General features: G+C 48.1%; 3 protein-coding genes, 1 long non-coding RNA gene and 1 other non-coding gene across 8 annotated transcripts; 1 reads left to right on the top strand and 4 right to left on the bottom strand.

Annotated features, from left to right (window-relative positions):
* Nucleotides 1-388: 388 nt before the first annotated feature.
* LOC142876379 (uncharacterized) lies at nucleotides 389-11,162 on the bottom strand. Its single transcript, XR_012923283.1, has 3 exons — nucleotides 10,993-11,162; nucleotides 7,654-7,682; nucleotides 389-772 (listed from the first exon to the last, which is right to left on the bottom strand). It is a non-coding gene; the product is annotated as an uncharacterized LOC142876379 (long non-coding RNA).
* A 74-nt stretch (nucleotides 11,163-11,236) lies between these two features.
* PPIE (peptidylprolyl isomerase E) lies at nucleotides 11,237-28,146 on the top strand. Of its 3 annotated transcripts, none has more exons than XM_075996928.1 (10): nucleotides 11,237-11,312; nucleotides 12,311-12,409; nucleotides 14,199-14,242; nucleotides 14,660-14,686; nucleotides 15,838-15,919; nucleotides 16,448-16,548; nucleotides 18,730-18,853; nucleotides 22,487-22,672; nucleotides 26,969-27,111; nucleotides 27,323-28,146. In XM_075996928.1, exons 1-10 carry the CDS (start codon nucleotides 11,243-11,245, stop codon nucleotides 27,389-27,391), a joined length of 945 nt encoding a protein of 314 aa, XP_075853043.1. In that variant the 5' UTR covers nucleotides 11,237-11,242; the 3' UTR covers nucleotides 27,392-28,146. The 3 variants fall into 3 exon arrangements, with proteins under 3 accessions (XP_075853043.1, XP_012635313.1, XP_012635314.1); XM_012779859.3 differs by having other exon boundaries at nucleotides 11,242-11,320; XM_012779860.3 differs by lacking the exon at nucleotides 11,237-11,312 and adding an exon at nucleotides 11,335-11,515.
* Nucleotides 28,147-34,560: 6,414 nt separating this feature from the next.
* Nucleotides 34,561-59,863, bottom strand: LOC109731042 (bone morphogenetic protein 8A). 2 transcript variants are annotated; one of them, XM_075996942.1, is made up of 7 exons: nucleotides 59,530-59,863; nucleotides 49,643-49,832; nucleotides 49,065-49,213; nucleotides 39,074-39,268; nucleotides 38,188-38,267; nucleotides 36,925-37,035; nucleotides 34,561-34,906 (listed from the first exon to the last, which is right to left on the bottom strand). In XM_075996942.1, the coding sequence occupies exons 1-7, from the start codon at nucleotides 59,861-59,863 to the stop codon at nucleotides 34,757-34,759; spliced, it is 1,209 nt and encodes a 402-aa protein (XP_075853057.1). In that variant the 3' UTR covers nucleotides 34,561-34,756. The 2 variants fall into 2 exon arrangements, with proteins under 2 accessions (XP_075853057.1, XP_075853053.1); XM_075996938.1 differs by lacking the exon at nucleotides 34,561-34,906 and having other exon boundaries at nucleotides 36,455-37,035.
* OXCT2 (3-oxoacid CoA-transferase 2) lies at nucleotides 43,224-44,973 on the bottom strand. The gene has a single exon (XM_075996937.1). It carries the CDS (start codon nucleotides 44,905-44,907, stop codon nucleotides 43,351-43,353), a length of 1,557 nt encoding a protein of 518 aa, XP_075853052.1. The 5' UTR covers nucleotides 44,908-44,973; the 3' UTR covers nucleotides 43,224-43,350.
* Nucleotides 59,864-99,668: 39,805 nt separating the features above from the next.
* On the bottom strand, nucleotides 99,669-99,834 carry LOC142869866 (small Cajal body-specific RNA 1). Its single transcript, XR_012918416.1, has one exon.
* Between the last annotated feature and the right edge of the window lie 4,693 nt (nucleotides 99,835-104,527).

Below are 104,527 nucleotides of genomic sequence, written 5' to 3' on the forward strand. Positions count from 1 at the left end.
TCTCAAAAAAAAAAAAAAAAAAACTCAGGACAATTAGCTAAAACATTGAGGGTTTACTCTTAGGTAGGTAATACACAAGGGAGAACAGTCCCAACAAAGACTGATGCCCAGTCCAAAGACAAGGGTGGACTAATAAGGGCAAAAGCAACACAGGTTCATAGGGAGAGGCAATTGACTGGTTCAGACAAGTCTTTAGTTTGTCCTCTCAGTGTTGCTTGGCTGTAATGGAGATGAGCTCTAATTCCATTTGTGGTTTTTTTTAGAACTTTATTGACCCAATAAGTCCATTAAGTTGAGTCCAGATAGAAAGTTGGAGCATAGATCACAAACGTAGCAAGTTCCTCATCAGGCTGCATTTTTTTGTTTTATTTTGTTTTGGTTAGTTTTTGCTGATTCTGGTCAGTTCTCCAAGAGGCAGTTGCTTTGGTTCCTGGGCCCCTGACTGTGTGTTTTCTTGCATTTTATCACCCAGCCAGGCTCAGAGCCACACAGTGGGTAAGTCCATCTGCACATGCCCAAGGCTTAGCAAAAATTTCCTTCATCATTTCATTTTTCCAGATGGACCTGAGCCACAGAGCAATTAAATAAACTTCCCTTGATCACACAGTTGGGAAGTAATAGAGCCAAACTTCAGTAGATATGGTTGGTAATTTATTCTTCATGTGAATCAATTTCCTGATGCCATTCTGCCCTGCAGGTTCCCATATGGGCCAAGTCTTCCTGGTCAAGCAGGCTGACTTCTGAGTTAGTGCATTTAATTGATCACTTTGCTCTACCATTTTTACGGGAAAGAGAAAGAGAAAGAGAGTTTATTACTTACAACTTACATGAACTAAGCAAGTTATTTAGCTTCCTTTTCTCATCTGTAAAATGCAATAACAATAATAATACATACATACATACCTAAAAGGCCACTCAATTTAAATTATTCTACATAATTTTTTAAATAGCCTACCAATTTATGATCCATGACTACCCCCTAGAGGTCAAATTAAAACACTGACTCCATAAGTATACTAAATATTATAAAAAATATAATCCCTGAAAGCTTTTTTTCTCCCCAAACAGTCCACTCAAAAAGCCAGTAGAGTTGTCAAAAAGAACAAGGAAGGGTTGGGCCAGTTGGGTACTGCAGGGCAAAAAAGTGCCAGAAAATCAAGTCCCACGAAAATAAGATACCACCAACAGCAATGAACAACACACACACACACACACACACACACACACACACACACACACACACACACACACATGCACTACATGATGCTCACACAATTTATAAGTCATGAAGAATATCCATTGTAAATGTGTAATTCAACGATTTTTAGTAACTCTCTAAAATCACAATTCAGCTTTAGAACATTTTTATCATCCCCAAAAGTTTACTTGTGCCCATTTGTAGTCAATTCCTGCTCGCCCTACCCCCAGGCAACTATTAATCTGCTTTCACTCTCTGTAGGTTTGCCTTTTATGGAAATTGCACAAAAAGTAAATCATATAGTATGTAATCATTTTTGATTAGTGTCTTTCATTTACCTTTGTGTTTTTGAAGTTCGCCCATGCTGTAGCATTTATCAATTTGGCCCTTTAAAATTGTTGAATAGCATTCCGTTATGTGAATATACTTTGTTTTGTTTATCCGTTCACCACTTGATGCACATTGGATTGTTTTCACTTTTTAGCTGTTTATGAAATGGTGCTATGAACATTTCATGTACAAGTCTTTGAGTGGGCATACATTTTTATTTCTCTTGGATAGATATCTAGGAGGGGAACTGCTGGGTCATAGTTAAAGTTTAAATTTTAGTAGTTGCCAAACTCTTTTTAAAGTAGTTGCAACACTATACATTCCCCTCAGCAAGGTTTGAGGGTTCTAATTTCTCCACACCCTCTCCAACACTTGTTACTGTCTGTCTTTCTGTTTATAACCATTCTAGTGAATGTGTAGTGGTATCTCATTTGGGTTTTGATTTGCATATACCTAATAACAGAAGATCTTTGCTCATTAGCTCTTTGTCTCCTCATATCTTCTTTGGTGAAATATCTATTCAAATTATTTGCCCATTTTTTTTTGTTTTTGTTTTTGTTTTATTTCGGCATATTATGGGGGGTACAGATTTTAAGGTTTCAATAAATGCCCTTTCCTCCCCTCCCCCCACAAGTCTGAGTTTCCAACATGACCATCCCCCAGATGGTGCACATCTCACTCATTATGTATATATATACCCGCCCCCCTCCCCCCTCCCCCCTGCCCAATACCCTATTACTGTAGTACCTATGTGCCCATTTAAGTGCTCCTCAGTTAATACCAGTTTGCTGGTGAATATATGTGGTGCTTGTTTTTCCATTCTTGGGATACTTCACTTAGTAGTATGGGTTCCAGCTCTAACCAAGAAAATATAAGATGTGCTATATCACCATTGTTTCTTAGAGCTGAATAGTACTCCATGGTATACATATACCACATTTTATTAATCCATTCTTGGATTGATGGGCACTTGGGCTGTTTCCACAGCCTTGCAATTATGAATTGTGCTGCTATAAACATTCGAGTGCAGGTGTCTTTTTTGTAGAGTGTCATTGGATCTTTTGGGTAGATGCCCAGCAATGGGATTGCTGGATCAGATGGTAGATTCACTTGTATCGCTTTAAGGTATCTCCATATTGCTTTCCACAGAGGTTGAACTAGTTTGCAGTCCCACCAGCAGTGTAGGAGTGTTCTATTTGCCCGTTTTAAAATTGGATCATCATTCATTATTGTTTTGGGACCTTGTTGTTAGGTAATTATAGTTGTTACATCTTCCTAATATACTTGACCTTTTATTATTATGAAATGTTCCGTTTGTCTCTAGTAATATTTCTTAACCTTAAATCCTATTGTGTCTGATTAATACAGCCACTTCAGCTCTCTTAGGGTTACTGTTTACATGATATATCTTTTCCCATCCTTTTACTTTCAACCTCCTTGTGTCTTTGAATCTGATATGTGTGTCTGATAGCATATAATTGAATCTTGCTTTTAAAAACATCTAGTCTGACAGTGTCTGTTTTTTATTATGTTTGTGTTTAGTCAATTCGCATTTAATGTAATTATTGATGGAGCTGGATTTATGTCTGCCATTTTGCTATTTGTTTTCTATATTTCTCCTGTCTTGTTTTTCTGTCCCTCCTTGACTGCCTTCTGTGTTAAAAAAATATTTTTAGCATATAATTTAAATGTATCTATTGATTTTAAACTATATTTTATTGAATTTTTTCAGTCATCAATTTTTAAAAAAAAATGTTTAGAGACAGAATGTCACTCTGTCGCTCAGGCTGGAGTGCAGTGATGTGAACATAGCTCACTGTAACCTTGAACTCCTGGCCTCAAGTGATCCTCCTATCTTGACCTCCTAAAGTGCTGGGATTACAGGTGTGAGCCACCATGCCCAGCCACCTTGAGTATCTTGAATCTGTAGATGAATGTTTTTCCTCAAATTTGGGAAGTTTTTGGCCATTATTTCTTCAAATATGTTTTCTTTCCCTTTCTCTTTTATCTTTCTGGGACTCCCACAGGTGTTCCACTTATCATATGTTGGTATGTTTGATGATATACCACAGATCTCAGAGGCTCTGGTCATTTTCTTCCAACTTTTTTCTCTCTGTTCTTCAGATTAGATCATTCCTATTCAGCTGTCTTCAGATTCAGTGATCTGCCATCTCAAATCTGCTGTTGAATCCATCTAGTGAATTTTTATTTGTTTTTATAATTTTTGACACTAGAATTTCCATTTGATTCTTGTTTATAGTTTCTTATTCCTTATTGAGATTTACTATTTTGTTGAGTCATTATCATTAAATTTTTTTCTCTAAACATGGTTACTTATAATTCTTTGAACATATTTCTTATACCTGCTTTGATGTCTTTGTTTGATAAATACAACATGGAGGTCCAGTCAGTGACAATTCTCTACTGATGGCTGTTTTTTTTCTGAGTATGAATCACATCTTCTTGTTTCTTTGCATGTATCACATATTTTTGTTGAAAACTGGGATTTAAAATAATATGCTGTTTCTGATGCTGAATAAAGAGTGAAAAGTAAAAAAAAAAAGTATAAAAATAAATTTTTAAAATAATACACTGTAGCAATGCTGAATTTTAATTTTGTTGTTGTTGTTGTTCAAGGATTGTTTCTGTTGCTGGCTGTTTTTTTGTTTGTTATTTGTTTTGTCTTTTAGTAACTTGCCTGGATTAAATCTGTACAATTTGTCTTTCTAGCAGTGTTCTAGAGTTGTATGTCTCAGGTTTTTTTTAAATCCTTACTTTATTTTTCTAGCTTGGCTTCCTAGGGTATGTTAGTGGTAAACCAATGATTAGTCAGAGGTTTTACCCAAATACCTTGTGCTAGAAAGGCTTCCACTCTCTGCCTATGAATCTGTGTGTGGGTTTCAAAGTGCATTCAAAGTCTGGGCATTTTTCAAGTCTTCCTCAGATTTGCTTTTTCAATGGTACTTCCTTGTGTTTGGGGACAGTCTCCAAGTCTGCCGGGAATGTGTGCAGAGCTTGAGCTCCCCAGATCTTGCCTGTATATGAATGGTGCAGCCTTCCAGCCAGCCAAGGATGTGGAGAGAGTGCATACAGTGCCTCTGCAGCGTTCCCATTTTCAGGATCTCCCTGCTAAACGTCTGGCTTCACTGACAAGTGGGACTGCAACCTCAGGCCAGCAGAGCAACGGGCCTTCCCAGTTCAGTTCTCACTGAGCTTGGTATTCTTGTTGACAGCACTCCTTGGCATATGTTTTCTGCCTCTGCTCTAAATCAAGTCAGCCCTTTCCAACAACAGCAAAGCTGCTGGTTTTCATAACTGGCTCTGCCCTGCAGCATGGATGGAGGGGAAGAGAGAGATACGAGCACCCCAGGCAACAGCACCACAGAGTCCCACCATTCTTAGCTGAAGTTCAGCAGTTTTTCATGAATAAACACTTCTCAGTGTGCCATGTGCATTTAGTCAATTTCTAGAGCTCTGAAATGGTTGTTTTTGACAATTCTGTCCAAGTTTTATAGTTGTTTTTCAAGAGAGATTTTGTGAACTCTTCATTCCACCACCACCAGAACTCCTGCCCAGTTGACTATTCTTTTTGTTCTGGTAAATACACACAATATAAAACTTGCCATTCTAACCATTTTAAAGTGTACAATTCAGTGGCACTTTGTACATTCACAATGTTGTGCATCCATCATCACTACCTAGTTCCAGAACATTTTCATCACCCCAAAAGGAAACCCTGTACTCTTTAATAGTCACTCCTCATTCTTCCCTAACCCTAGCTGTGCCAACCACTAAACTGCTTTCTGTCTATGGATTTGCCCATTCTGGACATTTCTTATAAATGGAATCATACATCATGTGGCCTTTTGTGTCTGGTTTCTTTCATTTAGTGTAATGTTCTCAAGACTCATCATGTTTTAACACGTTTTGGTTATTATTTTACTTTATTCCTTCGTATGGCAGAATCATATTCCATTATATGAATATATCACATTTTTTATCCATTCATTTGTTGAAGGACACTTGAGTTGTTTCTACCTTTTGGCTATGGTAAATGGTGCTACTATGAATGTTTGTGTACAAGTTGTTTGAACACCAGTTTTCAATTCTTGTGGGTACCTACCTGGGATTAGAAGCACTTGATCATATGGTAATTTCTATGTTTTAAACTTCTTGAGGAGAAGCCAAATTATTTTCCACAAGGGCTGCACCATTTTACATTCCCACTAGCAATGTACAAGGGTTCCAATTTCTCCACATCTTTGCTACTTATAATTTTTTGAGATAGCCATTCTAATGGGTATGAAGTGGTATCTCATTGTGGTTTTGATTTATGTTTCCCTAATGACTAATGTTGATTTTGTCATGCACTTGTTGGCCACTTGTCTATATAAGTTTGGAGAAATGTTTATTCAAATCTTTTACCCATTTATTAATAGGACTGTTTGTCTTTTTGTTGTTGAGCTGTAAAAGTTCTTTATATATTCTGAATACTAACCTCTTATCAGATATATTTGCAAGTGTTTTCACCTGTGGGTGATCTTTTCGCTTTCTTGGTAAGTGTCCTTTGACATATAACAGCTTTTAATTTTGATGAAGTCTAATTTATCTTTTTATTTTATTTTCTTGCTTGTGCTTTTGGTGTCTTGTCTAGGAAACCATTACCAAATCCTTGGAACAATTTTAAAGCTTATTATTTTACTGTACATTGTTCAAGGCTGAACTGTTTGCAAATATTTTGTCTTAGAAACCTCATCTAAAACTTCACTCCAGAAAAAAATATAACTTGAAAAAGAAAAATCACACACAAATATATTCTTTTTCATTTTAGATCTATTGTTTAAATGTAGGAATCTGTAGTGACACAGTGTTCGGAGACACAAACTGTGTTCAAAGGAAGCTTGAAGGAGCTCAAACAATTCTGAACCAGTAAGAGCTTATATTTCACATAAACACATGTAGCTCATCCAAGTGTCTTGGGGACCTATTGTATAATAAGTTTCCCAAATTAACTTTTATATGGAATACAAATGTTTATTAAGTATAAATAATAAAAATGTGCCAATTTGAATCATATTCAAGAGCATTCACAACAACTATTTCAACTTAGAAACAATGGAAAGATTTTTTTCAGGAGGAGTATTTTGTGAATGATATTGTTCAGAGTTGCCTGAGCACAAATGGAATAAAAAGTGACTGACTTCTTAGTTGTTTTATTATTGTTTTAAAATTCTCTCCAGACAATATACCCCCTTATTGTTTGCACCCAGAATAGATTGATTCTAACTGTCCTGTTCTTACTACGTTATAACTTTTCTTGGAAAAAGTAGTTTTCAGAGTGTGGTCCCCTGGCCAGCAGCCTCCGCATCACCAGGGGAGTTGTTAGAAATGAACATTCTCGGCTTCACTCAAGACCCACTGAATCAGCGACTCTTGGAGTCGAGCTCAGCAATCTGTGTTTTAACGAGCCTTTGGGATGGTTCTGATGTGAGCTCAGGTTTTAGGACCACTGTTGCGGAATATGGAACCTGCCAGACCTAGGAAACTGGGGTCTAGGGCACTGGGGAATCCGGTCCTATGAGATGGTACTGTAAGGCAGCAGAAGTGAACGTGGCCACCAGCTCTAAATTCTGGCAGACTTGGACATCTGTCCCTCCTGCTGTCAGTGAAGAAAAGCGTCCCTGGCTGGCAGATAGAATGTTTTAGCTTCTGGTCTCTCAAACAGTCTTCACAATACAAACACTGACTCAGTTAAGAATCAAAGAAAGAGTCTTGGAGACTGTGGTTGCTAAGAGTGGTGAGGTTTAATTCGGTTTGTTCATTTCATTGGGGATCTTGCTGCTTTGCAGCACTATATAGCACCTGTGCCACCACACTTGTGCTTACTGCTCCTCCCCGGGCTGTTTCTCTGTACAAACACACCACCTCCAGTGTTGGCAGCCCACAGTCTGTGATTCAGCCTCTGCAGGGAGCCCAGCACCCAGTGTGCTAAGAATAGAATTTTCCATCTCAACTTTATTTGAAAGGAGATTTTCCTTCTCTGCTTCATTCATCAGATACTAAAACTCTACTAAATGCCAAGGAATTGTGCGGTGGGCTGGGGTTACAGTGGTAAACAAACTGACCTGGTCGCTGCTTTCAAAGTGCTCTTTCTCTAGAAGGAAAGAAGGGGATTTAAAAAATAAATACAGATACAAATTGAGCTAAGTGTGATTATGATCTCTAACTTCTCCCTTCAGAAATACAGGGAGAAAATGATCCTTCCCACTTTCCCACTCATGTCACCTACCTAAAGCTCCCTAAAGATGAGCTTTCTAAAACTTAATGCCATGTGGAAAGATGTGCTTCCTTTCTATTGCCTTCAGGCACCTGCATCTAGGCTTGAGCTCATCACTGACATCATATGCTAATGTTCTAGAGCATTTAATGAGAGAAGTAGTATGGTATATAATAATTATAACTGTTGTGATATTTATACCCTTTGGCCCTGTCATTTCTGGAAATCCCTCCAAAGGGGATAATGTAGTCTTTTGAAAAAAAGCTATATTGCTAAAGATAGTTACTGCAGCTTTATACATTCAGTAAACAAATTGACTACTCAGTTATTTTGCTAGTGTGAGTACATTGCTTGATCTCACTGGGTGTCACGGAGTAAAATGGGGCAATAAATTCTATCTCAAAAAGTTTGTGTGGACTAAATATCTGTGAAAATATCTCCCTAGCACTGAGCCTGACATAGATCAGATATATTCTATATGGGTTCATATCACCTTCTCTTTCTAATTGTGTTGTGTTTTATTATGTATTAATATATGAATATAAGAAAGGATCTGTACAGTTTTTTCTACATATGTTAGTTGGCCAATTAATTTCTTTCTATTTATAGTAGAGACGGGGTCTCGCTCTTGCTCAGGCTGGTTTAGAACTCCTGACCTTGAGCAATCCGCCTGCCTTGGCCTCCCACTCCCAGAGTGTGTACACTTTTTATATCACCACCACTCCCCTCACAATGGACAGAATTCGGTCAGGGACTGTTGCCTCTTGTCCCCTTCCCTGGCATTCTGAATGGTAGCATGCAGGTGTTAAATGGTTGGACTGTCCTAACCTTGACCACCATCAAGTGTCGTCCTTTCCTCGGGGCTAACCCTCTGCCTCGCCTGGTTCCCAGGCCCCCCCCCCCCCACCGGCCTGTGGTCCATGTGCAGGGACAGGAGCTTCTGAGTGCCTCTATGCTGGCCACAGCATCCCCACGGGAACAGCAGCAGTTGCTGGATGAATGAATGACCCCCTATGCTTGCAGAAGAAGAGGGGGCCAGAACCTGGTGCCAATCCAAATACCAGTGGCTATTCTTTACTGGGATTCAGTTTGGTTTTTTATTAACTGTCCTCCCCACAGGAGAACATTTGTTCCTGCTCATCTGAACAAGGCATTCAAACCTGGCAGGAAAGATTAGAGGAAGAGATGCACAGGGCAAGGTGAGGGTTGTGGGGGATGAAGAGCTTCCACACCCTCTCTAGGCATGCCATCCTCCAAGCACATCGATGTGTCCACCAACCTGGCAACTCCCCAAACTCTGTTTAGAGTTTCTACATGGGGTTTTCATTACCTGGGGATGATGATTAAATCATTGGTCATTGGTGATGGAACCCAATTTCCAGTCCTCCTCCCCTTCCCAGAAGTCAGGGGTGGAGCTGAAATTTCCAACCCTCTAATCGTGTGGTTGGTTTCTCTAGTGACCAGCCCCCATTCTAAAGCTGTCCAGGGGTCCCATCATGAGTCCCCTGTTTAGCATAAACTCAGGTATAGCCAAAATGGGCTCATTATGAATAACAAAAGACACCCATAGCACTCAGAAAATTCTAAGTGTTTTAGGAGCTCTGTACCAGGAACTGGGACAAAGACCAAGTCTATATTTTTTATTATATCACACCCAAATAAAGGATACCTATTTAGATTTTTCTCAAGGGTGACCTTGTTGGTTTGGAATAGTGATGGGTGCACTGTACACAGAGTTCTCCTAATCAGATCCCAGAGCCTCATTTCTATGGGCATCATCTCCCCAGTTTGGCCTGAGGTTAGTGAGGTTAGCTGCATGCGTATACAGCCACTGCTTAGTTCTGGGAACACAATGGGTACCGGTCTTGGTGTCAGAGATCTTGAGCTAGTAAAAAGAGAGAGACATGCCTGACTACAGTTATAGGTATGTTCCAATTGACTTCTAGACTTGGGGGCCATGGACTGTGTTGGTAGGGGATTTAGATGAGTGAAGCTTAACTAGGCCCTTTGACAAGGACTGGTGGGTGCCTCTCAGTGGAGAAAGGAGAAAGAACCCAATGAGCAAAGGCAGAGGCAAGGAAAAAGAGCCATGGTAAGTAGATGAGGAGCTGGCATGGAAGTCAGGTCTACTCTGGGTAAGCATGGCCCCCTTGTCAAGGGCCTTGTTATCAGCAGCAGTGATTTAAGCAGGCAGCTCTAGAAAGTTTAGGCTTATTTTAAAGAAAGATCACTCTGGAGGGTGGATTGGCAGGAGAGAGGCACTATCAACTCTTCCCTAGTCTACTGCTTAACCTCCTGGTCTCCAGGGTTCCACCCAATCCGTTCTGGGCCTAGTGATCAGAGCACTATTTCATTATTGTTATTATATTTTTATTTTTTGTTTTAGAGATGGGGTCTCTCTATGTTGCCCAGGCTGGATTCTAACTCCTGGGCTCAATCGGTCCTCCCGCCTCTGCCTCCCCAGTAGCTGGGACTACAGGGATGAGCCACTGAGCCTGGCTCAGAGCACTATTTGAAAACATAAATGTGACCATGTAACTTTCCTGTTACAACTTCTTCAATAGCTCCTCAATGCCCCCAAATCTTCACATGGCTTACAGTGCCCTGTATGACCTTCATGGTGTGACCCCTGCCTACATCTCCTGCCTGAATTCATGCCCTCCACCCCCACCCCCTATGCTCTGGCCTCTCCTTTCCTTGAGTGTGCAGAAGCTGTCTCCCCTCCCTGAAATCTTTTCCCACTTCTCTGGCTGGCTCCTTTTCCTTCAGGTTTCACCTTCAACGTCACCTCGGGGAGGTCTTAAGCCCCCACTCTAACTAAAACAGATGGCTCCATTATTTTCTACCACTTATGTCAATCTGTGATTTCTGTGATTTATGTATTAGTCTAAGAGTTGGCAAACTTTTTCCCTAAAGGACCAAGGGCCAGACGGCACATATTGCTGGCTTTGCAGGCCAGAGCTCCTGCCCTGGAAGCAGGAAAGCAGCCGCTGATAACCGTCTTAAAGGAATGAGCGTGGCTGTGTTCCAACACAATTTTTTCTATGGACACTGAAAACTCAATTTCATACGATTTTCACGTGTCACAAAATAATCTTTTGATTTTTTTCTCAATTATTTCAAAATGGAAAAACCATTTTTAGATCCCAGGTGGTCCAAAAACAGGCGAGCAGGGCGGCCCGCAGACCTTTGATTATTTGCAGTTTACCATGTGCCAATAACACCCCGGTTGATTCGGTTTGCCACGGTTTGTTTCCCACGACTTGGCGAGCACTGGGCGCGCTGGGGAGAACGCTCCCCGGTCCAGCCCCGTGTCCCTAGCCCGGCGCAGGAGGCTCCCTGCTGCGGGACGCAGGTCTACACAGCAGGGCGGGGCGGGGCCTGAGAGCACGGCGCTGAGGAGGCGGGGCGAGGCCAGCGGGGGCGGGGATACGGGGATGGGCGGGCCGAGCGCCGGCTTCCGGCGGAAGAGCGCGCGAGCAAGATGGCCACTACCAAGCGTGTGCTGTACGTGGGTGAGCAGGCGCGGGCGCTAGGCGGAGTCTGGGCGAGCCAAGTGCCCGGGTGGGTCGCGGCGGGGACCGGGAAGGCGGCGAGCAGCTGTCAAGGCCGGGTCTTGGGGCTGTATCGCTTTGCCTCAAGCCCGGGACGTAACGATCATTCCGGCTTCCTTCCTAGCCCGCTAAGCTTCAGTAGGGTCTGAATGAGTGGTAGGCGAACATTACGGTCCTCCAGATCCTCGCGCCCATTCATTTTATGGGCATTCACTGCGGCGATGGCTCAGCCACAGTCCCTGCCCTAAAGGGAGGAGTTCCCAGACTAGCCAGAAAAAAAAGTGGGAATAACCTCATTAGCACACTTTGATAAGCGCTGTGGTGGGGATGGACGATGATAACATGGGCCTGGGTGTGGGGAGAAGTGACCCCATCCATCTGGAGAGGTGAGGGCAAACTTTCCGGATACTGTGGCGCTGGAGCTGATGAGCAGGAGTTAACCAGAGCAGAAGCCCACAGGTGTGAAATGGCCTGACACTTGGGGGCAAGTGGCTCATTTTTTGGAAACCCAGGGAATTGGGGAAGCAAAGTGAAAAAAGCTGGAGAGGTGTTAGCCCCAGTTGTAGAAACTGTTAATAAGTTTACACTTTATCCTGAAGGTAGTGGGGAACCTTTTAAGGAATTTAAGGGGAGAAGTGATGAGTTCAAAAATCAGCACTTTCCCAAGGTCATTCTAGTTGGCTTTGTGGAATTGATAGAGGGAAAGAAGACAGAGAGGCCAGTTATGAACCTATTGTCCTAATCCTGGGGCTAGATGAGGGTCTGAAAGAAGGGTGAAGAGAGGCGTGTGGTTCATGCATGGGCAATAGATGAGAGAGGGGAGGTTGTGTACCCAAAGAACTGGATGGAAGGACCCCTTCCCTTCCCTTGGCTAGCATGCAAACCAGGCTGCAGGGACTTCTACAAGAGTATGGAGGATGGTGGCTCAGAAGGCCCTTGTCGTATTTGCAGGTGGGCTGGCAGAGGAGGTGGATGACAAAGTTCTTCATGCTGCTTTTATTCCTTTTGGAGACATCACAGATATTCAGATTCCTTTGGATTATGAAACAGGTGAGTTCTTGGTATCTCTCATGTTTAGAATCCTCCTTCTAAGAAAAGAACTTTTAAAAAAATGAAAGTCACATCACAATTCTAAATGTGCATTCTAAATATGGTTAGTATGCAGTATAAGAAAGTTCAGGTGGTGCCTGGTCGACATCACAGTGATCTTGATGCAGAAGAAATGTTCTGAGGCGATGTGGTTGTTAGCTGTAAATATTTTGCAGAGTCTCTCTATCTCTTGGGTTTGAGATAAGAAATTTTTCAATAGACCAGTAGGAAGATGGATTTTAAACTACATTAACACCTGTTTTTTCAAACTACCTGCTGGGGACTTTATCCCACCTGCTCCCCTCTTAACAACTGTGCTTTTAAATGAGGCAACAGGAAAGCCTGGCCCCACAATGGGGCCTTGGCCTCTTCACAACGGGATGGGTTTTCCTTTAATTCTTATTGCAGTTATAGTTCAGTTTTCTATTTTAGCTTTGTTGTCATTTTTAAGATTGTCATTTTAGGCCCAGCTCTATGATCAGCCTTGCATATGATTGTTAGCAAAGTCTTTAAACTCACTGGGCCTAAGGAATTTTTATTTGCAGAAGCAATGAGGTTATATTGGCTTTCTAAGGGCCCTTCGAGTCTCTGAATTCTATAATTAACACTGTTGTGCTTGGCTTTTCCAGTTAGATCAGCATTTTCCTGAGGTTAAAAACTGAGTATCCTGCCGGGCGTGGTGGCTCACGCCTGTAATCCTAGCACTCTGGGAGGCCGAGGCGGGCAGATTGCTCGAGGTCAGGAGTTCAAAACCAGCCTGAGCAAGACCCCGTCTCTACTAAAAATAGAAAGAAATTAATTGACCAACTAAAAAATATATATACAAAAAATTAGCCGGGCATGGTGGTACATGCCTGTAGTCCCAGCTACTTGGGAGGCTGAGGCAGGAGGATCACTTGAGCCAGGAGATCGAGGTTGCTGTGAGCTAGGCTGACGCCACGGCACTCACTCTAGCCTGGGCAACAAAGTGAGACTCTGTCTCAAAAAACAAACAAACAAACAAAAAAAACCCTGAGTATCCTTCAGGCTTTAGGATTCATGCTTTATGAATGTTGATGCATAAATGTATATTTGGGTGAATAATTGATACGTTAAACGACTTCATTTTTTTAGTTGCCTTGCCAGGTTAAGGTTTAAAGTTTAAGTTTAGTTTTGGTAGAAGAAGGTAATGCTTATTTTAAAGATTAAAAACATAGTTCATGGTCAGGTGCGGTGGCTCACACCTGTAATCCTAGCACTCTGGGAGGCCGAGGTGGGTGGATCGTTTGAGCTCAGGAGTTCGAGACCAGCCTGAGCAAGAGTGAGACCCCGTCTCTCCTAAAAATAGAAAAAAAAAATTATCTGGCCAACTAAAAATATATAGAAAAAATTAGCTGGGCATGGTGGCTCATGCCTGTAGTCCCAGCTACTCGGGAGGCTGAGGCAGAAGAATTGCTTGAGTCCAGGAATTTGAGGTTGCTGTGAGCTAGGCTGACACCATGGCCCTATAGCCTGGGCAACAGAGAGAGACTCTGTCTCAAAAAAAAAAAACAAAAACATAGTTTATTATTTAGCTGTGTCCACTAAAAAATAGTTTATTGCTTAAAATGTTGTTTAAGAAGAATCAAAGAATGAGATTCCTTCTTCCTAAATAGTGATTGGGTAGAATTTCTGGTGTCTGAGTATGGCATGTAACTGATTTTACTTTCTTTGTTCCCGTCCTATTTCTTCCCATTGCCCCACGTGGTAATTCTTTTTTTCCTTTTTGCAGAAAAGCACCGGGGATTTGCTTTTGTTGAATTTGAGTTGGCAGAGGTGAGAAAAGTCTGTGCTGCTTGTGTTTAATCTTTGGTTTGTGTTATTGTTACTGATTACAAAAAAAGTTGTTCTCCATTTGGTTAGGGCCTTGGTCTAATGGGTCCAGACCAGAAGTGGTGTTTGAAAGAAAGTTTCTCTCAGTTAATCGGACAGTAGAATGTGAATAATGTCTCAGACCTCCTGTCAGGCCCTGTTCATTGACAATTCTTGCCTGGCAGCACTGATGATTATTTCTTATGCCTTCAACTAGATGGCAAATTGCTGCACTACCAGCTCTAAAGTCAAGCAAGAAGTGTGAAGTGACATTTTCCTGGATGTTTTTGGTTTTTGTTTTTTACTACTGAATATGTGTTTAGATGCTACAAGAAGCATTCGGCTGCAAGCCTAACCTTATACCTTGTCTTTCCTTGGCAGGATGCTGCAGCAGCTATCGACAACATGGTATGGTGGGAAATCCTCATTCTAACTGAAGTTGCTTTTTGGTGATACACAGGGTCCTTATTCATGTTATTTTTCTAAATCTTCACAATTATTAATACAAGGTTGCATGGGGAAGTAAAAATTGTCAACATGTGAAAATATTCACTGTGAATTAATCACTTGTAAATCCTTTCCCATTTAACAATAATGCAAGTCTTAATCATCCTTGTTGGCCAGTCTCTCACTGGCTGCCCTGTCTCTAGGATAGTAAATTGCAAACACAATGTAAATTGATTGCACAGCGAAACTGCATATTTTGCAAAAGAGGCAGGATTTCGTGAAATGTTAGACTAGTTAACACTTGAGAAATTTAATAAGGAAAGTGGTAGCTGCAAATCACTGATGAGAATGATTTGCATATGCTGGAAATGTCCTTGGGAAAAATAATGACACTCTTCAGTATCTGTACCCTTCTTGAGATCCTTATAATTTTCATGTCTGATATGAAGTGCAAAGATAGCATATCATACTGTTGATAGAATTTTGTTGGAAAAAATACCTCAAACTAATCAGCATCTGTTACATCTCTGTACTACAAATTAGTGCATAGTTAAATGTGATTATTTGTAATAAACTTATTTTCATTATTTTCAGTTTCCTCACACTAAAGTCCAATGCCTTTTTAAATTTTCACTTTTTACCCTGAAATTTTCGTCACTGCCTTAAGTGGATACACATGAAGTGACCTTTTCTGGTACCAGTTATCTCTGGATAATGAGGTTCTCCTTTGTTCTCTGTTACACATTCACCAAATATATTCCTTAGCTGTCAGAAAGAAATCATTTTTCACCATTTCAAAGCTGATCCTTAGTTTCGAAGATGAATTAGGTATTGGGAAACTGCATTATCCTTGTAATTTCAGAGCAGTCTGAACCCAGAGTTACTTTTGGTGGTATAGGTCTTTGTCTGCTGGCATTGCAAGAAAGGAGGTGTGTGATTGGCTCAAGGGAGGAAGTCCCCTGTAAGCCACAGGCTGCTTTGTGGCAGGTACATAGCTTGCTGTCAGGGGCTCAGGGATTAAGGGAGGACAAATGTCCTAGAAGTAAATAAAACGCTGAGTGTCTCTCTTTTAACCTAACAGTTTGAGCAGCTGGATTTTCAATTTTTTTCAGAATGAATCAGAGCTCTTTGGACGGACAATTCGTGTCAATTTGGCCAAACCAATGAGAATTAAAGAAGGCTCTTCCAGACCAGGTGAGTAGGAGCAACTCACAGATTCCCTGTCCTATCCTGCAGTTTGGCCTTAGTTGCTTTTTTATCCCTATTTACTTAGACATAGATGTTAAGTGCTGCTTCCTGGTGGGCAGGGATAAAGAGTGATTCACAATGGCAAGGGCATATGCCACCTTTGTGAGCAAACAAAAAGAATTTGAGTTTCTCAGCAAAGCAAGAGGAACATTCTGTTATGAGAGAAACCCTTTTCACTCCCTTATCTTTATCAGTTTTATCAGCACTCCATTCTTGGGGCTGCCTCTAGTGCTGGAACTGGCAAGGGCTATTCCTTTGCCTCTGGCATAGCTTTTTCCCTTAGCCCTGCTGAGAGGGGACTTCAGGGCTGACATTCCCCGTGGGGACTTCCTTACCCTAGGGAGTTCTCAAAGGGAATCCTCTGGCTGAGAGGACACGACATAGTATCTTCTACTTTGCTGACCAAAGCAGCTACTTTTCAATTTGTGCTGATAGCTTAAATTTATTAACATTTGTTTGGTCCTTTCCTTTCAGTTTGGTCAGATGATGACTGGTTGAAGAAGTTTTCTGGGAAGACTCTTGAAGAGAATAAAGAAGAAGAAGGGTCAGAGCCTCCCAAGGCGGAAACCCAGGAGGTGAGAGTGAAGACTCGAGCTTCCAGAGGACAGGCTGCCCCTTTCCACAGGAGATTGTTTTTTATAAAAGTTGTCGTGGAAATTTGCAAACATATGTATACAAAAGCAGAGAGAGTGAATAATGAACTCTTAGTATTTTGGTGAAGACAGTATTAACAGAATTAAAGAGAAGAGCTTTGGTTCTCTCACCCATTTTGTGTTCTACATGGTGAATGTCTCCACTCTGCCCAGGTACAGATTTGTGATGAGAAGTGAAGGTGCTCCTCTTCACCCCTCTTGATCAGTCGCCTTCCTTCACCAAAGAGTCCAGCACCAGGCTCATGGTCTTCCTATTCCTGTCCTAATACAGGAGAGACAGGACAGGGTAGTGATGCCTTCCCTTCAACCTGTACACCTTAGGAAAGCTCAAGGTTCTACCTAAGAGAACCTGCATTGGCACTTCCTCCTGACTCTTGGCATAGCTCTCTGACCACTGCTTCTCAGTCTTCCCCTCCTCTGGCCACCTGGTTAATGCTGTCATTTTTCTGTATTTCTTTCTTGGCTCACAGCTTCTCTCTTCTCTCTGCCGAAACAGTAGCAGTCATTTTCTGGTTTTCTGCAGCCTCTCATCCACTGTCATTGACTTTCATAGTCTCTGTTTCTAGTCCTGAGCTTCTGAGATTTCTGCCTGCAAGACTCATAGGCAGCTTAAAGTTGTCTAAAATGGATTCCCTCTCCTCTCTGATCCTGTCTTCTTGTGTTCTCAATCTTGGTTAATTTGCTACCATCCATCCACACATTGACCAAAGTGAGAAATTTGGATGCAAAGCAAAATGCATAAAGAGGCTGTCACAGTCAGCAGACTCCCTCTAGATCACCCTAGACCCCTCTTTTAAGGTAGACCCAATACATTTTTCTCTTAATTCTACCTTGAAGCCTGTTCATGCCATTGTCCCAATTTGGTCTCTTGCCTCTCATTCAGATAATTGCAGTAGCTTTCTGGCTAGCCTTCTGACTGTAGTCTTGCTCTCTTCTAGTCTTTCTAAAGCACATGTCCAATCATTAGCTCTCCTGCTCAGAACTTTTCACCAGCTCCCTGTCACCTGATGTCTCCCGACAGGAAGTCCAGGAGGGGCTCTCCCTACACCTGACCCTGCCTGCCTCATCAGTCTCACTTCCCATCTCTCCATGGTGCCATCTTCACTTGGCACTCTGATGAAACCATGCTTTGTATTTCCGTGTGCATCTTGGCTTTTGCACAGGCTACTTAAGTGCTTATTGCCCTTCCTTTTCTAGGCAGTAAATTCTGTGAGGCTAGGGGCCTTGTATTATGCATCATTATTAGTAAAAATGTGAAATGGAGTAATATGATTAAGAGCATGGACTTGGGGGCGATTGGTGATTGAGGTGTAAATTCCAGCTCACCATTTACCACCTTCGTGACCTTAGGCAGGTTACATGTAAGTGCTATGTGAGTTATTTGCTGCTATTACTGTGCTACTGCTATTAGCAGCAAATAGTAGTATTAGTATCCACGGTGTCCAGCATGACACCTCAACACGTTTGTTAAACTCAACCACAAACAATAACATTTGACTTTTCTTGTTGGAGTAAATGTGGCAGTTGTATCAAATGTCTTTATCCTCTGCTTAGTCTTATCTACTTGGAGCACAGGGCAAGGCCCAACCTCCTCCATTGTCTTCTGAACACTTAGGCCCAAGCAAGAGGACTTCCCCCGTGGCTTCCATGTAGCTAGCCTGGAAATATGCAGGGCTGAGCATAGTGGCAGGAGGTGGCGGTATTTGAATGAGTCTGCTTAACTGGGGGTCAGTGGGCTTCAACTGGGGTTTGAAGGTGTTGAGAGTTGTGTATGGTGGACCAGAAAAATACTGTTCTGGGACTGCAGGGGAAGGGGAGGCGAGCTGACATGTCTGAGGGTGAGCTTGCTGAGATAACATACAGTGGGGGCAGGGCCTCAAGTCAGATAGTGCTGGGGTCTCTGGTCACTGGTGTCCAGCTGGGTGCTGTGGCGGTGGCTCCTGCCTCCTGCAGCCCTGTCAGGACCCCAGGCCTTCCCTGTGGACACCTTCCTGCACCTGCTCACTGGAGTTGGGTTATGGGTGTGTGTACAGAGGAATACTTGTGCTCCTGCTTGGGGACTCAGAGAGCTCTTTCTAACCTAGCAGCTTCTTCTGCACCTAGGGAGAGCCTGCTGCAAAAAAGACCAGGTCAAATCCTCAGGTGTACATGGACATCAAGATCGGGAACAAGCCAGCTGGCCGCATCCAAATGCTCCTGCGTTCAGACGTCGTGCCCATGACAGCAGGTGAGCAGGGCTCCGTGGTCAGGACGGCGGGAAACTGGTGGCAAAGCAGTGAACCTTCCCAAGGTTCTTATTGCTTCAGTCCTTATGCCCTTGACATTATTTCTGACCTAAGTTGATTTGAGGCATCTCAGATCCTGGGATCTAGTAACAGATGAGTCAGAGCAGGCATTTTTAAAGCTTTATAAGTGCTGGTTTAATCTTTTTAATAATACTTAAAAAAAATACAAGTAAATGTGGGGAGAAGGAGAAGGGCAAAAACCTACTTGATGGGCACAATGAACACTACTGTGTTTCCCCGAAAATAAGACCTATCCATAAAATAAGCCCTAGCAGGATTTCTAAGCATTTGCATAACGTAAGCCCTACCCTGAAAATAAGACCTAGTGATGGGCGTGGCTACACAGCATATCTGCACAACCCATGCATTTTGTTGTGGAGTGGTCAAGAAGACGAGCAGCCCTTCTCATCTGCCCCATCATGACGGCTACTATCCTAGAGGTGACCAGAAAGGTGCAGGCAGCCCCACCAACAAGGTCGGCTCCCGCTGTCAGGTTCTGGCCATCCTGTGCCTGCTGCAAGCTGAGGCTTTGAGGGGAAAATAATGCATCCCCTGAAAATAAGCCTTGGGTGTCTTCTTGAGGAAGAGTAAGTATAAGACCCTGTCTTATTGTCAGGGAAACACAGTATTCTAGTGACAGGTACACTTATAGCCCTGACTCAAGCCATGCAACAAAAACATTTTTACCTCCTTAATATTTTGAAATAAAAATGAATGAATAAATAAAATAAGTAAATCCTAATAATACTGAAAGCAATACATTGAAAACTTAAGTCTCTTTCCCTTCTCTACATCCAGTCCTGAGCTCTGGAAGTAACTAGGGCTATTTCTTGAGTATTCTTTCTAGTTTTGTTAAATGTTGACTTTTATTTATTCTTTCAATTTAAATTTAAATTCAATTTAAATTTTATTATTATCTAGACATACAATTTAAAGAGTGAATTCACTTTCCCAAATCTTGTTTGGAAAAAACAGCCCCCTAGTGCTATCCCTGTGCCCCACCACCAACACCATTTGCTGCGCCTCAGAGACTGCTGATTTCAACTCTTAGCTCTTTTGGTTTTTTTCTTCCTTGTTTGTAGGTAACAGGTTTATATTTCTGCTTCCTGGTTTTTCCATTTTAGACATTATCTTTTGACTTCTTACTTCCGAAGATATGGAGTTAGTTTTTTATAGTTACCATACTTTTGGTTAGGTCATAGATCATTTTAACAATGTAAAAATTGTGTAACTTCCTTTCATGCATATAATTTAGTTTTGCCTAGAGTTGCTAATTGCCTTGTTTTTACATTTGTGTACTTTTCTACGTAATCTTGATTTTCCCAGATTCTCCTGCTGGTGGCTCTACATCCAGCTGTTGGCCATCTAGGTCAGGGGAGATAGAGGTGAGGCTTAATGTCTCAACATTTAGAATATAAACCAGGCATCCTCAAACTACAGCCCACGGGCCACATGCCGCCTACTGGGGACATAAATATCTGGCCCACCAGGTCTTTTTGTCGCCACTACCTGTCCTGCTTAGCAGCTGACTCGTCCCATGTCCACAGTGCGCACTCTCCAATGGTCTGAGGGATAGTGAACTGGCCCCCTGTTTAAAAAGTTTGAGGACCCCTGATATAAACTTTCACTTAATCTCTATTTGTCATTATGGTACCTCAATCCTCAGGCATGTGTAGGGTAGCCTACTCCAGAGGCCTTCTGCTTTAACCTACCAAAGAGTAGACCTCCAGCTGGCTGCCAGGGTGGTTCAAAAGGGGCAGCCCCCAGCTGCAGAATAAGGGAAAGGATCTGAGGGGTTAACTACTTTCTCAAAGGGGATTTCAACCAGACTTAATGTTTTTAGGATCAACTCCACCCTTGTATGTGAGCTTTTGTAGTGCAAATTGAGTTGCTTCTTGGCTTTTACCAGCTTAGGATTCAGCTTTCTGACATCTGCTATCAGTTATGACTCATCTATTTGTTTTCTAACTTTCAAAAATTGTTTTTGACATTGTCTCTTCTCACCCCCCCCCCACCTGCCCTTTTAAATTTATTTTTTGGCTGTTGCAACCATTTTTAACTGTACATTTGGTGGCATTAATTACATTCCCACTGTCTATTTTCAATTTTTTTAAATCATCCTAAACAAAAACTCTGTACCCATTTTTTTAAATTGCCCTAAACAATAATACCCCATTTTCCTGTAACCCCTCAGCTTCTGGTTACCATGCATCTTTCTGTCTATAAATTGGCCTATTCTAGATTTTTCATGTAAGTGGAATCATACAATAGTCTTTTTTTTATGTCTGGCTTATTTCACTTAGCATAATGTTTTCAAGGTTCATCCATATTGTAGCATGTATCAGTGCTTCATTCCTTTTTATGTGTAAATAACATTTCATTGTATGTATATGTAATATTTTATACTTAAACATTATTTCTACCTTTTGGCTATTGTGAATAATGCTGCCGTGGACATTCGAGTATAAGTGTGTGTTTAAATCCTTGTTTTTGATCCACTGGGGTATATACCTAGGAGTGGAGATGCTTGGTCATACAATAATTCTACACTTAACTTTTTGAGGAACCACCAACATGTTTTCCATAGTAGCTGGACATGGTCTTGCTCTGTCACCTGGGCTAGAGTGTAGTGGCATCATTATAACTCACTGCAACTTCAAATTCCTGGGCTCAAGCAATCCTCCTGCCTCAGCTTCCTGAGTAGCTGGGACTACAGGCATGTGTCACCACACCCAGCTAATTTTTCTATTTTTAGTAGAGACAGGGTCTCACTCTTGCTCAGGCTGGTCTGGAACTTCTGGCCTCAAACAATCCTTCTGCCTTAGCATTCCAAAGTGCTGGGATTATAGGTATGAGCCACCACACATGGCCCAGGGTTTTCTACCACCAATTTAGTGTGGTTTTGGGAGGGAGCAGAGCTAGAATGTGTGTTTTCAATCTTCCTTCTTTAATGCCCCCTTTTTCTAACTGGTAGCTTGTAGTACCCCTCTTTTTTTTTTTTTTGAGACAGAGTCTCACTTTGTTGCCCAGGCTAGAGTGAGTGCCGTGGCGTCAGCCTAGCTCACAGTGACCTCAAACTCCTGGGCTCAAGCAATCCTCCTGCCTCAGCCTCCCAAGTAGCTGGGACTACAGGCATGTGCCACCATGCCCAGCTAATTTTTTCTATATATATATATATATATATACACATATATACACATATATATATATATATATATATATATATATATTAGTTGACCAATTAATTTCTTTCTATTTATAGTAGAGATGGGGTCTCACTCTTGGTCAGGCTGGTTTCAAACTCCTGAGCTCAAACGATCCTCCCATCTCGGCCTCCCAGAGAGCTGGGATTACAGGCGTGAGCCACCGTGCCCGGCCAGTACCCTTCTTTACTGTGCTGAACTGAATCCCCTATAGTCTTTTAAGAGGTCAGCATCACAAAGGTTTATAATGAGCATCTCTTACTTTAAAATGAAAATATAAACATTAAACAAAACACAGTATTTCAGAGGCTTTGTTCATTTGTTTTTTGTTCTGTATTTTGACCTCAGCACTTTTTCCTTTCCCCACCCCAGAGAACTTCCGCTGCCTGTGCACCCATGAAAAGGGCTTCGGCTTCAAGGGGAGCAGCTTCCACCGCATCATACCCCAGTTCATGTGCCAGGGCGGCGATTTCACAAACCACAACGGCACTGGGGGCAAGTCCATCTACGGGAAGAAGTTTGATGATGAAAATTTCATCCTCAAGCACACAGGCCCAGGTAGGAGCCGATAAGTGTGAGGAGTGAGACTAGGCTGGGGTGGAATGGCCGTGCAGGATGGAGGGACGGGCTGTGGTTTTCACTGGAGGGATGGAGTCTACAGGAGACCCAGCTACTGGGCAGAGGAATAGCCTGGGTAGGGTGGACTAGCAGGTTCTGTGGTCTGCCATTGTAAGCTCCCTCTCCTACCCTCAATCCCACTGCTCCCTGCCTCCCTCCTGTCAGACTTACCTGGTAAAATCTCATGGTTGGTTCCCCAGCAGCTAGAGAAAAGCACAAATTTGTACTGAATGGTTCCACCTGAAGTTTATGACTGTAGTTCTTAAGGGGGCCCTGGGCAGCCTGAGCAGAGTTTAGATTTCCCTGGTTGATGCTCAGTCCCGATCAGAGATGAGAGCTGTGTGCCTAAAGCCTCCATATCATCCTCCCCCTCATCTGATGCTTCCACACCTGCATGCTCTGACTTCCCTCCAATTACAGGGATGAGCTGTTTCCCTGAAACCAGCCTCTCCTCATCTTCCCTAGATCCCATCCCTTTCCTCTACTCAGGAACTCGGCTTCTGCGGTTGTCCCCGTCTACCTTGTGTAATCTATTTCCCCTGCTGTGCTACATCAATCCATCAACATAGAAGTATGAGGTATCAATCTTAAGAAAAGTCATCCTTGGCCTCTTGTTCCCCTCCAGCTATTACCCATGCCTCTGGTCCCCTTTTTAGTAAAACTGCTTGAAAAGGGGGCATAGACTTGCCTTTGTTCTCGCTGAGCCCTTCTAGCCCCACTTTGCCCTTAAAACTGCTCTCACCAGAGATGCCCACAGCCTCCATCTATGCTAGTAGCCAGTTTGGGGCCTTCATCTTATCCCACCTCCCAGCAGCATTTCAGACACAAGTAGAATATCCCTTATACGAAATGCCTGGGACCAGATGTGTTTTGGATTTCAGATTTTTTTGGATTTTAGAACATTTACATCATACTTTTGGGGTGGTTAACCACCCCAAATCCAAAACTCTCCAGTGAGCATTTCCTTTGAGCATGTTGTTGACACTCAAAATGTTTCAGATTTTGGAGCATTTTGGATTTTAGATTTCAGATTTTCAGGTTTGGGATGCTCAGTCTGTACTGATCCTGTGCTTCGTGAATCCTCCTCCACCTGGCTGTCAGGACTCCTGCCTGTTCTGGTCTCCTTTTACCTAATTGGCTACTTGGTCAGCCTTTCCTGATTCCTCCCTTTTTTGACCCTTAAGCATCGAAATAGCTCTGAGCTCAGTCTTTTGTTCTCCATAGAAACTTGTTACCCAGTACCCCCTTTTTCTAACTGATAGTTTGTATTAATAGTACCCCTCTTTACTATGCCAAACTGTGAAATGCATAGATGATAAATCCCACCTACCTACGTAATTATTTTAAAAATCATAATAATTCCATAACTAATAGGGAAGACTATCAAAGGAAAGTAAGTTGTAATAAAAGAATACTTGTTTCTGGATGTAAATGTTCCAGCACAGCTATGCCAGAAGACAAAGAGAGTTATACAGATGTGTTCAGATGCAGCAATTAGAAATGCAGGCAGGTATACCCAACTGCAACTTGGGTAATGTGAGCAGTGTTGCTGTTGGTGACATGATTTTGTGAAATGGTAGATAAAGTTGGTTAGATTCCAGATTGAAGAATAACATTCTACTGATGTAGAGTAGTTGCGTTCCTAGAAGATTTCATAAAAAATAAAACAAACCTCCAAAACTTTGAGGTGATATGCAGAATGGAATTCAGTTTTAGGTACAGGTAATTATAAACACATTTTTCACCTATACTAATGTCTGGCAGGACATTTGAAACACCAAGAGGATATGGGACAATTCTTCATTGTGCAAGACACTGCAGATCATCTAGCATTCCAGGTTCCCACCCACTAAATGCCAGTAGCACCCCACAATATATCTGGTAATAAGAATATCTGATAATAAGAAACACATTCAGTGCTTGGGTGCAGTGGCACACACTTGTAGGCCCAGCTACTTGGCAGGCTGAGGGAGAATGATTAATTGAGCCAGGAAATTTGAGGCTATGGTGAGTGTACTATGATCATGCCTTCGAATATCCACCGCATCCCAGCCTGGGCAACATAGCCAGACCCCATCTATAACAAATAACAACAAAAAAAAACCCACATTCAGATTTCCAGAGGTTCCAGACTCCTGCCCAACTGCCTGCCTGTTGTCTTTGCTGGATACCCCATGAGCATCTCAAACTTCACATGTCCAAAACAATTCTTGCCTTCTCCTCCAAACTCTTCCTCTCCCTCTTATCTGTTTTAGTAAATGACACCACCATCCACTTAGCTGCTTGGTTGGAAACTTAGGAGTCAGCCTTGACTCCTCTCCTGTGTCACCATATGTCCAGTCATCTCCGGTGCACACACATACACACACATACATTCCCTTACATGACTGCCTCTTGCTTCCATTCCGCACACAAAAGTCTGTGTCACTGGGCTTCACTATGTCATAGCTGTCATAGCACAATTACCTTTTGAATGACTCTTTTTCCACCTACTTTTAGGACTATGTCTTGCTTATTAGTGTTCTCAAGGCTTAACAGGGGCCTGGTTTCAAAGTAGACTATTTGTTTTTTTTCTTTTTTCTTTCTTTTTTTTAAAATTTTTTTTATTTTTTTATTTTATTTATTTATTTATTTTTTTTCCCCACCCTCCCTGTTGTCCCAGGGAGGGGCCCCTCCTCCTCCCGCTCCCTGCCTGCCTCCCGGCCCCCATCGTAGGCCTCTGCCCAGGGTTTTTTTTTTTTTTTTTTTTTTTTCTTTTCCCGGTTTCTGTTTTATCTTTGTTTTTTTTTGTTTATTTGTGTGTTTTTTTTAGGTTTATGGAATATCGTTTAAAAATTTTAATCACAGAATTAATTCTACAACAACTTGTGACTTTTTATCCTAGGCTGAGAACAATGTATTTTCTCTTGATGTGAATTTTATTTTATTGATTCCAAAGTATACATTTCTAAATGAATAGGGTGAGCAACACACTTCCGTGGGGCCTCTGTCAGTGGATAGGTGTCCGGGAGGGTCCTCCTGCAGCTTGTTGTGGTAGCTCAACATTTAGGAGAGGCAAATCATTCATTTCCCTAATGATCATAGATGAGTCTGCTGAATTTTTTATGATGTCCTAGAAACATATAAAACACCCTTCCTACTTAACATAGCCGACCACAAAATTTCTCCCAGGAAAAACTGTTTAACATCATGAATTTCACAGTGTAATAGGGGGAATGGTCTAGAGAGAGGGGAAAAAAAATAAAGGACAGAAACATTTTGTGTCCTTTTAAAACTCCACCCCCCCCCCACCCCCTGATGTTGGAAATTTGTAGTCTGGCCTCTATCCCCAAGAGGAGTTCAATCTTTTCTTAAAACTCCAGAGCGGTCCCCAGCCCCACAGGCCTTGTTTTTGGCCCAGCTGAGACCCTATTTATTTATTTTTGAGACAGAGTCTTGCTTTGTTGCCCAGGCTAGAGTGAGTGCCGTGGCATCAGCCTAGCTCACAGCAACCTCAAACTCCTGGGCTCAAGCGATCCTGCTGCCTCAGCCTCCTGAGTAGCTGGGACTATAGGCATGTGCCACCATGCCCAGCTAATTTTTTCTATATGTATTAGTTGGCCAATTAATTTCTTTCTATTTATAGTAGAGATGGGGTCTCGCTCTTGTCAGGCTAGTTTCGAACTCCTGACCTCAAGCAATCTGCCCGCTTTGGCCTCCCAGAGTGCTAGGATTACAGGCGTGAGCCACCGCGCCCAGCCTCTTTCTTTTTTTTTTTTTAAGATAGTCTCACTCTGTCACCCAGGCTGGAGTACAGTGGCACAATCATAGCTCACAGCCTCCCAGCTCAAGCAATCTTCCTGCCTCAGCCTCCCAAGTAGCTGGGATTACAGGCATGAGCCACCACACCTGGCTAATTTTTTAACTTTTTTGTAGAGACAGGGTCTTACTGTGTTGCCCAGCCTAGTCTTGAACTCCTGGCCTCAAACAGTCTTCCTGCCTCAGCCTCCCAAAGTGCTGAAATTACAGGCATGAGCCAATGAAAGAACAAACCAGTATAAAATGATTGAAATAACCTCGCTCATCCCATTTCACTGACTATTAATTGAATGAAAGATAAATGGCTGTATCTGCATGATCTGTGAGCATCCCATAGTCTGAGCCTGCCTGGCTGAAGGGCTGCCAACACTGCACAGATGTCCTTTAAGGGTTGGTTGCTAGGGGTGGGGGAGCTGACATGGTCATACTCTCCCCCAGGCCTACTCTCCATGGCCAACTCTGGCCCAAACACCAATGGCTCTCAGTTCTTCCTGACATGTGACAAGACAGATTGGCTAGATGGCAAGCACGTGGTGTTTGGCGAGGTCACTGACGGCCTGGATGTCTTGCGGCAGATTGAGGTATGTGGTTGGGAACAGGCCGCCGCCTCACCTGGGTGCACAGCCTGTGGAGGGTGAGCCTGGACAGGGCGCTCTGCGACCTGGGAGATGGGACCAGGCTGTTTCCAGGAGGAGGGGCTGCTGCCACCCAGGTTCCAGGGTGGGCGTGGGTGTCCTAAGCCACTCTTTATTCTCCCCATTGACTCCCCTGACTTCTCTTCTGCCCACAAAGGCCCAGGGCAGCAAGGACGGGAAGCCAAAGCAGAAGGTGATCATCGCGGACTGCGGGGAGTTTGTGTGAGAGGCCTGCTCTTGCTCCTGTGCACCCAGGAGGGAGCTGCCAGCCTTAGCTGTCTGAAGCAGGCAGCGTTTGTGGCATGAGCCCTTCCTCAGGGTCAGCTTGGAGCAGCTCATCTGCCAGTACAGCCTGGACTTTTCCCAAGAGTGGCTGTGGGCCCCAGAGCCATGGGCAGGCTATACGTGGCTACCGGCTTTTCCCAGCATTTGCTGCTGGGTCTGTCCTGGGCTTTTGAACATTGTCTTTGCTAAAATAAATCCTAGTTCTTTTGTACTGCTGCCTCCAGCTATTAATAGTTCCCGGGAATTGCCAGAGATAGTCTCTCTGTGGCTAAGCTGTCCTCCTGAGGCAAGCTGGCAAGTGGGTAGGGCGTAGCCTCTTCCCCATAGCTTTCATTTCCTCCCTTGGGCCAGTCCCCTTAGATGCCAAATGATGTATCTTCATTCAGATACCCGTGTCAGACCACATCAGGATAATGGAAATCAAAGATAGTGGGAAAGCCTGGTCTGCTGCTGCCTCTGCTCCTAAACTCAGCTGCCAGTCTTATAGCCAGCAAGTATACTGATCAGTTTCAATGATTCATTTATTTATTTGTTCCCCTTCGTTCTATGGATTTTTTAAATGATATTTTATAACTCAAAGTGCCTTCTCTCTACAAGGTACTATGCTTGTCAGGAGACAGGAGGTCAGCAAACTACATGGGCCTAATCTAGCCCACTGCCTGTTTTTGTGAATAAAGTTTTATTGTAACACAGCCACATCCATTTGTTTATGTATTTTCTATGGCTGGTTTCTCACTACCTCAGCGGAGTTGAGTAGTTGGCAACAGAGGCCGTGTGGTCCTGTGTTAGAGTTCTCCAGAGAAACAGAACTGACAGGATGTGTATAGAGACAGATTTATTTTAAGGGATTAGCTCACATGGTCGTGGGGGCTGGCAAGCCTGACATCTACATGACAGACCAGCAGGCTAGAAAAAAATTGATGTTGCAGCTCAAGTCCAAAGGCAATTTGGAGACAGAATTTCTTCCTTTGGTGACCTCAGTCTTTTTTCTTTTTGGGCTTTCCACCGATTGGGTGAGGCCTGCCCACATTAGAGAGGGTAGAGGGTAATGTATTTACTCTATTGACTGACTTTTTTTTTTTTTTTTTTTTTGAGACAGAGTCTCACTCAGTCACCCTGGCTAGAGAGCCATGGCGTCAGCCTAGCTCACAGCAACCTCAAACTCCTGAGCTCAAGTGATCCTCCTGTCTCAGCCTCCTGAGTAGCTGGGACTATAGGTGAGCACCACCATGCCTGGCTAATTTTTTCTGTTTTTAGTAGAGATGGGGTCTTGCTTTTGTTCAGGCTTGTCTTGAACTCCTGAGTTTAAGTGATCCTCCCACCTCGGCTTCCCAGAGTGCTAGGATTACAGGGGTAAGCCACCATGCCCAGCCCTGACTTACGTATTAATCCATCTAAAAAATACCTTCATGGCAACATGTAGAGCATTTGACCAAAAGCTGCATACCATGGCCTAGCCAAGTTGACACATAAAATTAACCACCACAGTCTTAAAGCCCAAATATTTACATATTTACAATCTGAGCCTTTATGGAAAAAGTTTGCCAACTACTGAACAGAACAAATGGCCCCATCCCCTGCTGAGCTCACAGTCTGGCCCTCCTGTGTGCAGCCACTGCTTGGAGCTCGAGCCAGGCTGGCTTCTCCCTCTTCCCCTCCAGAGGCTGGTCGGCCAGGTGGCTTTAAAGAATCCCTCATCTGCTGAAGGCTCTAAGCAGGGACTGAGCTCTGGAGTCCTGGTGTCCCCACTGGACACCTCCCTGTGGGTTGGGTTACTCAGACCATTTCAAATCCACTAGGCTGGGCTTTCACATCTTGAGTTGAGTTCTAGACGTGTCAGGAGAGGCCTGTATGGCCCCATGACCCAGATAGGTCTTGTCGAGGGATGGTGGCATTTTAGCCTTACTTCTGGCTACCATGTGCCAACTGGACTTTCTGAGCTCCTGCTGCAGTTGGCTGTTTCTGACTCCACGGGGCTGGGGTGTACCACATAGTTCCGCCTAACCTCTGTGGAGCTCACAAAAGAGAACCTCAAAGCGCAGAGTCATAGTGCAAACTGGCCATCAGAGATCAGTCACAAGTGTTAAGGCATACATCTGTGAAGCTGGAGACAATAGCACTGACCTATGGCTTGTACAGGAACCAAGAGAGGCTGTGTCTGAGGAGCTTAGCACAACCAGCCTCCCACAAGAGGATGGACTCCTGTGACCACCTTGTCACTTTCTGCTCCTTCCTGATAGCCTGGGGAGGTGGAGGGCAGTGGGCAGTTCTGAAAGCTCAGCAGGTTTGGAGTCAGTGGGTGCCAGCTCCTCTCCCTGTGCTCTGCCTGGTGTTCATAGATGTTATCTCACTGAACCCACACTGGAATCCTGCACAGGTAAACCAGAGCTCAGGTGACGTGACTGCCAAAGGTCACCTAAGGTGGTGTGGCAGAGCTGGGACTGGAATCTTGGCTTGTCTCTCCCCAGTAGTAATAGGATCCTGGGAGGTTTTCTGGGCTCTGGCCTCAATCTATGGCAGGTGGGGCCCAAGGCCCTGGAGGAAGACACAGTGATGGTCCCCATCGCTGGCCTGAACCCTTATGGGAAGACACAGGGAACAGGGTCCTACCCTTCCCAGCTGGAGGAGAGAGGAGAGGGCCCCAGAGCTTGAGGAGCAGCGTGCCCAGCAGTCTGACTGTCTGCGTCAGCCACTCAATGCAATGGCAGCCCCCTGTCGCCTCAGAAGGGCTCTGGCCTATCTGGGAATTTGACCCAGAGGCACTGCAGGACCCCTTCGCTGTTCTTATTGCTCCATTGCTCCAGCGCCAGGACCGAGGGCACAGGGCCCATTTTGCTGATTCATTTCCTAACTCATTCAGAGTTGAGACCATCCGTGTGCTGGTCGTGTAACAGCTGCACAAAGGCAGAGACCAGGGATGGTAGCCCCAGGATCCATGCTGTGACTGCTGGAGTTTCCTCTTACAGCTGCCTCCAGATGCTACTGGCATACATGGTCATGGCAGCCACCCTCCGAGGAAGGAATTATGGGGCTGACTTTTTAGTGGTAAAAATTGAGACTTGGAGAGTTCAGGTGACAGGAAACTCAAGTAGAGGAAGCACACCACAGAGCAATTTATAGAGCACAGTGTGATGCCAACTTTGTAGACATATTTATAATATGTAAACATAGGTATTTATATGTGTATCTTAAGCAAAAAGCCTAGAAATAAAGTCACCAAAATATTGTGTGTTTGTCATAGTTGTAAGGCTATGGTGATTTGAATTGTATTTTATTCATTGTATATCCCACTTTCCTCCCAAACTGCACTATTGTGGGTTTTTTTGGTTTGGGGGTTTTTTTTTGAGACAGAGTCTCACTTTGTTGCCCAGGCTAGAGTGAGTGCCGTGGCGTTAGCCTAGCTCACAGCAACCTCAAATTCCTGGGCTCAAGCGATCCTCCTGCCTCAGCCTCCCGAGTAGCTGGGACTACAGGCATGCGCCACCATGCCCAGCTTATTTTTTCTATATATATTAGTTGGCCAATTAATTTCTTTCTATTTTTAGTAAGATGGGGTCTCGCTCTTGCTCAGGCTGGTTTTGAACTCCTGACCTTGAGCAATCCTCCCGCCTTGGTCTCCCAGAGTGCTAGGATTACAGGCGTGAGCCACTGTGCCCGGCCTGCACTATTGTTTTTAAGAAATGAAAAGCCTTTTTTAAGAAGGGGGTCAAGTGCTTGCATATGGCCTGCTTGTAAGTAGTACAAGAATTCTCCCATTTGCACTGGCAGTTTCTCCATTCAGATTGCTGTGCAAGGCACTGGTAGGCTCAGACCTCTCCACAGGATGTGATACCTGTGTCTCTGGAAACACAAGAGCCCCGGCCACTGCCACAAATGAGACACCTGCCAGGCCTTTAGAGGCAGTGAGAATGCAAGTCCTACTCTCCAAGTAATGCCATGTATAGATTTTTTAGGAAAAAGCACAGCTCTGAAATAAAGGCACCAACACCTGCAGAACACATTTTGTTTTAATGGGCACAGAAGTGACTCAAAAGCAAATTCATTTGTTATAATACCAAGTACCAATTGCGAAGTATTTATATGCTAGATGTCTCAAATGTTTGTGTACAGATCTAATTTTTATAATAGCTTTGGGAGGAAAGAACCAATATCCCGCTCTATAAAGGAAGAACCATTCCAATCCATTTGGCTCCCAAAATCTGTACTCTGGCTGTGCTACCTCTTGTCCTACTTCTTTGGAATTTTTCCAAAACATGTTACTCCCTACCTTTGTTAGAAAACAGTAAACACTAACCCTGTGCTGACTTGGCCTCAAGGCCAGTATTGCACTGCAAGTACCAAGACTGCTGGGCATTTCTCCTTAGCCTATTTTTATATATGTCCTCCCTTCTGTCAGCTGTCATTGATTTCTCATCGCTGTCAGTGATCTGAACTGACCACCCTTGTTTATTCTTCTAGTCTGGTGCAACAGATAAACAGGCCATGCCCTAGGCAAGGAAAAGGGAAATGTTGGTATCTATACTGCCAGCCTGGCCTCCCCACTGCAGCTGTCATTTTTGGCTCAGCAACCAGACAACTTATGGAGTATAATGCTTGGGCCTTGTGTCCATTCACAACAGTTTCACTACTCAAGGGATTCTTCTATTTGATTTCATTTGGTGATTATCTGGATGGCAAAAGTTGCTGGAAGACTGACAGCCAGGTAGATTGGCAAAGCCTTACAGTTTCTCAGTTCTGCGTGAACCAGGAGGTCACAGCTCCTATCAGTTCCTGCTTGGGCACAGCTTGATTGATGGGTTAGGTGTGCTCCACTTCTGCAAACCTCTGGGTAACTTGACAGACAATCCTGTTCACTCCTAACTACGCCAGATCATTGTCTGAGCACTAAAGAAACTGGGTAAAGTAAAAAATTAGTTGTCAAAATAATTGGCTGATTTAAAATTTACAATTGCCTAAAAGACAATCCTTGGTGTTGAGAAGAAATAATTGTTAGGTAAGTACTAGAAGGGCAAATAGGTTCCATGTTATGTGCCAGCTCTGCTTCGTGACAGCCCCCTGAGCTCCACGTTGAGGGTTATGAGGATGCTTCTGAGCTCAGTGTGAGATGTTGATAGATTCCCTGGCTGAAGGCCCTTTGGAGGTCAACAAGTCCAATTCCTGTTATAGAATTGATGGAAAACAGGCCCAGAGAAGGAAGCTACCTACAAGTCAGGTCTCATTACATCCAGGCCACAGCTGAGATCTCTACAGTGATGGGGAACCTAACACCTTCCAGACAGCCGGGCCTGCCCTCATGTACATGGCAGGGTGTCTTCCTCTGCGCTGGCACACGGAGGCCCTCCCTGGTCCAGGTGGAGGGGCTGCTGTCCCGCAGCGTGGCCCCAGCCTCCACCGCTGCCGCCAGACCTGCCCTCCGAGGCCCCTCCTCAGGGTGCAGCATGTGAAATCCTGAGAAGCACATCCTTGGGTACATGGGTGGTTCTACCTCACTGGGTTGTGCCTGTGGATGGGGACAGGCCCAGAATCTGCTTTCAATGGCACAGTTCGGGCAGCTGGACTCTCTCTGTTCCAGCAGGTAAATTACAGGCTTAGCAAGTCAGAAATCAAATAAACACCCCAGCTCTCCCCAGCAGCTGCTCCAAGGAGAACAGCAGTTTCTGGGAACAGTGGGGGCTGAGACAAACCTTCTCACCCAACCCAGTCTAATTACCACCTGTCACTCCCTGGGACAGGGGCCTTTTCTTTGACTCACAGACCCAAGACACAGGACAGGGCTGCTGGATACCCAGGGTGAGGCAGACTTTGATGACCAACCTGTTTTTGACAACTAGACACAAACATTCTGACAATCCCCTGGCCTCGCCCCAGGCCTGGCCACAGGCCGCCCAGTGTTGCAGATACATTGCTCGGCAGGGAATGGATAGCTCCTTAGCATGGCAGAAGATGGCCAATGGTTTTCACTTCACAGACCAACTTTAATCTATTGTAAGGGGCTGTCTGAAATCCTGTGCTGATAACTTGCCAATTCTGTCCAGATTTGGAAGAAAAAAATATCAAGATCTATTATTGATGTCTGCCATGCAGAAGAGAAAGGGAAATGATGGCATCTGCACTGTGTGTTGTCATCCTGGGCCACCCAATGCAATAGCCATGCTTGCTCAGGAGAAAGAAAACTGCCACAGGGCTGAGCTCCTGATGGGACGGTCAACAAGGGGCAGATAGATGGGTCAATCAGAAGCCTCCAAGATTTTTCTGGTTTTTTTTGTTTTGTTTTGTTTTTTGAGACAGTCTCGCTTTGTTGCCCAGGCTAGAGTGAGTGCTGTGGCATCAGCCTAGCTCACAGCAACCTCAAACTCCTGGGCTCAAGCAATCCTTCTGTCTCAGCCTCCCGAGTAGCTGGGACTCCAGGCATGCACCACCATGCCCGGCTAATTTTTTCTATATATATATTTGTTGGCCAATTAATTTCTTTCTATTTATAGTGGAGACAGGGTCTCGCTTTTGCTCAGGCTGGTTTCGAACTCCTGACCTCAAGCAATCCACCCGCCTTGGCCTCCCAGAGTGATTTTTCTGTTTCTTCAAAGCAAAATGTCCATGCACTGTATTTCTTTCCCAGACAGCACAGGCAGACACAGGTTGAAAGATAAATGCCATTGGCTTTAGCCCTAAACCGTGTAGTTCATTCTGCTTTTTCTTGAGTTGACCCCATATGCTTATCTATGATCAGTAGATCAATAACTCAGAGCCATGAATATACAACATGGTATATTGTATACCATGCAGGTCCAGAAATGCCCAGTCTTATACCTGGGAGTGACAGACAACTGGTGGGGGTGAAGGGGCCTACCCCCCCTCTACATATACCCAAACCCTGTGATGGATAATGAAGAGCCCAAGGTGGACAGTCATGGTCCAGGTGGCTCCCAGGTCATCCCACATCCTCTGACAGCTTAGGCCACTGATGGGCATGGACATGACCTCAGACAGGAATTTCGTGCCAACTCCAAAGAGCTGGTCCCTATGTGGCTTGGGGTGGGGATTGGGGTGACTGGATAGCATGCTATAGATGACTCAGACCACCAGGGCTGGAGGCAGGATGGGCCCACATCATTCAGAGAGAGGGGAGCACAGGGGCCTGGAGAGGACCAAGCCTGGCCTGAAGCAGGGAGGGACATGGACATGATTTTGAGGGCTCTGCCTGTGGTCTGGCCAGGTCTGAGGGTTTCCTGTCCCTGGAGCAGGGCCTGACCCAGATGGGAAGGGGCGGCTACAACAGGGCCAGGTAGGGGCCAGGTGGGCAAGGGCCTCAGTGGCAGCCGCAGGCCTTGACCACCATGTTGCGGTGCTTGCGCAGGATGACGTTGTTGCTGCTGTCATAGTAGAGCACAGAGGTGGCGCTCAGCTTGGTGGGCGCACAGCACGCCTTGGGGACTGCGTCCGGCTTCATCAGGTGCACCTGGGCAGTGAGGGGTGCATGCAGGGGCATGAGCCTGGCAGCCTCCAAGGCCTCCCCAGCCCAGCCCCCCACTCAGCCTGCTCCCCGCCCTGGCCTGTCTCCAGGGTGCCCCATCAAGTGACCACAGCAGCTGTCACTGGTCTGCCTGCCTCTCACACCACTGACCCCTACTGCCCACCCTCCCACCACAGCCAGGCCCTGCTAAACACCCCCACAGCTTCCCAGGGGACTTGGAATAAGACCCACCCTCTTTTCCAGAGACCCCCAGGCCCGAGGAGAGTGGCCTGCCCATCCCCAGCATCACCGCCCCCCCCCCTTCGCTCTCTGCCCAGCCCCGCCTCCCTGCTGGCCCTGAAGCCCCCAGGCTCACTCCTGCCTTAGGGCCTCGCACTTGCTCCTTCTGCCTGGAACATTCTTCCTCCAACTCCCAACATGGAACCTCCCTGTGCACAGAGGCCCAGCCTGGCACCCTCCCCTGAGGGCCCGACTTCTCTTGGTCACAGGACGCGTGGTCGTACTGGTGGTTTGCTGACCAGCTCACCCACAGCCTCCCCCAGACGGTAGCGCCCATCTTCCCTGCTGCCTGGTGGCTCGTGGAGCCGCTGGGGGCTTGGGCTAAGTGAGTGGCAGGGGTGTGTGGCAGAGGGACGGGAGTCCGGGGAGGTGTGATCACCTCCCCAAGCACCTCCCTCGCCTGATCCTGAGAGCCGCAGGGCGCAAAGGCTGGGCTTGGCCACCCCATGAGTCCTGTCATTCCCCTGAGCTTGTCCAGGTGTCCTGACAACGCCATGTGACCCTGAGAAAGGAAGTGTTACAGGTCACGGCCACTTTTGCCAATTCCTTTCCTCTCACACGGGCATCACCTTCGAACAACCTCTTACTAGAAGAACATAAGGCCGAGGGATCCTAGGAACTAGGATTCTGGGTAAAAAGTTCTGCAAGGAAGTCGGTGCCAGAATCGCCATACAAACACTTAGCAAGAAGCAGCAGCAATGATGTTTCCATAGAAACTTTTCTTCATCTTTTAAAGTTGCCCCAGACTGAGGCATGGAAAACCCCACAGTTGAGAGAAAACACAAACGGCTGAGGAAGAAACTAGGACAATGCCAAGGGGTTGACAGCCGGAGCCCGGACTCGCCCTGCCCCCACCCCCATGGCGGGGGTGGGGAAAAGCACCACACGTCCCTCACGTGGTGCGTGTGTGTCCCTCACGTGGTGCGTGTGTGTCGTGGTCAGACTGTAACCGGCCCCAGGAGCAAACACACAGTGACACCCCGTCTGTGCCTTCCCTGCGGCTTCCTTATGCTTGGGGTTCCCGGGCCGTCGGGCTCCTCAACCAGACGTCATAATCTTGCTCTTCCACTAACCCGCTCCCTTCTGCGGCCGTCTCCCAGAAACGGAGAGCGCCAGAGGACATTGGCGCACACGCCACCCACCCTCCCTCCCTCACACACCCTGCCCTCGGGCGGATCTGAGGCATCGCTCCTCTCCCAGGAGGTGTCACCTGTGATAAATTATCAGGCCTCCTTGGCCACCCTCGCCGCCTCAGTGATGGGCTTCTGTGCCGTGAGCAACAGGGCCAGAACCCCCTTGTGGGTTTGGTAACGAGACACGCCAGTGCACACAGGCACACATGTGGGTCAAGATTACGCAGGTCCCCGAGAGACAGGTACCCCATGTCTACTGGGTGCCATGCCTGTGACCGTGAGGAGCGGTGCCTGTCAGTCTGGGTGCCCACACGCAGGGACATAAGTGACCCACATGCGCGTGTGCAGCACACGGGATGTGTACGTGTACTGAACCATGTGTAAGTGCGGGTGTAGCCGTGTTCGGGGCTGTGTCTGCGTGTACAAGCGGGGCCGTGAGGGAGCGGATTCTGCAGAGCTGCGGGATTTCACCACCTCACCGAGCCCACACAGAGAACGCGCCCTGAGACCCGGAGCAGGTGCCCTCGCGGCCCTCCTGGCGCACCAGCCCCTCTCCTCAGGCCCGGGCCCGGCGTGACGGGAGACACTGACCAGGGACTGCAGGATGGCGTGGTTGGTGGCGTTCATGCAGGAGTCCAGAGGGAAGGAGCACTCCCCCTCACAGTAATAGGCCGAGTAGCCTTGGGGGGCGATGACCCAGTCCTGGGGACAGGGGGGAAGGTGAGTCCTAGCACGCGCCCCTCCTCCGCCCCCAGTCCTGTCAGAGGATGCGTCACAGGACGACCCAGGACTGCCCCTCGCCTCCCGGAGCCTCAGGGCCATCCGCCCACCCTCAGGGGCCGAGTCCACCAGGACCCTCTGCAGACAGAGCCCGAGCTCTGCCCCTCACTCCCGCCTCGCTCTGTCCTCCCAGCCTGCCCCCCGCCCGCGCCCCGGGCCGCGGTCACAGCCACGCCCGGGCACCGCCGCCCGTCTCGGGTCCCTGTGGCAGCGCCCACAGCCTAGCTGGCTGAGGATTCAGTCCTCATTTTCATGGTTTTTACAAAAACAAAAACCAAAACAACAGCAAAACCTCTTCTTCACTGTAAGTAACATATTCTCACTTTAGAAAACTTGGAAAACAGAAAAACAGAAAAAGAAAACTGGAGCCGGGCTCAGTGGCTCACACCTGTAATCCCGGAACCTTGGGAGGCCGAGGAGTTCAAGACCAGCCCGGGCAACATAATGAGACCTGTCTCTACGAAAAATAAAATAAAACAAAAATTAGCAGGCCGTGGTGGTGCCACCTGTAGCTCTGGCTACTTGGGAGGAATGAGGATCACTTGAGCCTGGGAGCTTGAGGCTGCAGTGAGCCATGATCGCGTCCTGGCACTCCAGCCTGCGCAAAAGAGTAAGACCTTGTCTCAAAAAAAAAAAAAAAAAAAAAAAAAAAGAAAGAAAGAAAGAAAAAAACTGGGCTGGGTGTGGTGACTCACGTCTGTGATCCCAGCATTTTGGGAGGCCGAGGCAGGAGGATCACTTGAGGCCAGGAGTTCAAGACCAGTCCAGGCAATATAGCGAGACTTGTCTTTATAAAAAAAAAAAGAAATTAGCTGGGCATAGTGGTGCATGCCTGTAGTCCCAATTACTCAAAAGTCTAAGGCAGGAGGATCATCTGAGCCCAAGAGTTTGAGGCTGCTGTGAGCTGTGATTGTGTCACTGAACTCCAGCCTGGGAGACAGAGCAAGACCCTGTCTAAAAAACAGAGAGAGAAAATGGAAGTCACCCATAACCCTATGTCCTCCCTGCAGATACACGTGTGAGCCACACGTGGGGATTTTCATTTAAGAAAGACGGAGAAGGGTCAGAAATTACCAGCCAGCCGAGGTCCTGGAAGCTGACGTAGAGCTCGTGCCGACGGCAAACCTGCCGGCCGCCGGAGCCGTGGACGTCATCTGCAGGGACAGACGGGACAAGGTCTTTCTGGCGTTCCTGCTCTGTGCTGTGCCCACGGGGTGCTAGAGTAGGGGTCGCCCTGATGGGCACATTTGTTGGATAAACAAATGTCAGGAAACCATTTGGTCTCATAAAGCCCCCCTGGAGCTCTGCTCGTGCCATGGCCCAGCTCAAGAGCACTCCGTGGCTCCCCGTGGCTAGGGGAGCCCTGAGGTCGGCTGGCCTCCCCTGTCTATCAGCCTGTGAGCCGCCTGATGCTCCCATAGACAGCCCAGCAGGACCCTCGGCCATCCTGGGCCTCCTCTTTCTTTCCCCTGGAGACCCCTCTTGACTCGTGCCCACCCCCTCTCCCCACACCCATTTCTCGCGTTCAAGTGGCTCCCATCGAGGCAGCCAAAGCACTGAGTCTCTGTGAAGGAGGACACATGGCCGGGTCAGACCTATCCCTGGTCCCGAGGGGCTTGGCCCTGTTGGGGGAGACCTTCCCATAAACAGCTGAGGGTCCTGCAGGGCGCCCGGGCTCCAGCTGAGGCAGGCTCCTGGGAAAGGCCTGGGAGAGCCAGGGGAGCAGCGACGGGACTTCCGGGCGGCAGGGACAGGCAGGGCAGAGGCTGCGAGGCCTGCAGAGTGGAGCGGCCGGTCGGCACGGTGCCTCAAGCAAAGACAGAGTCGGGGACGGTTGCTGGAGAGTGATCAGGGCTTAAACTGAACCGAGGGCCCCGAGGCTCTGTGCCACCACCTGGTTCTTGCCCCACCTCTCGGCCAAAGCCTGCAGGGCCCAACCCAGGCCAGGCCCGGCCCTCACCGAAGATCCCCGGGAGTCTGTTGGGGTGCGGCAGCTCGTTGGTTCTTTTCGGCTGCCTCCTCTTCAGTGGCCTCACTGCCCGAGGGGCGCGGACGGGGCTCGCGCTGGCCCTGAAGAAAGTGACCATGAAAGGCTGTCTGGCGCGTGGTGCCCGTCGCCCCAGCAGACCGGCCAGGCCAGGATCCACGCTGTGCCCTGAGACAGAGGAGAGGGTCACTCACAGGTGGGGGCCTTGCACGGGGACACAGAGGGACCTCTCCCCCAGCGGGGCCAGGGGCCTGGAGCCTGAGGGCCTGAGGGGCCGGCTGAGCCTCAGTTTCCTCACCTGAAGCCCAGAGGCCCCAGTCCAGCCCCAGTTCCCTGGCGGCAGATCTGGAGGAGGCGGGTGAGGGGCCTCATGAGCCGCAGGCGTGGGTATCAGTGATAATCACGACACAGACGTTCGTGTCGAGTTGCAAAGGATCTCCCCACTGGCACCTCGTTCGGCCTCTGAGTAATCCCGAAGTGCGCACGTCACAGAAGACACTTCAGGGCCTTCCGTGGCGACCCAGAGCCCTGCCCGTGACTGCCAGAACGGGGCTCCCACCTCGAGGCCTCAGAGGCCCGTGTCCTGCCTTCCCGCCTGCTCCGTGGAGTGCGAACCTGTCGCCCCTGGCGGGACAGCGGGGCAGCACGCGCGGTCAGCGAGTCCTGCTCAGCCGCGCAGCCCAGGGCCGGCGACCGGCTCCCTGAGGCCCGCAGAGGAGGCGCCAGCTCCGCGGGGCGGAGACCAGCCCTGCAGCCCAGTCCCGGAGCCCGGCTCAGCCCCGTCGGTCTCATTCCAGAGCCCAAGCCCAGGACGGCTGAGAAAAAGAAAGAGACAGACGGGAGGCTGCAGGCGGGACCTGGCTCGGGCTCAGCCCCAGGTCCGCGAAGCCTGTGGAAAGGGATTTTTCCCACAGCCGCCCGGAGACCGAGGAAGCCGTTAAAACCCTGATCCCTGTCCCTGGACACGCGAAGCCTGACCAAACCCACAGTTCCCCCTGCACCTGTTTGCGTTCCAAATGACCTCTCTTCCTTTCTTACTGTGAGAGCAACATAATAACCACAGTAAAGAAGCCTTTGAGAAAAAATATTCCTAACCCCCTCCTCAACTCCTACATGATCGTTTTAATTTTTCCAGGCTATTTTCATTATGTGGATTTAAGTTTTAAACAGTTGTGAGCCCAGGAAAGAAGTCTGTATTTTCTGCAATTGTTTTTTTCAGAGACTGGCCTGGCTATGCTGCCAAGGCTGGTCTCGAACTCCTGGCCTCAACGACCCTCCCGCCTCAGCCTCCTGAGTTGCCGGGATTACAGGCACGAGCCGCCACACCAGGCTTTTCTGCTTTTTAACATAAACAATTTTCTGGTTGTTAAAATGTCTGCACTAAACATTTCCAGCGTATGAAGTCCCGTGGGGCGCACACCGTGATCACTGAGAGGTCGCTTGTCCTGGGTCACGTTGGGGGTCTCCCGGCTCTCGCTGTGAAGACGAGGCTGCGGCGGAGCCTCTGCATTTTGCGCGTGTGAGATCTTCTTGCCCTGAGTCCCGGAAGCAGGGTCACTAGCTCACGAGTGCGTCTCTTTAAACACAGTGCCAAGTGGTCAGCTTGCACGAGAGCACGTTTCACTGCCATGTCACAGCACTGATAGGCGCACACGTGCACACACGCACATGCATGTACATGTGTACACACACACACACACCCCTACATTCATAGGCACATTATACAATGTGGGCCTCCATTGTACACTGCAGGTCAAGGACGCCGCCTGCCCCACCCTCGGGCCCTCGCAAAGGTCAGCCCTGAAGCAGCTGTGCCTCAGACCAGGTGTCCACTGGACACCTGAGTGAACCAATCGATGCAGAGACCAACCTTTGACCCGTGACCTCACCTGCCACAAACAACTGCTCTGGGCCCGGGACAGGCTCCCTCTCGGAACGAGGACCAGAGCCCCATAGACAGGGAGGGTGCAGGCGCAGGCCCCGCCACTGGAACCCGGACAAGCCAGTCGGCAGTCGGGTCCTGGCGAGTCAGGGGTGTGGGAAGCGGCCGAGCCACAGGAGGCAGAGCCTCAGGAGCAGAGGGACAGGCGGGAGAAGTCACATGGGGAGGGAACAGAGCACCAAGTGGGGTGGCCGGCAATCACCGATGCCAGGACCTGGAGGGGAACTCCGGACACTGGCTGCCACGTGGGGACGACCTGGGACCCAGGGCTGTGTGCTGCTGGGGAGCCCTGGCTGTGGGGGGAGGGGCCGTCAGTCCTCCAGGCTTTGTTCACTACTTGCCTTTCTTTTGTGCAACTACCTATGTTCCAGGCTCTGCAGTTGTGGGGGTCTCCTGGGCCCAGACATGATGACACATTAGGTCAATTCCCCAACAAGCCCTCCCAGACCTCCTCTGAGCCAGAGGAGTTGGGTGCCGGGGACCCCTCTGTAGGCCTCGCAGGCCACCAGAGCCTGACTGAGGACCCTTGCGAGCAGCTGGTCCCAGGCGCCCATTTTACAGGAGCAGCAACGAAGGCCCAAGGAGGGCAGCAACTGCTCAAGGTCCCAGAGCAAGCTGGGACAGAGCCAGGACAGTCACATCCTTCCCCAGCCAACTGCAGAGACCTGGCTGGGGGCTGCGGGGCAGAAGGGGACTGATGCCTGGTCTCTGTTCAGAGCTTGCATCTGGCAGGCCCGGGGGAGGCCCCAGTCCCTCCTTCCAGAGCCCAGAGCCCCCTTGCCCCAGCTCCGCTTTGTGCCCACCCATCCCTGGGCAGGGCCCCCAGCTCCAGCTGGCTGCAGGAAGGCGGGCAGTCCTGGCGGTGGCAGTCCCTAGGCTGCCCAGCCCTGGCAGACCGTCCTGGTGGATTCAGAGTTGGGCGGTCTCGCCGTGCGCTCCTGGGCCCTCTGCCTTTTCCGCGCTCCTGCTAGAAACTCTCACAGCCAGCACAAGTCAGCCGCCCCTCCCCAGAAGCCCCCAAATGTGCCCCACCGTCCACTCAACCACATTTCATCCCACCCTCCCCCCAGCCATGGTGCCTGGCCACTTCCCCACAACCCCAGGCTGTCCCCTCAGCGAGTGCCGTCTCCCCTGTCCAGGATCCGGCCCTTCCGTTGTCGGGTGAGGCTCTCATGGGGCCTCTCGGAAAGGCCGTCCTTGACCACCGAGAACTTACTGCTCTGCCCGGCACGCTCCCGTCGGCTCTGTGAACCCCTGGAGCTCACTTACAGGGTGCAGGCTGCGTGCCAGGCTTGGTCTTCAACAGTACACACACGCACACACACACATGCACACGCACACGCACACATGCACATGCACACGCACGGGCACACGCACGGGCACACACACACGCACACACAAGCACACACACGTACACACATGGACTCACACACATTCTTCTCACTTTAGTTTTGAGACTACAGACTCAGGATGAAACACCTCACAGCCCCTCCTGGCTTCTGAGGGCTGCTACACCAGAGGCCACTTGGGCCTCTAACAGGGGGAAGGATCTAGGCGTCTGGTCTGGAGGATGCAGGAGCCTGCAGCTCAAGTGGAGAAAACCCTTCCAGTCCGTCGCTTAGGTCTCTAGACCTCTTGCATCATGAGCGTCTTGGGCAACACAGACACGGCTTCTTTCTACAGGAACCTTCCCTGTGGGCTGTCAGCACCAGCCCCCTCCCGTCTCTCCCATTACCAGGTCCCATCCCCTGGACACGGTCCTGTTTTCCTTCTAGGGTCACCTATTTAGGCACCAGGAGGAGAGACGTGGGGGGCAGAGGGGAGGGTGCTGGGAAACAGACTTTACCAATGAAATGAAAGGCCCAGATGAAAGTCAGAGAAGCTACAGGGGCCACCTCCACGAAGACGGCGTTTCTCCGTCACAGGTTCACGTGCATGTCTCTCCACGTGTCTCAGCAGTAGTGAGACAGCCCCTTAGCTATGCCCTGGGGGTGCTTTCTCCCTCGTCTTTTGTCTGCGTTCTGTGACCGGATTATGAGGGAGGCGCGCGGGTGCCATCAGCTGGGACTCTCTCCAGCTGCTGGAATTTAAGGTGAACCACAGAGACGGGAGAGGCGCGTTCCTCGGCGGACGGTCACAGAGCGACCTGCGGTACTCAAGAACACACCAGACGCCCTCGGCTGGTTTCCTTCTGTGTTTATTAAAGTCACGTCCCTCCAGAGAGAACACCATCTGTGCAGTGAAGTCTGAGAGGGCAGCAGCCAGCCCTGGGAGGCCCAGGCTCCGCGCCCAAGGGCTGCCTCCCGGCTCAGGTCGCCACCTGCTGCATGGGCTTGAGGTTGGGGGACACGTTAAAGGCGCACCCCGTGCTCTTTTTGATGTCATCCACGGTCAAGTCCTTCCAGAGCTCCACCAGCGTCAGCCCCTTCTTCTTGTGCACGTCGAACACGGCCTTCTCGGTGATGATGCGGTCCACACAGCGCTTCCCGGTCAGCGGCATGGTGCATTTATCCATGATCTTGGGGCTGTTGTTCCTCGTGCAGTGCTCCATGGTGACCACCACTTTGGTCTTGAGACTGGACACCAGATCCATCGCACCGCCCATTCCTTTCACCTTCTTGCCGGGAATCATCCAGTTGGCCAGGTCGCCGTACTTGGACACCTGCATGGCTCCGAGCATGCTGAGGTGGAGGTGTCCCCCTCGGATCATAGCGAAGGATTCATCGCTGGCGAAAAAACAGCCCCCGGGAACCACCGACACCGTCTCCTTGCCCGCGTTGATGAGATCCGCGTCCATCTCAGCTTTGGGAGGAAACGGGCCCAAGCCCAGGACGCCGTTCTCGCTGTGCAGGTACACGGTCATGTCCCGGCTGATGTAGTTGCTGGCCAGCAGCGGGATCCCGATGCCCAGGTTGGCGTACATGCCGTCCTCGAACTCCAGAGCTGCCCGTTTGATGATGCGTACTTTGGGGTCGTCCTTGTCTAGGACTTCTCCAGTCTTCTGTCCCTGGAACCTCATCCGCTCGATTCTCTTCTCATATTTCGGCCCCTTTATCACGCGATCCACGTAAATGCTAGGGACATGGATGTCCTCTGGGGGGAAAGCCCCCACGTCGACGATTTCTTCCACCTCCACCACCGAGATATCCGCGGCTTTGCACATGGGCGCGTTGAAGTTCCTCGCGCTCTTCCTGAAGATGATGTTTCCGGAGCGGTCGGCCTTCCAGCCCTTGATCAGGGCGAAGTCGGCCCGGATGGCGTGCTCCAGCAGGTAGTGCTCGCCGTTGAACTCCCTCACCTCCCGGGGCTGGCTCATGATGGCCAGGTGGCCGTCCGGGAAGTACCTGATGGGGGAGCCCCCTTCCTGCACCATGGTGCCGTAGCCCGTGGGCGTGTAGAAGGCGGGCACGCCGGCGCCGCCCGCGCGGATGCGCTCGGCCAGGGTGCCCTGCGGCGTCAGCTCCAGCTCCAGCTCGCCCGACAGGTACTGGCTCTCGCACAGCGGGTTCTCGCCCACGTACGAGCACACGACGCGGCGGACCTGCTTGGTGGCCATCAAGAGGCCCAGGCCGAAGTCCTTCACCCCCACGTTGCTGCTGACCACCTTCAGGTCCTTCACGCCCGTCTTGAGCAGCGCCCCGATCAGGTTCTCCGGGATCCCGCAGAGCCCGAAGCCCCCCATCATGACGGTGGCCCCATCGGAGATGTCCTTCACCACCTCCACGGGGTCGGTGTAGAATTTGACGCGGGCCCGGGGGCTGGTGGCAAAGCCGCGCCAGAAGCAGCCCTGGGCCAGCGCGGGCCCCGCGCGGCCGGCGGGGACGCAGGTCCCGAGCGCCGCCGCCAGGAGCCGCCGCGCCGCCATCGTCCGCCCGCTCCGAGGTCGGGGCACAAGCTGGGGCGCCCCGCGCGCGCGCCCCGGCAGCGCCACCGCATCACAGAGCAGGGAGGGTGCCCGCGCCGTGACGCGCGCCCGGTCGTGCTCGGAGCCGGGTGTCCGCGGCCAGGCGCCAGGCTCCTGCCGGCCAGCCGCAGGGACACGGAGGGAGCTGCTCCCGCGCTGGGCCGGGCTGGGGGCCGTTGCCGCCCCTTCAGGCCCGGATGGTGCCGCCTTCGGTCCACCGTGTCCCACGCACAGGCCCCGGGCGCAGGGCAGAGCCGAGGCCAGGCTACGGGTCACCCCAATCCCTCCTGCCTCGTGGAGCCTCAGACAGAAACTGCAAACCCTCCAGAACCTCCCCAGAGACGCCAGCCAGTATCTAAGGAACAGGCACAGCAGGGTGACGCTGATGGTGGGGATGAGCCACCCCTCTCTGACACTCCCTCTGTGCCGGGTGCCCTGGTTTAGTCCTGTGACAGCCGGGAGAGTGGTGCCTGCCCCACAGCAAACACGGGGGCTCAGGCTCACCCCTCATTGCACAGTGGGGCACGTTGTCCCTCCCACGCAGCCATCAGAAGGGCCCCTGCACCTGAAGTGCCTGCCCCCCTGTCTTCTGCCTCTCACCCTTGAATGTGTGCTGAATTTTGCCATTTTCTTCCCTCTCCACTGAGTCAATGCCATCCCACAGAAGTGCAGGAGTGTTGCCTAACCTGTAAAGACACTGCCCTGTCCCCCATTTCTCTCCAGCCACCACCCCAATCCTCTGCTCCCCTTTCCCAGCAAAGGTTCTGGAAAGAGCTGTCTCCTGTCTCCACTGCCTCTCTCCCTCCACCTCCCCCATCAGACTTTGTCCCCACACTGAGCTCTTGGTCATCACATCCTTCTGTAACTAAATCCTTTGGTCACTTCTGTCCTTGTCTTCAGTGCTCACAGCAGGACACAGATGACAAGCCCCTGCTTCTGCAAACACTTTCCTCTCTTGGCGTCTGGGTCACCTTGCCCTTCAGGTTTCCTGGGCCCTCCTGTTGGAGGCCACAGGGCTCTGGGCCACCCCCTTCGTCTCCAGAGACACACTCCTTGCCCAGGTGAGCAGGGACGGTCCCATGGCTTTAAATCCACTTACATTCCAGCGCTTACCACACCTGGACCTCCACACCCACCTGTCCCTGGGCATTTCCATGAGGTCCAAGGATCTCAGTAGGACCCCAGGGGTCTCTATATTCCAGCCACAGAAGAACTCTTGACTTTCTACCCAAAACCTGCCCTTCCTCTATTTTCTGCCAACTGAGGCCAAAAAAATCTATTAAAAACTATCCAGATCTTGTTACCAAAACAAAAAAATTTCACAAGGGTTCCCACTGCTATATGGCTTTTTTTGTTTGTTTGAGACAGAGTCTTACTCTGTCACCTGGGCTAGAGTGCCATGGCGTCATCATAGCTCACTGCATGCAGCCTCACACTCCTGGGCCCAAGATATCCTCCTGCCTCAGCCTCCTGAGTAGAGTAGCTGGGACTACAGGCATGTGCCACCGCACCTGGCTAATTTTTCTGTTTTTAGTAGAGACGGGGTCTCGCTCTTGCTCAGGCTGGTCTGGAACTCCTGAGCTCAACCGATCCTCCCACTTCGGCCTCCCAGAGTGCTAGGATTACAGGCGTGAGCCATGGTGCCCGGCCTGCTATGTTGTTTTATTATTTCAAAAGTTTAAATAAGATGTCCTTTTACCATTGTTGTTCTAACTGTTGTTCTAAGTGTATTAGCACTTTCCCTGAGGTGCTTTGGAGATCGATCCATGAATTTCTTAGACTTTCTATTGGAATTGGTTTAAGGGTGTCTGATTAGGGAGCGAACAGTAGACTGAGACAACCTTCAAGTAATAATGTCTTGTTTTCTTGCTATGTCTTTAGCTTAATGATTAAGATTCAATTATTAGGCCGGGCGCTGTGGCTCACGCCTGTAATCCTAGCTCTTGGGAGGCCGAGGCGGGCGGATTGCTCGAGGTCAGGAGTTCAAAACCAGCCTGAGCAAGAGCGAGACCCCGTCTCTACTATAAATAGAAAGAAATTAATTGGCCAACTGATATATATATAAAAAATTAGCCGGGCATGGTGGCGCATGCCTGTAGTCCCAGCTACTCGGGGGGCTGAGGCAGAAGGATCACTCAAGCCCAGGAGTTTGAGGTTGCTGTGAGCTAGGCTGACGCCACGGCACTCACTCTAGCCTGGACAACAAAGTGAGACTCTGTCTCAAAAAAAAAAAAAAAAAAAAAAAGATTCAATTATTTTTAAAACCCAATGGCATTACTTATTATGTTTCCCAAATGAAATTTGTTGAAGTAAATATTTTAAAGAAATAATGAAGCCATAACAAAAACCATCATTATTTCTACTCCAGAGTGTTAATGAATGAAAAGAGGTAAGAGAGGTGTAATGTTTAATTAGTGATGTTTATTTTCAGCATGTTTAATATGAGTAATTTTTTACCTCCTTTAAAGATGAATAAAGTTTATTGACTAAAGGTGGGAAATGATAGATTCTAATTCTGTTTCAAGATCTCTGACTTATGTTATACATTGTACAATGGATTTCATTTTCGTGTAGCACCTTAGTTTTCCTATCTACAAAATAAAGCCAATGATAAATAAAAAAAAAAAAAAAAGCTATCCACTGGTTGGGTCCACATGTCATCCACGATCCCTCTTCCCTCACCTGTTCCCCAGCTAGACCTGCATCCTGACCTTGCTAATTCATCCACCTTTCTCCATCTCCACACCAAGGCGCCCTCGCAGCTCCCGCCTGGACCGCTGTGTGGCTCCAACTGGTCTCTCTGATGTCACTCTCGCCCTTCTCAGTCTGCCCTCCCCCGTGAAGTCAGCGGGTGGCTTATTTTATGTAGATGTTCAGTCAAGTTTTAATTTTACAACAATCGAGATTTATAGAAAAATATTCAAAGGTAGCACAGAGCGTTCCCATATATCTGGACCTAGTTTCCCTTGGGAAATATTAATATTTTACACTACTAGGGTAGCCTTGTCACAGCTAATGAACCAATATGGATATCTTATTACTAAGCACATGCCATCATTTATTCAGATTTCATAAATTTTCTCCTAATGTCCTTTCACTGTTCCAGGATCTCATCGCAGTTAGTTGTTACGACTGCTTAGGCTACACTTGCCTTGTTTTTGATGACCGTGACAGTTCCGAGAAGTACTTGTCAGGTATTCTGCAGAGAGTTTTCTCGTGGCTGGAAGGGGCTATGGGCTTGGGGGCGGCGGCCTCCGAGGGGAAGCGCCGTTCTCCACACGGTGTGGACGTGACCTTCCTCCCTGGGCGACGTGGAGCTTGTCAGGCTCCTCATCGTGCAGGTTCTGCCCCACCCGGTCCATATGGTGTCAGACAGCAAGTCCCTGAGCGTCACCCGCATGGACAGGTGGGAGTCACGTGCCACCCCTGGAGGGGAGCATCTCTGAGGGTTCTTTGCAAAAGCCTGAACCAGCTCCTGTCTTCCTCCCTGCTATTAAGTAAAATCAGCCACCCAAACTCCAAACACCTCGCCCTGGTTTACCCTAACTCAGCCACCCCTGTGCCCTCCCTCAGTCTCAGCCCCTCCCAACCGCTCCCTGGCCGGCTCTGCAGTGCCACGCACCCTCTTGCTGGGCCACAAACACGCCACCCTCATGCCCACCTTTGGCCTTGCCCACTGACCCGTATGAAGGAGGCTGTCCCCCTAAATCCCTGTGGAGTGAGAGGGAATCCTCGTTCTCTGGATGAGAAAACTGAGGCCAAGGCCACCGAGGGGAGCATTGCCGAGCTGGGCTTCAAACCTAGGCCTCTCGGACTCAAAGCCTGGGGGTGCAGCCACCTCCCCTCTTTCCCTTCCCAGTGCAGAAGCTACTCCGGGGGCAGAACTGCCTGTGTCCCGGGGCAGGAAGACACGGACTCACTCTCTTAGCGACTCAAATGTGGGTTCTGCGGGAGAGCAGGGCCACCTGTCCAGGACCTCCTGTCTGGACCTCATCGGCCCTCACAGTGGGCAAAGCCGAGAATGGCGGGACACCAGGGCCAGAGGAGGCCACCACCACTGTCTTGCCTCTGCAGGGACAGCCTGTGAGGGCCCCAGGGGAGCAGCCCCTCAGCCTCACCATCCTCGGTTTCCACATAGAGGCGGAGTCCCAGATCCTGGTTACGGTGCAGCAGCCAGCGGTCACTGGCTGCTGTGACATCCAGCACCAGCCAGCCCTCGTCCCCAGCTCGGAGCGTCTGAAGATCCAAAAAGAACAAGTCAGACTCCCTGTGGACATGAAAGAACAATTAACCGGTGGCCGGCACAGCTGCCTGTGAGTTTCTAGTGCCCGCTTGGGGACCGTCACTGGAGCATCCCACTCTGGGCTGGCTCCTCCCACGACGCATCTCACTGAGTGGGCCCACAAAGGTGTTACTGCGCCTGAGTACAGATGGAGAAATTGAGGCTCAGTGACCTGACCAAGGTCTCACAGCCAGGATGGCAGGATGGGACCTGAAGCCAGGACTGTCTCTGGGCTCTTTGCTCAGTGCCCAGAGGCCTCGGGACAAACATCTTTCCCGTCTCCCAGGCTCCCTTTTCCATCCTCTGGGAACAGATCCTCCCCCTCCCCCACTGCAGCCCCCAGTGGGGGAGACACACGGGGCCTTGCCCAGGAGAGGTGAGGCGGGGCGGGCGCCTGGGCCCAGGGGAAGGCACCTGTTGGATTGCTCCTGGACCACCTGGAACAAGCTGACGTGGAGGGTCCTGTTGAGTGGGCGGGTGCTGGGCACCTTGTAAATCCGGAACTCCGCGGCTGTGACCGCCTCCCCCGTCGGGATCTGGGTCAGGTCAAAGCGGAACTCCTTCCAGTGGGGCTCCTGGTGGCCCAGGGCTCGGTCTCGCTCCACTGGAAGGCAAAGCAGAGCCAGTCACTCGGGGTGACTCAGGCTCCTGAGTGGGCAGAGCCGGGTGATCTGGTGTCATCCACTGCCTTGGGGGGCTCTCGGAGGCCTGGGCAGAGCCAGCTTCCTCCTCCGCAAATGGTCTTGTTCTAGGTCTGCCCCAGGGTATAGACAGGATTCCGCAATGTAGACAAGGCTGTGAGAGGTCGTGGAGTCAGGTGCACCCTGAGCCCCAAACCCTGCTCTCACCACCCTGCCCCCAGCTGGCCCTGGGACCTGCAGGTGAGACAGAGTCTGGGCCCTCCCCTGGGAGCTCCCAGGCCAAAGGGGAGACAGACATCAGACCCAAGGCAGGAAAGGGCCAGGCCCTCCCGGAGAAACTTGGTGGGCAGGGACATAACCGAGGGCATCTCAGCAGGACACGGGCTATCCAGAGTGTGCCTGGGCCTGGATGGGGGCGCTGGGTGAGGTCGGGGGCTCAGAGCCAACAGCTGAGCTGGGCTGAGGCAGGAGAGTGAACCTGCCACAGTGTCAGGGCACTGCCGGGCACAGGCCTAGAGCGGAGGGACCCAAGGGCAGGGCAGGACAAGTGACCACCCAGAAATAGCAGAGGGCAAAGGACCCAGCTTCCCGCTTTGGAACAAGGAGAAGGAGGAATGAAGAAGGAGGGAAACGTGGAAAGGAGCAAGAAAAGCCAGGGTGGGAGTGACAAGCCGCTGGAGAGGCCCAGTCAGGTGCTGGGAAGTCCAAGGGTCCCACTGGGTGGTGGGAGCTGAGCAGGCTCCACAGAGGAGGTGACACCTGAACTGGCCTGGAAGGATGGGACGGAGTTTCAGCGGTTGGAGAAGGTGGCAGGGAGGGAGGGCAGTGTAGGCAGAGGGGACCCCACCTGCACAGGTGTGGAGGTGCCCTTAGGCCAGCAGGTGTGGGGCACAGCAGGGGAGCCGGGCCAGGACATGGGCTGTGCCTGTGGCCAGCGGGGAGCACCGGGGGCGGGGCAGCAGGGACTGGTGGGGCGAGTGGGGGTTGAAGACTCCGTGGAGGCTGAGCTGGCGCACAGGCTGGAGCTGGGACCCGAGACGGCCCTGGTCCGTCTGTCTGGGGGCTGGTTCAGCAGTCTGGCAGGGTCCGAGGTTGCGGAATAAATCCCACAGTTCCCTGCACGGAAATGCCCGGGATGGTATATTTAGGGCGGTCTCACTTTAGCCTCCTGTCACTTTCACACAGTAAAAATCTGTGTTTCCAGAAAGCAGGGGCGGGAGCCGCCCAGCGCCCTCAAAACCCAACACTGAGATTTTAATTACATGTTTGTGAGTCTTTTTAAAAATTCTCTCTCTGGCTACGGGGCTCCGTGACCGCAAGCCAGGTTTTTAAAAAGCACCGGGCTGTGCGGCCCAGGGCGGATGTGGGGAGCACTTCCTGTCCTCGCGGTGGGGACCTGGCCCAGTGGCAGACGGGCAAGCAGCTGTGCTGGGCAGGGGCCGGGGCCAGACGTGCTTGGGCAGGAGGAGGCCACGACGGAGAAGGACTGGGTCGTGCATTGTCCAACAGCACCCGTGGGTGTCTTTCGATGTCTTAATTTTTGGTTAGAAAAAAGACTTTGAATTATCTTTTCATAAATAAATGTATTCACTTACTCGTTTATGTATCCATGAATTCATCTTGTTCACTTTATAAACAACTTTACCCAGTTCTTACTCTCTATGTACAACACTATTCTGGGCATCAGTGAACAAGACAATTTCTCCACATTCATGGAGTTTATAGTCTAATGGTGGAGGGAAGATATAAACAAAAAACATGTAAAATAGGCAATGTCGTTTCTATCGTAAGTGCTAGGAAGGAAACAGAGACAGTTATGGGCCCTAGAGTCATGGGTGTTCTTCACAGTGTGCACTGCACCACCTTTGAGAGAGAAATGGGTTAAGATCTGACGTTCTCATGCGTTCCTGATAGGAAAGCTGTTCAGAGAAGGAATTTGGCTGACAAAATTACATGTGATTTACCCTTTGACACAACAATCCCAAAGACGCAGTGGGTACAATATGAAAAGACATACATAGAAAACAATTCATTGAGCATGGGAAACAGACAAAACTATACCTACTTTCACAGGCACCTCTAAATGTTTATTTTCCACAAAATTATAAAAGCTGCCCCAAATGGTCAAAAGCTGAACTGGCTTCTGTCTGGAGAAGCAGCAAATGGATTTACTTTCTGAACAACCTCACTGGGGCCCCAGGAGAATAAGCAATCGTGAGTCACCAACGTGCGCTGATGGAACCCTGGGCCTCCTCCTCCAGCCCCGGCTAAAACCACCTCTGGATCCCACGTTTCCAGGAAAGGCCTGCTGTGGGCAGGAGGAGCCTCCACCCGCCACGGCCACCAGCCACGTCCGGGGTGCTGCGCCTGCCACTCGCATGCCAGGCCTCCAGATGCCCAGCCCTGCGGCCATCGGCCCAACACCAACAAAGGCTCCAGCTATTTTTGAGCCCCGGACAGAATTTAGACTCACCCAGACAACCTAAATCTGTCTTGTTTCTGGCCAAAAAGTAAGACTTCCAGACACCCTCTCCCTCCAGCTCTGAGTGGCTGTTCAGAGAACAGACTCTTCTGACCTGTGGACCCGTCCCGCGTCCCTCAGACCCGTCCCAGCCCCGCAGGGCCCACGGAGGGGCCTAAGCTCAGCCCTGTGCTCCAGCCCTCCCTGACCTGGCCCTGCCCTCTGTCCCTCTCGGCCTCTTGCACCTTCTGGCTGCAAACGCCCTCCCCGGGACCCCTCCTGAGAACGCTGTCTGGGGTCGGCCCTCCCGGCACGACAGGCTGCTTCCCTCTCAGGCCGGCTGAGGAGCCTCCTTCTCCTGGGACCCCACACGGATCAGGCCGTTGGTCTCCCCCTTTCCCCGGTGCCAGGGCTCCTGCTCCAGGTTCAGCTGCCCCTCTGGACAGAAAGCCCTTCGAGGGCAGGGACGGAGCCGTGCGAGGTGGACACGAGAGGCGCTCAGCGGTCAGCGCGTCCAGCCCTCTGTGCTCCGGGGGGGGCAGCCACTCTTCCCAAGGGCTGCCTGTCCCCAGGACAGCGGCTCAGTGTCCGGCACCCACAGCCCCTGGGGCTGGGGCATCGTTGCTGGTCTGGGAGTGGCTTCCACGGCACAGTGTCTCCATCAGGTGCCACCGCCGTGTCACGTGGCTGTGGGACTCGCCTCCTCCCAGCCTGGCCCCTGAGGCGAGGGCAGGCTGCCCCAGTGCCCCGGGCGGACAGGCTGGGCCCGTCTGGCCAGTCCTGCTCGTGGCGAAGGCCAAGGGGCCATGTCAGACCTCACGCAAGACCCACCCGGGTCTCCACGGCCTCCGAGGCCAACGGAAGAGCCACAGGATGGTGACCCGTCAGCCTGCGTCCTGAAGGGGTTTCGCGCACCCGGAAATCTCAGCGCCGCCAGAACAGGCCCGGGGCTTCACCTCCAAGGTACTTTCGGCCAGGTCTCCTCACTGGCTTTTCTCAGGAGCTGTTTCCATAACTGGCTCTGCGTCGTAATTACCGGTCCGGGCCTCAGACGGCTCCGGGCCCCAAATTAAAAAGGAACACCCACACGCGCCACCACATCAAGCCCGCCAAGGCCAGAAATAGATCCCAGGAGATGTGATGAGCAAGAAAGATGCAGTTCCTCCAGTTGAACCGCGGGAAAGAACTGAACTCTGGGAATTTTCCAGAGAGACCTGGGCACGGTGACACTTGCCTCCTGCCTGTGGGGGAGAGGTTTCCATGGGGAGGAGCCCCCATGAGCGGGCGGGGAGTGGGCACATTCTCTGGTCAGAGCTGGAAAGGCCTTCGGGCAACCCTGCAAAGATGGGGAAACTGAGGCCCAGAAGGGGCAGAGGCTTCCCAGGGGTCACACATTAGGTTGGGGGCCCATGACGTGGATGTTCAGACTCGGGGCCACTGTGAAGCGAGTGGCCCTGGATTCAATGGGTGGCCATATAGGGATGAGGGGTCACTTGTCCACAGGTTCTTCTGTCAACAGGTGTCCAAGAATGCCTGCTGAAGCCACCTTCCTCCAGGCAGGGCCCAGTGGGGACTCAGGGTCCCAGGGGAAAACCCAGGGAGCTGTGGCACCCACTGTCGGCTTCCACGGGATGGGAGGGCTGGCCCCCTTCTGCCCATCGAGCAGGCCCAGCCCCTGCCTGGCTCTCGGGCCCCTGCCTGCTGCTGTGCTCCTCTTCCAACGCTGCGAGTCTGCCCGGAGCTCCCGCCACGCAGGGGCTGGTACACAGTGTGTGGGGGGGACGCTGTGAAGAGTCAGATTTGGTCTCTGTTTTGAGGTTGTTCAGGGTTTCCCAAGAAGTAGGAAGAAAAGGAGCTGGATGTGCCCCTGAGTCTCACAGGCAGAAGGTGACCAGACCCCTAGCAGAAGTACGATGAGGGACAGCACTTCCATTGCAGAAAAGGCCTGTCTCTAGGGGATGGAGTGGGGCTGGGAGCAGTCAGATCTATGGAAATCCTGGCCCACTTCCTTTTAAAAGAGGGGTGGATTTTGACAAGCAAAAACGGAGGCGAATATATTCTATGAAGAGGGTACAAAATGAGCAAAGGCACAGAAGTAGGGTGTGACAGACCAGCTCCCATTTATTAAGTTCCTGCCGAGCGTCCGGCGTCCAGCCGAGCACACTGCACAGCTCACTGCGTCCCACGCAGCCCTGGGAGGCACGCCCTCCCTACCTTGTCGCAAAGGTGTGCAAACTGAGGTTCAGAGACTTTCAGCAAGCTTCCAGTGTCTCAGAGTTCCCAAGCGGCACACCCAGGATTAAAATTCAGCTTTAATATATCCAAAGAAGGGTGTGTATAAGAACATTTAGAGCAGCTTTATTCATAATTACCCAAAACTAGAAACAGCCCAAATGTCTATTAATAATAATGGATGGATTGTGGTATATTCATGCAATGGAATACAAATTAATTATTTTAAAAATAACTATGGGCTGGGTGCAGGGGATCATGCCTGTAATCCCAGCAATTTGGGAGGCTGAGGTGGGGAGAATTGCCTGAGGCCAAGAGTTCGAGACCAGCCCGGGTAACATAGTGAGACCCTGTCTGTAAAAAATATAGGGGAAAAAAATGAGCTGGGCATCATGGTCTACCTGTAGCCTCTGCGACTTGAGAGGCTGAGGCAGAAGGATCACTGGAGCCTAGGAGCTCAAGGTCACAGTGAGCTATAATCATACCACTGCACTCCAGCCGGGCAACAGAGCGAGAGCCTGTCTCTAAACAAAGAACTACAGATGTTACAATAACATGCATGAATCTCAAATTATACTGAATTATATTGAAGGACTAGGCACAAGATCATACACTATATGATTCCATTTATATGAAGTTCAAAGAGGAGCTCGAATGAATCTACAGTGATTGAAATCAGAAAGTGGTTGCTGGAGGGACTGTCTAGTAGGAATGAGATTCCCAGGGGCATCCATGCTATGTTTCTGTATAATTTGGATTTTGTATAATGAACATGCATTATTTCCATAAATCCCAAAACAATGAAGATACTTTAAAAGCAGGATTCTCCGTTTACAACACATTCACATGCAGCACTCACTGTACCCTATGAAGGGCCAGGCCGCATCCTGGGGAGAATGGCAGATGCAGTGGAGGCTGTGGAGGCAGAGAGACAAATTGCTGTGTGTCCTGGGAAAATCACCTAACCTCTCTGAGCCTCACTCACGCTCCTCCTTTTAAAACAAAGATGTGACAGTCATTGTGAGATGGAAATGAAAGAATAGACGTGGAGGTTCTGCGCATGTGATCACCACTGGGTAGCATCTCACACAAGCCCAAAACAGCCCCATAAGCTGAGTATGTCCATGTTCCAGAGGAGGAAACTGAGGCTGGGAGAGGTGGGCTGGAAAGCCCAGATCACACTGAGAGCAGGTGTGGGAGTCAGGATGCCAATTCTGTGTGTGCGAGTCCCAGGTCAGACACCCTCACCCCAGTCCTGTCTGCCCTGCCGTGTTCGGCCCTTCCTGTTTCCAGAGGGGGTCCCTGTCCAGCGCCCCTGACAATCACCTTCATGGCTCATGTATTTACTATTTGTCTCTCCTGCTGGAAGGTCAGCTCCACGGCGGCAAGGCCTTGGTTTTGTTCACTGCTGTGTCCCAGCAGCTAGAACTGTGCCTGACAACCATTTGTTGAATGAATGAACGAACGAGTGGGAGAGTGAAAGAGTTCCCTAGTAAACAAGCGAAGGCTGTGACCCTGGGGCCCATGGAGCTAGAGCGTCGCCCTTCAAGGCCACAGGGCTGGCAAGGGCAGAGCAGGGCCCGGCAGGTTCCTGACCCCCAGGCAGTCCCAATTCTCCCAAACCAGCAGTTCCACACCCCTGTCCGCAGCCGCCAGACACCACGGGGATAAACTAGTCTGGTGCAGGAAAGGGTCAGGGCAGAGGGACCCTGGCTAGACTTCCGCCTGCCAGTGCTGTTTGTGCCTCGGTTTCTCCATCTGGAACAGGGGCATGTGCCTCTCCACGGATCCCTGGTGGAGAGGGTTCCGGGAGAAGGAGCAGAGTGGTCCTTCCTGCCGCCCTTCCTCCCTCAGGAGGGGCCAGGCTGGGAGCGGCACTGGGGCAGGGGACGGGATGCTGTGAGAAGACGCCTCTGACACAGCCACAGGCCAGGGCGGGAGCCCCTCGTTCTGACACCACCACTGCAGACTGGACGAGGGAGCAGAGGCCCAGAGAAGGGAAGGGGCACGGCTGGGGACACGCAGGAATTAGTGGCGGGCCCAGGCGGTACAGGAACCTGGGTGACAGATCGCTGGGAGCCCCACTTTACCAGGAGCGGCCCAGGCTCAGGGGACCAGGGACGGGATCCATCTGCTCCACGCGGTAACAGCCCCGTCACTGCTGGGACGAAGAGGAGCTGTGGGTCTCCGGGCTGCTGTGGACACGCAGGCCAGGCGGGCACCGATGCCCGCGGCCCTGGCCCCAGCGCAGGCGCGTGAATCACGACGAGCGTCCTGGAGCGCCCACTGCTCACCACGCCTGAGCCGTGGGTGGGAGGCCTGGACACGCCCTGGGCTCTGGGTCCCACGGCTGCCAGCGACGGGCAGGGGCCTGGGGGCACCAGGCCTGGCTTCTCAGGAGCCAGGTGAGGCCGGCGGGAGAGGTGGGGCTGAGGCAGCAGGCGTGGGAGCCGGGGCGTGGGTGTGACGCCACAGGGCCCTGCGATTCCACTCCTGGTGCTTCGGGGCCTGGGGCCCGGGGCTCCAAACACAGAGAGGATCCTGGTAAGGGTCCAGTGCCCCAGACAGCCTCCGTGATTGCCAGTCAACACCACTCTAACCCAGAGAGTTCCCCCAGCGCCATTAGCGCAGAGGATAAAGAAGGCCCTCTGACAGCCGCGCCCGCCCTCCCCGGAACAAAGATCTGCTTGTTAATCCCGCAGCGTCCCTCCAAGGCCCCGGGTCTTAATGAAACACGCAGAGCTGGCGTGGGAAGAAGCTGGGATTTGGAATCCACAGCTGTGGATGTTGCCCTGGACATGCTGTGTGGCCCTGGGGTGGCCACTTAACCTCTCTGAGCCCATGAAGTGGGGCTGGCAAAACAGGTTCACATGAATTGCATGACCAGTTGTAAGGCTGTGAAAGTTCACATGCTAATTTCTACCCTAAGAACAGCTACAGACACTCTTTGGTTGGCCATTTCTGGGTTTCACATGTGTACAAGACATGTGGGGACGTTCCTGTCACTTCCATGCCAAGGCTGGGCTAGCTGGGAGGGACTGGGGCCTCCAGTGGCCAGGCACAGGTGCACTCTCTGAGGGGAGTGGGGCTGAATTTCTGCTCCTCCCCCTCTATCAACCAATCACACAACCACCCTGAGGACAGATCACTAGCAGCCCCACTTTACAAGGAGGGGTCCAGGCTCAGAGGGGGCAAGTGATTGCTCTAAAGTCACACAGCAGGAGTAGGCCTTGCTGGACTCCGCAACAGCTTGCTCCAGGCTGTGCATGCCTTGACCCCCCACCCCCTGCATGCCGGGGGAACAGGACGTGGGCGAGTGTGATTCATTCTGATGGGTGCCTCCGCTGGACATATTCTTGGGGGACGCCATCCTCAACTCTTCTCGGTCCTGAGCCCCAGGTCAGCCTCTCCTGAGGATGGAGCCCTGGTACCAGCCCCACATATAGTCTCCTCTGTCCCAAGTCCCCACCCTGCCCTCTAACCAGGAGGGTGGCATCCAGATCCCACTCGCCGGAGCCCTGTGCCTGGCGCTGGTCTCTCAGCACTGGTTACCGGCTGCCTCCCGCCGCTCGGTCCCCACCTCGGCCCACCACCAGCTCTGGGGTAGTGGGAGCAGAGGCTTGGCTGTCCCTTCTCCCTGCCCTAGCATAGGAAGCAAGTGGCTGAGGACCCCACAAAACCTGCAGCTGCTCGGTCCCCCGTGTTCTTCAGCCGAAATCCCTCAGAAAGCTCTCTCTACCCTCAGACCCGAACGTGACAACAGAAATGTCACCTCCTTGAGCACTGGGTGTACAGTCAGAAGACTGTCCTGGCTCAGCAGGTAGAGGTTGTGCCATCCTAGGTGTGACATTGCCTCTCCAAGCCTCCCTGTCCTCATCTGGGAGATGGGATGAGGACCACGGCTGTGAACAGGGGTGCTGGAGGGTCGAGAGCGATGCTGTAGGTGACAGGAGGCCGGTGGCCGTGGCCAGGGTCCTCTCCCTGCTCTCAGCCCATGGCTCCCCCGACCCTCAGGCTGAGCTGTGGTCCCTGGGTCCCCAGGCCCAGCCTGCTGTCTGCCCAGCCCAGACCTCTGCCTGTCACTAGCCGTGGACAGGAGGCAAAGCAGACAGGGGTCTGGCCGACAGGAAGTACTCAGGACCATAGACTACGGAGAGTTTTCTAGTGGGAAAAAATAACATTGAGACCTTCAAGAGTAAATGGCTCCATGGTTGAGAGAAAACTGTGTGCAGAGAGGAAAAGCAGGCTTTGCCCGGGGAACAAAGAGGGTCCAGGCTGCCCACTGGGCCCTTCCACAGGCCTGGACACGCACTCCATGCCAGGCCACATCCCAGCCGCTGGGGCCCCAGGTGACAAGACACAGTCCCTGCCCCACCAAGCTGAGAGCCTGCCCCTCCCCCAGAGGCTCCCCTGACAGCCGCCCCGCCCAGGCCGCGAGGCTCCGCGGGGAAGAGCCTGCTGTGGACTCAGGGCAGGTGGGTCAGCTCTGGTCACTCTGATGGTGTGACCACGGGTTTCCACACTGAACTTTGTCCCTCTCCTCAGCACTGCCCTTATCACAGTGACAGCATCCCAGCCTCTGTTTACTCATCTGTCTCCCAGGACCAGACCGTCTTCCTGGTGCAGCCCAGGTGGGCGCGACATGGCAGATTCTTACCCCTGGGCGCGCTGGGAGGGGCGGATGCAGCCCCTGGGCGTCCGCACGCCCCGCCGCTCCTGCCCACTCTGCAGCCCGGGAGCCCCACGCGCCCGAGACCTTCCCTGACCCTGGCGGTCCCCGCTCCGCTGTGGGCTGCGTCCATCCCTCGAGACTCCCCGTTCCCGGCCAAGGTCTGGCACTGCCTAAGGATGCAGCTGGTGTTCACTCCCCAGGGGCCACCGTGGGGACACCGGGGCCCTGACACTCAGCCCGCCGTGCACACGGTCACCGCGGGTCCCCGACGCCATCCGCGGCGGCCCGCACTTACCCATGTTGACGAAGCTCATGACCAGGTCTGCGCGGCTCAGGCGCCCCTCCGGGGGCCCGCCGTCCTCGTCGTCGTCGCCGGCCATGGCGTGGTAGAGGTCCAGCATGAAGAGCGGCGCGGACGCGGGCAGGCGGGCGGCGGCGGGCGGCGCGCGGGGCCGGGGCCGCCCGGGCAGCCCGAACACCGCCAGGATCTCGCGCTGCATGTCGCGGCGCTCGCGCGCGCCCAGACGACGCTGGGGACAGCCGGGCGGGGGGCGCAGACCAGGGCCACAGCCGCCCAGCGCGCACAGCGCCAGGCCCAGGAGCCAGAGCGGGCCGGGGCGCGCGGCCATGGCGGCCGGCCGGGCTCAGCGGGCGCGCATCGGCTCCCGGGACGCCCCGACGGTGGGCGGCGGGCTGGGCTGGGCGGCCGGCGGGACGGGGCGGGCGTCGCCCGCGACCTCAAGGCGATGCCCGAGCGGTGCCGCGCGGCACCTGTCCCGGCCCCGGGCCGTGCGGACGCGCACGCCACAGCCTGTGGGCGGGCTACTCCCGGACTGGGGACCGTCGGCTAATCCGTCTGTCACCGCCGCGCCGCCGGGCCCGCTGAGGCCGAGGTCCGCGCAACGGCAGGGGCGACGGGCGAGCTCCGGCGGCGATCCCGGCGGCGCGAACCCGCGAGTCCCTCGGCCGGGCCCGCCGTCTGTGCTGCCCGCCGCGCCGCCCGCGCCCTTCGCCCCGCCCCGCCCGGGCGCGACCAACGGGGGCGCGAGGGCGGGGCCAAGGCCGGGAACCCACGCCCTGGCCGGGCAAGGGGTCCGCAGCCCCGGCGCCAGCACCGTCAGGGTCGTCCTGGGCTCCCACCCAGCCTCTAGCCTCCGCTCTGGGACCCCAGGGTGGCGGCGCCGTCCGGGGATAGCTGGAACCCGCGCTCCCGCGGGGCGTGTCCTTGATGCTCTGGCTCTGGCGGGGATCCCCAGTCCCCGTGCAGCCGCCCCGCCTTGGTGCGCGGGGTGTTGCCACCGGGCCAGACACAGGGCTTCAGTCCCGTCTGGAGGAGCCGGGCGGGTGCCAGCCAAGCCCCGAGGGTGGGGCACATTCTTTTGCCAGCAGCAGCCGGGCGCGGGTTTCCGGCCACCGCAGCACCTGGTTGCCTCCTGGCGCCTCCCCCGAGGTCCCTTTGCGCGCGCTGCTGCGGGTTCTCCTTCCCGACACCTGCTCAGGGGCTCCTCCTGGCGCGCCCACCCGCCCGGCTCCCGCGTGCTGTCCCGCAGCGCCCCCGGCGGCCGCCCCGGCAGCGCTCGCTGCGCGCCCCGCGGACCCGGGTGCAGACCCAGCCGCGGGGAGGAGATGCGCATCCGCCTCCAGCCTGGCCAAGGACCTCCGGGAGAGTCGCCTTTGCGCATCTTCGCAATTGCCGCGGCCCCGGTGCAAGGCTTGCAAGAGAAGGATCCTCATGGAAACGCCTCTATTGACTCAGGCCCTTTCTGCACACCTTGCTCTTCCCTAGCTGCTCTCTCACCTCATTTATTCATTTATGGTGTGGGAGGAAGTGGCACCATGACCGAGCTTGTAAAGCTGGATGGAATTGGTCTGGAAGGACAGGAAAGGTCAGTGGGAGGAAAGTGTTCCAGGCTGAGGGAATAGCTTGTGTCAAGGCCCTGAGATTTGAGGGAGCTTAACAATGGCAGGTAACAATTAGCACTTACCAGGTGCCAGGCAGGTTCTGAGTGTGTGTCCTGTGTCACTTCTATAATGCTCACACATTGTTACGGGATACATACCATTGGAATCCTATCTTTTTAACAGGTGAGGAAACTGAAGCACACAAATATTAAGGAACCTCCCCCAGGTCTCACAGCAGTGGAGCTGGGCTGGGGCAGGTGGGAACGTGCAGATTAGCTGTTCAGTGGATCCCAGAGAGCTCAGGGGACAAACCGCCAGGGCTGAAGGGGCTGGCAAGGGACAGACTGCGAAGGGCTGTACAGGGGGCTAGATGAGGGATGGGCTAGTAAGTGATTATGGGGTCCCTTATGTGGATTGAAGATTAAACCTCCAACAAATGTATAATGCCCCAAAAAATTACATTTTGAAGTGATCACTTCAAAAAAAAATTTTCAGTATCAATAAATTCTTAAGGTGAATAATCATTTGCTGGTGCCTTAAGCACATGCCTAGTTTGTACCTTACCCAACAGGTAAATTTTCACATGGCTTGTAAACCCCATAAGGACACTGAGCTTTATCCTCAGGAGAATGCAGATTAGCCATTGAGAGTGCCCAAGGCAAACGCAGAACCCTAATGCAGAGGGCAACATGGATAGGCAGGAAGGAGACAGGAGTCGGGCCCTGCAGCTGGTGGCAGGCACAGCTTTTGGGGGGGTGGTTTACAATGACAATGAGCCTCTAATGGTGAAGGAGTGGAGGGGCACAGGATGAAACTCTCTAGGAGGCTGAATCCACAGGGCTTGACTGAGGCAGATGGCGGAGTCAAGGGGTTGTTCCCAAGTCAGCTTGGTCAGGGTCTCTGAATCTTCTGCCCATCCCCTCACTGTCCTCTCTGCACCCTTGGTGCTCCCCTCTGAGTCCACACCACGTCATCTGGGGCCTCAGATCTAGCCTGCAATTCTCAGGATGCATTTTGTGCAATGCTGGGCTCCCAGGCAGACTGCAAGCTGCCCAGTGCTGGGCTGATTCTTACAACAGAAATCATTTCTATCTATTTAGGATGAGTGGAAATAGCCGTGTTCTCTAAACAATGGGCTTCACATTGCCATAAACCTAAACAGCAGGTGTTAGCCACTCCGAGGGGCCTCGGCCCACGGTTCAATTCAGCGAGAGCCACTGTGGGCTGCTGTGTGCTGTGCCTTGAGCCAGAGATCAAGTGGACAAGGCCCCTGCCCCTGAGCGCCCCTCACTCTAACAGGGTGACAGTTGGTGAACACAGTCATTTCCAGAGGCAGAATGTAAGGTGTGTTCTCACGGAGGAGCTGGTGAAGTGTCTGGCAGGGCAGAGGCAGAGGGGCTGGGAAGTGGGGGTTGGGTGATGCGTGAGTGGAATCCCAGACCCCCAGAACGGGAAGGGAACTGAGGTGGGGAAAGTTTCTTGGAGAAAGTGGTGTCAAAACCAGGGCTTTCCCAGCTGCCTGGCCACTCTGTGACCTTGGGCAAGTTACTTAACCTCTCTCAGACTCAGTTTCCCATCCAGGAAAGGGGGCTAATGATCATAGGATTGTGCTGGGCATTAAATGGGAATGTATATACAGCACATAGGACAATCACTGGCATATATAATAGTAAGAAGTCAATAAACGTTACATATTATTATTATTATAAAAATAGTATTGTTATACCATTCAAAGCACTACAAAAATACTTTTTCCTGATGACAAAGGTAACTTGTTTATTATAGTAACTTTTGAAAATATAGAAAAGTAAAAAGATCACCCCCCAAAAAAAGTTTAAAAATCACCCAAACTCATGTTCCAGAGATAATCATTGGTAATATTTGGTATATATTTTCTTACACATGTTTGTGTGTATGTGTATGTATTTTTTTAAGACAGAGCCTGCCTCTGTCACCCAGGGTAAAGCACAGTGGCATCATCATAGCTCACAGCAACCTCAAACTCCTGGGCTCAAGGGATCCTCCTGCCTCAGCCTCTTGAATAGCTGGGACTACAGGCACATGCCACCATGCCTAGCTAATTTTTCTCTTTTATAGAGACAGGGGTCTCACTCTTGCTCAGGCTGGTCTGGAACTCCTGACCTCAAGCAATCCTCTCCCTTCAGCCTCCCAAAGCTAGGATTACAGGCATGAGCCACCATGTCCAGCCTGCATATTCTTAATAGAGAAAACAGGATCATATAGTTTTATTCATTTCATGATATTTTGCAACATTTTATCATGTCATTAATTATTTCACACATATTTTTAATTGGATTTGTGGTATTTTTCATCATATTGTTATTGTAATTTATTTAATCAAGCCTATGTTATTAAATAATATGTTTATATTTTTATGTTATGTACAATACAGTTATGAACAATCTTGTAGAACTATCTATGCCCATCCATAATAATTTCTTTAGGATAAATTTCTAGAAAAGGAATATTGGGATCAAAGGGCATACATACTTTTGAAGATTTTTGATACACATCATCTGTTAATATGTATCCAAATAGCATGAGGATGCCCATTTTCTTTCACCCTTGCCAACATTAGGTATTATTATTAAATACATAAATAAATCTCTGCTGATTTGATAAGTAAAAATATCTCTCTACTGCTGTAATTTGCACATGGAGGGTTGCTATAACTGCTCTCTTCTTTTTGAAACACTCTCCTTCCTTGGCGTCAAGAACATCTGCTCTCTTGCTCCTCCTTCCTCCCTGCCTACTTCTTAGACATGAATATGCCCTGGCTCAGTCCACAGTTCCATTTTCCCTCTTAGGCTTTCGATCTGGCAGTGAGCTCCTCCACCTGGGACTTCAGTGCCATCACACGGTCATGCCCAACTCCAAATATTAATATAATCACAGTGCAGATCTTTCTCTTGGATGCTGGAGTTATATCCAATGACTTATTAAACACTACCCAAGCGAGAAACCTGGAAGCTGACACAGGTCCCTCCCTCCAGATGGCAGTTTACTGATCTACCCTCTAACGCCTCTTGAATTGCAAGTTTCTCCACACCCCGTTACACTGAAGTGTTTCATGTAGCATCTCCTTCCCACTGGTCTCCTTGCTTCTCATTTCATTACCCACCCAACCCTCACTCATTCTGTAGAATTAATTTCTACATAGAAACCTGATATCTCTAAACAGCTCAGAATCCTTGCATGGCCTTTCACTGCTTATAGCAAAATTTCCCAAACTGAGGTTTTTGATGGCTTTTCTACAAAAGAAGTTTGGTAAACACTGTACTCTGTGTTTTCCCTCTTGGGAGAGCCCTCATGCAATTTGTATTTTGTAGGCTCTAAGAAGTCCTGCAGTAAAAGAATCCAGTTTAGCTTTAGCCAGGCATCTTCCAAATGCATTTGACCTCTTGGGGTCCAGGAAGGCACCACGTGATCAAGTGCCCAGCACATGGAGCTCTGGCATCCATCACCTGCTCCCTGCTGCTGATCCCTCTCCACAGCCTGTCTGGCCTCATACACTTGGCTGCCGTCACACGAGACTACTTCCAAATCTCCCTATTTGCAAATCTCCCTATTTGTCCTGCTGTTGACACTTCTGTTCATTTGAACATGTGCTTTCCATGTCCAGATCCCCTCTGCCTGTCTGGTCGAGTGTTAGCTCCCTTTAAGATGCAGCTGAAGCACCACCTCCTTTCCTGATGCCCTCTCCATCTCCGTGGGCAGAGCCATCTCTCCCCCGCTCGTTCCCCCAACTCACTCATTTTATCAAACAGAAGGACATTTATTTATTCCCACATTTGCTCCCTGTCCTGGGCTAAGAGCTTATCGAGGCAGGGACCGTCATCTTAATTTACCTTCTAATTCCAGTGCCAGGCTCATCATGTTTAGGGTTTCAATAAGCATCTGTGAAACTGAGTAGCCTCTATTTCTCTGAAATAGCCTCTGGAAGTGGAGTAGACTCTCAACAGTTTCAGGAACGAATCCCACAACTTTCCTGAATCCATTGAGAAGTGCTTCCACCAAGAAGAACTCGTCATTTCATGGGGGATGAAGAACAGAAATATGGAGCTGGGCTGAAGTGTGGGGGTCGTGGCCAGCAAGGCTCACTCTCTAGCTGTGTGACTGGCTCTCTTGCACATCAGCCACAAATGCAAAACCATGAATTTTCATTACTGAAACCACAAGGTTAAATTCACGATGGCCAACATCTACTGTACATAGAATATGAAAAGAAACAGCAATTTAAAAAAGCAGAGAGAACAGTTTTCCATAAGAAAGATACTACAGGAATGGAGATTATTACCAACACATTTAACCTTTGCATTTTGTGATCTGAAGACCTGCTTAATCCTATCACAGGATCCTATGCTGAGCTCCTATGTCATGACCGTGACAACTCCAGAGGGCACCATGGGGTAGGTGCATGGTAATGCCTCATTAAATGACTGTCGAGGGGCCCAAAGTGTGCCTCATTTGCTTTCCCTGCTGGGTGCACACAAGATGCTGGGAAAATCCAGTCCCTCATGTTGCCAGGCTGTGCTCACACATCATAAAGAAGCAAATAAATATAATGAGACGGTCCTGTCTATGGGGAGTCTTCAGCCAATGGGTCAGGTCACTTTCTACTAATGGACTAAATGCTCCACTTAAAAGTCTGAAGCTGTGTGCAATGGCACCGGTCTGTAGTCCTACCTACTCAAGAGGCCAAGGCAGGATCGCGTGAGCCCGGAAGTTTGAGGTTGCAGTGAGCTGTGATCACACCACCACATGCCAGCCTTACGGGTGAATTGAGAACCCCTTTTCAGGGAAAGAAAAAAAAAAGACACTATCAACAGAGTAGGCAACCCACATAATGGGAGAAAATGTTTGCAAATCATATATCTGATCTGTGATTAATATCCAGAATATATATATTAAAAAGTACCTCATATAACTCAACTATAATAAAAACAACCCAGTTTTAGAAGGCAGGTAGTTTTTTTTATTAATTTTTTTATAGAGATGAGGTCTCACTATGTTGCTCAGGCTGGTCTTGAACTCCTGACCTCAAACAATCCTCCTGCCTCCGCCTCCTGCCTACGCCTGCTAGGATTACAGGCGTAAGCCACTGCATGTGGCAGATAGCCTAATTTTAAAATGAGCAAAAGACTTATATAAACATTTCTCTATAAAAAGATACATAGATGGCCAAATAAGCATATGAAAATATGTTCAATATCACTAATTATTAGGGAAATGCAAAATTAAAACCATGATACCTCTTCACAGTCATTAGGATGGTTATTATCAAATAAAAACAAACACAGAAAATAACAAGTGTTGGTGAGAATGTGGAGAAATCGGAACCCTTATGCATTGCTGGTGGGAATGTAAAATGGTGCAGCCACTACGGAAAAAAGTATGACAGTTCCTCAAAAAATGAAATACAGGATTACCATATTCCAGCAGTTCCCCTCCTGGGTATATACTCAAAAGAATGGAAAGCAGAGGGTGGAATAGAACAGATATTTGCACATCCATGTTCCTAATAGCACTATTCACAATATCCAGAAGGTGGAAACAACCCAAATGCCCATCAACAGAAGAATGGATAAATACCTGTGATATACACATACAAGGGAATATTATCCAGCCTTAAAAAAGGAATGAAATTCTGACACAGACTACAACATGGATGGACCTTGAAGACGTTATACTGGCCGGGCAAGGTGGCTCACGCCTGTAATCCTAGCACTCTGGGAGGCCGAGGCGGGTGGATTGCTCAAGGTCAGGAGTTCGAAACCAGCCTGAGCAAGAGCGAGACCCCGTCTCTACTATAAATAGAAAGAAATTAATTGGCCAACTAATATATATAGAAAAAAATTAGCCGGGCATGGTGGTGCATGCCTGTAGTCCCAGCTACTTGGGAGGCTGAGGCAGCAGGATCGCTTGAGCCCAGGAGTTTGAGGTTGCTGTGAGCCAGGCTGACGCCATGGCACTCACTGTAGCCTGGGCAACAAAGTGAGACTCTGTCTCAAAAAAAAAAAAAAAAAGAAGACGTTATACTAAATGAAAGAAGCCAGACACAAAAGGACAAATATTGTATGATTCTACTCATATGAGAATAATCATATTAATAGAGACAGAAAGTAGAATGGAGGTTGCTAGGGGCTGAGGACAAGGGAGAGGAGGATTGTTTAATAGGTACACAGTTTCAGTTTGGGGAGATGAAAACGTTTGGAGATGGATGAAGGTGATGGTTGCAGAACAATGTGAATGTATTTCATGTCACTGGACTGTATATCCTAAAATGGTTAAAATAGTAATTTTATATGTATTTTACCACAATTTAAAAAAGTAGTCAAGAGAAATGACCGGATACTTGAACTCAAACTGGTCTCTTGAATGGACTAAGGCTTAGTCACTAAGCAGAGTGCAGGGACGGGTATACAGCACCTCTGACATCGTATAGTCCAGTGACTCTGCTCATGGACACACCGTAGTGGCCCAAAGCTGCGTTCATTCCTATTACCCTTCCTGCAGTAGCTGGCGTCCGTGATTGAGGGCAAAGCACTGGCACGGTCAAGGGCCTTGGTCTCTGTAGCCAGGCAGACAGCAGTTCGTATCAAAGCGCCGCCTCAGGCCAGGCGTGGTGGCTCAAGCCTGTAATCCTAGCACTTTGGGAGGCGGAGGCGAGAGGATCGCTTGAGCCCAGGAGTTCGAGGCTGCAGTGAGCTATGATGACGCCACTGCACTCCAGCCCAGGCAACTGAGAGAGACCTTGTCTAAAAAAAAAATAAAAAAAGTCCAGCCGTGGGACATGGAAACTCTTAGCCTCTGACCCCCCCCTGCGTAAGATGGGATCGTAATTGTACCTGCCTAGAGAGGTGTGGAAACAACTTGACCCAGAGCCCTGCCCCCATTCACCCCGGGGCCAGGCTCAGGGCGCACCCTGCACAAATGCCCACGTGACGGATGAGGAAAAGAACCGCCCAAAGGGACAGGCAGGTGTGGGCGTGGCCGCCGCGGCCTCAGTGCCTCGCATCCCCTCCCCGCCACTCACTGCTGCGGGACTCTGAGCCTCACTTCCTCTCCTGGGAAATGGGACCCAAAGGACCTGCCTCACGTGGCTACTGGGCAACTCGCTGTGACTGACGAAGACGGCGGCAGCCACAACGGAGCCACCACTCCTCGAGAGCGTCCTCTGTGAAGCGCTGCGGGGCGGCGCTCACACTCCCCCGGGGGCCGTCGCCAGCGCACGAGTAACTTGGTGGTCACGAGCCCTGTCAGGAAACGGCAGCTGTGTCCTTCCAGCGAGCAGGGGCAGGGGAGGGTGGGCCGGACGGAGCTCCTCGGGCTGGGGGGAGGGTCCGCGCCCTCCCACGCCCCTCCCGCCCCCAGGTGCTGAGCAGCCTGAGTCCAGGGTGGGGGCAAAGCTGGGGGGAGCCTGGAGTCCCTGGCTCTGCCCGCTTGTGCTCCCGATTGGCTCTGCCACCTGGGCCGGTCACCACCCCTCCCTGGGCCTCAGTTTACTCTCTGGTAAAGTGAGAACTAGGGGAGTCAGAGTCCGTGATCACCGAGATCTGTCACCACAGAAAAGGCCAAGGGAGGAAACCGTGGGTCTGCCTCGATTCCCGGCCTCCCCGCGCCCCCCGCCACCCCGTGGCCGCAGGCAGCCTAGCACCAGCGAGAGGTGACAGCAGAACACTGCTGTGACCTCTGCCACAGCTCCCATCCCTCTGAGCCCTAGTCCCCATCTGTTAATAATGCCTACCTCTTTGTTGTGAGGATGCAAAGAGATAATACATGCAAAGTGCTTGGACAGGATGGGGACTGCCTAGCCAGTCAACAGAAAGCAGATCCTACAATTAGGATGGCAAGTCCTGTCCTCAGTGAAGAATGTAATGACTACAAGTTTCAAAGACATGTTTGTCTTTGGAAACCAGAGTTTTTTACTTAAGCTATATATGGACTGGTGGTCCCTGGGATAATTAACCTGCCTCTGGATAGAACCACTAGCCTTATGTATTTTATTAATTGTTTTCAAAAGACCAAATTTAAAATATTTTTCCTTCTTTTGTTTGTTCTCTTTTCTTGATTTCTGATTTTTTTAATGTTTTTTTCTTTTTTCTGAGACAGCCTCTTGCTCACTGCAGCCTCCAACTCCTGGGCTCAAGGAATTCTCCTGCCTCAGCCTCCCCAGTAGCTACAACTACAGGCACATACTACCACATCTGGCTAATGATTTCTGACTTCATTGTTTCCTTCCTTTCTGTTTTAGGGGTTTGTTTTATTACTCTTTTTTCACCATCTTAAATAGAATTCTTGCCTATTTATTTTTAGCAGTTTTATTAAGGTATAATTTACACACCATAAAATTCACCTGTTTTATAATTAGTGTACTATTCAGCAATTTTTAGTTATAGTTACAGAGTTGTGCAACAATCATCAAAATATAATTTTAGAATATTTCAATCACCCCCAAAAGAAATATACCCATTTGCAATTATCCTCCTTTCTACCCTTAGCCCTAGGTGAACACTAATCTACTTTGTCTACATATAGATTTGCCTCTCCTGAACATTTCACAAAAATGGAGTCATACATATATGACATCTTGTATATAGCTTCTTTCACTTAACATAATGTTTTTGAGGGTTCATCTATATTGTACTATGTAGCAATACTTCCCTCCTTCTCATTGCCGAATAGTATTCCATTGTATGGATGGATATACCACATTTTGTTTATCCATTCACCAGTTGATGGACATTTGTGTTGTTTCCCCTTTTTGGCAATTTTAAACAATTGTTGTTATGAATATTTGCTTATGAGTCTTTGGATGTATGTTTTCATTTATCTTGGGGGTTTATTTTTATATATGTATTATTTCCTGATAATGTACTTAAAGATATAAATTTTCCTCTAAGTGCTGCTTTACCTGTGTCCCACAAACTTTGACATGTGGTTTTTTTCATTAGTATTAAGAGCTAAATGTTTCTCAAATTTCTTTATGACTTCCTCTTCCACCAAAAGTTATCTATCAATATGATAGTTTCCAAACATATAAGCCATCATTTTGTTTTATAATTTGTAATTTTTCTGAATCATAGTTGGGAAGCATAGACTATGATATTAATTCCTTTTTTTTTTTTTTTGAGACAGAGTCTCGCTTTGTTGCCCAGGCTAGAGTGAGTGCCGTGGCGTCAGCCTAGCTCACAGCAACCTCAAACTCCTGGGCTCAAGTGATCCTCCTGCCTCAGCCTCCTGAGTAGCTGGGACTACAGGCATGCGCCATCATGCCCGGCTAATTTTATATATATATATATATATATATATATATATATATATATATTAGTTGGCCAATTAATTTCTTTCTATTTATAGTAGAGACGGGGTCTCGCTCTTGCTCAGGCTGGTTTCGAACTCCTGACCTCGAGCAATCCGCCCGCCTCGGCCTCCCAGAGTGCTAGGATTACAGACGTGAGCCACCGCGCCCGGCCAATTCTTTAGAATTTGTTGAGACCTCCTTTATCACCCTAAAATATATATTCTACTTTTATAAATGCTCCATTTGTATTCCTTGAGAACTGCTTGAAGTAGATGGTTTCTCTAGAAGATTCTAACGTAAACAAAACATGAAACTTTAGTCTCCCACACAAGTGCTGCCAAGATCCTCTGAAAAGTTTCAACGGGCAAAGAAAAGTACAGGACCATTGATAACTCTGCCCTCCCTGGCTTCTTAGTTCTTTATCTCCCCTCCACCAATGACCTCCTTCTCCACTTCACTGCACCCCCTGATGTCCGCGACAACCCTTTGCATGATGTCAAAGCCCAGGATGACTGCAGGCCCACAGACTCAGGTCTCTCCAGCTTGCTTGTTCCACCATCCAAGCCACTTCTCCTCTTGCACCTCCTTAATACCTCCAAGCCTATGAACCTTCCAATGTGTCCCTGTCCATCAACTCATTTCTGCCTTCATTTTCCTCTTTAAGCAACTTAAATGTCATGTTTCATCATTTCGATCACTTCCTCACAAACATCCTGGCCTCCTTTGTTCTCCCTTTGTCCTCAGCACCTATCAAAACTCCAAACTGTACACAAATCCAGCCTCTCCTTCATACTTACCTCCAGGCCAGTAAGCATTTCGTAAGAACTAATGGACATGTAAGTGACACTGTGAATTCACAGTCACCAATATCACTGCTGTTAAACAATTCTAGCATGGTTTATTGTTTAGTTATTCTGTCCTCAGACTTCTAGTTTCCCTTCTACTCCTCTGGCTCTCAGAGGATGACTTAATGTTATACTTGGCAGAGAAAACAGAAGCTATCACACACAGCTGCCTAATCCTTCCTTCCTTCCTCCTGTTGAAGGACACTCCTTCTGTGCTAAGAATTCCATTATTCCTGGCTTCTCAGGAACTTTGACACTATGCATAGGTGGGGTGGTTCTACAGGGAAGGAGAGGAGTTAGGAGACAGTTGCAGAGGTGCTTGCATTTTCTCTCCAACAAGTAACCTTTCAATATCTTTCCATTGCTCTGAAGATTTTTTTTATGTGAGATAACTCACTACCTTCGGACCAGCCTGAAGATTTTTTTTTTTTTAAATGCTTGGCATGGCCCTCATATATAGTTCACACACACACACAATAAGAGATGCCAGTAAGCTTTAAATATATTTAAATAAGTTCAACCTCATCATGATAAGATCGATACAATTTAAATTACACTTAGCTAAAATTTCTCACCTATCAAAAGGACAGAAATCAAAAAGTTTGACCATACAAACTGATGACTACTGAGGCTGTGAGAAAACAGGCATTCTTATAAATTCCTAAGGGGAGTACAAAAATGACACAAGCTCTATGGAGGGCAATTTGGCAATATCTGTCAAAATTTCAAATGCATTTACATTTTGACCCAGCAATCATTCTTCTGAGAACGTACTGTATCTCTGCACTAAGAAATTATATATATATACATATATATATGATGATGTGCATATTTAAGTGGATATGATAACATGTATATGTACACATATTTATAATAATATGTGTATATATCAATAATTTTTAACTACTTCATTTTATTCTCCATTTTATCTAAACTATATGTTACATGACTGGCTAACAAGTGATATAAATGGTGGGCGATAATATATTCATCAAATTGTTCTATTGATTTCCAAATCATATGTTGGTTTTTAGAAAGATGCCAATAATTATTCATAAAATAATTATGAATAATTATTGGAATATTATTCATATAACGCAGTTGTCACTAGCTAAATGACCCTCCTGTCTGAGCCATGATTTGACATTAAACCCCTCCAATGCCTGCTGCATTAAATTGATCATCATTAGGTGACTTATATGCTCAATAAGTAGAGAATTTTTTCTTAAAAACAGTGATATTTGGGCCGGGCGAGGTGGCTCACGCCTGTAATCCTAGCACTCTGGGAGGCCGAGGCGGGTGGATCACTCAAGGTTAGGAGTTCGAAACCAGCCTGAGCATGAGCGAGACCCCGTCTCTACTAAAAATAGAAAGAAATTAATTGGACAACTAAAATATATAGAAAAAATTAGCCGGGCATAGTGGTGCATGCCTGTAGTCCCAACTACTTGGGAGGCTGAGGCAGGAGGATCGCTTGAGCCCAGGAGATTGAGGTTGCTGTGAGCTAGGCTGACGCCATGGCACTCACTCTAGCCTGGACAGCAAAGTGAGACTCTGTCTCAAAAAAAAAAACAGTGATATTTGGCCGGGCGCGGTGGCTCACTCCTGTAATCCTAGCACTCTGGGAGGCCGAGGCGGGCGGATTGCTCGAGGTCAGGAGTTCGAAACCAGCCTGAGCAAGAGCGAGACCCCGTCTCTACTATAAAAATAGAAAGAAATTAATTGGCCAACTAATATATATATATAAAAATTAGCCGGGCATGGTGGCACATGCCTGTAGTCCCAGCTACTCGGGAGGCTGAGGCAGGAGGATTACTTGAGCCCAGGAGTTTGAGGTTGCTGTGAGCTAGGCTGACGCCACGGCACTCACTATAGCCTAGGCAACAAGCGAGACTCTGTCTCAAAAAAAAAAAAAAGAAAAAAAAAGAAAAAAACAAAAACAAAAAAACAGTGATATTTATTATTCATGGGCTGAAACTTTTCTTACTTACGCTGAATTAACAGCAATTATATTAAAAGTTCTTCTAACCATTGTAATACTGTGTGAGATTTTTTTTACATTCCAGCATTGTTTTTTTTTGTTTGTTTGTTTTTTGAGACAGAGTCTTGCTTTGTTGTCCAGGCTAGAGTGAGTGCCGTGGCGTCAGCCTAGCTCACAGCAACCTCACACTCCTGGGCTCGAGCGATCCTTCTGCCTCAGCCTCCCGAGTAGCTGGGACTACAGGCATGTGCCACCATGCCCGGCTAATTTTTTTTTTATATACATATCAGTTGGCCAATTAATTTATTTCTATTTATAGTAGAGACGGGGTCTCGCTCTTGCTCAGGCTGGTTTTGAACTCCTGACCTTGAGCAATCCGCCCGCCTCAGCCTCCCAGAGAGCTAGGATTACAGGCGTGAGCCACCGCGCCCGGCCTCCAGCATTGTTTATTGGAGTAGGTAACATGAAAAGTTTTTACATTTTTATATCAAGTCATTAAAATTATAACAAATAATTATATATAGTGAATAAAATTGAGTGCTCCTCTGGAAATTTACTATTAATATTCTCTAACTTAGTAGGTGTGTAACATTTTTATATATACAGTATCTCTACTATTGGCCAATCATGAAGATGATTAATTTGGATGTTATATTTAATTAGTTGGCTTAATTTTAATGATTTTTTTTTTACCTTGAAAACCCACAGAACTTTGCAAGCATCCTTTGACCAAGTTCCTGGAGTTAACAATAACTTAGAAGAATTTAGAAGTTCATTATATGTTTTACTTTTGTTATCAAATAACCACAATTTCCACAAAATTTATTAGGCAATCTAATATTTTTTCTCTCAGATTTAGTACTGCTCTGGTATTCTCTGTTTGCTCTTCCAGCTCTATTATTTATTCTTCTCCACTTTCTTCTGTGTTCCTGGAAACCAACATCTATAGGCTGCAGAAACTGGACTTTTCTCATCTCTGGCTTCTGATTGGGCTAGACCAACCAATGGTGGGCACTGGCGGAGACTAATGGGAGCAGAAAGAGCTCAGGACATTGGTTCCCCCTGGATCCTTCCCTGTCTGGCAGTGGCTGCATTCCTCTACCTAAGGCCGTAACTCCGTCCAGCTGTCTTCTCTTATGTGAGACTCTGCTAACCTGTTCTCCCCTCGTTCCTGCAGGCGCTGGAGTAAGAACACCTTCCTGCTTTTGCTAGTCCTCAGGATAATTGCTTTGCCATCCCTTGTGGATTTACCTGACTTCAAATATCAAAGACTAATTTTTTTCTTTTTTGAACTTTAATCAAATGATTCCATTTATACTTTTTAAAAGTATATATTGTCCAGGTGTGGTGGCTCACGCTTGTAATCCTAGCACTCTGGGAGGCCGAGGTGGGAGGATTGCTAGAGCTCAGGAGTTCAAGACCAGCCTGAGCAAGAGCGAGACCCCGTCTCTACAAAAAAAAAAAAAAAAAAAAAAAATAGAAAGAAATTAATTGGCCAACTAAAAATATATAGAAAAATTAGCTGGGCATGATGGCGCATGCCTGTAGTCCCAGCTACTCAGGAGGCTGAGGCAGTAGGATTGCTTGAGCCCAGGATTTTGAGGTTCCTGTGAGCTAAGTTGATGCCACAGCACTCTAGCCCAGGCAACAGAATGAAACTCTTGACTCAAAAAATAAATAAATAAATAATCATGTTTCCCCGAGAATAAAACAGGGTCTTATATTTATTTTTCCTCAAGTAGACACCCTAGGGCTTATTTTCAGGGGATGTGTTATTTTTTTTAAGCACGGTAAAACAATCTAAATTTATTCAAATATAGTTAAGTCATCTTCTTCTGGACCATCGTCATAACTCTCCAAACCAAAAATTCCATCCTGAATTTCATGTGACTCTATTTCCTTTAGAACCATTGGCCCCAATCTCTCATGTCGAGCAATAGAGCTCTCATGGGGCAGATGAGAAGGGCTGTTCATCTTCTTTACCACTCCGTGATGAAATGCATGGGTTGTGCAGATGCACTGCGTAGCCATGCCTATCACTAGGTCTTATTTTCGGGGTAGGGCTTATATTGTGCAAATGCTTAGAAATTCTGCTAGGGCTTATTTTATGGGTAGGTCTTATTTTCGGAGAAACACAGTATATTCTTTTGGCTCTGGCTCCTTTCGCTCAATAATAGGTCTGTAAAATTCATCTATGCTGTTGCATAAAACAGTAGTTTGTTTGTTTTCATGCTACATAGTATTCCATTATTTATACATTCTATGATTTATAGATGTCTGAGGGTTTTTTTCCCAAAAGTGCATATATATCTCTTGGCTATATACCTATGAATGAAATTTTGGGTCACAGGATATGTATAACTTCAAACTGAGTAAATAATACTATACTGATTTCTAAAGTGGTTGTACCCATTTACCATTCCACCCACATTGTATGAGTTACCATCATCTGTGGGATCTATAGTGATGTCCCCCTTTTCATTTCTTTTCTATTTTTAGAGATGAGGTCTTGCTCTCTTGCCCAGGCTGGGGTGCATTGGCATGACCGTTGCTTATAACCTCAAATTCCTGAGTTCAAGCAATCCTCCTGCCTCAGCCTCCAAAGTAGCTAGAATTACAGGTGCATGACACCACAGCTTGCTAATTTTTAAATTTTTTGTAGAGATGGGGTCACACTATGTTGCCCAGGCTGGTCTCAAACTCCTGGGCTTAAACCACCCTCTAGTCTTAGCCTCCTAATATCCTGAGATTACAGGCATAAGCCACCATGCTAGGTCCCTTTTCATTTCTGACTTCCTTTCTTTGCATGCTTTCTCTTTTTTTTCTTGATCAGACTTGACAGAGGTTTATCACATTTCCCACAAAACCTGCTTTGGTTTGTTGATCTCTTTTGTGTTTGCGTGTGTGTATGTGTGTGTGTGTGTGTGTGTGTGTGTGTGTGTGTTTGCTTTTATTTCATTATTTTATGCTTTTTATAACTTCTTTCCTTCTTTGGGGGAAGTTTAATTTGCTACCCTTCCACTACCTTCTTCATTTTTTTTTTTTTTTTTTTTTGTGAGACAGCAGGGTCTCATTCTATCGCCCAGGCTGGTGTGCAGTGATGTCATCATAGCTCACTGCAACCTCAAACTCCTGGGCTTAAGTGATCCTCCTGCCTCAGCCTCCTGAAAAGCTGGAACCATAGGCATGTGCCACCACATGCAGCTAATTTTTTTTTTTTTTTTTTTAGAGATGGGGGTCTCATTATGTTGCTCAGGTTGGTCTTGAACTATTGGCCTCAAGTGATCTTCCCACTCTGATCTTCCAAAGTGATTATAGGCATGAGCCACTGTGCTGGCCACTACTACCTTCTTGAGATAGATGATTAGCTTATTGATTTTCATCCTTCTTTCTTTTCTAGTATATGGATTTAAATATACAAATTTCTATAAGCATGGCTTTACCTGCATCTCACAAGTATGAACATTTAGCATTTCCTTTTCATTCAGTTAAAGTATTTTCTAATTTCCATTGTGAGTCTTCTTTTTCTTTGACCTGTGGGCTATTTAGAAGTAAACTTATTAATGTTCAGATAAATAAAATTTTTAGTAAAACTTTAAATTCATTTTAGCTTACTTGCATCATAATCAGAGAACAAATTTTGTATTATTCCAATTTATTTGAAATTTATTGAAACTACATTTATGATCCATGTATGGTCAATTTTTGTAAATACTCTGTGCACTTGAAAAGAATGTGCATTATGCATTATTGGGTGTGATGATCTTTGTATGTCAGTTTGATCAAGTTTATTAGTTCTGTGGTTCAAATCTTAAATCTTATTTTTTGTCTGCTTTATCTATCCATTATTAAGAAGTACGTTAATATTTCTCACTGAATTATGAATTTATCTATTTCTTCCTCAAATTCTATCAATTTTTGCTTTAAGTATTTTGAGGCTATCTTGTTGGAAAATATAAGTTTAGAATTATTTTATCTTGCTGGTGGATTAAACTTTTTATTATTAAATGTCCCTCTTTATCTCTAACAGTGATTTTTGCCTGAAAGTTCACTTTGTTTAATATTAATATAGCTAGTTATAACTGCAATTCTTTGGTGAGTATTTGCATAATATATCTTTTTTCATCCTTTCACTCTCTTTCTTATAAACTCTTTAGTTTGAAATAATTACAAACTTCAGAAAAGTTGTGAATAGTACTAAGACCACCTATATATGCTTCACCTAGTTTGCCCATTTACCTTATTATTCTATCCTTTTATATATGCTTTGTATGTATAATATATTATATATTTTACATATATAATATATACTTTATATCAGGGGTCCTCACTTTTTAAACCGGGGCCCAGTTCACTGTCCCTCAGACTGTTGGAGGACCATTGGAGAGTGTGGCGCACATTCCACACATGCGCACTGTGGGCCCGGGACCAGTCGGCTGCTAAGCAGGACAGGCAATGGTGGCAAAAATACCCAGCGGCCCGGATAAATGTCCTCAGCGGGCCTCATGTGGCCCTTGGGCCGTAGTTTGAGGACCCCTGCTTTATATAGTATATATTATATATAGATGTTTTCTGAGCCATTTAAAAACATGTTGTAAGGCCGGGCGCGGTGGCTCACACCTGTAATCCTAGCTCTCTGGGAGGCCGAGTTGGGCGGATTGCTCGAGGTCAGGAGTTCGAAACCAGCCTGAGCAAGAGCGAGACCCCATCTCTACTATAAATAGAAAGAAATTAATTGGCCAACTAATATATATAGAAAAAATTAGCCGGGCATGGTGGCACATGCCTGTAGTCCCAGCTACTCGGGAGGCTGAGGCAGAAGGATTGCTTGAGCCCAGGAGTTTGAGGTTGCTGTGAGCTAGGCTGACACCACGGCACTCACTCTAGCCTGGGCAACAAAGCGAGACTCTGTCTCAAAAAAACAAAAACAAACAAACAAAAAAACATGTTGTATACATTATGCCCATTACAATTAATACTTTAGTGTATATTTCCTAAAAACAATGATATTATCCTACATGACCACAACAAAACTAGAGTCGGGAAATTAACATTGATAAAATACTACTAATTAGCCATATAATGCCCTAACTCCATTCAAATTTCCCCAGTTGTCCCCCAAATGACCTTTATAGGACCAGGATGCAATCCAGTTGTCCAGTCTCTTCAGCCTCCCTTGTTCTAGAACAATTCCACATCTTACCCTCTCTTTCATGTCCTTGATTTTGGTCATGCTTTTGACAAGTACAGACCAGTTACTTCATAGGATATCCCTCAATTTGGGTGTGTCTGATGTTTCCTCATGATTTATGCATCTTTGATTGGAATAACACACAAGTGATGCTATGTTCTTCTCAGTGCTCCATATTAGAAGTCATGCAATGTCAACTTGTCCTGTTACTGGTGATATTAATGTTTACCACTTGGCTAAGGTGATGTCTGCCAGGTTTCTCCACTGTAATGCGAATACTTTTTACTTATTAAGTTATGAATAATTAATAAGTATTTTATAGGGATATATCTGAGACTATAAAAATATCTTATTTTATATCAAATTTTGGCCGGGCGCGGTGGCTCACGCCTATAATCCTAGCACTCTGGGAGGCTGAGGCGGGAGGATCGCTCAAGGTCAGGAGTTCAAGACCAGCCTGAGCAAGAGCAAAACCCCGTCTCTACTAAAAATAGAAAGAAATTAATTGGCCAGCTAAAAATATAATATAAAAAATTATCCAGGCATGGTGGCACATGCTTGTAGTCCCAGCTACTCGGGAGGCTGAGGCAGAGGGTCGCTCGAGCCTAGGAGTTTGAGGTTGCTGTGAGCTAAGATGACACCACCGCACTCTAGCCCAGGCAACATAGTGAGACTTTGTCTAAAAAAAAAAATGTCATCATCTAGTTTTAACCTCCATCAACTATTACTATGATGTGTGCCAATGATGGTTTTCTAATTCTCTCATTCTTTCTGTACTTAATAGTTAATATTCTATGATGAAGTAGAGCTTTTCATTCTCCCCAATTTATTTATTTCATATATCAGTAAAACACATGATTTTCATTTTTCTCAATGAACTACAATCCATTACTTGTTATTTAAAACAAGGACCCTTAGTCCTGTACTGGAGAATGGTATTTATAAACCAAGATCTGATATTTGCAGCTGCCAGGGTGTCATTGACTCTAGGCAGTCTGCAGACAGAACTAGGAAATGCATGCATGCATGTGTGCAGACACATACACATCTTGATTTATTTCTATAATTTATCTAAACACATTACAAGCCATGAATTCACTTTGATACTTCCAATTCCAATCCACAGTAGATGGCTTATCTTAGTCTTCTGCATTTGCATATTTGTAACTTCCTTCTCTGACAATGACAAACTGGGTTCACATTACTATCAATGTATTTACTTATTTGCTTCTTCTTCCTGTGTGCAGCTAGTCTCACGGCCACGCAGGCCATTTCCTTGTTCCTGGAAATGGCTGCATCCAGCAATTTCTCCCGAGAAAGGCAGCCAAGTCAAGGGGAAGGAAAAGAGAAACCCCACGCCTTTAATTGTGATCTTTTCATTTTTATGCTTTATATATGTCTCTTGTAGTTATTTTTCTTAACCAGTCTAATAATATTTACCTTTTAATTTGGGCATTTAGTCTATTTACATTTAATTATGTTAGTCTATTTACATTTAATTTAATATTGATATATTTGGATTCTATTTGTATTTTAGTGGTTAACCTAGAGCTTAGATAAGGTTAATATTAATTGGTACAATCTTTCTGGACAGTATGAAAACCTTAGAATTCTATGAACTGCCCTCCTGACTTGTATGCCATTTTTATTGTCTCAAAAAAATTTTTTTTTCTTGAGACAGAGTCTTGCTCTGTCACACAGGCTAGAGTGCTATAGTGTCAGCCTAGCTCACAACAACCTCAAACTCCTGCGCTGAAATGATCCTCTTGCCTCAACCTACTGGGTAGCTGGGACTACAGGCACACGCCACCATGCCTGGCTAATTTTTTTCTTTTTTTCGTAGAGATGGTCTTGTCTAAGGCTGGTCTCGAACTCCTGAGATCAAGCGATCTTCCAGCTTCAGCCTCCCAGAGTACTAGGATTACAGGCATGAGCCATCACTCCTGGCCATAATTTTTATGTATATATTTCAAACATATCAAGACATTATAATTGTTTTACAAAGTCCACATTAGTCTATATTAATTCCGTGTCACCTACATACTTACCATTTTCATTATTTTTCAGTCCTTCCTGCATTTTTGAGCTTAAATCTGGGGTTCTTTTCCTTTTGTCAGAAAAACACCCTGTAGTATTTGCTTCAGTATAGGGCTGCTGAAAGTGACTATCTTTTTTATTTTTTGTCTGAAAAAGTCTCATGTCATCTTCCTTTTTGAAGGATATTTGTGCTGAATATAGAAATCTAGATAGGTAAGGACTTTCTTTCAGCACTTTGACTATAGCTGGCCCTCTGTATCCGAGGATTCTGCATCCGTGGATTCAACTAACCGTGGATTGAAAATAGTTGAAAAAAACCAATACAATGATAAAAATAATTCAAATAAAAACCACAATACAGTACAACAACTATGTATATAACATTTACACTGTATTAGGTATTATAAATAATTTAAAAATGATTGAAAGTATATGGGAGAGCTAGGCATGGTGGTGCACACCTGTAGTCCCAGCTACTCAGGAGGCTGAGGCAAGAAGATGGCTTGAGCCCAAGAGTTTGAGACTAGCCTGGGCAACATAGTGAGATCCCATTTCTAAATAAATGAAATATATGGGAGGATATGCACAGGTTACATGAAAATATTATGTCACTGTATATTACAATGACTTGAGCATCTGTGGATTCTGGTATCCGCAAGGGATCTTTGAACTAGTCCCCCTGTACATTATCCAGTGTCCCATGGCTCGCATTGTTCCTGTTGAGACATCAGCCATCAGTCAACTTAGTCTTCCTTTGAAGGTAAAGTGCCCTTTTCTCCCAGCTGCCTTTAAGATTTTGTCTTTGGTTGTTAGCCATTTTACTCTGATGTGCATAGGAGTACTTTTCCTTTAGTCTTGTTTGACATTCATAAGCCTTTTTGAATATATTAATATTTAACTGTGAGGCCAGACGCAGTGACTCAGGCCTGTAATCCTAGCACTCTGGGAGGCCAAGGTGGATGGATTGCTTGAGGTCAGGAGTTCAAAACCAGCCTGAGCAAGAGCGAGACCCTGTCTCTACTAAAAATAGAGAGAAATTAATTGGCCAACTAAAAATATATAGAAAAAAATTAGCCGGGCATGGTGGCGCATGCCTGTAGTCCCAGCTACTCAGGAGGCTGAGACAGGAGGATTGCTTGAGCCCAGGAGTTTGAGGTTGCTGTGAGTTAGGCTGATGCCACGGCATTCTAGCCTGGGCAACACAGTGAGACTGTGTCCATATATATATATATTTAACAGTGGCTTGATGATTTTTATCAGTTTGGGAAAATTCTTGGCCATTCTCTTCAAAGTATTCTGCCCCATTCCTGCCCTCCCTTGTATCCTGGGAATACAAAGGCATGTGAATTAGACCTTCTCACAGAATCTCTGTCTCTGTTGCTAAAGGCAGTCTGCCATGGCCCTGAGCATCACTGCACATCCTTGCTAAGTGTGCCAGACCCCAAGGTTTATCGTCCCCTAATACTCAGCAGGTCCTGTGGGGAGTCACACAGGCAACCAAATAGATCAACGCACCAGAGTGTGACTGCAGTGCAAGTCACTGCTCATCCCTGGGGAAGAGGGCTTGTTTGTTTGCTCCTTCCTAAAAAGATGCTGGGCCCTTGGCTCTCGGTTCCTCAGCAGTGGTGCAACCCACTGTGTAGCCTGTGTAGCCTCCATATGGGCCCTCAGTGTCCCCCCAGGTGACATGGAGGCACACATTTGTCTGTGGAGGCGAGTAGGCCATGGAATGTCTTTCCATTGGGGATGGGGGTTGCTTTCTGACTCACCTAGCATCCTCTTTAATTATTAGCAACGACACTGCCCCTTGAATCACGTTTCCATGCTGGGCTCCTAGGTAAAGAGGGTGGCACTACCAGGAGCATACACTGATTCCTGGTCCCATATAGCAGTATGAATCCTGTTCCTTGTCCACAGAGACTAGGCTCTAGAGACAAGGATTAGAAACCTATCCTTTACTTTAGCTACCATGGCCAATGAGATGGCACAGGCCCTAGATCAGCAGGTCAGTCCAAACTCTCTTGCCTGGTTGTAATAGATGAGAGCCTGGCTTTATACTACATCCCGGATGAACAGGGAGGAGCACGTGTGGTTGCCAACGTCTCCTATTATATTTGGATTAATACCACAGTTCAGGCATAACAGTCCATCTATGCCATAAAAAAAGGAAGCTAAAAGGTTATCTGAAACAACACCCACTGTTCCCCCAGGGGACTGAATTCAGTTAGTTGTCTGAGTCAGGGGTCCTGGGTGCATGTATGAGATCAATATTTCCTGCTGCTGACTGGGGTTCCCGCTGCTGATTGGGATTCTGTTCATGAGAGCTCTAACCAAGTGTTGCATGAGAAAAACGGAATAGATGTGTTCCCAGCCCAGTTAATGTGCCTAATCCGAGTTTCTGATAGGGTGGCTTATTCGTGTCAAAATTTGAATTCCTTAAAAACTATGCCTAGGGCCGAGGGGTGTATGGTTGTGAAAGGCCCTGAGAGTGTGTGCATATCCTTGCTGAGCGAAACCAAACTACCTGAGATGCAACAGTTTCTGCAGCTTATCACAAAGTGACTAAGTAGGTCAAAGAGGCAAGTAACTGCATGCATCTACTCACTTTCCAGAAGACTGGTTTGTTGTGGTGAGTGCTACAAAATGTTCTGGGCCCTTGGCTCAGTTGTAGCTGTGTCACAACCCGTTTTGCGTGCAGCCTTCATCTGAGCCCATCCTGTTAGCCCTGGGAGCAAAGGGAAGGGGCACAGTACGCTGACGCCCTGCTGTCGGCTATGCTATGAGTAATTTGTCCTGCTCTGGTGCATCGAGCGTGTCGTTTACTTTCAGCATCCGTGGAGGTGTGGAAGGCTTATTATGTCCCATCTTTTGTGAGGCTGGCGTTTTCCCCTGTCTCTTACTCTCCATTTTGCATTTTCCATCCCTTTGTCTCTCTGTGCTTCATTCTGGTTATTTTCTTTGGACCTATCTTCTAGTTCCTTAATTCAATAGTTAAACCCATTTGTTGAGTTTTTACTTTTAGTTATTGTATCTGCCAATTCTGTGCTCTCTGTATGCGTTTCCTGGGGCTTCCGTAACAAGGTGTCGCACACTGGGCGCCTTAGAACCATAGAAATTTATCTCACAGTTCTGGAGGCTACAAGTCCAAAACCAAAGAGTCAGCCGTGTTTGTTCCTTCTGGCGGCTCTGAAGGAGACTGTTCCCTGCCTCTCTCTGAGCTTCTGGTCATGGCTGGCACTCCTTGGCTTGTGGACGCATCCTCCTTCCAAGCTCTATCTGCATTGTCACATGGTGGTCTGTCCCTAGGTGTCTTCCCTTCATCTTCTTATAAGGACCCCAGTCATATTGGATTAAGGGCCCGCCCTACTCCAGTACGACCTCATTTTAACTTGAAAATTACAATGACCCTATTTCTAAATAAGGTCACATTCTGAGGTACTGGCCATCAGGACTTCAACATCTTTTTGGAGGAAACAGTTCAACCCATTACACTTTACTTTTGATTCTTTTTATAGTTTCTAGCTCTCTGCTGAAATTCAAGCTTGCTTTTTATGTCTTTGAAGATAGGAAGTTATTTTAAAAGGTGTCTATCATTCCGATATCTGAGGTTCCAGTTTTCTAGTGCATTTCTTGGTTCTATTGCTCTTGTTCATCATGTCAGCCTCCTGTGCGTGGGCGGGGGGGTGGGGGGATTGTATTTGCCAAATTCCTCGTAGAAACTATTTCACACCAGGAATGGTGTTATCTTCCCCCAGAGACTAAGTCCAAAGAGGACTCACTTTTGCTTCTACCTGGCACCTTGGGGGACTTGCAAACTGGGGTCCCCCAATACACTTTCAGGGATTGAGACGGTATGAAGCTGGGGTGTGTTCTTTGTGAGGCTCTGTCTACTCCCCACTCATCTTTACGTACTCTTAGAGTTTAGTCTTTCAGGGTCCTAACTCAAAGTGAGGAAGGTTCACCAGGGAACCTTCCCTGATGGTCCCTGCCTCCAAACCCTGCCCACTTAACCTACAAATCCATGAAAGTACTGCAAAGTATATCAGCTGCTCCCCCCAGGAAAAGTGGCCCCAGACATCAGGCTCACCTCCCGGAGCCCCTCTACTCCCAACAGTCTTGGTCCAGCTGGTCACTCTTCATTCACTTATTAACACCCCACTGCCTTTGTGTGAGTTATCTATTGCTGAGTAACAGTAAACATGTATTACCTTACACGGAGTCTGAGGCTCCCGACCCAGGAATGCCCAGCCGGGTGGTCTGGCTCAGGGTTTCTCTCTCCTGCAGCCATCCAAAGGGTTGGCTGTGCCGGAGGGGCTGCTGCTAAGATAACGGCTCACACCTGGCAGGAGGCTGCCCTTGTTTGTCGCCAGGAGGTTGCAGTGTCTTCACCTGATAAATCTCTCTTCTCTAGGACTGCTTGAGTGCACTCACATGGAGCAGCTGGCTTCTCCTGGAGTGAGGGATTTAGGGGAGAGAGCGAGGAGGAAACCACGGTGCCTTTAACAGTGCAGTTGTTCACCTTCCCTTTCGCTTCCTTCCATTCATTAGAAGCAAGACAAGAAGTTCAGCTCATTGGCGAGAGAGGGGAATTGGGCTCCACCTCTTGAAAAGAGGAGTGGCGATGAATTTATGGACATACTTCAAAACCCAGCTGTTAAGTAGGATGATTTTTAAATTATTTTGCCTAGCTTTCCAGTTTTTCTAGTTGATCTCAGGAACAGGATTGATCAGAATTACCCAGTCTACTGTTACCTGAAGTAGAAGTCTATCAATCTGTTTTTTGTTCTAGAAATACAAATTATTTGTTTTATTTTGTACTGATTCTTATATACTATCAATGAATATGCTAGGTACTTCAGATTTTGGCACAGCAGTAACAAGTATTTCGGGCTGTAATTTATTAATATTATTGCTATTTCTTCTTTCCTCCTTCTCCCAGGAAGTGAGATTCATATTAAAAATTGAAATATATTAAAACATTTCAAAGAAACATTAAGACCTGTCCAAAAGTTCTTTTGTCTTCATTTTGTTGTTTGTTTTAAATGTTTTATTATAAATCTTAAATTTATAAATATCAAAGCACTGCATTCATCCTACTTAAGAGTTAAAATGAGCTGGGCATAGTAGCTCATGCCTATAATCCCAGAGACTGAGGAAGCTGAGGTGAGAGGATTGCTTGAGTACAGGAGTTCAAGACTAGCCTGGGCAACATAGTGAGACCCTGTCTCTACCAAAAAATAAATTAAAAAGTTAAAATGAGCCTATAAAAGCTTAGTAAACACTACACTATTTATAAGCAGTAGCAACTAGATAATTTGAGGATAATGATAAACTGGCAATTTTTCTAAAATACAGAATGCTCCAGAAAGTATGCTCAGTGCACACCCTGCTCATCCTAGCACAGGCTGAGTCCCAGATAGTCCTGAGGCCTCCAGTGTTTCTCAGACACCTGTAGAGCAGGAGACCCATTGAGTAAGTCCTGATGTCCTATAACCACAGCTTGAACGAAAGAGTTTATAACAGAATTTCTATCGTGCGTTAAGTTTATTGATCAGCACAGTTGCAATTGTACTATTTACCAAGCACTATAAAACTATTTTAATAGTTTAAAAATTGGTACAGCCATTCCCTTAATATTCTTGCCCAATCATCAGCCCTGTACACGCAAGGTTGCTCATCACAGTTTGTGACAGCAAAAGTCTGGAAACAACTCAAGTATCTGTCACAAACGAACAGACTGGCTAAATAAACTATAGCATATCCTCACTGTGGAATATGATGCAGCTGACAAAAAGAACAAGAAAGCTCCTTATGGACTGATATAAGCTGCAAAACACATTGCTAAGTGATAAATGCAAGGTGTAGAATGTAGTACACCCTCCTTTGAGTAAAAAGGGGGTGGAATAAGAATGTATATTCATATTTTCTTGTGATTATTTACATGAAATAGACACATAAGAAACTAGGAAAACTTGATCCCTTATAAGGGAAGGATGAGGTGGACAATGGAATGAGCATAGAGGTAGCAGAGAAACTTCTTAAAGTATATCATTCTATAGCTGGTTTCTTGAATGATGCAAATACATTACTTAGCCAAAGTATTAAGTAGAATAAAGCACGTGTTTGGTTAATGAATGCTCTATGGAACCCAAAGGAACTTGATTCCCTAATTCCCACCTCAGTTTCTCCTCAAGGGACTGGAGGACCGCTGAGGGCTTCTCCTCTTTGGCTCCCCTGTTTTGGCACAGGCTCTTAGGACTCCAGTCTGCTGCTCTGTCCCCACCCCGAAAGAGGGTTGGAAGAGGCCTCCTTCCTCTTAAGTCAGGGTCAGGGGTGGCAGCTCCCTGGGGCTGCTGACAGGACTTGGGTCCCTGTCCTGCTCCCCGGGGCCGCTGAGCCAGAGGGCCTGCCCTCCACCTGGGCACGCAGAGCGCAGGGAGAGGCCGACTCCGCCCTGCGTTCTCCCTGGAGGCCACATCTGTGCTCAGTGTCAGGGTATGCTATGGCCAGCTTCGGGTCTGTGGTGGGGCCTCAGAGCTCTCCTCATATCCCGCACGCCCCTTCTAAATGGTGGGCTGTGACTCTTCACTGCACTGTGACAGAGCCGAACCCTCTGTCCCAAAGGCAGCCACCTGGCTTCTGTCAAGTGGCTACTCTGGGCCAAGTATTTCAGGATATTATCTCTTCTCATCCTCACAGCAGTCCTGCTGGGCAGATAAGGAAACTGAGGCCTCGGGAGGGTTCCAGGATACAGCAGAGCTGGGGAAGGGGGAAGCAAAGACTGTTGAAGTCACCTTTCAATGAACCCACCTGGGAGGCAGGACTCTGGGCCTGAGTGGAGGGACGCTGGGAGTCGTGTGGTCAGAATACAGGGAACAGAAAGGCACAGGTGACCCAGGCTGTACAGGCAGGCAGGGTCCCTGAGGACCCCAGGGCCGAGGGGCTTGGACAACTGTCCAAGGAGAGCATTTGCAGCTTGGGCTGTGGAGTGGACAGACGGGGTCACGCAGTGGAGGTGCAAGACAGCAGGAGGGGCTAGGGAGGGGGTGGTGAAACCTGGAGGAATCCCAGAGAGGTGACGAGGCCTGATCTAGCTGGGCAGCGGGTGTGAGAGGAGCAAAAGTCAGCAGGGCTTGGTGACTGACAGGACAGGGAGGTTTAGGAAAAAGGAGTGATGAGGGTGATTAACATTTTGGGGGCACTTTCTCACCGCGTGGCTCTGCAGCAAGTGTATCCGGTTTGTTATAGTGTTTAATCTTCACGACATCCTAAGGTGTTGGCAACATTATTATCCTCACTTAACAGATGGGGACTAGGGGTGCGAAGGATGCGTTTTGGCAGCGGTCGCAAGGCAGTCCTCCGGTCCTTGAGATCGCTCGGTGTTCCGCTGTCACCTCCCGCGGGTGCTAGGCTGCCGGCGGCCACCAGGGGACAGAGAGAGTCCGGGAATCGAGACAGACCCACGGTTTCCTCCCTTGGCCTTTTCTGTGGTGACAGATCTTGGTGATCACGGACTCTGACTCCCCTAGTTCTCACTTTACCAGAGAGTAAACTGAGGCCCAGGGAGGGGTGGTGACCCGCCCAGGTGGCAGAGCCAATCGGGAGCACAAGCGGGGCAGAGCCAGGGACTCCAGGCTCCCCCCAGCTTTGCCCCCACCCTGGACTCAGGCTGCTCAGCACCTGGGGGCGGGAGGGGCGTGGGAGGGCGCGGACCCTCCCCCCAGCCCGAGGAGCTCCGTCCGGCCCACCCTCCCCTGCCCCTGCTCGCTGGAAGGACACAGCTGCCGTTTCCTGACAGGGCTCGTGACCACCAAGTTACTCGTGCGCTGGCGACGGCCCCTGGGGGAGTGTGAGCGCCGCCCCGCAGCGCTTCACAGAGGACGCTCCCGAGGAGTGGTGGCTCCGTTGTGGCTGCCGCCGTCTTCATCAGTCACAGCGAGTTGCCCAGTAGCCACGTGAGGCAGGTCCTTTGGGTCCCATTTCCCAGGAGAGGAAGTGAGGCTCAGAGTCCCGCAGCAGTGAGTGGCGGGGAGGGGACGCGAGGCACTGAGGCCGCGGCGGCCACGCCCACACCTGCCTGTCCCTTTGGGCGGTTCTTTTCCTCATCCGTCACGTGGGCATTTGTGCAGGGTGCGCCCTGAGCCTGGCCCCGGGGTGGGCATGGGGTGCCACACCCTGGGCCCTGAGGTGAAGGTGGGATGTGGAATTAGTGGAAACTGAGTCAGGCCAGGACTAGAGCCTACGGGGTCCCTGGGTCTGGGCACTGAGTAGTGATCCCTGGGGACAGAAGTCCAGGGAGGGTGGGGGCTTGTGCCACCTTTGCCTGACCAGGACCTGCTTGTCTTCCTCTCAGAATCACACACTGGAAGTCGGTTCCGCCCCTGGACAACATCCTGCCCTCAGGATAGCCTTGGGGCTCCCCGCAGGAATGGGGAATCCTTCATCCAGGCTACTCCAGGGCCAGAAAGTTCTGCCCGGGGAAGAAGACTCTGCGGTGTTGCTGGCAGCAGCTCCTGAGTCCTTGCCCCGCTGCCTAAGGTTGGCTCAGGCCAGTGAGGAGAGGGGACTCTGGACTGACCTCCTTTTGTCACCCCAGGGAATATGCAGGTGAGGGGGCAAGGTTTGGCCTGGAGATTGCGGGCTCAGGGCCATGTGTTAGGATTGTCCCAACAGGCGTTGCACCTGCATAAGCCAGTGCAGGATGAGTCCGCACAAGCCCACAGGAGGAGAGGAGAGAGGGGTTGAAGTCCAGCTCCACGCCCTGCTCCACTTGGCAGCACTGAGCTCAGCAGCAGGCTGCAATCACCTAGAGGAAACAGCTTCTTTCCCTGAGTCATCCTGGGCACCACGCGGGCTTGGCAGTGGCCTAATGGCAGCAGTCCCCACAGCACAGGGGCGGGGTGAGGCTTGATGCTGGCCTGGAGCTATTTGAAAGAGCTGCAGTGAGGGGGTCTCTTGCCCAGACCCACAGCTCCAGGTCTTGCTCCAGAGAAAGAGGGAGAGAATTGGCCATAGGCCGCCCCTTCAGGAGGCTGGACCTCCCCTGAGGAGCTTCCAGTGCTTTGCTCAAGATGTGCCTTTAGAGACCCACCAAGCACCCTGGGCGTCTCAGAGGCTCTCCGATGCTCATTTTCCCAGGCCCCCATCCAGACCGACTTTCCCAAATGCCCATGGTTGGTTATGTCCGAATTCCTTTGCAGGCCTTTCCTATTCATCACAGAAACACCTCTGTCCAGTGCCCTCTGACAAGCCATTGCTCTGAGGTTGACTCCTGGCTGGGGGGATTCCAGGGCCTAGAGCTGTGGAGCCGCCTCCTCTGGACACCATGGGGGAGGGTGGCAGTGGTCAGCAGCTCGGAGAGCCCAGCAGAGCACCTGTGTGGCAATTGGCCTGGAATCCATGCAGCGTGGGGTGAACTGGGGCCTCACTCCGGGATGTCCCAGAGAGGCAGCCAGGACGGTGTTCTAGGCCAGGCACCAAGGCCTCTCTGCAGCCTCCTGAGGCCACGTAAGGACCCGACCCAGCCTGGCCCGGAGGTCAGATTCCTCAGCCGGGGAGCTGCAAGGACAAGGAGAGGCGGCCAGTGTGGCGGGAGGACTCCTTTGTTCCAGGTATTTTCTCAACATGGGGCTGGGCTGCCTGCCAGGTGCCAGGGTGAGGCTCTGGCCTCCCGCCGCACAAGCCACTTTGCCGCCAAGCCCTGTACCTGGCCCAGCAGCTCCTTCCCGCGCTTCCACTGCTAGGCCCGGCAAAGTGGGGGGCAGGACCATGAGCTGCCAGCCCAGCCAGCCTGTGCCTCTGGCAGGGACCCGAGCCCAGCAGGAGAAGGGACTCGGTCAGCGCTCCTCACGGTGTCTGCTGTTCAGAGCTGCACTTGTCCAGGAGAATGGGTTAAAAAATACAAACTTTTGCTCAACAAAATGTGATAAAGCTGCAACAGCAGACATGGGCTCTGTCTGGATTTGATTCCCGGCCCCAACACTTATTAGCTGTATGACCAGGAACAAGTGACTCAACCTCTCTGTACCTCCGCTTCCTCATCTGAAAAGTGAGGACAGCAGCTGTGCCAACCTCGTAGTATTATTGTGAGGACTTGGTGGGTTATTACAGGCAAAGCTGACATTGTAAGAGCTGTGGATGGGGTCTGCTGTGACCATGATCACGATGATGACCATTAATGGGGACAACACTAATCAGAACAGGAACCCACTCAGGCAAGCTTGAGCAAAGGGAAACTTAATAACGAGTCTTCAGAGGTGTCACATGGAACCCAAGAGTGGCAGGCAGCCAGGTCTCAAGAGAAATGAGAACCCAGATCTTAAATGCTATTGAGCATCCAGGCAGCTTCTCTCCTTCTCCAGGCCTCACCACCTCCTACTCGCCTTCTTTCTGCACATTTGCCTCCCTCTTGTCTTTCTTGGCAGATCTACTTCCCTCCCCACCCCATACCCCAGACACATGGCCAAACTCAGCCAGCTCCCAGTTCCCAGCTCAGGGGAAGGGACTGGCATCTCTGAATCTCAATAGCAAGTCATGTGGGGAGAACCCATCGTCTAGTCATGCACCAGGAGCCCATCAATGGCTGAGGGGACTGCCAGGGCCAGTCCCGTGGTGCCAAGGGAACAGTGTGGGGTCCCAGAACAGTGACTGTGGCTTCTTGGCGCAGGTGACAGCAGTGTCAACTGGAGGGCCATGGATGGCCACTGGTGTTGCTGGGCTGCCACAATGCTGCCGGGCCCTGCTGCCGGCAGTCTCTTAACACTGACCCTGCCCCTCTCCACGTCTTTGCTTCCATCTCAGACCACTCTGATCTCTTCTGTCCCTGTTCTCAGCCTGAGTTACTCCTAAGCAGCCCCCCCCTGCGAACAGGATGGGCCAGACACCCTTCTATCTCTTCCTAGTCCACTACTAAGGCATAAACTTTCCACTCTGCTTCCTTCAGGGACATCCCTTTGGGTTCTCATAATCCCTTCTCCCCAAATGCCCAGCACTTGACTTTCAAAACTATTCATGTGGGTGACCACATCGAAGCCCAGTTTGGTAGCTGAAAAACTAAACATAGGGTTTTTTCTTTCTTTCTTTTTGCATTCTTGCTATAAAAATACCAATTCTTGAAGGCAACAGAATGCTTCTGGCTGACCAGGGGGAGGAGCACATACAAGGAAGCATGGAAAAGAAAAGCCCAAATATTAGTATTTCAAGATGTTTTTCTCCTACACACATAATCAAATAATTGTAAACAGTGTGGCAGGGTCTGTAGTTAGGGTTGACAGAGTTCCCGGAGTCCAAGGGCTGCAGAGAAGAAAGTGGCTGGCTCACCTGGCACGTGGGGGGAGGGGACAGCTTGGGGGCCTGTGCAGAGGAAGAGATGCTTGGGCTGAGCCTGGGAGGGAGGGGTAAGAATTTCCAGGGAAACAGGGGCATGGGGAGAGCATTCCAGACAATGTCAACAGGACCGAAAGAAGGGACTACGTGCCAAACACTGTCTTAATAAGTACTTGAAAAATATTAATTAAATCATCACAACCACTTTTGTGGGCCAAATTTTTAAAAAGATGAAACTAGGGCACAGACATGGGAAGTTACTGGGCCAAGAATTCCTATTTGGCAAGTGGCAGGGCTGAGATTCAAAGCGTGAGAAGCGTGGCTTCAAAAGCTCTAAGACTCACTCTGTTTTCTGTCTTGAGGCATTAAAGTAGCTTTGTAAGGACAGGTGGGGGCTTTAGTCGAAGGACTGAGCAGGAGAGAGACCTCAGAAGATCGTGCCCACCATCCAAGGGGCTCAGACTTGATCCTGATAGTAGGGGGGTCAGTACAATCTTTGAATCGAGAGAGACGTGGGAGATGCAGGGAGAATGGATCTGAGGCGCAGAGCAGAGGCAGAGACCACTCAGGAGGCTGCGTTTCATGGAGAAATGCGGGAGACCTGGCCTCAAGAGCGATGGCAGCTGGAATGCAAGAGTCCAGGAATGTTAAGTGGGCAGGACGGGTGAAAGATGTCCTCAAAGGTGTTCACATCCTAATCCCCAGAATCTGTGGTTGTCATTTTATATAACAAAAGAGAGCTTGCAGAGCTTTCAGAAGATCCTGAAAGGAGGCGATGTGAGGTTATCTGAGGGGCCCAGTGTAACCAGAGTGGGTAGGAGGAGGCAACATGAGGACAGATGCAGAGAGTGAAGTGGTGCGGCTACAAGCCAAGCAGTGCAGGCGGCCCCCAGAAGCCAGAAGGGACGAGGAACAGGCTCTTCCCTAGAGTCTCCAGAAGGAAGCAGCCCTGCAGACACCTTGATTTGACCCCATAAAACTCATTCGAGATTTCTAACCAACGCAACTGTAAGATAATAAATTTATGTTATTTTAAATTACAGAATTTGTGATTACAGTTGACCCTCGGTATATGCAGGGGATTGGCTTCGGGGCCCACCCCTCCCACCTACACCAAAATCCGCACATACCCAAAGTCCTGTAGTCTGCCCTTCGGAACCTGCATATACGAAGTTGGCCTCTGTATTCATGGGCCTCACATCCCATGAATCCTGTATTTTCAATCTGCACTTTGTTGCAAAAAGGCCGCGTACAAGTGGACCCATGCAGTTCAAACCTGTGTTGTTTAAGAGTCACCTGTATTTGTTTTCAGCAATAGGAAACTAATAGAGATGGTTAAGGAAAGGAAAGGTCATAGAAAGGTCTGAGGATGACAGCCAGGAGTTTGGCTTGGGTGATGGGGCCAGCAGTGAGACCATCATAGTCAGGACTGGGAAGATCGAGGAGGGAGCAGTTGGGGAATGGTGGGAGGGTGGTGTGTTCAGTTTTGGACATACTGAGTTTGAGGTATCCATGGGACATCCAGAGGAGGGTCTGGAACGGAGGATGGAGCTTGGGAGCACTGGTGTGCATAGGCTCCAGTCTGAAACCTGTTGGAGACCTTGCAGCCAGCGACATGGGCTTTCCTGTATAGCTCATACTCTGTGATGTGGGGCCAGGAGTCTCTCCTAAATGCAACTATTGAGCACTTAAGCTCCAGTCCTAGCACCCTCCTCACACCTTTCCCTGTTGACAGTGGGTAGAGAAGACTTATTCCAGAATAAGAAGACTCTTATTCCAGAATAAAAGTCCATTTGGCTTCTGCCAAATGGACTCTTCCATGGAGGTACCCAATGTGTTCCCTCTGGTGGCAAAGGCAGCCTTCACCTGCCAGGGCCTTGCAGGGCAGTCTACAAGCCAAAGTCCAAGTGGATCAGCTCTGCGGAGTCACGTATAGGTGAGCTCTATTGGCTCCCAAAGGGCCACTCTGTCCCACTGGTCCCTTTGAAGACACCTTTTGCTGTATAAGCTAATTTAACTCACGCTGTATCTATGGACAGCACCAAGGTGTTTCTAACAGTAACAGAAATATCTCAGCGGAGAGTCCCATGACTCAAACTGAACATTTAAGCACCGAATACAAAGTGCATGGGGCAAACGTTACATATCATTAAAAAATTTTAAAAAGCCCGTTCATCCTGCAGAACCGGTGGAAGCTGAGGCTGAGAGCAGTTGAGACCGCTCAGGGAGTGCTTGTGGCCCGAGAAGAGGGGAGGGCCAGGGAAACCGACTTCTATAGGGTGGGCAGAGGCAGGGAAGGGGGACCCGGGACTGATTCACATAGAAGGAACTCAAAGGATGTTTGATAAATGAATTAATTTATATTTATCTTCTGTAGAATATAAAAAGGAAAGAAAGAGAATGTAGAAAAATATGTCGATAAAAAAAAAACAAGTACATGCTTATTATCCAAATAATTGAATTAAGTATATAAGTGTGAAACTCGACTCTACTCAGAAAGGGCTTAAAATGTAAACAACATAAATGTAAAGTTATCTGAGGAAAATGATAGTCTAACCCGTGAACAAAATAAATGCAAATTCAGTTACCTTTAAGATAGTCTTACAGGCCCATAAAACTAGAAAAAATAAAAAGAGGTAGTGAGGCTGTGGGAAGGGAGGGCAGGAGCTATGAACGTGCACACCCTGGAACTAGAGTCCTTGGGGTGCAGCAAAAGAAATCCACTTAGGCAAAAATGTGGGTGTTTTATAAGCAAATAGCAGTATCTCGAACCTAAGAAAGCAAACTAGGCCTCAGAGGGGCAGAAACTGGAACTGAGAAATCAACAGGAAACCTCTCTTTGTCTCTCTTCCTTTTCTGGGCTCCCCTCCCACATCTGCTTCATTTCTCCTTCTCTGCAGAGCAGTCTTCTCTGTTTTGCTGTGTACTCCATTCATGCAACAAATATTTTGTGTGTATGGCCAAACTTGGCTGTTACATTTCCATGTCCAAGGGTATCCAGCTAAGACTGAGTTGCAATAGGAAATTCCCAAGAGTCGTCTGATTGGCCTGGCTGGTTGATCTAGGGAGCTAAGGCCATGGGAGTGGATAGTCATTCCTCTAAGGGGGTTACATCTCTAATCCTTTTTTCCACAGGAAGATCCTTTATCTCTCTGTAAATTAGTGAATGGGATAACAAGCTGGGGAGGGGATGCCCTTGGGCAGAGAGATAGCTAACCTTCACCCATCCAAAAGTTCAGAACTCCAGGCCCTGGTTCCAGCCAGAACATCCTGTTAAACTTTTTCCTGCTTCCACATTCCACAGCTAGTTATGCCTTCACAGTCCATTGGCCACACAGAGCAGCCAGACTTATCTTTTAACATATAAATCAGATCATATTCTTCCCCGCTACACAAATAAACCAGAAAACTCTTCAACTCCTTCCTTTGCAATTAGTATAAAATTTTAAATCCTTACCAAGGCCTGTAAGGCCTGGCTACATTTCTTTGTCTTGCACATATCTTCCCCTCATTCTCTCTGCTATAGCCACACTGCCCTTCTTTTTAGTCCTTGAATAGGCCAAGCTCATTCCCACCTCAGGGCCTTTGCACTTGCTATTCCCTCTGCTCCATATGCTTATATGACTACCTCCACATCATTCTGGATTCAAGTAATGCCATCTCTTCATCATCTTCATCCCATCTGAAGTAGTAACACCCACCTCAAAACACACATACACCTGTTACTCTTTACCGTATTTTTCAGGGGTTTTTTGTCATAAGATTTAATATCTACTTAAATTTTCTTAATTGTATATTTTTTCTCTCCCCATTAGAATGTAAGGGACCCAGTCTGTCTCTTTCTTTGATATTCTTCCCAGCAGCAGAACTGAAGCTGGCATTAGTAGACACCAAAAAGAATGCTTGAATGGGCCGGGCGCTGTGGCTCACGCCTGTAATCCTAGCTCTTGGGAGGCCGAGGCGGGCGGATTGCTCAAGGTCAGGAGTTCAAAACCAGCCTGAGCAAGAGCGAGACTCCGTCTCTACTATAAATAGAAAGAAATTAATTGGCCAACTGATATATATATAAAAAAATTAGCCGGGCATGGTGGCGAATGCCTGTAGTCCCAGCTACTCGGGAGGCTGAGGCAGGAGGATTGCTTGAGCCCAGGAGTTTGAGGTTGCTGTGAGCCAGGCTGACGCCATGGCACTCACTCTAGCCTGGATAACAAAGCGAGACTCTGTCTCAAAAAAAAAAAAAAAAAAAAAAAAATACTTGAATGAATGCCTGAATAATTGGGTTTCAATGCCATAGCACAAGGCAAGGCAGCGCAGCACTTTAGAGCAAAAGCTCTGGAGCCAGACCACCTGGACTCACCAGCTCCCCACCTCCTACCTGGGTAAATTTGCACAGGTTGTTTAAGCTTATCTGTGTTTCAGTCTGGCCATAAGGAGAAGGAGGGATAGGGAGTGAGGGATAGAGAAGGACAAATCCTATGGTATTGTCATGAGGATTAGATGAGTTCACACGTGACAAGGGTTTAGAAAGGGCTTGCCACTGAGGACTCAACATGTCTTCACTCTTATTCTTTGTTAATCATGAGTCCATTCGTTTTTGAATTCTTAAAATTCATCTTTCATTATTCTGCCCTTCATAACTCCTCTTTGATCTTATTTCCATATTTTTATCAGCTTCCTGTGTTCTAGGAGACCATCCAAAGTTTGTTTTCTTTACTAAATGCATCTACTGTGTTCAACCTGGACTTCCTTACTTCCGTGCATTTTTAATTCAGCAGCCGTGTGTCGTTAATCTCCTAATCCTTCCTTATCCTAGATTATGCCCTTTGCAGGATTGCTGGCTCTAAGTTAATTATGTGCCATCTTTGGAATCCTATTGAAACATCAATCAAGTATCACCTACATTTTCTTCCATTCCTTGCAGCAGGTCTTTTTCTGAGGTAGGCAGCTCCTCTAAATCTTCAGAGAAATGATAAAATCACCCTCTCTGCAACTCAACTAGAGGATATTTCTTACTTAACCTTCATGGAAGGAACTCTTGACCTAGGGTGAATGATCATCTTAGTTTATTCTTATTGAGGGTTTCCCAGGAAACAAGACTTTCAGTGCTAACACCAGGAAAGTCTCAGACAAAATGGGATGAGTTAGTAACTCTACCTCCACCTGTAGACAGCGTCAAGGAAGAGCTCTGAGGCCAGGCTCAGTGACTGACACCTGTAATCCTAGCATTTTGAGAGGCCAAAAAGGGAGGATCGCTTGAGGCCAGGAGTTCAAGACCAGCCTGGGCAATAGCGAGACCCCCGTCTCTATAAAATAATTTTAAAAATTAGCTGGATGTGGTGGTGTGCACTTGTAATCCCAGCTACTCAGGAGGCTGAGGCAGGAGGATCACTTGAGCTTAGGAGTTTGAGTTTGCAGTGAGCTATGATGATAACACTGCACTCTAGCTTGGGTGACAGAGCAAAACCTTATCTCTCTCAAAAAAAAGAAAAGCTCTGTCATTCTGTCATATTGTGGCAAACAGACCTCCAAATATTTCACAAAAGGAAGAAATTGTTTTCTAGTATTTAGATCTACTAGCTCCTTCCAAGTAGCATTTTAACATGTGACAATCTCTTGGAAATAAAGGGGAAAAAGTTGTTCAACCCTAAGCCTCCCTCCAGCAACCACTCTCACTCCTTCCTGTCTTAACTTAGATATTCACTGTCTCCACTTTCTCGCCTCTTCTTCATTCCTCAAACCACTGAAATGTAGCTTCCATTTTCCAACCCTCAACTGGACCTTCTCTTACCAAGGTTACCACTGATGTCCCCATCACCAAAATCCAATGGATATTTCCCATTCCTTATTGTGCGTGGCCTCTTGACATATTTTCTTGCTGCCTATTCCCTTCTCAAAGCTCTTTGAGTTGTACCAATGTTCCTCAAGGTTCTGCTCTAGACTTTTCTCACTACACCCCCTGTTCCAAGTCACCTCATCTCCCACAGCTTCAAATACCATCAATGTTAAAGACTTAGAGATCAGTATCTCCAGTCCAGAATGCAATCTGGGCTCAACCTGACTATCCAGTTCCTTACTGTATTGTCCATTAGGATTCTCTACAGACATCTCAGTCTCAGCAAGTCCCAAACTAAACTTACCCTCAGCTCAAACCTGCTCTTCCTCCAGTGTTCTCATTTTGGCCAAAGAACATGGCCACCATCCAATCAACTGCTCAGGTCAGAAATGTGAGCCTCATTCTTGACCTCTTCCTCTCTCTCACCTCCTACATTTAATTGAGTCCTGTAAATGCTACCTCATAAGTATCTTAACTGTCCCCCTGCTTCTGTCTCCAGCCCACCCATTCGCTGCATTGCACCAGAGTGATCTTTCCAGTAAACACATCTGATATTATCTTGGGATTAATGGTCCAAAGGGTCCTCTAAGACCTGGGTCCTATGGACCTTGCCTGCCTTTCCCCCTAACGCTCCCATGCCTGGCTCACTCGTTACTCTTACTGATGTTTTCTTAGACACCATTTCCTCAACAAAGGCTTCCCAGACTCCTCTGGGCTGGGTCAGGTAAAATCGTGTGTGTTTCCTGAACACCTCTATTATAGCATTTATCACATTCATTGAAATAGCATGGAAGACTTAAACTCTTCATCTTGTTCACTGATCTATCTCTAGCACCTAGAATGGTAAATAGTAAGTACTCATTAAGTCTGTTGAATAAGTTAACAGACATTCCTAATTATAAAGCTCTAATCTGTTTATTAGACTTCCAAAGTCCTCTACTTGCCTTTATGTTAGTCCAGTTCAAGTTACCATATACCTGATGAAAAATACAACTACTTTGTTGGAGTGCTTATTCAAAAGACTTAGCAGCAGCATAATACAATTAAAAGGAACACTCCCAAACTAGACCAGGGCTCCAGGCATACCAACTTTTTGTGTTGCTGTTGGTGACTTGCCTAGCCTTTCTGGGACTCAATTTCTCCATCTACTCAATTTCTAATCTAGATCAGCGATTTTCAACGTATGCCTTGCAGGGGAAGAGACTAAATCAGAGGGACTGGAGGACTGTGTGGCCCATCCAGACCCCAAGTTGCTCTACTTTGATCTATATTATATACTGGAATTCATGTATGATTTGAGGGAAAAAAAAAAAAGAATCTACAACTAAAACAAGTTTGAAAACAACTGAAACATAATCACTGAATTCTCTGCACCCTTTACGTGCTGGCATCTAAAACAACTGAAAGCCATGAATGTCACTAATAAGAAGGTATTAAATAGTTTTTTGAAAGCACCTGAAGATTCTGATTGCAAAAGCCTGGAGAGGACAGGCTGGTACTTTCTGCTGTCAAGAACTTCCCAGTTTCCTGCAATTCCATCTCATTATGCAGATATGGCAGGACAGACATTTTTGAATCCACAAATAACATTTATTTAAGTCTTCATCCTTGATCTCTCTGATACTAACAAGGAAGTGCAGGCAGAAGACATAGGCCCAAATAGTTTTTCCCTAAGTCTTGCTTTCAGGTGGCTCATCTCCCAACTTCTGGTGACTCAAAGTCCGACCCTAGCCCCATATCTGGTAATGCACTATTCCAGGGCCCTTGCAGAGATAGGGCCTCCCTTTTTTATGGGAAGTACCTAGCAGTTAGCTTGTGCTAGTCTATTAAAGGTTGTAGTCAGAAGACCTGGGCTTCTCTCCTATCTGCCACTTACTCTGGGTCACTGCTCCGGACACCTATTGTTTGGTCTAGCAGCACCAATCCCATCCCTCCATCTTTCTGAAAACTTTTTTCCCCTAGCCCCATTCTAGTCAGTTTTTTTTCTTCATTTCCAGTTGTGCCTTTGAGTTATAACTCAGAGTGTATCTTTACACACTGGGCTTAAAAGGCTCATGGCTTTTGTTTTAATATTGCACTTCTTAAACCCAGCTCTCACAATACTTCACGAACCTTTGACGTGAGACTAAGATATAGATAGCTTGGTTAGTATCAAGTGCTAAGGTTTTACAGTTCTACAGGGAGTGGCCATGTTCTTAGATGGAGACTCTCCTGCTTAACCCAAAGGTGGACAGCAGAAGTCAACTCTACTTGGAATCTTTTCCTGAGATTTTTAAACTGGGAGACTCAGTCCACTTCTCTGCAGTGGGGAAAAGCTGTAAGATGTTGAGGTGTGGAAGGTTCTAATGACCATTTGAAGAAAGCATGGAGAAAAAAGTGAAGTCAGCACACAGAGAAGAGACATGAGACAGACAGCGCTGGGAGTGTCTGAATCCTTGGTGGCAGTTGTTCTTGAGGCCCAGCTGTACCTTGCACGTCCTTCAGAAGGGGCTCAGTTGTTTGACTCTTGGATTCCATGAGCCAATAAATCCTCCTCTTTACCTAAATTAGTTTAAATTGGCATTTAGTCCGTTGTAAGTGAATACCAACCCTTCATTAGAGCCTGTTTCTTCATTTGTAGAAACTACTTCAAAGGTTTTTGACAAAAATGAATGAGATACATTAAAATGTATCTGTTAAAATCATACTGAATTATAAATTTGTAAGGAGTATTATAGATATCCGATGATGAAGATAATGACAAGTACTACCCAGACGGTGTTTGGACTTAGCTTAAGCTCAGCCCTGCTGCTGCAAGAAAAGCAAGTGTCTTCCTGACGAGCAAGTAGTAACTTCACAGTGGTGTCCACTGCTTGTCTGCCCAGGGTCCCTCCCCTCCCACCAACCCCTACACCCTTCTGGCAATCACTTCACCTCCACTCCATCCATTTGGTCTCCATAGGAACTCCATAGGAACCACCCTATCCTTTCAGGGATTCATCTCCAGTCTGGTTGATGGGCCTCAGGGTAAGCACTAGACTCAAACTGGACTATGGATCCCATTCCTGGGACTTTTATTTAAATTGTGGTAAAATACATGTAAAATTTACCATCTTAACCATTTTAAGTGTACAGTTCAGTAGTGTTAAGCATATTCACATTGTTGCACAACCAATCTCCAGAATTTTTCATCTTGCAAAACTAAAACTCTCATTAACAATTCCCCATTTGCCCTTCCCCCCAGCCCCTGGCAACCATCAAACATTCTATTTCTATGAATCTGACTACTCTAGATACCTCACATAAGTGGAATCATACCATAAATTTAGCTTTTTGTGACTGGCTTGTTTCATTCGGCATAATGTCCTCAAAGTTCATCCATGTTGTAACATATGTCAGAATTGCCTTCTCTCTTAAGGTTAAATATTCTACCCTATGTATACACCACATTTTATTCATTCATCCCTTCTTAGACATTTAGGTTGCTCCTACCCTATGGCTATTGTGAATAATGTAGCTTTGTACAAATATCTCTTGGGAGGCCCTGCTTTTGGTTCTTTCGGATATTACCCAAAGTTGGGATTACTGGATCATATGGCAATTCTATTTTTAATTTTTTGAGGAACTGCCATACCGTTTTCCACAGTGGCTGTACCATTTCACATTCTTACCAACAGTGCACAGAGTTCCAATTTATCCACATCTTCACCAACACTTGTTATTTTCCGTTTTTTTTTTTTTTCTTTATAGTAGCCATCCTAATGGATATGAGGAGTCCTGGGGCCTTTGAACTTAGAACCAAAAGAAATGCCAGCACAATCTCTCCCCATTTGCACAGCTGTACAAGGTGAAAGTCAAGCACTCCCAGTAGCCCCGTCTCCTGCCATGTGGAAAAAGCCTGTTTGCAGTGAGAGGAGTGAGCTGCCCTATAGAGAAGGGAGAGAGGGGGTCGATTAGGTGGTAAGATATTTGATAAGATACTTCAGTAGCCCAATCATAAATTCACCTTTTTGCTTAAGTTAGTTTGAGTTGGGCTTGTTACATTTGTTATCATGAGTTTTAACTAACATAAACACCTTAGTATTAATAGTTTCTTCAGTAATCGTTTTTGTCCTTTAGTTCCTTTTTAGAAATAGGTGGGATGTAAATAAATTGTACATTTAAAAAACCCTAAAGGAATGCCCTTGCAGAAGTACAGTGGTTAGAGCATGAGTGAGGAGTCAGCCCAAATTGGCTTCAAATCCTAGCTCAGTAAATGTTTACTGGGCGTGTTAACTAACTTGTGTGGCAATCATTTCACAATATATACCTACCTATATCATCACGTTATACACTTTAAATACAATTTTATTTGTCAATTCCACATCAATCAACCTAGAAAAAAAAATAAAAGACTGGCTTACAGGAAAACACGCGCACACACACGAATGTTTTAACTGAGTGCCTTCAAGCAGCAGGTTCTTGTAGGCGCCAGGGATAAAGCAGTGAACGCTGGACAAAGTCCCTGCCCTCACAGAGCTTTCTTTTCAGTACTTAGCAAATATTTGCACGTTTACTCTGTGCCAGCCACTGTTAATTAAGCTCTCTGAATAGGTTTGGTTGTTTACAAAATGGTGATAATAAATGACCTGGTCTATCTGCTTTAAGGGATCATTGTAAAGTATGCATGTGCTTAGCGTGCAATGCCCAACATACAGCGGGCACTCAGTGAAGAGCAGCCATGCTTATGTTTAGACACGAGAGGTGCCTTGCAGGAGTCAGCCTTAGTACCTATCGGGTGCCAGCTCTATGTCTCACAGTAGTCTTAACATAGGACTCACATCCTGGCAGAATTTACTTTCCAACAGGAGCAAGAGGTAGTTACAGATAATATGTGTGATAGCTGAGCAATTAGGAGGTGGAACACAGACTTTGGAGCCACCCACCTACTTTCAAATCCCAGCTTGCCTCTGGGAAAATCACTTACATGCTCTACTCAGTTTCCTCAGTTGTAAAATAGAACTAATATTAATAATGACAGTACTACTTCATAGGGCTGTTGTGAGGATTAAATGAGTTAATATGTGTAAAAGTACTTAGAACATGCAGTACTATATAAGTACCTGCTAATATTAATACTATTACATATAAACCACGGAGAACACGTAGGAAAGAGGAGCTAAGCCTCCCTGGAGGAGTCAAGGAAGCTTTTTCGAAGGAGAGGACATCAGCTCTGGGCCTTGAAGGATGTGTAGAAATTCACTAGGTGAAGACTAAAGGAAAGGGCATTTCAGATGAAGAAAACAGTTCAAGCAAATGAACTGACCCATGGAACAAATCATATGCATTAAAACAACAAATAAAAGCTAATAGCCAAAGCTTATTTGGGTGGCAGATAAAGCCTGAGGCACCAGTTTTGGCCATTGGCAAGCACTTTGGTCCACCAAACTAGTCAGTTTTAAGTCAGAGCTTGCCCAGATAACTTTTAAGAACTCACACCATACCATAAGCCAACCCTTTAGTAGCAAAAACAATTTTTCCCCAATGAAGCAAATAGATGCAATCAATACTTACTGTTTACCGGGCACTATGGTGCCAAAACACTATGCTATTTATAAAAGGACCTATCTCATTTAATCTTTACCATGTTCCCTGGAGGAGAAAATTGCTGTTTAACCAATTTTCCCAAGGTCACACAGATAGTATATTAGATAGGAAAGTGTTCAGTTGCAAATGTAAATAGTAATTTTTCTCTCTCCACCCCCCAATAAAACAAAGGCTGGAGATAGTCATTAGTTCAGTTATTCCACAATGCCAGGAAAATTCTTTCTTTCTTCCCCATTTTTAAAGTATCAGCCATTGGCTCTAAGTCTCATACAGTTTCATATTTCCTATAATGCCTTTTTACTCTCATCCTAAAAGTCCCACCAGCCAGGATTTTGTCAAGCTTTACTTTTTGAAATACTTCATAGGTCAGCTCACACAATTCACTAATTTCACAGATGGGAAAATAGATTTGCCCCTAGCAAACTAACAGAGTTAATTAGTTAAATGAGCCTGGAATTCAGTGCTCTTTCCAAGATACCAATTTAGTGGAGACTGCAAGTTGTCCACCAAAATCTGTTCTCCCATTCCTTCTTGGCACAAGGTTTGACTACATTTCTCAGCCTCCCTGGCAGGTAGGTGTGGCCAGAGGACTAAGTTCTTGCCAATGGAAAGTAAGAACACACGCAGAAGTATGCCTGCCACTGCGGCGTAGGCCTTCAGGCAGTGGGCCCCTCTCCCTGCTCCTTTCTCCTTCCCACTGGCTGAGACCAGTGATGACCCAGCTTCCAGCACACAGCAGACAAGGACAATGCTCCCGAGGATGTGGAAGCAACTTGAGACAAGGAACCTGTGTCCCTGAATGACCATTTGGAGCAGAGCTGCCCCACTGACCTGGACTGCTCACTTCAGGCAGGTTAACTCCCTTCAGAGCTGTTACGTGAGAAAGAATGAACTTCTTTGTTCTTTAAGCCACTGTATTATTGTCTTTGTTACAGCAACTTAGCCTTTTACCCTAACACAACCATGTAGCTTCCCTTTGTACACATTCACAATAGCTGTATAAATCACCAGCTAGCCATCATTTTAGAAAACAGCCCTAACTGCCCAAGTAGGTGATAATCAAATAACAAAATTCCTGCCTGTGGCTACCATCCCAAGATTTCTTCGTTGTGGTTAAAGGGTATTTAAGGATTGAATCAGATCACTTATGTAGAGACCCACTTGACTTTTATGCTTTCATGTAATTACTTCAATATTTGCTTCTAGGTGCTGGGGACATAGACTGGTCACTGCATTCATAAAAGCTTGATTTTATGCATTTGTGTGTATGTGGGGGGTAGCTGTTGTTT

Source organism: Microcebus murinus, chromosome 2, assembly GCF_040939455.1.
Source record: "Microcebus murinus isolate Inina chromosome 2, M.murinus_Inina_mat1.0, whole genome shotgun sequence".
In the NCBI taxonomy this organism is placed as follows: Eukaryota; Metazoa; Chordata; class Mammalia; order Primates; family Cheirogaleidae; genus Microcebus; species Microcebus murinus.

Excerpts from the sequence above, each read along its gene's own strand:
- LOC109731042 (XM_075996938.1), bottom strand. The coding sequence starts at position 59,863 with ATGGCCGCGCGCCCCGGCCCGCTCTGGCTCCTGGGCCTGGCGCTGTGC. Across the intron at positions 49,214-49,642 it reads GTCCAGGAGCAATCCAACAG|GGAGTCTGACTTGTTCTTTT; the intron begins GTGCCTTCCCCT and ends TCATGTCCACAG. Across the intron at positions 37,036-38,187 it reads TCCAGGACCTCGGCTGGCTG|GACTGGGTCATCGCCCCCCA; the intron begins GTAATTTCTGAC and ends CCCTGTCCCCAG.
- OXCT2 (XM_075996937.1), bottom strand. The coding sequence starts at position 44,907 with ATGGCGGCGCGGCGGCTCCTGGCGGCGGCGCTCGGGACCTGCGTCCCC.
- PPIE (XM_075996928.1), top strand. The coding sequence starts at position 11,243 with ATGGGCGGGCCGAGCGCCGGCTTCCGGCGGAAGAGCGCGCGAGCAAGA. Across the intron at positions 12,410-14,198 it reads TCCTTTGGATTATGAAACAG|AAAAGCACCGGGGATTTGCT; the intron begins GTGAGTTCTTGG and ends TCCTTTTTGCAG. Across the intron at positions 14,687-15,837 it reads CAGCAGCTATCGACAACATG|AATGAATCAGAGCTCTTTGG; the intron begins GTATGGTGGGAA and ends AATTTTTTTCAG.